This window comes from Talpa europaea (genome assembly GCF_964194135.1).
Source record: "Talpa europaea genome assembly, chromosome: 4".
Classification (NCBI taxonomy): domain Eukaryota; kingdom Metazoa; phylum Chordata; class Mammalia; order Eulipotyphla; family Talpidae; genus Talpa; species Talpa europaea.
Genome location: NC_140070.1, coordinates 21,364,781 through 21,508,959, shown reverse-complemented (window position 1 = coordinate 21,508,959; position 144,179 = coordinate 21,364,781). Strand labels below are relative to the sequence as shown.

Genomic DNA, 144,179 nt, shown 5'->3' with positions numbered 1-144,179 from the left:
AATTTTGCTTAATAGATAATTTCCTAAACTATTAATAAATTGTGCAAGGAGCCCTTTTCTTCCTACATTTAGTATTGATAGTACTAGCAGTTATGGTTCCCTACATCCTGCTTTTCAAAGTGTGTCCTAGACCAGCAACATGAGAATCACCTGAAATTTATTAGAAAACCAAGCTCTTTGACCCAATTCAGAACCAGAATTTGTTTAACAATATCCCCAGGTGATTTATATGACATTATGAGAGCCCTGCTTTGGAAAACAATGGTTAAAGGATAAATTACAACTAACTTTAACATCTTTGAGTAACCCATTATTTTAAAGACATCTATTATTATTGTTCCTTAATGCCTCCTTAACTCATAATCACAGCTAGTTCTCACTGACCATTTACTTTGTGCAAGGCCTTTTTCTAAGTACTTGTGTAATCCTCAATGCAATCCTGGGAGTCGGGGTTTCCCCCCACTATCTGAAATCAGAACATTCCTATGAAACCTTTTTTTAATAAAAGCTGAAATGGCACAAAGCAAAGAAGCAATTGTTTTTTTTTTGTTTTTTTTTTTTTGCGTAGAACTGGGGTATAGGCCAGAGGTGCAGGGGGCTAGAGGATTCACCAGAAACAGAGTGGGGAGCGGGACAGGTGAATTCTACTGAAATCCACTGCTAAGAGGAGCAGCAGGTGACATAGGATAGGTCTGCTGTGCCATATGTGGGTTATCTCCCTGGCTGGGGATTGACTGAACTCAGGCACTAATGGTGATAGCACTGAGCCTTTACTCCTAGGCCACCAGGGAGGCCCCAATTACTATTAATTTTTATGGAAAAATTTTTGAGGATTTCTAGCCCCATAAAACAACATACCAAGTCATAACAAATAACACACAGAACCTAAAATAACACCCACATACAGTAAAAGTGGGGATGAAATGATATATACACAACTGGGAAAAGAGCTCGGCAGGGCCACTACAATGCTCAGGGTGTGAGATGCCTCTAGAACAGCTGCTGTAAAACAGATGCTGAACATTGTCATAAAAGGAAAATCCTCTTCAGAATTCTTTCACCTAGCAAAAACAGGTACCAATGTAGATCTTTCACAAAAGCAAAGTGGTATAACGCAAACTTTTGAAAAGCTGGGATACCTGTATTTTAATCTCCACTTTGCATATGAAATAGCCTAGGCTCAGAGAAGTTAAGCAGCCAGGCAAAGTCACACAGATTTTAAGTAGACCCTCATGCACTGTTGGTGGGTAACTATTGGTTTAAGGATCCAAGGATCACCTAAATCTATACTACCTCTCTGGCCTTTTTTTTAATTATTTTTTTTTTTTACCTCATTGTTCATTTTTAAACAATATTTGGTTCCCCCCACCCTCTCAGGTGTAGTCCCCATAGAGTTTGGTCTTTTTTTTTTTTTCATGCGCTTTCCTGTTCAGTGTACTTTACAGACAGGTTACCCCCTTGCCTGCAGTGATCTCCCCACATACTCCGAGTTAAAAGATTTCAGCTCAGCAGTTGGTTCTTCCAGGAAATTTTTCTGAACCTCCCCAGCAGTTAAGTCAGGTGCCCTGCTATACTCACTAGGCACATGTTTTCCCTTCATGCTCATCAAATTTTAAAATTATTTACATGCTTATAATTTTATGGCTAGTATACATCTTTATTTAAAATAAAAAAACAAACCCGAGCTTTATGTGGGCTTGTGTGGTGTGACACTTAGTTGACACTCAGATATATTTAGAATATCTTGCCTTTACTGAAGTTTTTACTCTCACTTGAGAGGTTCTCTTCCTCCACCCCACCTGTGAGGGCAGGAATGGCCACAGGGCAGGTTTTCTGATCCCATGCAGACCGGGTAAAGGAGGAGTCAGAGCCATCAGTGTTTTTTGCAGGTCTTTTATTGGGATTTACCCGGTACACAGCAGGCAGGGACGCTGGGGGGCCGGGAGGCTGGCAGGCCTCCCAGCCCCCAGCAAGTCTTCACTCTATCTGGGCTCTCTGGCCTTCTTTGCTTCTCTCTCGGCTTCTGCTACTTCTTTCTCAGCTTCTCTTTTGGCTTCTGCTGGCGTCCCCATGACGCCGCCCATAAAAGCCCAGTCTCAGCCCAGGTGAATCCCATCTACCTATGCCCACACCCTACTCCAGGTGCCCGCCATCAGGCATGCATTCAGGACCGCGAGGATCCATCATCTATCCTGATGGCGGGAGGGCAGAAAAGCCTGACATTTTTCCTTACCCAACACCACCTATCCACATTCTATCCAGAAGAAGCTGTAACAGGATAGCAAAATACCTTACTTAGAATCAGAAGACTAGGATTTGAGTCCTTGTTCCCCTACTTACAAGTTCTGTAATTTTGAGCAGTCACAAAGTCTCAGAACCACAAATGCTAAGCTCTGTTAATACTTCACATATTTGGTAAAAGAATTAAGGCTTCTGAAAGAAATGTATAACCCACATCCTGAAAATATGAGAGTGGTTTTTAGTGATTAAGGTCCTGGGTTGTATTTAAGATTTCTGACTCTGTATTCAGAGACCTGAGTTCAAATGCCAATTCATAATACTTTTTGTATATATAATTGATTTGGCAATCTATTATTTGCTGGACTTTTTCAACTGCACTAATATTTAATTTATTGTTCATTTATGCTTGTGTTATCTCCCAAGACATGGTATATCCTATGCTTTTTATTTTCTGTACAACAAAAGCTGTTCTCATTGCTTCTTGCACATAAGTATTCACTAATACTAACAAAATTTACATGTATTTGGTGACTATCACATATTTTCTGTCTTGAAAGTACTTTAAGTAATAAAGGTAAATAAGAATGAAAAGTAGTCCACATAACAATTGTCACCATTATTCATTTATGTATTCAGAATAGTTTGTTTCATATTAATTTAAACCAAGGTGAACTGCATAAATGGAAGCCCAACAGGTACAATTAAACAATATTTGGAATAAAATCATTTGGCCTAATTTTCATAACGACAGATTTCAGAGAATACCACCATCCAAGCCAGGTGTGCCAGACAATGCCATTGTCGGTGGTAGCTTTGTAGGCACCTGTGTAGTATAAACCATTGAGGTTTGCAGAGTGACACCTAGTGGGAGGAAAAATAAACGCAGAACAGTCAGACAAGAAAAACATCCTTCTGAAAACCTATTATTTTGCTAGCAAATGATAAAAAATCAGCCCATGAATTCTGCCATTTTTAGTCAGTGGAATGTTTGTCAACTTCCAAAAACCAAAAGATGGGTTTTTGGTTTTTTTTAAAAGATTTATGTATACAAGAGCTGGGGTACAGGCCAGAGATGCAGGGGGTGAGAGGGTTCACCAGAGACAGGGTGGGGAACACAACAGGCAGACTGACTGAAATACACTGCTGAGGGGAGCAGCAGGAAAGACAGGAGAGGTCTGCTTTGCCATGTGGATTGCTCCCTGGCCGGCAGAGGATTGAACTTGTGCTGCAGAGGCTGCAGATTGCTTCATAGTGCGGTGCTTAACCCCTTGCACCACCAGGGAGGCCCATTAAGATTTATTTATGCATAGAAGAACTGGGGTGTAGGCCAGAGGTGGTAGGAGGATAAGAATTCACCAGAGACAGAGTGGGGAGCAGAATAGGTGGATCTACTGAAATACACTGTAAAGGGGAGCAATAGGCAAGAGGTCTGCTGCACCATATGTGGGTTAGCTCCCTGGCTGGGGATCAAATTAGGCCTTAGAGGTGACAGCACTGAGACTTACCCCCTAGGCCACCGGGAAGAACTGACAGATGGGTTTTTTAATTTGGTGGGGTTTAGTGCCATAACACTTCTCATGATATGACACAGGCCATTTGTAGTATAGTATATGGGAAAAGAAACATTTCCGTTCTGTTAACAAAAAAGAAAAGAAAAATAAGCATACAAAAATATGACCTTGTAACCTTTAGTTTTAGCAAGAGTGGTAAGGGTTAAAAAGCAAGGTGTAGCCTTGTACTTTACTGCCTGTTCCCATGGATAATTTTCACTTCTATTTTCCTCCTTCTGCTGCCAAGATACAGATTTTGCAATTCAAACTCTTCCACCCCCTTTTAAAATGGCAAGCATATCAATTATTTTAACCTCAAGGATAAGGAAACAATACCTAAACTAGTACTTAAAGTTTTCCCAGCCATCAACCAAGAATCATGTGTCTGAGTTAATCTTTTACATAATTACTCCAATCTAGGTAGATTGGTTAGGTTATCATCAACTTTAAAAAATGTCTTCTCTCTTTCTTTGGGATTTGTAAAAATTTGTCCCTGATATGGGTAAACTACGGGCAAGAGTGGGCGAAAATTTTCATTTGTAGTGTGATAAAATTAGTAACTTTACAATTCTTTATTGATATAACCAATGAAGAGATGAAAGAGAGAATTTTCACATAGGATAGTTCCGAAAATCTGAGGAAATTAGATTATCAAATTATCAAAAAAGCATATAATTTACCTACAAATGCTGAGTAAGTAATTAGGTTCACTTATCCGCTTAGTGATTGACTCCCACTAACCATCCTGACAGCCCTACCTTAAGTGGATGTAATAAATCTGCAAATGTAAAGAGCATACTGTGTTTTAAAAACTGTGTAGAAAGTAATGTCAAAAAGAAGGAACTCTAAATTGAGCTTCCAGAATATACATTTTGGCATATCTATCTTTCTGAAGACATCTACTACCTATATTTATTTGTTTCATTGAACACAACATTTATGTTAGTGTTTCCAGTAGAATTCTAACAGAAGATTCTTAAAATGACACAAAAATGGTTTTCCACATACTTTTTCATTTGGTCTGTGATTTGAATCCCAAAAGGAAACTGTCTTTACAGTGAACATAAGAAATCTTAGCTATTGAGGGCGATTTTCCAGTATCCTTTAGTTTCTAAAATAATCTGAACCTGAAACTAGATTGGGGGACAGCTAAGGTGCCCTTGGTGAGGAAGCAGCTGAGAGCACTCACATAATCTAAGTACCAAGAAAGAAGAGAGATTGTGGATTAGTTTGCTAAGATGCAGAGAACATCTTATAGGTGGATATTTATGAAGTGACAACATTCCATGTAAATTAGAAGAACTATGGGAAAGGAAAAAGTAAAGAGGAGGAATAGGATGCTAGAGTTACACTACAGTGGCACCAAGCTTCTGGAACAATTTACTTTTTTTTCTAGCTTTCCCAATTTTCCACCTGCAGAGCTTTATCATCTCCTTTGACACTAAAGTTAATGCAGGCTCTTCGAGTGACTCTAGCTACTGAACTACCTTTTTTTGTCCTCCCTGAATCCCAGTCTTTAAAATCAAGTAAATCATTTACTTGCCCAAGTTAACATGTATGCCAGCTGTCACTCAGGCACAATGCAAGCCAATCAATGCATAAGTATGTGGTTTTGATCTCATGGTAATATGAATCAATGTGATTGTTATTTCTGTATATAGAACTGTTTAAAATCAAACATTGAGGGCTAATGCAATTTTGAGAATGACAATTAAGATTTACATAATGCTCATGATTTTTTCATAGCGCTAACTTGGATGGGGAGAAAAAGGAGGAGGAAGAGAAGGTGATGAAGATGGCTTTAAAACAGCAAGAAAACTACTAGTGAAAGGATTGTGGTCAGCTTTGATTTACCAAGTAGGAAAAATAACTGTTTCTCTGTCCCTTCCCACCATTGTATGTGCTCTAGTTCTTTTATAAATGACTAAAATTAAGTGGACTCAAACAAGATCCAGCGAAAACACTATTCTTCTAACTACTTGGATTCAACATGACACACAATACTAACTACAGCTAGCTGTTTTTCCACAGGATCTACAACCCTAAAATCAGTATAACACAATAACTGATGTTCATAATAAGAACCCTCATGATATTAAGGAAAATTAACCTAGTATATTTCCACTTAATAAGGTAGAAGATTCTATGCTTTAAAAGAATGGACATAACCAAAATGTTAAAATTTAGATTTTGGGATTTAAGTGGATAGTCCTCAACATGGAAAATCCGAAACTCCAGAAATACTTCCTTACTAAAATTCCTATAACGAACAGTTAAATATTCAGATATTTTGAGGTGGCTTCCGCCTTCTAAAGAGAAAACATTCTAAATTCACGCATTGCCAAACGATTGGGACACATCCGTTTTGCAGCACAACAGGCCCACCGGGTTATTTTTAAGAGACGATAAGAAGTTTCTATTTCGGGGGGAGGGGAAGGGGGGGTGAGGGGTGGGCGGGGAGGCTCCCCGGTGGCGCAGCGGTTAAGTGCTGGGTTGCGAAGCTTCCCGCAGCCTCTGCAGCACCGGTTCGATCCCCGGCTGCTCCCGGGCCACAGGAGGAGGGTCCCACATGGCGCGCACACCTCTCCTGCCACCCGCTGCTCCCCTCAGCAGTGTACTTCGGTCCTTCTGCCTGCTCTGCTCCCGGCTCTGGCTCTGGTGAATTCTCTCACCTCCCGCGCTTGTGACTGTACCCAATGCTTGTATAAATAAATAAATCTTTAAAAAAAAAAAAAAAGAAGTTTCTATTTCTCCCCTAAATCTGTGATTACAGGGGAACTGTCTGGAAACCATCTTGGGTGGGAAATAGTTAAAGCAATCAGGAATATCTGGCCTAGAGAAGAGAAAATACTGAGGAACACGGTAAAAATCTTCTCATCTACTTATCGAGTTAAGCTGAACAGGAATTTCAATCCCGTGAGGCATGAGAAGGCAGATTTCAGGTTAATAAAAGGAAAAAAAATTAGTGGAATGAGCTTGCTGATAAAGTAACAATGAAGTAGTAAATCAAAGGGTGAAATTAGGCTTCGGGAATATTGGAGATGAAATTTCTACATTGGAAGGAGCTTGGATTCAATGATCTAGTGAAAGTCGCAGTGATTAAAAAGTAGCATTGCATAGAAAATATTTTTTCTATATAAAAACATTCTCAATTTCTTTGTGTTTATTCATGGTCAAATTTTTTTTAAAGATGTATTTATTTATGCATACAAGAACTGGGGTACAGGCCAGAAGCATGGAGGGGGGTTAGAGGATTTACCAGAGACAGAGTGGGGAACAGAACAGGCAGATCGACTGAAATACACTGCTGAGGGGAACAGTGGGCGAATCAGGAGAGGTCTGCTGTGCCATGTGGGTATCTCCCTGGCTGGGGATTGAACTCATGTTTCAGTGGCTGCAGATAGCTTCATAGGTTGTGTCTTAACCCTTGCACCACCAGGGAGGCCCCGTGGCCAACTATTTTTGATAAATCACCCATAATTCAATTTGTAAACAATCTTCATAAAAGTAGTAATTTGGGGCCTCCCTGGTGGTGCAAGGGGTTAAGTCTCAGCACTGTCAAGCTATCACCAGCCACTGCAGCATGAGTTTGAACTAACCCACATGGCACAGCAGACCTCTCCTGTCTTGCTCTCTGCTCACAGTGTATTTCAGTAGATCCACCTGTGCTGCTCCCCACTCTATTTCTGGTGAATCCTCTCACCCCCCAACCCTTGCACCTCTGTAGGAATTAATAAATAAAAATAAATTTTAAAAGTAGTAATTTGATTTATTTCTATGACATATCTTTCAAGATTTATTAATGTACACAGTGAACAAATCCTTAAATATACTTCATCACTGAAGAATTCTAATAAGGATGATTAGTTAATAATGCCAGAGTTACAAAGAAGACCAACAATGCCTCATACATTATAATTAATGCACACCAGTGAGATATCATCAACACCATTACAACTACGTTCATTAAACATCAAACCTGTTAAACCACCAGCCAGACTGATCTTCTTCTGCACAGTTCCCTTCATAGTTGTCATTATCTCTGTCCCATGTGCTGAATTTCATTCTCTGGTGACTCCCCCACCATTGCACCTCAGGGTTAAAATTCCCGGTAAAGGCATCTCCAGCTGTTCCAGAGTATTCCCCTATATCCAACTCATAGGAATTCTAAAGGAAAAGAGGCAAGTTCAATCAGAAGTCACTGTTTTTAAAAAGTTCATAACATCATAAAATATTAATAAACAAAACAACCCCACATCCTATTGTATATAGTTTTGATTCCGCTGACTTCAGGATTTACATTACATGTTTTATGCATTCTTTCATAGTGTTACATATATGAACTTTTCAGTACCTTTTCATTTCCAACTTTGAAATTTTTGTATTGTGCATAACGACTGTTTTTTTCAAAATCTGAAAGGTCAATTTTTAAAGTGTAGTCACCTGAAAAAAAAAAAAAGAAATTGTAATGTTTTAAATATGTGACATGATATTGACTTATTGAAGATTGAAAACAGTTCATGGCCTTATCTCACTTAGCCTACTTTCTTTTGCCATGAGTCAGCTTTCAAGAATAAACAGGGACTGCACTGTATTTACAACATGAATGTTTTATTGTGTATGTTACTTGAAAAACATTAGGGACATAAATTAGGTAGAAAACTTGTAGATTCATCATAGATAAAAGCTAGTGTAATTTACTTGGCAAAGAACAACAGAAAATAAGTCTTTAGTTAATAGAGAAATCTAACAGTGAAGGAATAAAACTATAAACGTTTTAATAATTTCAGAAGTTTATTCGCTTTTTCTTAATTTTGGAAAGAATGTTGACCTTTAAATAATGACTGAAATAGTTGGCATCTTCAACTGATCATCTTTCTCCCATTGCCTCATCATTGGCAAGTAACAAAGACTATGCCTTTTTCAGAAACAGAAAGATTATCAGGGACATAGAAAGTTATAAATCAAACAGATAACATACGTTCTATTCTCCTACTTTTATAAATGAAATTTCACAATGACCCATAAAACCAGGTCTTAGACTCCTCAGGGTAGCCAGTTAGAACACAGAGGCCCAGGGATAGAAAGTCTGTGGCCCTATCACACCAGCCTGGTCTGAGGTCAGCCTCCTTCTTACTCTTTCCAGGCCCACCTCTATCAGCACAGCAAGGATCTTTTGCTGCACCCCCCCCTGCAGTGACCCTCAGGGCTAATGGCTGTTGCCATGGTCCCTGAGGTCCGGCGTGGGCAAGGAACCATGCGCGCAGGGGGAGAACAGCAAACTCCCTAAGATGCAGAGAAGCCGAATGCCTGCCAATAAATAATGACCACCAGAAGCTGCCACAAAGATGATTAAAAGAAATGCTGACCACCTGGAACCTTATCTCGCTTTCTCAAGGCCCACAAACTTTATTCTGCTACAACTGTCTTTCTAAAATCTTTCCTTTTTCTGGTCATTGATTGCTAATTAAAAAACATACATAATTTAATAATTAGGCTAATGCAAATGAAACATTACTAAACACTGTGTTATAATAGAATTGTTAGTTTAATAATCTTTCTATTATGTGCTTAACTTTAGTACCTTTGATATTAACTGCATTATAAAATAAATTCACCCATGACAATTAATTATGAGTAAAAATGATAGTTAGTGCAACTAGAAAATAATTATATAAAACAGTAGAAAGAATTTGTAGCCTGTCCAATTAGGAATGAGGCTAGGTCCAGATGTAACTTCGGACATAAATCACTGCCCTGTCAATTAAGCTAAGCCTATGAGCAAACTGATCTCTTTGATGTTCACTGTTCCTATGCTTTTAGAAAAACATATATATACTGACCACTAGCTTAATAAAGACGCACTCAGATTTTCACTCTCTTGAAGTGTGTCTGTGTGTCATTTATTCATCGAATCCCTGACCACCCTGCGCAGTCTCTCAACCCTGAGACGGCCTCATCGTCCATCGCTGTGCTGGTCCGCGGCAGGTGGCGCCCAAACGTGGGGCCCGACCTTCATTTCATTGTTTTCACCCAAAGGAGAGGTAAGTAACGAAGAGGTTGCGTTGGGTAAGCTATCTCCTTCTTGTGTGAGTGTGTGAGTGAATTTCTCCTAAAATACCCTTCTTTTTTAGACAGTCAGGGATAGAATCCTCACTGGGGCGTCCGGAGCTCGCTGATAAAGGGTGATCAGTTTGAGACAGTGAGAAGTTTTTCTAAACTTGAAAACATACTCGTGGTGCTGAGTGTGTGTGGGAGTGCATGAATACGGCTCCACGGCCTTAGGGCTACGGAGTCTGAGTGGGCTGCACCCGCGGTTCCCGTGGAGGACGTCATAAGGCATAACGGTCATCTGCTCCTTGGAGCAGCCTGGTCCGGGGTTTATACGGACAGACCTTAGCTAAGACGCCTCCGCAAGTTCCCGCGAGGGACACGGGCCAGACAGCACAGTTGAAATAAAGATCTTGTGTGAGTGAACAAAGCACCACGAGGTCATGGGTCAACAACAGACCAAAAACAGAGATCTTTTCCTTTCTATACTGAAAAATATGATTGAAACACGTGGTGTTAAAGTAAATAAAAAAGCTTTGTTGCAACTTTATGAATTTATAATATGGGTATGCCCATGGTTTCCAGAAGAAGACAGTTTATCACTAGAAACCTGGAAAAAAGTAGGAAAAGAAGTACAAGAATTCTATGCCCTTCATGGCCCATTACTAATTCCTCATCTACTTTAATTGGTTTAGGCATGGCAGACAATGTAGCTCAAAGCTCTCAGCTTTTACATTGGCAAATGAATGAGCATTCTGGTTTCTTTCAGCCATATGTGATTCCTTCCTCGCCCTTTTCGTTATGGGGGCGTGATGTGATGGAATCTATGGGGTTAACTCTCACCGCTCCTGATTTAATTGATGAACAGGCTTTTTCTTAGGGGCCATTGCGGAAAATTTATTTGCTGATAAAATTGCTTGGAAAAACAATGATCCTGTCTGGATACCTCAATGGCCCCTTACATCTGACAAAATCCAGGCTATACATGACATTGTCTCTGACCAATTACAAAAAGGGCATTTAGAGCCCTCTAACAGTCCGTGGAATACTCCTGTCTTTGTAATTAAAAAGAAGTCAGAAAAATGGAGGCTTCTTCAGGACCTCCGCTCAATTAATGACACTATGCATGACATGGGAGCCCTTCAACCAGGCCTCCCCTCCCCTGTAGCTGTTCCAAAACAAAATCATATTGTAATTATTGATCTGCAGGACTGTTTTTTCACTGTTAAACTTCACCCTGATGATTCTCCTCGGTTTGCCTTCAGTGTTCCCTCTGCAAATTTTCACCAATCCTGGCAACGCTTTCAATGGAAAGTCCTGCCTCAAGGCATGAAAAATTCTCCTACCTTATGTCAAAAATTTGTTGATCAGGCTTTACAAGCTACCAGACATAAATTTCCTGATGCATATATCATTCATTACATGGATGACATTCTCCTGAGCCACTCCTCTAAGGAAGGTGTGGAAACGCTTTTACAATGTTTAATTACTGACCTAACCTCCTTTGGTCTTGTCATTGCTCCTGACAAAATTCAGTGTGAGAGACCACTTAACTATCTGGGAAAAACCATTCATGATGATTTCATCATGACTCAAAATCTTCAAATCCGCCTTGATAAACTTTCCACATTAAATGATTTTCAGAAATTGCTTGGAAACATTAATTGGATTCGTCCTTATCTTAAAATTACTACAGGTGATTTACACCCTCTTTTCCAGATTTTACAAGGAGATCCTAACCCTAAATCACCTCGGTCCTTGACGCCCGAGGCCATTTCAAAACTGCATTTGGTTGAACAAAAACTTTCTGAAGCTAGAGTTTCTCAAATTGATTATTCATCACCATGGGAATTACTTATTTGGCACACAATCAAACAAAAATGGTCACATCTTATACATCTATGTGTGCATTTCTCATAATGAAAGGGCTGACATGTTCTAAAGAATTGTTTGCCAGGCTTCCTGCCACTATTACTGTCCCATATACTAAAACACAGTTTGAATTTCTGCTTCAAAATGACGATGACTGGGGCATAGCCTTGCTCAATTTTCCTGGTCAGGTCAAATTCCACCTGCCACAGCACCCTATTTTAAAATTTGCGACGGAAACTGCTTTTACTTTTCCAAGAATTATTTCCTCACAGCCTCTGCATGGAGCTGCCGTTGTTTTTACTGACGGTTCCTCCTCTGGAATTTCGGCAGTATATCATCCTGATCAACCTTCTATACAGCGTTTCTCTAAAGGAATTTCTGCTCTCCCGCCCAGCCACCACTCTTTTCCCAGTCGTTACTAAACCTACAACTGCATCACATAAAAATCTTGTTCATGAAAGTTCCCTTAAATGCTTCCCCCGTGGCACTAGATCAAGGGTCTGAATTAGAGAAAATAAATAAAAAACTCAAAAACTTATGGCTGTCTGTATCCCTAAATAACATCAAAGAGGACTCAGCTGACAGCCCCATATTAATAAAACAATTGCCTGAACAAATAGGTCGTTTTTGCCTGGCTGGAGGCAAAAATGAAACATGCAAAACAAAAGGTAAAAGAAAAAATAGCCTGCAGTATTAGAAAAAGTGATCAGGATTATTGGGATAGTGAAACTGTTTTTCAAAAGCCAAAAGTTAATTCTAGAGCCAATACTGACCTCTTTGCAGAGGCATCGGCTCCCAATTATGAGACCATTCCAAAATCCAGCCCAAATTTCCAGCTCAAACTTGGCTAAAATTGTTGAAATAAAAATAAAAACTCAAAAACAAATAAGAAATAATGTGTCATAATCTTAAATAAAACAAACAAACAAACAAACAAACAAAAAAATGCTCCAATCTTTTCCTGTTAATTATTTGGGGAGGAGGCTAGGTTCCCCCTGGTGGAGTTTTGCCATTTGTTTCTTTAAAAATAAATAAATAGATAAATAAGGCATTTATAAATTCAAAGTTCATTCACAATTGTTAAAGTGATAAAAAATGGTTAAATATGAGTGTATGAGACTATATGACTATAATATGAATAAAAAGTTTTTATTAAAATAGTATAAACCCACTGCAGTGGGCTGGTGGGGGCTGCCCTTGATCTCAACAAGCAGCTGCCTGGACTTTTTCTCCAGTGTTGGGATCACTGACAGGTCTCTACTACCTTCCTGCTGTGGAGGACTGAACTTTTCTATTATCCACCTTAAATAACTATTTTGGTTCATTCTACCAAAAAGTTCCATTTCCCTGTGTTTCTCTGATTTTAAAATCTACATTGTCTTAGGCAAAAACTGCTGAGTTACTTTTGACCTGCTAACAAGCTATACAGAATGCTTATTGGTTGAATAAAAGCTTTTAATTTTACTTATGGGACCTGTAAAACATTAAGTTTCTTGTTAAAACAAACTAACCTGGTAAAACATAAAGTAATAATACAAACATTTTTGAGCTAAATTCTAAACCTCAAATTTTACAGGCAGACTGTAAAAATTTACCTCTTCTGTTATCAAAATTAGTGTTCTTTTATGTTTTAATATATGGCCGTTCCCAGTGACATAATGTGTTAACAACCTAAAGCCAAAAAATCATTTCTTAAAAATGTAAACTCCAAAAATATTTTCTTATCAAAAAAGTTAGTAAAAACTGCCATGACTGCTGTGGTCTCGAGCCCAAGGTCTTTGGTAATAATTAAGATTAGACACTTATTCTGTGTACAGATTTTAGCTGTTAACTCATTAAAAACCTCAGTATCTTCACACATATTGATAAAATAACTATGTTTCAAAATATATGCACATGGCCAAAATTTTAAATGTATATCAAGAGATCTCTGTTTCTGTTTGTCTTTCTTTGTGTTTGTTTTGTTTTTTACCTCCGGAGGACTAATTATAGATGGCGCCTTTATAAATTATCACAAAACAAATCTTGACATCTTGATCAAACAATTTTTTAATAAACAAAAACTAGTTTAAATTTTATAATATAATTCAAAGCATATATGCCTTACAGTTATGTTAAGTATTAATACTTTGTTTAAATGTGTTTATTTCAAAAGAAATTTCTGGTATAAAAGGTACTTTTGTCTTTCCTACTGAGTCACATGTATGTGAAAAATGTACATAGTATCTATATGGTGCTCTGATTTTTTTTGTTTTTATTGATTTGCCTAATTGCTTCTTTATTAGCCAGCCTGTAAAAACCTAGGTATGTGCCATTATGTTATTAACAGCCATGCAAAATGGAATTCCAGTCATAACAGAAACTAAAACTACAACTAAACTTTCAGGTTTACTTTTTGCACCTATTTGTAAAAGCTAAAAATTCTAATGTCATATTACCTTGTGTGTTCACATTTAAGTCATCTAGTTCAAAGAGATGACAGTATTATATTATAATGCCTTACTGCTAATGAAAGATGTGACAATCCTAAATCAATGTAATGTGAAATGTGTGTTTAAAAAAAAAAAAACATGTATTAAAAATAGATATTTTAATGGTCTTAAAAGTAAAGTGATAAGTGTTAAAACAAATATTAAAAGGTCTAAAGGAATTAAAAGTAACAAAGCTAAGTAAAGTGTTGAACATCTGAAAAAGGAATTTTAGGAAAACAAATTTTGTATACTCAAATGATTTATATTATTTTAGTGTTTTGGGAACACATTAGCTGAAATAATTTTTGGTTAATAGTAACTGAGTTATAATCTAATGGGTTGTTTCAAAACATGTACTTATACACTAGCATTGGGTATAATCTTGGCCCTTGTCTAGGTTAATAATGTTGGGTACATAATGTCTTTTAGTGTCTAAAGAACTAAGGTTTTTGAGATGACAATTAAAGGTTATGATTTAATTGTCAATATTATCACTTAGGGCTAGAATTTTTATAGAGATTAAATATGGTTGTTTTTGCTGTTTTCTAGTATTTATGACACAGCTTCCCAAACATTTAATTAAAGTAAAATTTGGTAGCCTGTCATTTAATCAATTAAAGGAAATTTTGTGGAACCTCAGCAAAGCTTTAGAGACACTCCACAAACTTTCTCCCTTTCCTCCTGGGAAGGACATTAGATAAATTTATCCTATCTGGTTTACCTGGTAAAGTTACACTACAAGGAAAGCACTGTCACTTGGGAAAATGGAAAAACTCTAATATGTACAAAAATGTTAACATTGGTTTTCTTAAACAAAATCTTTCAATACCTGATATGTATGTAAATTGTCAATGATTATTGTTGCCTTGCAATATTATATACTTCAATGGTTTAATGTCTGCAGGACTTGTTTCTACACACACACACACACAAAAGGCCTCAATTGATTCAAAATGATAAACTTTTGAGAGTAAAAATCTTTCTACAAAGGACTGTATAGACTGTTGGAAATACACCTGATTTTTACTGTTTTGTTTGGCATAACATTGAAAATGTTTTTTTTACATTTTGCCTTGATTCAACAAAGTTTTCTTGTTTTGACTGACCAGACTCTACAACAATGTTATAGATATATATTTTTTTTTCTTTTTCTAGCAGAGCTAACCTTTTGTGTGGCTTTGAGTACAATTCTTCCAGGAAGTTGACATAGAGCTAAACTAAAATGTGGAGAAACTGCTGCTTTGTTCGTAGGGTTCCAGAAATCTCTGAAAATGATGAGAAAGCTTGCCTCCATTGACAGGACTGAATAACCCGGTTCCCTGAACAGAAAGCTCTGTCATAAAGCCTAAACTTTTTCGTCTTTTCACTGCCATTAATGATGTACACTTCAAACAACCTGGACAGGACACCGATAAGATCCCAGTGCGTGCCTACGTTGGATACCCCTTCATTATACTTCTGGGGAACGCCTCAGCTACACGCATTCAATTGCGTGGGACTTCTTACTCCATTCATTGTTCTGGCTGCATTGTTACTAATTGTATTATCCCCTCTCTTGTTCGTTTGTATCCTGTTGTAGTCTTACTTAAAAGACCCCCCTATTTTATGTTACCTGTTGATTTACATGATATGCCTTGGTATGATAATACTGCCATGCAAGTTTTAGATGAAGTACATGTTCTTCTTCGTCGTAAACGTTTTATTGCCACCCTTATTCTAGGAATTGCTGCTCTAATTTCCCTGGTTACCTCCTTAGCTACTTCCTCTGTTGCTTTAATTCAGGAAGCTAAGACAGCTTCTTTTGTAAATGACCTTACCAAAAATGTGACCATGGCACTCTCTGTGCAGCGGGACATTGACTACAAGTTAGAAAGAAAGATAAATGCCCTGGAAGAAATTGTTATTGCCATTGGAGATGAAGTTCAGCTGCTTAAGCAGCAATTATCCACTCGCTGCCACGTTCAGTTTCGTTTCATTTGTGTTACACATTTGCGTTATAATTCCTCTCTACATTGCAATCTTACTAAACATCACCTATTGGGCATCTGGCATGACAATGACCTCTCTCATGACCTTGCATCTCTTCAGTCTGAAATCTCTGCTGTCAGTAAATCTCACCTAGATACTTCAGTCTCTTCCTTTGCCCATTCTCTGGCTTCCACTCTCCAATCTTTAACTCCTACTCACTGGTATCATCTTGTTCTCTCCTTCCTTGTTCTTTCCCTACTTGTCCTGCTTCTCTGTTTGTTTATTCCCTTCTGTGTCCGTTCACTTCACAGGTCCATCTACCGCATCCAGTGTGACATGTATGCTTACCAACTTCGTTCTAAAAAGAAAGGGGGACCTGCTGCACCCCCCCCTGCAGTGACCCTCAGGGCTAATGGCTGTTGCCATGGTCCCTGAGGTCCGGCGTGGGCAAGGAACCATGCGCGCAGGGGGAGAACAGCAAACTCCCTAAGATGCAGAGAAGCCGAATGCCTGCCAATAAATAATGACCACCAGAAGCTGCCACAAAGATGATTAAAAGAAATGCTGACCACCTGGAACCTTATCTCGCTTTCTCAAGGCCCACAAACTTTATTCTGCTACAACTGTCTTTCTAAAATCTTTCCTTTTTCTGGTCATTGATTGCTAATTAAAAAACATACATAATTTAATAATTAGGCTAATGCAAATGAAACATTACTAAACACTGTGTTATAATAGAATTGTTAGTTTAATAATCTTTCTATTATGTGCTTAACTTTAGTACCTTTGATATTAACTGCATTATAAAATAAATTCACCCATGACAATTAATTATGAGTAAAAATGATAGTTAGTGCAACTAGAAAATAATTATATAAAACAGTAGAAAGAATTTGTAGCCTGTCCAATTAGGAATGAGGCTAGGTCCAGATGTAACTTCGGACATAAATCACTGCCCTGTCAATTAAGCTAAGCCTATGAGCAAACTGATCTCTTTGATGTTCACTGTTCCTATGCTTTTAGAAAAACATATATATACTGACCACTAGCTTAATAAAGACGCACTCAGATTTTCACTCTCTTGAAGTGTGTCTGTGTGTCATTTATTCATCGAATCCCTGACCACCCTGCGCAGTCTCTCAACCCTGAGACGGCCTCATCGTCCATCGCTGTGCTGGTCCGCGGCAATCTTTAAAGACATTAAGGCTGCACATCCAAATTCTGTGATACCCACAACACGAGCTCTTCCTTCGCTTCCCTTCAAACTTAGGGTGCACACGCCAGTAATAAAATCATCCCAAGGGGGACAAAGATGAGAGATGAATGGGGTGTATGAGGAGGTGTTTCTAAGGAAACACGTGCAGTGCTGTTCCAGCAGGGCATGCTTGACTCTCCCTGGAGCAAGTCCAGGAGGGGTTCCTGTGGACACACAGACTCCTCATGCCATAGGGTTCTCTAAATGGAGTCTGAAGGAAGAAGCCCCTCTAACTTGAACTTTACTTGAAAGGACATAAGAGTTTGTGAACTAAGACTGTGAAGTGGATGGGAGCAGCAAGGCAGGCTAAGTTAGCTCTCTTAAGTAGTCTTTGTATTATAAGAGATTAAAAAGCCAGTCTCAATTTCTTAGGCAGTCAGCTAAATATCTGTTTGGTCAATAAGTATATAAAAATGCAATTACAGACTATTTCAAAATTAGTTTTATTGCAAACATTTCTGGTTGAAATTTATAGGATGGGTATAGCCTATTTTCAGAGGCAATTAATTCCCTACCCATAATTAAACAACACAGAGACAAAGCCACTCTTTTTCCTTGGGAAGATGTGAAATATGGTTGTGAAGTCTGGAAATGATAAATATATTTTTGCTGCCATGAAAATAGCCAGTCTTAATACCAACCAAACATGAAGTAGCAGCAAATGTGTTAGCAAAGTGCATCTGGATAAATAGGTTTAATAATAATTTGAAAAACAATACATTTAAATTTTGTATATTTAGAAGAAACCAAGGTTTTCTTCTGGGGGCTTTTTGTTTCAATAAGAAGCCAGATAAAATATTAATGTTTGAATGAAACAAAAACTGGTATAATAAGTGTTTAATATCATTAAACACTAAAATAGGATAATAAGTACACTGACGAAATGGAAATCTTATATAAATTTAGAGAGCACTTATCACAAGAAGGACAAAGAAAGAATCAGGATTCTAGGATTATCTGTCCTGTAGCTATGAATCTGAGGTCTCAAAGATCCCTGTAACTATAATCCTACTCATCATTATGAATACAGAAGCACCAATCACTTAACTTGGATGGAGCAAGTAAACTCTTGCTTTTACATTTAATGCATTGTCAGTGTGATTTACCATGCTTTCTTGAACAAGACAATTGTTTTTCATGAAACATTCAGAATCAGACCTGTATGGGACTAACTATACTCTCAGACTACCACTGAGGTAAGAAAGGCAACAGATTGGAGCAAAAGAATATGGGAAAGAGAAGCTTAGAAATTTATTATCAAACTGTTGATATTTTATACAAATATTGAATTTTAAAGATATCTCAGCAAAAATATATGTGAAGATATAGATTTGTGCAATTTGTATAGATGTATGCAATTTACTTTGAAGTGTGTCAAAATAATAAAATGAATTGATTGATGGATAGATATATGATTAAAAAAACAATAAAATGTCAGTATAAAATTTAGGTAGCAGGCTGAAACTTCCGGCTTTGCTGTAACTCTGAAATTTTTCAAAATAAAAATTGAAGAGAATGGAAATAGCATTTAGTATACTATGGTGTTGGATAGCAAGTCCCTGATTCTTCACCCCTCCTTTTGCAATGCCACTTTGTAACTCTTCCCATTGGGTCTATTCCTTTCCCTTGATAGCTGAGCTGGCCATGCAACTTGCTTTCTCCAGCAGAAGGCAGTGACAGTGACTGTACTAGTTCTGAGTCTAAATCTCTTAAGACTCATGTGCTTACACCCTCTTTCTTGGACCTCTGCCTGTGCTACAAGAACACGGCCAGGCTAGCTCACTGGAGATGAGAGACCACATGGACAAAGGTCAACTTAGAAATGCCAACCTCTAGCTTATCAGGAAGTTGATCATAGAACCATGAACAAGCCCAGCCAAGATCAGCAGGACCCAGCCCTGATCAGCAAAACTGTCCCGCCAACACACAGACTGTGAAAAATAATGAATGGTTGTTGTTCTAAACTACTAAGTTTTGAAGTGACTTGTTGCACAAAATTATCATGACACTATATAACTGATGTGGTATATAACCTTGAAGTACTCAAAGCATTTTTTAAAAGTATGATTAAGATATTACATTTCCTTTACAAAAAAAAAAAGATTACATTTCCTAGTGTTTAGCAGCCACATTCTACAAAAGGGATTTCTGCCTCAAAGGGATCACTGCCACCTGCAAATCGAGTAACTGAAGTATTTTCTTACTATGAGTTAGGAAAATATTTAAGTGTGTTGTTTTATTGTACCTCAAATGAATTTGATATTAGGCAAACCTTACCTTGTGTTGTCAAGAAGTGAAGATTTTTATTACCAAGCCAATATTCACCATTTGGTCGGACAAAATTTCCAAAACCATTTTCATAGTCATTCCAGCCTCTAAAAGTTTTAAAGAGAAAGCAGATTTTAGCAAAATCCAAATGAATCTTTATAGTATCCAAGATGTTTATCATCTACTGCCATCCCCACCTCCAATATTTTCTTGATTAGTCCATGCATTTTTGGATTATTTAGAGAAAGTGAAATTCTTTCTAATTATTTATTTCTTGAGTTATAAAAAAAGGTTTAACATTATAAATCTCACATTCGTTACCTCAAATAGATCCTATATCATTACAGTCAGCATACCTATTAAAGTTTTCACTACCGTCAGATCGTCTCTGAATTACAGTCCATCCTCCTCCTTCAGACATGTCACAATAAACAGAAAATTCTGCTGGGCTCTGGAGAGGCTTGATTTTGTAAAATCCACTGCGCTTATATCCATCATTGAAAATTTCTGAACAATCTGTTTGCAAAATGAGGTAATGTAGCATTTGTTATGTGTCTTTCTTTTTTAAGGGAGTCTCTGAATGAGATTACTCAATAGTAATGGACACAAAAATACATGGTGTAGATAATCAGCCTTTTAAAATTGCATCTTGCACATCTTCCAGTGGATATTAGGAAATTCTTATTTTTTCCCCTAATATTTATCATCTGACTCTACAATGATCATGGAAACAAGAGGAATAAAACAGGAATATGTTGTTGTTGTTGTTTATTTCTGGGTGGTGGGGTTTTTTTGTGGAAAACAATTTTGAAAGCCCCCTGTGACAAAATTTATCAGTCTCCCAATTAAAAATATATGTGTGCGTGTTCAGTTCATTACAGTATATTTAGAGAGAATTTACAGCTTGGTCAGACAAAAAGATTGAAATTTATTTCTCCTATGAGGCTAAAATGAAAGCAGAAATATAGCACCGAACAAATAATTTAATATGGGCTATCCTGACTAAAAGCATTGTAAATCATTCTGAATGATTGTATACAGTGAACTCAAGATAGTATCTTCAGTTTAGATTCATACCAGTATCATCAGAATTTTTCTAACCCAATGAAATTTCTAATAGTTCATGCATTCCTAGATATTTTTGCTAAAAACAAGCAAGTTTCTGTTTTTCTTTTTTGCCTCCATTCCCCTTTGCTAAGGTATTTTTTGGACACAGAAGCAAACACAACTACCAAAACGTCACCCAAAAGTAGTAGCTATTTCTTTTCTTTTTTTTTTAAAGATTTATTTATTTATGCATACAAGAGCTGGGGTACAGTCCAGAAATGTAGGGGGTGAGAGAACCCACCAGAGACAGAGTAGGGAACAGAATAGGCAGATTGACTGAAGTACGCTGCTGAAGGGAGCAGCGGGTGAGTCAAGAGAGGTCTGCTGCACCATGTGGGTTCCTCCCTGGCCGGCCAGGGTTCGAAATAGTGCTGCAGAGGCTGCAGATTGCCTCATAGTGCGGTGCTTAACCCCTTGTGCCACCAGGCAGGCCCCAGTAGCTGTTTCTTGAGCCGCTTGAGGGTAGGGTGAATTCATATCCATGGAATATCATCTACATTATTCTGTGTGGATTTAGAGAATGTGACATTATGGAGTTCACGATTGTTTATATGCCCAGGAAGTTATGTTGTCAGATAGTGGTCACTACTAATGGCCTCAAGACCTTTGAATGAAAATGCTATAGTTTAACATCAACAAAATATAAATTTTGCCTTTTCACTTTGTTAATTTCCTTCCTTTAATTTTTTTCTCTTCCTGAGAAAAATTGGATAAGTTAATTGAAAATTGGATAAATTAATTCTTTTTTTTTTATGTTTATTTATTTATTTATTTGTTTGTTTGTTTGTTCATACATGCCCTGGGTACAGTCAGAAGGCGGGAGGGTGAGAGAATTCCCCAGAGCCAGAGCAGGGAGCAGAGCAGGCAGAAGGACCGAAGTACACTGCTGAGGGGAGCAGCGGGCGGCAGGAGAGGTCTGCGCGCCATGCGGGACCCTCCTCCGGTGGCCGGGGAGCAGCCGGGGATCGAACCGGCGCCGCAGAGGCCGCGGGCAGCTTCGCAACCCAGCGCTCAACCGCTGCGCCACCGGGGAGGCCCGGATAAATTAATTCTTTTGGCTCATATTTTTAAGTTCTTTCTTCATTTTCATTGTTTTGATGCCAACATATCGACAGCTCTGTTTCATTATAATAAAATATACTACACATTAAATAGATTGAATAGGCTATAGGAATCAGAAGATAAAAGAAAAGAAAGAATCTTAGTCACTTTTTATAGCCTTTGTATACACTACTACTTTGGTAAGATACTAATCATTTGTAAAGATTTAAGTTTTATGTGTATATTCATTTTTGAGGTTCAGAAGCCCAAGTATTCTTTATACATACTGGGTTATTGAAAAAGATCCTGTTTTGAAAATTAAACAAGAAGAAAAAACAATGGGAAAATGATTGTCTAAAATTAGGTCAATGTTGTTCAAAAGCTTACAACTTGTGGTCAAGTGTGTTGTACAACATTTTTCATTAAACAGATTTTAACCTTATTAGGAAAGGAGCTCTTTGTTTATATTTAATCTCCTACCAAAGAGCTAAACAGTAAAGTTTCACAAGTGTAGACTCTTCCAGGCATATATGGAAATGATTAGCTAAACATTTGCCTCTGTTAAACTTCATGAATATGGGAGTTTTTAGCCAATATTTTCAATTCATTTTTATCTGTGTCAACAGCAAGTTTGTTGTATTTTAACATTTTTTTCCCCTTTCTCCCAAAGGGAAATGCAAAACACATCTTAAGATCCAGAGGAAAGCTTTCAACTCAACAAATAACTAAGCATCAAAAAAGCATTAGTAGCTCAATTGCTTCTAGTAAACAATTTAAGGAGCCTGCCTTGGGGAAATGTGACTTTCATTGTGATACAGGAAAGTCAGGCAATGTAGTATATAGAATATCAATTTGATATTTAAACTATGATTTTTGAAATGTTTCAACCTACTCAATCCCCAGGAGAAAAGGCAGGCGGGAAGCAGGGTGAAGAAACTGTGTTCAAGGGAGTTAAAAAGAAAAAAGGATTTTTGGATACTTACATAATAGCAGAGTGAAGCCAGGGCTTCCTTCCCTCTCTTTGATAAACATTGTATTAAACTGGGTGAGTACTTTCTGTGAACTTGCAGAAAGCAAGCCATATTGGAAAGCTGAAGTTTAAGCTTCGTAAAATGACATGACAGCCTGCCAAATGGATTTTTTCCATTTATTCCAGAATGGTGGCTGAGACTGAACACTGAGAACAAAAGGGATAGAGTACCCCACATTCTAAACTTAAAGAAAGACCGGAAGAATTCAGCTGCCACTCCATAGGGCATGCTGGGAAATGCCAGAACTGGTCTTGTTATGGCCATCCTCAGCCTCAGGAGACTTAAGAAGAAAAGAGAAGAAAAAAGTCGATTCCATGGAGAGTGCAGTATTCTTGTAGGGTGGGGTGAGTGGGCTCTCTCCTCTGAAAATAGGGCAAAGATTCACAATATAATATTGTCAACAGGTAACTGACAGTATAATACTGAATATATGTAACTGATATTCATTGAGCTAAACGCTTTTTTAATCATGTTACATGTATTCACTCATTTTATCTTTACAACAAAGAATCAGGAATTTTTATCACTTCCACTTTACACATGAGGAATATGAGGTACATAGAAGTTAAGTAACTTGCACAAAGGTCACAGCAAGCAAGAAGGGCAGCTGGACTTTGAAAATAAACTTCAGAGTCTACACTTGAACAACTACCATAATGCCTCAAGACCCACAATTTGATAAAGACTGGGGCTCCTGGAAAAGGGGGCAGGGTTGAACCAGTGGTCTTGTTCGCTGAACAAATACTGCGATGTCACAGGCTCTTGTGATTGTCACCAACAATGTAAACTTAGTACTATAATCTTTTTATTCAGACACATAATTCAACAACACCCAAAATCTTTTTCAAGGATACATTTAATTACATGTTGTACAAAAATCGTGTGATCTGTGCATTGTTTGTACAAATTGCTGGTTTCTATGTAAGTGCATGTTTTCTATGAGATGAATTAGAACTAAGAAAATAATTAATTTAGTAATAACATAGTAACTTGTGAATAAGAACAAAGAAATTTATATTTTTATAGATCATATACATAATTATTATTTCACATTTTAAATTTAAGGACACCAAAAGCATAAACTTTGATGCAAATGGGTTCTTATATATTTTCTATCATATATGCTATATATATTATATTGTCACATATAACATATATGTTATATATTTTATAAGAATTACAAAATAACAATTTATTTATTGAGTGTGCCCTTGGTAGGCTCTCTAGCATTAGTTGCTTATGTGCTGAAAAAATAAAATACACTTGAATTGCACTTATAGTTTATCACTTCTTCTCTTCCTTCATGCTTATACCATATATGAAAAATATTAAACACAGACCTACTGATATCTGGGTTTTTTTTAGCCTCTATATCCAGAAAGAGTTGTCTAGGATGCCTTATCTATCTATCATCACCTATTTAATGTTATAAGACACACATACACGCATGCACGCATGCGCACAAACAAAATAAGAGTTTGTCTGAACACTGTCCATATGACTTTTCTACTTAACTCTTCTTATACAGTCATCCCCACTCTGACCTTGGTACTTGGTAGTAACTGATTTCTTATCTAGTTCCTGGGTGACACTTGTTTCCAAAATCTGCTCCCTAATCCTCTCAATGCAAGATGGGATTTTTAGCTCTTAAACTTCAGTCTGCCATGGTCACACAGTCCCAGTTTCTCTTTGTTCCATGCCCCAAGCCACAGGCCATCCTCACCCTGTATCCATTTCCATTCTCATTTGCCAGTGGCTCTGGATGCCTGATTCTAAAGCGGGGAAAGGGTAGCTGGACTCCAAGGATCAAGGATCAAAGATCAGCTGCTAGACATCAGTCAGAGGCCCACGGCAAAAAGTCTCAACAAAAAAAAAACAGATTATCATGTTGGAAAAGAGAGAAAAAGGGGGCATTTTATTAAAGTCTAAGTTCTAAGATTCTCACAATTCTTATACCCTACACTGGTGAGTATATTTAGAAACTCAAAACAAAGATGTTTTTATTTTCATGAGTTTGGCATCTCTTTGGCTTCTGCATATGTATTTCCAGATTTATATTTGCTAATGTTGATATTCCTGTCTTGATGTACTACTTTGCTTTCATTCATAAATATGAGGCTCTACTCTGTTCCAGGCATTATGATAGGCAACAGGAAGGGAAGAATGCATTAAAGGGGTCTCCCTGGTGGCGCAAAGGATTAATCATCAGCACTATGAAGCGATCCACAACTACTGCAGCACAAGTTCAATCCCTGGCTAGGGAGGTGACCCACATGGCGCAGCAGACCTCTCCAGTCTCACCCGCTGCTCCCCTCAGCAGTGTATTTCAGTGGATCTGTCTGTTCTGTTCCCTACTCTGTCTCTGGTGAATCCTCTCACCGCCCCCCCCCCACCTCTGGCCTGTACCCCAGTTCTTTTATGCACAACTAAATAAATCTTTTTTTAAAAAAGAATGCATGAAACGTTGTCCCAGAACTCACAAATTTCCCAGTTAATTAACCAAGAGAGACTCATAAACAGAGAAATTATAATACAACATGGCAGTAGTTGGAGACCTATGAGCACGGTGCTCTAATTGTGTTTATGTTGTTTCTTACAATTATTGTTTGACCACTTTAAAAGATGCCTGGAGGGAGAGAACAATTTTCTAGAGGGAATAATGGTATATGCATTATGTTGTACGATGTGTGGACAGCTTAAGATCATTGAGTTTTAGGGAGAAACATTGGCCTAATCGAAAGGAAAATTACCAAATCATGAAATGTAGACATGCAAGCATTTTTTTTTATTTTCCTACCTAATTCTGATACCTTTTCCTTTTCTGCTCTCTTATTTCATTAGTGCTTACTACACTGAAGCACATCAGGATTTCAGAAGGGAAAACTATGAATGTGACAAGAAAAGATACACAAAAACAAAGTTCAATTGTAAAAGTGCACAAATTATTTCTCCCATTTGCACATGGATATGCAATAGATAAACTATCTATTGTCTTGTTCTCTTAAAAACCTACAGAAATTCTCAGGCATTTCATATTGCTATTAAATGTCCCCAATAGAGATAAAAGGATAAAATATGGTAGAAGACATGAAAATTGGTACAATGCTTCCCGTTGTATGCTATCCAACCTGAAGTGATGAAACAATTGGCACCATCACTGCACATGTTGTATAATAATATAAAGTATTGAAACACTTAAGAAAAATAGATTCTGACCTGCATATTGTCTCTTGCTTCCAAGGTCAATGACGTTATTTTCCTCTCCTTTATCTAGGAACTGGACTTCCTTCTCATGCAAGAGCTGTGCGATCCTGACCTGTTGCTGTTTGACCCGGGTCTCGAGCATGTGCACCTGGGCTCTGAGCCGCTCCTGCTCTTGAAAACAGTCCTCCAGCGCCTGCAAAGTAACGTTCTCATGGAAAATAAGTGGTCCTAATAAAGTGGATAAAGTAATGAATTGATTGTGCCTCCAAATCCTATTTCACATAGTTCTAACCAGAAAACAGGTTTGAAACTTTTAATGCTATTTTGTTATTTGAAGCATAGGAAATGGTGGTGTATGTTAAAGCTCCTAAAGAAATAGTATAAAATAATCAAATGACTGTGCTACGACCTGTAGAGTGGTGGTCTCATCTGCTTTTCATTATTCCATGAAGTAGGAATAAGCTCAAGCTTGATGAGGAAACTTGGTCAAGAATTCCCATAGGTAAGGGGAGATAGGATTCCATTGAAATACAGTTCAAAGCTCCTGTTCTCAATCTCTACATGAGACTGCCTGCATAATTTCTTAACTGTAAATTCTTTCACAGAAGTTAATCACATCATTAGCGTGTCAATCTGTGAAATAAATAAGCCTCGTGAATTATTTTGGCATCAATATATTTTAAAAATATAATTGAATACTTAAAATCTGACCACCTAGGTTATCTCTATGAGGGATGTTATCTATAAGGAATAATAGTGTAGGCGCTCATATCCCTGATTACCTGTTGCTGGAAATTCTCCTAGAGTCACTTTTAATTTTTTTACTTTTTTTTTTTTGTTTGTTCCTTCAATTACTTCAAAAAGGGATGAAAGGAGTTGGAGTCTTTTAGGTAAGTCTTCACCTTTTCTAACAAGTCAAATAACCCATGCATCTTGCACCTAAAGGAGTTTATTAGATCCTTCCTAAAGAGGTCTTTGAACAGAACTCCCCAAAGGTAAAGTGAATGTGTTGTGTGAACGGGGAAGGAGGGCGTAGGGCTGTGCAGCTCTTGGGAAGAGCTACTGTGGCAAGAAACTGCAATGAGGTTTCTCATGTATTCAGTGTTGGAAGAGTTATGAAAGACAATGGGTGGAAAAGTGACAAAAGACACATTTTGGCCATTTTTCCATTTTTGCCTTCACATGTCTTTGCATGGTCTCCTGTGAAAAATGTAAATTATAAATTTTAATGTGTAATTGCCTTATAGTACCCTTGTGTACCATTATTTCCTACACAGGCTTGAGATAATAGTCAGATCTATTTCCCAACTTACATTTGTATAACTGCCCACTCCTTATGTATTACCTTATGTTCATGTCATAAATATGAGGACCTTCCTTGTTCCAGAAACTCTGCCAGGCAGTCAGAAAGCACAGTTAAATATCTTATTTGAGCAAAATGAAAAAGTACACTGCCTTACTATGAAGGATTGTAATGTAAATACAGAAATTCAGCCTCAAAAATGAAAGGCAAGAGAACTGGGAAGTGATTGTCGAGACACCCTCCCTCCCATGTCCAGATTCAAGCCACTAAATCTCCCAGCATTTTGTCAGGACTGTTCTTTATTTGGTCTTGGTACTCTCTCCTCTTCGCTCTGATTTATTCTCTCTGATAGAGTTATTTGCTTAGCCCCCAGTCTAAATAATGTTCAGGAAGATTATTTTATGGTGTCTGAAATCCTGGGTGCTTTCCAATTGAGGGAATTGGTTGTGATATTGTTAAACATAAATAAAAGTGACTGACGGGATTCCAGCAAAGTATGTTCAATATTTAGGAGACTACATCCATGGTTTTAGTAAACTCTTTCAAACTTAGAAGTTTTCTTTGCCTCAGAACTCTGAGTAAATGAGTTTTTTCTCTTTTTAACCCATGAATGGAGGCACACATTCTTAGTAATAATTTTCAAATTAGTGTCCAACATGGTGTCCAATATTGGAAAACCAAGCTCAATGTTAGTAATGATAGGCAGCTTTTAATTCCTAATATAATGCAGCACCAGGAAATTTTAAAAGATTTTATTTCTTTGTTGTGGATGCTGATTTTGACTTAGAAAAATGTAAAGCACCTGGTAAGTACCTAATGTGGGCTAGGTGCTTCCACAAACCTTTTTCATTACACCTCCCTCCCATTAGTTAAGATTTTTCAGTGACAAATTACTATAGGTTTTCTGCAAAGGAAAAGAAAGTTCCTGACAGAGCAGGCATTATAAATACAATCTAGTTTTTGTAGTATGCTTACCCAGATCTCCCCGCTCATTACCAGAGCAGTGGTGACAAGGATGAAACTGAATATCGACATTTTTCCCACTGAAAGAACTGCAAGAAGAAAAAGAATTTATAATCTACTTTGAATTTTTTGAGACCAGAGTTGAGTTCAGAAGCAAGTTGCTCCAGGAGCTCAGATTCTGTTCCAGCCATCTCTCGTCTAAGTGGCTGAGGAAATTCTCTTGGTGGTTTGGTGGAGGGTGAGTGGTACAATTGCCCATATGGAAGAGCAAAAATGTAACCCCCAAAATTGAGCCAATAAATAATTTTGCATAAAAAATAAAGACTCCCAAGTAATTTCAACGTTTAGCAAAATTTGGGAAGTAATAATTTGGGGACTTAATAGAGAATTTTTGGTCTATGTTACCAAAGTAGGCAGTTCTCAGTCTTGGGGCCAACAAAAACAGTCACAGAATGAAAGAAACATTCGTGAACCAGTGATAAATAGACATAGCCACTTTGGGAAGTATTGTAAAATACAATGCAAATTTTCAGAATATGTAAAAATTGTTCACTATAGAGAGTCATAGAGTCTGGGGAAAATAGGGCCTCCCCTGGTGGTGCAGGTGGTTGTGCCGAGCTGTGAAGCTGTCTGCAGCCTCTGCAGTGCCCGTTGGTTCCTGGCTGCCCGGCAAGGGTCTCACATGGTGCAGCAGACCTCTCCTGTCATGCCCACTGCTCCCCTCAGCAGTGTATTTCGTCAGTCTGCCTGTTCTGTTCCTTACTCTGTCTCTGGTGAATCCTCTCTCCCTCCCACACATCTGGCTTGTACCCTGGTTTTCGTATAAATAAATAAATCTTTAAAAAACAAAACAACAAAAAAAAAAGAGTCTGGGGAAAATAACTACATATTTTACTTCACACATTCTTACATCTGGTTGACTTTTGTGGAAGACCTGGCTACTGAACCGAGGTCCTTCTACTATGAACATCTGTGTTTCTAATCTGTATTCTCCGTGTTCCTTCTCACTACATTCATATATCCCTGCCATACACAAGCAAACAGGTTTTAAGAGGTATGGAGGCCCTCCTGTAATAGCATGGTCCCCAGGAAAGGGGGAGGTTCCAGGTTCCCTGCCCCACCCAAAAGGAGGGTGGAGCTGAGCAGGGAGAGAAGAAGCTGCAGAGGAGACTGAGGAAGGAAGGAAGCAGGATGGAGCGCCAGAAGGAGACCTAGAGGAGGCACATGGAGCCAAGAGATACATGAAACTGCACTTGCCTTTTGGTCATGGACTGGGTGACACAGATGTGGGTGAGAGACCCGTGAGGAGGTGACAATGGCGGTTTTTGTCTTGATTTTGATTTTGCTCTTTTCCTTCCAGGCTTGTCTGGTTGTTTCTGATCCTTTTCTGTGGGTCCCCACTGGAAGATGCTTTAGACTTGTGGCAGGCTTTGGGGCCTTGCTCTGGGCCAATCCTGCTTGGGTGGACTTTTACCCACAAGGGGACGGGTAATTTTGGGTGCCTGATTTAGAAACTAGATTCTTTGCCTTTCCTGTATTGTTTCCTAATTGTATTAAAGTTCCTTCCCATTAAAGTCTCATATGTTTTGTGTTGATGCGGCGGATGGCAGAACCCATTTAGAGTAGGCAGGTTTGTGGGGTCTGGGGTGCCCCTCTCCCTGCCCTGCAACATATTCGGCACCCAAGTCCTGTAACACTCCTACTTGCCTTCTCCAGTGAACATCATTCTTATTCATGAACAGGGCTGTGACTTATTTCTTCCCCACTCATGTTCTTCCCCAAAGAACCCGTAAGTTAACATGGCAGAAGAGGAGACAGTTGCATTATAGCAGAAGCAGTCCCGGAGATGACAGCATTAGCAAGCATCTATAGGTCAGCAGCTATCCACTTAGCACTATGCTGTGGCAGAATAAAACAACTGCCGCCGCAAGACAATGATTTGGGAAAGAAAAGAAAATCTTAAAATAGAAATTAAAAACAATATAAATTCCTTACACATAAAGCCATGTGTAATTAAATATAAAACTATACTTTCCCACACCACCCTTCAAGACAAAATTAATTACTTCCTCCACTGTATCCCACACTATAGTTACAGACAAATGTATCATTTATACACGCAATAAACATTGCTTATGTGCCTGCTATGTTCTAGCACTGAGGTAATGGAATTATCATTTGCTCTGTTTTTTACTGATATTTCTCCAAGTGCTTCCCTTTGTCCCTGCTATTTTGATTAGAATAAAACTTTTGAGGGCCTCCCCAGTGGCACAGTGGTTGAGCCTTAGGTTGCGAAGCTGCCCGCAGCCTCTGCAGGGCCAGTTCAATCCCTGGCCACTGGGCGAGGGTCCCACATGGCACACAGACCTCTCCTGCCGCCCGCTGCTCCCCTCAGCAGTGTACCTCGGTCCTTCTGCCTATTCTGCTCCCCGCTCTGGCTCTGGTGAATTCTCTCACCCTCCCGTGCTTCTGACTATACCCAGTGCTTGTATAAATAAATAAATCTTTAAAAAAATAAATAAATAAAACTTTTGAAGGGAAAGATCATAATTGTTATATCCTCAATATACAAATTATTAAGGTGACCCACATAAAAATTTAGTAGTTGCCACTACAGAAAATATTCCCCAGGGAGATTAAAGGGGAAAAGTGATTTCATTGTCAGAAAACTATAGTCTGCTTGTGGGAACTGATTTCCTCCTTTATGCTTTTCCTTCTCAAGGGGAAAGCAATGGGCTAAGTGTATTTTTGCAAATAAGTATTTTTTAAAAGATTTATTTATTTATGCATACAAGAGCTGGGGTGCAGGCCAGAAGTGTGGAAGGTGAGAGGATTCACCAGAGACAGAGTAGGGAGCAGAACAGGTGGATCCACTGAAATACACTGCTGAGGGGAGGTCTGCTGTGCCATGTGGGTCAGCTATCTGGCTGGGGATCGAACTACTGCTGCAGTGGCTGCTGATAGCCTCATAGTGCTGACACCTAACCCCCTACGCCCCAAGGAGGCCCACAAATAAGTATTAAGAAGGAGTTGGAGTTAAGGAATTTTTGTTGGATGGATTTATTCATGAATTTATTGGCTGTCTCACACACCCCAACTAAAAAAGGAGTCAAGAAAAATATAAAAGCTATGAATTAACAAGGTTGAGAAAAAGGGAGGGGAGAAAACATCTGGCATGAAATGTCAACAAGTTTGTGGATGATAAAAAGCATGCAGGAGAGCTGGCAAACTGCTGAAACTGGATAACAAAATAGGGACAGAGGGAAATTCGACAAGCAGCTGGCTAAGTACAATAAAGTTCTCCTAACAGGTGCAGGATTGGAGGCACCAGCTCCTTGAAAGGCAAGGGTAGAAGTGATGGGCTGACACCAGATCCTCACCTAAACCAGGAGCACCCAGGGAGAGAGTGTTTCTCCCACCCTATCGGAATAGGGAGGATTTACTTTCCGTTCTGGTTAAACCAGGTAGCCTGAATGCAGGGACAATGGAGGGAGGGGAAAGACATTGTTCTGTAAGATTGAGATCCACCCTTCCCTCCTCAACCCTCAAGCCCAAAGTACACACCCCACACCCGCCCTAAATTGCAGCCCCTAGACCTCCTCCCAGGCTACTTGTATGCAACAGCTGGGCAGTCACCCCTATACTCCTCCCACCACTTTCCATGCCAGAGATCATGGGATTTCTCTGGAGTCCCAGGAATAACCGCCCTCACAGAAAAGATCTTCAGGACTGATGTGTCTCCAACAAAGACACTTGTCCTTGTCTGATGACAGTCCAGGGAAGCCCACCTACTGGCCTCACTCATGCACATAGGAAAGGTATAGGCACAATATTTTGCTTATTTTTTTTCCCAAGGAGATTTCTTTGTAAGGGTATAGTTTAAATGGCAATCTCTGTCCATATATTCTTAACATTCTAAAGGGATGCACTCAAAGAATAGTGTTCTATGTAACAAGGGGCAGAAATTCATATAGCAGCTAATTTACTATGAATTTACCTATACGGCTTACCCTTTTATTCATCTGAACAAAATAAGCAACATGTATGGAAAGAAGGGAAATACTGAGTACTTTGCACAGTTAAATGGGGGGAAAATTAGAGAAAACAAGAACACATGCAATTATTCTTTACAGAAAAGTTCTAATAAGCATTTATAGACCCATTTTTTTAAGTAAGTCATCCTCTACTACAGTCATAAAATTCCAGAAAAAAACAAATAACTGAAAGTTAATACTTTATATTTAAAACTTAACAATTTTAAAGGAATAAAGCCATTATCATAGCTAACTCATAATAAATTATTAGTTTGACTCATGTTTTCAGTTAGTAATAAATATATTTCTCTTATGCTGCTGTTTTTGTTTTTTTGTTTTAAATTTTCTTTGTACTCTGTGGTCACTTAGCACTTAATTTTAAATTTATCATAAAGTTCAAGTAGCAAAAATAAATAAATAAAATCCTTTCACATAATGCAGATTTCTTGATATGTAATCAATTTATGTAGTCAAACGTTTAATCATGAAGTTTTTGAATATTATGGAAAACAAGAAAAAAGAATAAATGTCATATATAAGCAAAAGAAAAATAAAGATAAAATATAGGGAAAAAAATTTAAAAACATATAAAGACAATTTTCAGGGGAGGTCTGCTGCACCATGCGGGTCACCTCCCTAGCTGGGGATCAAACTCATGCTGCAGTGGCTGTGGATAGCTTCATAGTGCTGCATCTTAACCCCTTGCGCCTCCAGGGAGGCCCCAAAGACAATTTTCAGAGAAGAATGCACTAGTTCATGAAGACAGAACACAGTCAAATGTAATGAAAGGAAATGAGCACATCCAGTCAAACATGGTCAACACTTGAGGAAACAAGGCTCAGAGTAAAAATTATTTGTCTAAAGAATAAAATCAACTTTCACTAAGTATATTCACATTAATCTGGAAGATCAGCATGAAAATATAATACCATTTAATACCATTTATTTGTAACTCCATTTCAAATTGTTCTGAGAAAAACCAAGATATTTAATGGACTGTTATTTGGGCCTTTTTCTTTTCATTCATGAAAATAACACCTCATCTTTCTCATGTTCTAGCAACCAGATTTTCATTACTTTAATCCACTTCCCACTATTAGTTAAAATATTCAGGAGTTAAGAATTAAGAGTCATGAAATAATTGTGCTTTCCAGACTTTAATGCTATCTTTTGAAATGATATTGTTGTTTATTTCATCAAGTAACCCCTATGAGGTCAAATGCTTTATTTAAAAAAAACAAACGAATAAATTAGCTTAAAAACAAGGAGCTTTAAAAAATTATGCTTTTGGGTCCTCCCTGGTGGCACAGGGGTTAAAGACACAATGCTATCAGGCTATTGCCAACCACTGCAGCACAAGTTGGATCCCCAGTTGGCCAGGTAGCAACCCACGGTGCAGCAGACCTCTCCAGTCTCGCCCGCTGCTCTTCCTCTCTTGCCTACTGCTCCTCTCAGCAGTATGTTTCAGTGGATCTGTCTGTTCTGCTCCCCACTCTCTCTAGTGAATCCTCTCACCCCTGGCACCTCTGGTCTACACCCCAGTTCTTGTATGCATAAATAAATAACTCTTTAAAAAAAATTCTCTTAAATCTAGGTCTGATTCTGGCTACGACATCAGTGAAAGTGTGTTAAAAGTGCCCTGGGAGACTGAGAAGTTACAGAACACATATACATAGCTCTATACATTAGAATTGGCAGAAAATAAAGGAACAATGAAATGCATTGGTGGGTCTCTGTTTCTTGGTGTCCTGAAATTTCCATTTTATTGATATAAAAAGAATCAGTCTGATCTGTCCCAGAGAAAGGAGACAGCACAGTCTGTCAGAATCTTAAACAATAAGGAATTTAAAATGTTATTTTTTGTTTTTTAAAGACCATTATATTAGTTCGATCATATTTAGAATAATTTCTGAAGTATCATTAAGTCCTCCAAATTTCCCACTGCTTTCATTTGTGATTCTAACCATCTTCTACAATGTTGAAAAGTGATAGATTTTAAGAAACTTTGAAAATATGGTCTTCATCATTCATCTTATTAAATCATTATTATTCTGTAAATCTGCTTTATGGAAAAGTTATATCTGATTATTTAGTTCCTCACTACACAATTAGTTATATTTCTTTTATAATTTTTTTTGGTTATAGGCTGTTTCAAACCTTTTAATGTAAAATTAAAATAGTTTATAATTGACTATTCCTTGATGTCATGTCAATTCATTAATATAACTTCTTGTAAGACTATAATGTCCATTTTCCTCCCCATGAAAATTTTTTAGTTAATTATAATAGATCTTATTTAAAGGCAAAAATATTAAGTTTGGAACTGAACAAATCTACAACTGATATATATATAACCTTTAAAACACAATTTCAAAACAAAAGTATACCAGTAGCGTGTTAGATTTTAAAAATGGTATGTTCTAAGTGAATATTATGAAGGACTACAGATAAAAGAGATTTTAAAAAGGAAGTACAAGTAATTGAAAGATGCATGTTTAATAAGTTACCATTCACAAATGGATTCCGTCTTAACATAAGACAGCTAAAAATTTACCAAAAAACACAGACTTAAAGTCTCTTTTAATAGGCTATTTTCTTCTGATTCTTTTCCTGAAAATGGAATATAACAATATCTTTGTTATTTATCTCGAGTGTATACTCAACAACAGACTTAAAAAGTCAAAAGAGTTTGTTTTGACCCCCAATAGAAATAATGGAAAATATTTCTAAAGTTTTCACTTCTGAAGTGGAAATTAGAACATGGTCCATTTTATTATACATTTTGTATACTTATAATTGCAAATTGTATTATTTACATCAGTCTCCCTTCAATTCATTCAAAAACATCCCAGTAATGGAAAGCAGATTTAATTCTAAATCTTTTTTCCAAGTTGCAGAGGTGGGCTTCTCTCTAATAATCAGCCTGATCTCTCTCAATAGCCATTGGTGGCTTCTTGAGTTATGTTTAATAAGACACCTATGAAACAAACTAGCATTTTTACAATTATGTCAAAAGTGCAAAGACATTAAATACCTTGCCTAGAGTCAGAAATGAGTCAGAGACGCAGTTCCGGCTGTGTCCAGCCACTCAGCCTCCCAGGATCCTCTAACTGCATTCAGAAGTTGTAATTGTTTCTCTGTTATTTGGTTTAGAAATGGGGACAATGTTGATTTTGGCTTTAATCCAAAAACAAATGTAAGAGGAAATTGGTTTAAGTGGAAGGAAAAACTAAAAAAGGGATTGAAAACAAATTGCAATCCTCTAATTTTTCCCCTATATGTATGAACTTTTACAAAAGGTCCAATAAAATGTCTATATAAAGAGATATCTCTGCTTTTTTTAACCACTTATTATTGTGCTCATCAGAGAATTTTTGTACTGTGATTAACTTTTATAATGCTCAATTGAAGATTAAGTAAAATCGAAGTTCAATTGAAGCTTTGCTTCATAGTACAAATGATAATAAAATTTACCCATAAAGATAGTAATTAAAATATTTCAATTAAGATAAGAAAAGAAGCCAAGGTTTCCTTAGTTATAAAAAAAAAAAAAAAAAGGTCAGGTTAATAATTCCCAAATGCAATGGTCTGTTTATTTGATGTTTTAAGAAAAGCAAAACTACTCCCTGAGGAGCACAATAGTGAAATTCATCTATAAGCATCAGTTATCTTCTGCACAAGTTGTTCCTTTTGTTTTAAGCCCTAGAAGATGTTCGAATGTGTAATATGTGACTTGTTAACTCCCCTACTTACATTGCATAATAGTTTCAGACTGGAAGTCCAGGTTCATGGCTCCAGTTTCCACTTGATGTAACGCAAGCTGTTGTTTGCAGTTCATTCTGTGATCCCTGTTTATTAACTCAGATTCCAGTAAAACACCAAAACTGGATTTCCCTTTTGTTCTTCAATGTTTTCTGTACTCAAGTATTGCTAGTGTTTGACCTTCCCATTGACCATTTTCCTGTCATTCACTCAGGAAATTTGAAGTTTATTAAATAAAAGGTAATCCTGATGACTTACTGGAAAGAAAAATAGGCAGTTTGGTTGAAGTGATTTATATGTACAGAAGTGGAAATTATACATTCATAATTAAAGAGAACTTAAGTTGCTGACATTTAAAGTTCAAAAGCAAACATTTGCGATTACTTGGCAGACTTGATAATTACCTTTGTGTTAAAATGAAATATTTTGAAATGCAAACCTATTTTTTCCCTCATACATCCCTTTGCCTTTTCCCCCATTTAATAAGTAAATACATTAATTCATTCAACCACAATAGCCCAGTGAGCAGGTATCATTACCATTTTACAATTTAGGACACTGAGGCACTGAAGTTTAACTAACTTGCTCAAGGTCACACACCAAGAGGTGGAAACAGGATTTAAAGACAGACTTAGAAACTATGCTCTTCATCATTAAAAACAGACAATGCTGTTTATCAAGAAATCGGCTGGGTTCACTGTCTCATGAGAATCTGAAAATAAGGACTGTGTCCCAGGTCAATATTTTATGAAGGCATGACAGAAACCGAACTTGTTGGGAACAACGTTATTCCATTAGTCTGTGGCTGCATTGTCAGAACACAGTGGAAGACCTTTTATCAGGAAAGGTCAAATTTGTCACCTGGCTTGACTATAAAATGAGAATGAAACTTGAGATCACTGACTGAAAGAAGTAGGAGGAAAGAAGGAAATACGAGAGGCAACGCTGGTTGGATCCAATGTTTGAGATGAACCAGAAAACAGAGGGTCGAGAAGCATACTTTCTGGCAATGTTTCTTAAAGGTACTTCACTGAACAGCACAGTAAAGTTATTAAAACTTACATCTTAGAATAGCATGTCTAGAAGTTGGGTTTTACTCATTTATCCTAAGAGTGACTAGTTTCTGTAGAACTGACTCATACCTACCAGTTTCTCAGTTAGGAAACCTAGCATTATCTTAGAAAATGACAATTATTCGGTGAGATAACTGCTTAGGTATTTGCACAGATGGTAGGCAATATCACCCCAGAGAAAAGATCAAGCAAAAGGAATTTTGGTGAACAAACACAAATAATGGGCTTTGGATAGTCTTCAAAGCTTATTTTTAATTGAGGTAACATTGCATGTGATTCAAAGGCACAGGATCACACCCCCCTCAGATGCATGTCACTACACCATACTCAATACCAAAGCACCCATAGTCTTCCAACATAGTCCATTGGACCTCCTCCCCACTGTTTCCCCCACTGCCTCTCTTGTAGCCTCAATTCCAGTCACATTTCTAGCATTTTTTTACTGCTTTGGCTTTGTATGACCTTTTGTTTTGTTTCCTTCTATTGCACATATAGATGAAATCTTAGGGTATTTATTTTTCTCCTTATTTGCTTAGCATAATCCCCTCCAGTTCCATCCATGTTGTCATAAATGCCAAGAGTTCATAGCTGAGTAGTATTCCCCTGTGTATAAATAACATATTTTTCTTATCTACTCACCTGCCCTTGGACATTTAGATTGGCTCCATAAATTTTGGCTATTGTAAATAATGCTGCAATGAACACAGGAGTATATATATATATATATATATATATATATATATATATATATATACCTTTGAATTACTGCTTTTACATTCTTCTGGTAGAAACCTAGAAGTGAAATTGCTGGATCATACAGTAAGTCTGTATTTAATATTTTGAGAAACCTCCATACAGTTTTCCATAGGGGCTGGACTAGTCTAGTTTCCCACCAACAGTTTATGAGTGTTCCTTTTTCTCCACATCCTAAGAGGATTTTTATTTATTTATTTTTTTAAATAGAGGCATGTTTTATTTATTTGTTTGTTTGTTTGTTTGTTTGTTTGTTTTGTTTATACATGCACTGGGTACAGTCAGAAGCGCGGGAGGGTGAGAGAATTCACCAGAGCCAGAGCAGGGAGCAGAGCAGGCAGAAGGACCGAAGTGCACTGCTGAGGGGAGCAGCGGGCGGCAGGAAAGGTCTGCGTGCCATGTGAGACCCTCCTCTGGTGGCCGGGGAGCAGCTGGGGATCGAACCAGCACCACAGAGGCCGTGGGCAGCTTCGCAACCCAGCGCTCAACCTCTGCGCCACCGGGGAGGCCCCTAAGAGGATTTTTAAAAAATAATAATTATATCTTTCTTCTCTGGACAAAGAATATTTCCCTTGCACAAGTTCAAGTCATTCTGGATCCTGGACAGGATTAGAATAAGCACTAAAATTTTTTTTTTTCCATTTGGAAGAACTTATTCAGAAAACTCTCTCAATTAATACAGCAGTTGTATCACAGTAATCACCTAACCCCTCTAGACTCTGTGTTGTGCCTGCTAGATTGGACACCTGCCCAATACCTGATACTTGACTAGTCCCAAAGGTAAGGTTTAATTCCAGCTCTTCCCATCTCCAGTCAACACAAGCCTGCAGCAGTGTTTCCAGTCCCATCATGAACTAGACTTAGACAACTGATCTTACATTCTATAGAGTATTCTACCTACATAAATTTCTAATGGTTATATTTTCCTAACTTCCAATTTAGAAGGATGCATTTTTCATGGGATTTATAAAATTCTGTGCTTTGAATATAATGATAACATTTTAAACTTAAAATGTGATTTTGATCAAAATATTTAGAATGAAGTGCATTGTAAACATGGAAAGAGGTCATTAAGAATGGTCTTCATTCCACATAACTAAGAAAGTCTCCTCAAGTGGCAATAATAAAACTTCTTTCTAAAATGTTGGTCGGGATATCACATTGGGCAGATTCCTGAAAGAATGTAAAACTTATTCTCATGTGAAACAGATCTAAGAAATTACTCTAGAAAGTCCTTTTAAAATTAGTAAAATTAAAAGTTTTTTTCTTTTTATAGAGATAACATTAGTTTACAACACCACGTTTTAGCTTAACAGTGTTTCATCTTTCACAACTACATATTTCACTCCACACCCACTAAAAAATATCCAATCACCATCATGTTCCCTTCACTCTTCACCCCTTTGACAACTACTATTTAGTTGTGAGAGTCTGTGTTTTGTTGTGTGATTGATTTTGCTTTTTAAAAATAGATTCAGGCCTCCCCTGGTGGCGCAGAGATTGAGCACTGGTCTGAGAAGCTGCCCTCAGCCTCTGCAGCATCAGTTTGATCCCCAGCCACTGGCGAGGGTCCCACATGGTGCACAGACCTCTCCTGCCGTGCCCACTGCTCCCCTCAGGAGTGTATTTCGTCAGTCTGCCTGTTCTGTTCCCCATTCTGGCTCTGGTGAATTCTCTTACCCTCCCGTGCTTCTGACTGTACCCAGTGCTTATATAAATAAATTAATAAATCTTTAAAAATAAATAAATAAAAATAGATTCAACAGATGAGTGAAATCATACAGCATTTGTCTTTCTCCATTTATTTCATTTAACATAGCCCCCGTTGAGTTTCATCCATATTGAACATCCATGGGTGAACAACCATGTTGAACAGAGGTTTTATGGCTGAGTACTATTCTATTGTGTGTATATATCACAATCCCCTCATTGTTGTCAGGAACTTGGGTTGTTTCCATATTTCAGCTATTGCAAATAGTGCTACAATGCGATAGATGCATCTATCTAATTTCTAATGTTTTTGAGGAAACTCCATACTGCTTTCCAAAGTGGTTGTACCTATTTACATTCCAAAAGTGCACAAGCGCTCCTTTTTCTTCACATCCTCACCGATACTTAATACTTCTTGACTTTTTGATAATAACCATTCTAACCATTATGAAGTAAAATGTCATTGAGATTTTTTATTTGCATTTCCCTAATGATAAGTGATTTAAAACATCTTTCCTTTTGGGTATTGGCATCTGTACATCTTCTTTGGTGAAATGCTTGTTTTGAGCCTCTGCCCATTTTTGAATCTGGTTGTATGCTTTTTGTTCTTGAGTTTTGTTGTTGTAGAGTTATTTTAAAGTTTTATTGTTTTAGAAGAAGTTGTATTTTGGATATTAACCCTTTGTCTGGCATATGGTTGCAAATAACTTCTCCCATTCAGTCATTTGCCCTTTCATTTTAATAGTGGTTTCTTTCTGTGCAGAAACTTTTTAGTTTGCTATAGTCCCATTTATTCATGTTCCCTTTTGTTTCTCTTACTGTTGGAGAAAAAGATAAAGATAAAGGTATCACTAGGGCTGATTCAAAGAGTTTATCATGTTTCTTTCTATGTATTTTATGGTTTCAGATCTTATATTCAAGTCTTTTATCAATTTTGAATTGATTTTAGTATGTGTAAGATAGTGGTCTAGTTTCATTCTTTCTCAAGTGACTGTCCAGCTTTTCCAACACCATTTTTTGAAAAGAATTTCCTTACTCCATTTAAGCTCTTGGCTCCTTTGTAGCAAATTAGTTGTCCATATATGCATGAAAGATAAGCCAATTTTACTACTAAAAGACTAACTACTCCTGTCATCTATGTAACTAGTGAAAACTTAAATGAAAAGATGTTAAACAAGTATTTCCTGAATTAATTAATCTATGTCATGTCAATGTGAATGGTACGGTCAAATAAGTGAAAGCATTTTACTGAAGACTGAGAAAAATGCATCAATTTCCAGACTCTGCCGTGGCTTGGAATATGTCTTTGAGAAAGTCCTTTCACTTTGGTAAACCTCATTTTGAAGTTAGGAAAGTGACTTCTTGATAGATGGAATTTGAGTTGTGAGAGAAAAAGGAGTCAACAATAAATTCAAAGTTTTTGGTCTTTGCAACTAGAAGGATGCATATGCATTCAAACTAAGGTGGGGATTAAAGAAGAAATAAAATTTTAAAGAAGAGAAGAAGGATCAAGAGCTTTATTTTTAAAATGGTAAATTCGAGATGATGCTAAACATGCCAGGAAAAATGTGAAGAAAGTAGTTGGATTAATGAATTTATAATCAATCTTGTAAAGAATTGTATTTAAAGTCATAAGATGAGTTACACCGAGGAAGTGTACAAAAATATACATTCAAAAGGTAAGGGGCACAAAAACTGAGCCCTGGGATAAGAGACCAGATGAGAGCAGAGAGCAAAAGAAAATAGAAAGGAGGGGTCAGTAGGAATGAGGAAAACCAGGAATGAGTGAAGTTCTAGCAAACAGATAAGAAGCTGCAAGAAGGAAGAAATTTTGTGTTTAGTTGTTAAGTAAGGTAATGTGAGGGCTGATAACTGATCCTTGAATTAAGCAACAAGGAGATTACTGGAGGCTGAGAAGGTCTAGTCAGTGGGATGGTGGGGTGAAGCCTGGTCATAGTGAGTTTAAGAGAAAATAGGAGGGAAGATTTGGAGATAACTTAAAAAGGAGGGGAATTGAATAGCAGTACAGTCACTCTAAGGGGCATGGGAAAAAGAATGTGATATGTTTTCAGGATGGGAGATGTTTGCAGAAGAAAACTCCTAAAGTATGTTTATTAAATCATATAAATAAGATTTATATGATATAAATAAGAAATAATCATATTATTAAGAAATAATATAAATATAAATAAGAAATAATATAAATCATATAAATAAGAAATAATCATAGAATGCTGTTATTTAAAAAAAAAGGTACAGCAGAAAGAGCTTATGAAAATTTAAAAATAAATTCCACTGAGGGGTCTCCCTGGTGGCGCAAGGTGTTAAGCACCGCACTATGAAGTAATCCGCAGCCTCTGTAGCATGAGTTCGATCCCCAGCCAGGAAGCTACCCACAGGGTGCAGCAGACCTAACCTGCCTCACCCACTGCTCCCCTCAGTAGTGTATTTCAGTCAGTCTGCCTGTTCTGTTCCCTACTCTGTCTCTGGTGAATCCTCTCACCCCCTGCATCTCTGGCCTGTACCCCAGCTCTTACATGCATAAATAAAGAAATCTTTAAAAAAAAAAATCCACTGAAAGAATTAGTATATTCAAGGAAATATCCCAAAACATAGAATAAAAAGACAAGTATATGGAAAATATCCTTTGGTTTGATTCAGGAATTTAAATATGCCCATACAGAATTTTCACAAAGGACACAGAAATAGTGGAGCTTGAACTATCAAAGAAAAAATAGAACAGTAATTCCCAGAACTAAAGGAGATGAAGTTGAAAGAGCCCATTTAATGCCCAACATAATGAATTACAAAAGCAAGACAAAAAACACCCAGTCCTTGGGCAGAGGGTGATGAAATTTTGAACAACAATAATAGTGAAAAGTTTCAAAAAGCTTTCAGGAGGAGTAAAATCACATCAAAACTACCAATACTCAAAAGGACATGATGTTTATCTTCAGAAAAATAGCCTTAAGAATTCTGAGGGAATTTTTTATGTTTTCCATATAGGGACTCTGAACAACTAAGCTAGCTATCAAGTATGAAGACTGAATAAAAAAATTTCAGACAGGCAAGAACTCAAAAAAAATCCACCTTCACACAGCCTTTCTGAGGGTCTGATTGATAAAGTGGAAGACAAAGAAAATGATCTAAGGAAAAGTAGGGACTTTGTAATGTGGTAACTTGGCTAGACTGACTACATTTCCCAGAATTCCTTTTCCTTTGTTTCCCATTAGGGTCTGCCATAACTGAGATTTTTACAAGAGATTTGGAAGGTAGAAGAGAGGCAGTGATTATCTTTGTAGTTCTCATATCCTGTTGCCTATCTATTGGCTCGCCTTACCGGAACAAGTTAGTCTACAACTGGCCACTGTCCCAGAACATGAAAGAGTTGGCTTCTTAGGACGCCCACACCAAGGTCAGAGGCAAGAAGTAACCCAGATTCAGTTTGTCTTCATGGGCACAAGCTCCTGTTTCCCTTACAAGAAATCTGCCCTTCTCACTTCTGTGCTCTACGTACTTCTACATCCAGCATCAGATTTGTGAAGAAAAGAGTTTTCAGAGGCTGCTTAACCAGCTCTCACAATTGTATAAAGTCATCCCTCATATATCCCACAGACTGATTCTCTGTATTATCTCTGTTACATACAGGAAAACTGAATGCCAGGGAAGGAATTTTCCAAGTATACTGTTGTTTCCTGGAAGTCTTCCTCCCAGCAACCTCTGGGGTTTTTTGTTGTTGTTCAAATCTGGGTTACTTGCCCTCTAGGCCTGCTACATGAAATATGTATAAAGCAATCTTGATAGACATTTGATAGATCCCCAAAAATGTAGTTTTGGGTCCTACAAAGTCTATATTTTCCCTTGCATACCAGTAAAGATAAAATGAAATGCTTGTCCACTACTCTTCTTTTCTGAGGTTTCTCACCTATCTGGAATATTTTTCCCTGAGTTATCTATGAAAGTCTAAATAGTTCCTTAGCAGGGCAAAGGGCAAAAAGTAATTTCTTATTCCATTTTTTCCCTTGCAAGGAATAAAAAGATCTTTGGCCAAGGAATATTTTTCTTTCAATGTGTATACAAGGACTTCAGAACTCCATATATTATATGCTTCTGAACAACAAGGTCTTTCTTATCAAAGAAGAATTTTCCCCTAAGATCACGTCATGAAAAAAAAATTGTAACCATTAAATGTTAAATTCTAAATAGATTTTTTACACTTAACACACACAAAAGAAATTCAGCTATACTGTGTAAATATATCTGGGGGAAAAAAGAAAGCAAGAGCTTGTGTTAAGTAAAACTGTTAGAGAGAAAGGATGTCCTGAGCTAATTCCATGCAGGCTTTGTGGACTCCACCCCCACTCCAGACCAAAGCCATCAAGATATTGGGAAAGACAAATCCCTTCACCACCAAAGGGAAGGTGGCTGGGACCTGAGGGTAGAGTTAAGCGGCCAGGTTTGGTATAAAAACCAAACACGTGGGCCTTGGGGGACTCGCTCTCTTGCTCGCCTCCTGGCTTCATGGCTCCTGGCTTGCAGCCAGCTCTCAGAGTGCATTTGGGATTCCAGATCGGTGGATAGGGTAGGATGCATTTAAAACTTTGTCTCCCACTTTTCTCCCTGAGTTGTACATTTCCTCATTTGCCCTTCCTTACAAATAAACCTTTTATTAACCTTTCATGTGTGCCTGCAGTCGAGTATTGATAAGTCCTTTTACACGTGCGGGTGAGGACCCACAGTCAGGCATCCCATTTTGTATTGGGGCTGCCCTATAACAATATGACTGACATGAGTACACACCAAAATGATTCTCTAAAATGAAAGCGTTTTTCCTGCTTGTCCCTTAGAGAGATTGAGAGGAATGTCTAGAACCTTTAGAATATACATTTTATCCCTACTTCCAGCTATCAAAGATTCTGAAATATTAAGGCAGAATTTTAGAGTAACTCACTTAAATATTTTTTGTTGTTGTGCTTTTATTTGCAAGCTAAAGAAATGAATTTCACCATCTTGCACAAAAAAAAATTGGATGTATTGGAGGGACACTGAGGAAAATAACAAATCATTGACAGATTGGATTATTCTGTAGAGCGCAGTGCTTTAAATGTTTGAGTGAAAATTAGGCCCTTGTGGCTTTCCATACAAATTCCACTTCCATAGGAGAGAAAATACAATTAGCCCAGTCACTTGTATTTCCATAGACAGTTAACCCTGGAACAACATGGGTTTGAACTGTAAGGTCCACTTACACCTGGACTTTTCTTGTAAACAATGTAAACTTAATGATACTTTCAAGTGCAGTGCAGTACTGTAGACGTATTTTGTAAGAATATAGTATTTAATACATATAATAAATGAAATGCGTGTTGGCTGTTTCTGTTATAAATAATGCTTTTGGTCAACAGCAGGCTATTAATCAAGTTTTGGGGGGAGTCAAAAATTATATGTGGAATCTCTACTGTGAGGGAGGTTGGCACCTCTAACTCATGCTTCCTTTGAGGGTCAACTTAAATACACTTTGTGACTTCCCCCTTGCTTTCTTGCCCTCAGATGGTGGACACAGAAGATTCTTGCCAAGCATGACAAGTGGGAAGACTGTTGTGAGCAAGGAAGGTACCCCACTACATATCATTCCCCTACTACCCAATCAGGACATTTAAAGACAAAAGAAAAGCAAATCTATACACTTTAAGAGAAGATTGTCTAGTTCAATATTCTGAGGGCATTTTGCAGCTTTTCACTATCACTGTTGTTCAAAATTCCTTCATTATGTGCCCAAGGGTTGGGTGTTTTCTGTCTTGCTTTTATAATTCATCATGCTGGGCACTAAACAGACTCTTTCAACTTCTCTTCCTTCAGTTCTGGGAATTACTGCTCTATTGTTTCTTTGACAGTTCACTCTCCACCCTTCCCCATTTCCTCTTTGAAAGTTCTGATGGGACATGCTTGACTTCCTGAATTAAACCTTTCGTTTTCTTATCTTTTCTCTCCTATTTTTCATATCCTTGTCTTTTCATTCTAGTTTCTGTAAGGTTTCCTTGAATGTATGTTCTAATCCATTCAGTAAAATTTTTTAATTTCAACTATTTAATTTCATTTCTCTGGATTTGCTCTGCTTTGCTAATTGCTCTTTAAAAAATTGTTATTGTCTCATTTCTCTGATAATATTAAAGATGCTTGGCAATCTGAATATCTCTTCTCCAATGATTATATTCACCAAATCTACCACATTATTTGCACCCTTTTAGTTATTGCTAAGAGCACAGATAGTGCATGTATGCAAGCATGCATGCATGTATAACACAATCATGTTCTTCATTTTCCTTTTCTAACAATACCTTTGTGTCCTTTTGTTGTAGAGCAACCCCGATACAAAACGGGGTGCCTGACTGTGGGTCCTCACCCGCGCGCTTAAAAGGACTTATCAATGCTCTACTGCAGGCACACGTGAAAGGTTAATAAAAGGTTTATTTACAAAGGGAAGGGGAAATGAGGAAATGTACAGCTCTGGGAGAAAAGTGGGAGACAAAGTTTTAAATGAGTCCTACCTGATCCGCCAATTAGGAATCCCAAAATGGCGCTCTCAGAGTTGGCCGCCAGCCAGGAGCGGTGAAGCCAGGAGGCGAGCGATTGCAAGCCAGAGAGCAAGCCCAAGGCCCACGTGTTTGGTTTTTTTATATCCAACCTGGCTGCCCAACTCCACCCTCAGGTCCCAGCCACCCTCCCTTGGTGGTGATGGGATTTGTCTTTCCCAGAGTCTTGATGGCTTTTGTCTGGAGTGGGGGTGGAGTCCAAAAAGCCTGTATAGGATTAACTCAGGACATCACTTCCCCCTAACACTTTCTGAATAAAATCATTCTGACCACCAGCCCTTTCTTAGCCCATCTACTTAGGCTAGATGTTCTTCTATGTATTTACTTCTCTAATATCATAAATCACTATATTGTGTACTGACATTTCTCTTTTCACTAGAGAGATTAGAAACTTATTTTTCTTAATTCTATATCCACAACACCCAGCATACACATGCTATACAACAGAAATCCAGGAATGCTTACTGTCTGTAGAGTAATAAAATTCACTATCTGTAGTAGCAAATAATACAAAGATTAAAAACTTGCTAACTTAACCCAACCTATAACTCAGATAGGGCTTAACATATAGAAGATACATAATTAATTTTAGTTTCCTTCTGCTTTGAAACAAGTCATGACTTTTTAATTTGATCTGCAGAGTGCGATAACAATATATACACACATAATGAACAAATCATTTTATAAAGAAATCTCTAATTAGATAGGGAAGGATGAAAGTAATTTTTAACAATCTAGAATTATTTGTGGGATGGGGAAGTAATGAATATTGGTGCTTCCAAAGTTGTTTTCTAGCAAATTGCCAAACTAACCCACATTTTCAGCAGAACAAGAAATTTACATTTCAAAATAGAAAAGTAACAGAAACTTCTGCTTTATCATTGAAGAGCTTTGATCAGAACAAAATTGCTATCAAGAAAAACTTGAAAAGTTAGATAAAATAATAGAGATCATCTGTATAAAGTTATCAGGCAGTTACTAAGAGAACCAGGGCTCAAGGGGCCTAATTATAAAGAGAAAGCTATCTATTTTCTTAATGGGATAAATGTAAACTACCTTTCCTACCTCTTTTTTGTTTTGTTTTTGGTATTGTTGTAGAGCAACCCCGACAGTATGAACTATTCATTAAAGCAAAAACACACAGAAAAGAATACAAATCATTAACACATAGTTGAATGAATTTTCCCAAACTGTTATTTTCTATAGTGTGGACATGCTAGTGATTGATTTTCTTTTTTTTTTTAGTTTTATACAGCTAAAAATTTTCCCTGTTAGTTTCAAGTATCCTGCTTTGGGTCAAAATAACTGGGTCTTACTCCCAGATTCATCGGTCATTACATGTGATCTGTCCCAGTACTGGGAGACTCCCTGAAGGCAGGGGTTCTCCTAGAGTCGAGGGGATCCCTAGAGAGGCTAATTGCTGATGGATAAGGGTACACCAAGCAATGGGCAACAAATTCTTCCTTGAAGGGGGAATCTGGAGGTGTTGCTCACCATTTCCATTAGGTCTATGGAGACAATCACAGGAATTATTTCCTTAGTGGAGGAGAGCAGATCAGTCACTCAAGAGAGGCTACTGCAGCATCTTTTTGGTGATTCAGTGAGAAAGACTGTTTTTTGTTTTTTGTTTTTGTAATTGTGATTAAACTTACCATTTTAAGTGTACACTTCAGTGGCACTAAGTACATTCACATTGTTGTACAATCATCATCACTATCAGTCTCCAGATTTTTTTTTTTTTTGGTCTTCCCAAGCTGGAACTCTACCCTTGAAACAGTAACTACCATTCTTTCCTCCCAGATACTGGCACAGGAACAGATACTGGAACCCACATTCTACTTTCTGTTCCTATGCATTTGACTACATTAGGAACCTTATGAAAGATGAATCATTATTTGTCCTTTTTCAACTGGCTTATTCTCCTTGGCACAATGTCGTCAAGAATCACCCACATTGCAACATGTGCCTATAGTTCCTTCCTTTTTAAGGCTGAATAATATTCTATTCATATACTACATTTTGGGGGTTTTTATATCTATAGGTGGAAAGTTGTTTGTTTGTTTTTTTGTCTTTTGGCTATTGTGAATAATTTGGCCCTGTGAGTAATTGTGGGTGTTAAAAGCGCCCAAATCAGACCACCCTAATATTCCTAGAACTGATCTCCTTAGGACGCCCAACTCTGGCACACAGAGTATTTTGAGCTAAGAACACTGAAATCCCTTGAGGCTGAGAAGAAGCTTCTGTCCTTGCCTAAATCCCTTGTCCTTCCCTAATCAAAGAAGAGATGACCATATTCTAAACTGCCTTTTTTCCTAATCAGAGAAGCCATCACTGCATCCCCTTTTATGACCTAGAAGAATGTAGTTTAGGGTCTCATCCAGCTGTACGATTATCAGCAAACATATTCTAAGAATCTCATCTTTACTCTTAGATAAGGATGAGATAACCCTTACTTGTAGTCATGTAAAGTCAGGCCCCTCTCCTTCACACCCCAGGTGCTTAAATACAAGACAAATATTCCCAGTCCTTTCCGTTATTTTTTAGAATTTCCAACCATGTAAATTCTCCATACTTATATTATTAAATGTTGGCCCTTTCTCCTCCTGTCTTATGTTAATTTACTCAACTCTCCAACCTTAGAAGAACCCAAATGGGGTGAGGAAATTTCCCTCTACCCCTATGGTGTTTGAATATGTCAGTTGCCTTTGAATTGGGTTTAGTGACTGCTAAAGGATAATAAAGAACAAGAGGCCAAAATAAGAGCTGTGAATTTCCATTGGTGGATTGAGTGTCAAATTTTGAGGAATTGATCACACAAACCAAAGGAGAATTTAAAAAGTTTACAAATCAGGTAAATGTCTTTAAAATAAGTGTTCCACTTTCAAAAGACTAAAAAGCCCCCCCCCAATCCAAACCTTATGCCCCTCCATTCAAGCCAAACTGCATATACACCATTTCCCAAACACAAGTTGTGCTTTCTGCTCCTGTGTCTTTGCCCATGTTGCTTCCAGCCTTTAGAAAGCTTTTCTCAAGGGATCAGTTACAGCCAGTTCTGATCTGTGGGTCAAAACAAAGCAAAATGTCAATAATTACTTGCCCTTAAGGCAATTTCATTTAGCATCTTTTTATTCTATGGCTAAAGCCTTCTAAACACCAAACTCTTCATAAGTCCCATTGCTACAACTCCATTGCCAGTGTCATCTTCATTTATGTTCTTATTACCACCTTAGCATAAACTCTTGGTACTGCCTATTTGATCAATCTACTTAAAGCCATAGTGGCCCAATTGACTGAAGATAGGGTGAATTCTTGGAAATGACTAAGATACAAGTTGAAGAATTTACCCTGAGGCCCATGACAATTCTGACACAGAGCCAGTTTCACATACAAATCATTGAGAGTCAATATGTGTATTCTGCATTAAATTCACCACTGAAAGTCCAAATCTATTCTTCATCATACCACTATCCCTTTCTTGTGATTTAACTACCCTTCTTCCCTTTCTTTCTGGTAACCACTAATTGGTCTCATAGTCCAAAAGTTTATTTTTGTTGTATTTACTCCTTCTGTATTATATCTCTAGACCACACATGAGTGAAATCATATGGTGTTTGTCTTTCTGTCTGCCTTATTTCATTTAGCCAATGGCAAAATTTCATTTTTTATAGCTAAAATGTCATTTTTTATAGCTAAGTAGTATTCCATTGTGTATACAGACCATATCTTTACGTATTCATTAGTCAATGGGCACTTACATTGTTTCCAGTAATTGTTTTTTTTTAATGCTACAATAAACATAGGGGGTGCACAGAGATCTTCAAAGTAGTGGTTTTTAAATTTTTCAGGTAAATACTGAGAAGTAGGATTACTGGATCATATGAATTTTTACTTTTAATTTTTTAAATGATTTCCAAATTGCTTTCCATAGTGGCTGCATTAATTTATATTTATAACAATAGTAAATAGAGTTCCCTTCTCTCTACATCCTCCCTAACATTTGGGTATCTTGAGTAATAACCACTCTTACAGGTGAGAGGTGCTATCTCAATGTAGTTTTGATTTGCTTTTCCCTAGTAATAAGACATGATGAACATCTACTTGTGTACTTATTGGCTATCTGTATGCTCTTCTTGGAGAAACTGAATTTTTTTAATGGAATTTAATGCATTATTTGTATATTTTGGAATTCTTCACAGAGCCTTCTTTGTAAGTTTAATAAATGTAAACATTTATATATCACTTAATTGTGAGTCAGATAATCTCTTAACACTTTCTTTTTACTGATTCATTCAGCTTTATAACATAACCCTTTGACATTATTTTTATCCTCATTTTGCCAGTGAAGACATACAGCAGGCAAGCAACTTGCTCAAGGTTACATGAGTCAGATTTAACTCAGAACAGTCTGGCTCCAGAGCATGCTCTTATCTAGTTGCTATAGTGCTTCCCTACCCTTACATGGAGGCTGTGTGGTTGCCCAACCTCAGAAAAAGATGACAGTCCCTACAGGGACCTACGTCACAGAGAGGCTAAGAGTGAAGTCTGAGTCAAGAGTGGCTGAGCCTAACATTATAGGAGAATCCTTGTTTTCATACCTTCCCAAAGCCCTTAAATCCTCCTCCTAACACACACCCACACCCACCATAAGAAGCTTCTGAGAGACCAAAAGGTCATTGCCACAGGAGATAATGAGGCCACAGACCATGTGAAAATGCTTTCAAAAATAACCAGATGAGGGCAGTGTAACAAAGAATAAAAAATTGGAAACCATCTAGAAAATCAGGCACAGTCTCTGTTTTTCCCTCTCCTTTTGAATTTGAGCTAAAGACTGGCTGCTCAGAGCTGTTAGTTGTCCCTCACTCCATTCTTAGATATCTGGGGAAGAAAGATCAGGGAAATGGCAATTTTCCTTATAATATCTGCTAATCAGGAGTGTTAAGAATCCTTTGCAATTAATTTTAGCTTTTGAAGAATATATGACTTTAAAGAATATAGTAAAGAAATTGGCCATGCTAACTAGTATAGCAGAGGAAAAACACTGGTTATTTATTAGTGGGTCTAGCTGGGAGAGACTAGAAGGAAGATGAGAACAAAATTTTTCAGTTAAGAAAGAATTTGGAGTTTCCATTGGGTAACCCAAAAGACCAGGGTAAAAAGGGAGTGAATGAGATAAGACGGAGAGTAGGACGTGAAGAAAGAATTCATCTAGATGACAGAAAGTTAGGCAATAGGCAAACAGGAAAAAGTTCCAGGCTATGGGAAAAGTCTTTTTAGCACAGGGGTGTTGAACATTAGCTTTAAGACGCTTGCTGCAATGTAAATTCCTCTTCCTTTCCCCTACATTCCACTGTTAACACCAAATCTTCAGTGAAAAGTTAATACATAAAGTGCCTTGTGTGTAATGTATTTTGAGAAAATAAAGGTGTATGAGATTGTGTTCTACCTTGGGAATGAGGTGGGATGGAATAATGTAAGAACAGGCAAGAAGTTAGAGAAATCAAGAACTCCACAAAAGCAGGAAATAATAGGACAACGTTAAGTACCCAAGAATCCCAGAAGACTTTGGCAAGTGAGATTAGGTTTTCTGCTGTATATGTGATGGAGATATGGTCACCTCCACAGCTTTCTTGAGAACATTCATGTAGCTGCCATTTGAACCATATAAGTAAAGTGGTTATGACTCAAACACACGTGAAAGCTAAATGTAGTTGGTTTTCTAAATGGATTTCGAGACAGTGGGCCTGGAGAAACCTGTCTCACTCATTTTAGTCTCATATCAGACAATTTAGAGTCTTCCCTCATCCCAGAATGGTATAAGACTTCAGGGCTCATGGTAAGTAGGGTTTGCATTTCCTCTATAATTATTGCTGCAAGTCACAGAGACCTGTAATTCTTAGTCATCAATCTACACAGATTGTACCTTCCTTCTTTTCTGTTTCAGAGATGTAGGGAAGAGCATCAAATTCTTTTGATTGAGTCCTCCTCTTTCCACCCAGGCAGTACGTAAAGAGCGAGAACCACTCTGGCTGATTTTTTTTTTCTTACGTCTGAAATTTCTATCATTGTTTCTGGTATTACTGGCTGTGACAACTCTTCATGGAGGAATGAGTGCCTGTAGTTATTCTGAATGGGGAAAACAAAATAACAAAATGGTATAAACTAATACCTAGAAATACTGTTCCAGTTACATTGGCTATATATCCTTCCTTTCTTATTAGTTCAAAGTATTCCTCATAAAATAACCATCCTGCAAAGGAATGAAACTTTATCTCCCATTACACATATTCCTCCTTTGAACTATCATTAATTATCTAAGAACTTTAAAATACTCAGTACTCTACATTACTTCTAACCTACCTTAACTGGTTTATTTGAATTCCTATTTTGCCAGTTACCCCTGATATTAGAATTTTTATCTTATAGGAAGAAAAATGAAGTATGAGAAGCCTTTTATGGGAAAAGAGCAAAAAGTAGACTATCTACAGCTGTAACTTCCCTATAGAATGCAGTGAACTTCACATGGACCAATGTAACACCAACCAGTTGGTTATTCCTTTGCTAGCCCATGCTTAATTTAATGCATATTCTGAATCTAGTTGTCACCTGAAGATCTTATTTATGTGAGAAGATACTTTTCTGGCCTAGAATTCATCTTTTATAAAGTCTTTCCAAATTATTCCCATATTACCAAGACAATCATGAATATTTACTTCATATAATTTTATTTTCTGTAACAGGGTTCTAAAAGTAAAAGCTGTGGAATTTCATCACATTAATATTATTCACATGTGTTAGAAAACAAAGCCTGTATCAGTCCATATTTCCATGTTTTGAAACACACCTAAATATCTACTTAATTAACAACCTACATCTAGTTATACTGAATACTTTTCTGCTGCAGGGATGATGGGAAGCCAGGGAAAAGTTATAGATTATTTTTCTTTAGTTCTTATTGTTACATTCCTTTGTTTATATTCAAGCTGATATATGTCCTGGAAAGCAAGCATTCCATACAGACCACTCGATTGTAGTTCCCAGGTTTTCAATGAAGAGAGAAGATGCAATAAAAACATAGACATAAAAGAATATAGCCAGGAAAATATAGGAAGAAGTACATAGTAATTACAACTCTATTGAAGTAAAGCCATGCTGTTAAAACAAAAATATGAAATTCATCAGAATTACAAGGGCTACATTTAAAGAAGGGAAGGACCTAAATTGACAATGAAGGAAAGGGCAGTTCAGACTAGTGTGTGAACATAACTATTGTAGGTTGAGAGCAGCAACCAGGTATTTTGGAATCTATTCATGGTAATAGAAAGTTTGAACTAGGTAGTAATGAGAGACACCACAGAAATTGGATATGGGGGAAAAGAAAAGTAAGAAGAGCCTTGAAACATTACTTATACATGTGGGTTTGATATTATTAGTCCATATAATCACACACACTAATTAGTGGGTTTAATTATCTACAAGTTCAGCTTTTTAAGCAAAAGAGGAATCAGAAAAATTATAATAGGGACTAGATCAGTGTTTATCAATTGGGAATGATTTTGCCCTTGCTTCCCACTCCCCTCTAAGGATATTGAATAATGTCAGGAGACATTTTGGGTTGTCATAACTGGGGAGGCAGGTGCCATAAGAATCTAGTGGGTAAAGCCCAGAGCTGCTGCTAAACATCCTGCAATGTACAGAACAGCTTCACTCAACAAAGACACATACAGCCCCAAACATCAATCATGTGAAGATTTAGAAACTCTGGGCTAGATTAAGGAAGAGAAACAATAGCACTTAAATTTTATCAAGAGAATCAGCAAGAACTAGGTAAGAGATTTCCAACTAGTCTCTTATTTAACACGACTGATCTCTTTCTTCCATCCAGTTATCAGCAAAGTTAACTTGAAGAATAAGCATTAAAATCAGTTATATTCAGTTATAGGAATATGCCCAAATTAATTTTGCATTGTTCTCTCAATAGACTCTTGTTTCCACTCATCAACATAGACAAATCTCAGAAACATAATGTTGAATGAAAAAGTTAGTCAAGCAATAATAATCTAGTATACTATTTTTATAAAGCTTAAAAGCAGACAAAACAAAACTCTATGTTATAGCCATAAAAGGAAAACAAAGTGTAATGATAATACCAAATTGAGGGTAGCATTTGTGTCTGCAAAGAAGGGATTAAATTTGGAAAAAAGTATGGGGGAGGTACCTAAATGTATTGCTTATGTTCCATTTTTTAGGTTAGGTAGTGAGCTCTTAGTATTCATTTTGTTATTTTACTTTATAATTTACATGTATTTCATATATTTTCTTGGATGTATAACAACCACGTAACAAAAACAATCTAAAATTCAGTTGAGTCTGAAGAATTTTTCTTTAGGGTCTATTGCCACCTGCAGGCTAAGACTAGGTATTGCAGAAAACTGCTTTTTTACCACTTAAATGAACTCTGCAAGGCATTCTGGATAAAAAGTATGGAAAGCAGTTTCTCCTTTACTTATACTTATAATCCACTCGTGGAAAAAATAACATACAGACTAAATTAAAGAGATAAACAACATAATGTATACAAAATGTTACACTGTCAGTGCCTCTGTCAGTGATTTAGTGTATCATCATCAAAATTATGCTAAGTGAAATAAATCAGATGAAGACAATGTAATTTCACTCATTTATGGAAGATAAAGAAACAAACTAATTAACAAACAAAATAAAAACAAACTCTTAAATTGTAAGAACAAAATAGTGGTTACCAGAAGTAAAGGGGGTGGTAGTGTGCAAATTGGGTTAATAGTCAGTTGTATAATGAAGGATGCAAACTAGACTTTTGGTGATGAACATAATGTAGCATATATAGATGATGATTTATAACATACACATGAAACCCCTATAATGTTAGAAATCCATGTTACATACATAAAAAATTTCAAATTGAAATCAATTCCGTTGGCCAGATCTTAATTACTTCTTGCCACTTACATCTTCTCCTTTGTCTTGCCCGCCTTTTGCTCTCCCTAGTCTGTGCTAAACATTACCAAAGAATACATTACGAAGAATAAAATATTAAAATAGCTACTTCATTATATCACTGCCTCTTCCAAAACTCCAATTGTTTTCACATATAGAACAGAGGATAAACTCTGGGTTAGCCCCAACCTGTTCATTAATCTTGCTTGCTTCTTCTGTTTTGTCATCCACCTCCCAACCCCTATGACTTGTCTATTTCACCCATTCTGGATTCTGTATTATCCACTGCTTATTCTGCATGTGTTTGAACTGATTTCCTTTTCCTTAAACATCACTCTTCCATTTAGACCTCTCTCTTTCATCACTGATACATTTGTTATATTGTCTTAAACTTGAAAAACTGAGATATAGTTTTGACATGTAATTTGTAGAGGCCACTCTTTTCTGCTCTCCATTTACATTTTTACCATATCTTTGCCCCTAATTTCATCCTACATAGAAATCCATGAGTTATCATTACCTTTGAGGTAATATCACTATTATTTTCTCTGAAAGTATTTACTGTTTATATCACTTATTAGCTAAATTCATACAGTACTGATACAGATTTATTTGCAAAAACTTTGCTTTCTAAATTAGATGTAAAAGCTGGGATAAATTGTAGTTTTTCTCTTTTCCTCCATCCCCTGCTAAGATTGGTAATGCTCATATTGAGTTAAGAACTCCCTTAAAAAAAAAAAAGTTGGGGCCGCCCTCGTGGTGCAAGGGGGTAAGCACCACACTAAGAATCAATCCACAGCCTCTGCAGCACGAGTTCGATCCCCAGCCCGCCAGGGAACAACCCATATGGCACAGCAGACCTTTCCTGTCTCTCCCACTACTCCCCTCAGCAGTGTGTTTCAGTCAGTCTGCCCGTTCTGTTCTCCACTCTGTCTCTGGTGAATCTTCTTACTCCCCCCGCCCCCATCTCTGGTCTATACCCCAGCTCTTGTATGCATAAATAAATAAATCTTTCAAAAAAAATTTGTATCTTTTTTAAATTGTGATAACGTTGGTACGATGCTGTACATGATTTAGTTATAGGTTCACAACGCTTCAGATCAGAGAGGTTATCACAAAGCATACATCACCAAAGCACCAATAATCAATCCTTCACCTCAGTCCATGGGGTTCCCCTAACACTTTTGCTTTCCACTCCCACCCTCACTTTTTGGTAGTCTCAGTTCTATGGTCAGATATCTAGATTTTGTTTTGTTTTAGTTTTATCTACTTCCTTACATTCCACGTGCATTACATAATCCTGTATTTGCTTCTCTCCTTCTGACTTACTTTGCTTACCATAATCCCCTCTAGTTCCAATCATATATTTGCAAATGACAAGAATTCAGCTTTTTTTTTAAGTTGAGGAACATGCCGTTATACATATTTATATCACACTTTTTATTTATTCATCTGTCTTTGGGTACTTAGGTTGTTTCCATAATTTGGCTACTGTAAATAGTGCTGCAATGAATATAAAGTGTATATATACCTTCAAATTAGTGTTTTTGTATTCTTCAGTAGATATGAAGGAATGGAATAGGTGGATTACATGGCAGGTTGATTTTTAATATTTTGAGAAACCTCCATTCTGTTTTCCAAAGGGGGTGAATCAGTCTACATTCCAACCAACAGTGTAAAAGAGTATGTGCCCCCACCCCTTATAATGTACAGCTTTCTCAGCCTATGCCCATCATCAAACATAATAGTATTAATACTTTCTAGGGTCCACGAATTAAAAAAAGCATGACCAGCAGTTACTATGATCTCAGTAACACTTTCGGATTTATTTGAATCTTTCAGTGACAAGTTCCTACCTACTTAAAAATAATAAGTACAAAACAAAAAGGTGACGATGATAGGTAGCAATTTGGGGTTTTACAACCTGTTGATTCACTAACCTTCATAGAGCTGCTCCTGCTGTTGCTGCTGTGAGAAATAAATACGAAGATAATTCAGATTAGTTTCAATACAATATTAAAGTCTGATGAAAATCATCTAACGGGGGTCTTAATAACTTTTACGGTTTTCCCACAGGCTGGCTGTATAACTTTTGCCGAATTAACTCCTCCTGAGGAGTTAGCGCCTCACGTGTAAAATTATGGGGTTGGACTAGATTGTAAAAGTCCTTTAGTTTCCATTCCCCTTGTGACCATTATGTGGGTGGACAGAGCACAAAAAAGAGATCTGGTTTCTGGTCTTTTTCCCCTTTTCTGGCACCCTCTGGAGCAGACACCCCCACGGAAAACCTCATGAAGCCTCACTTCTTTATCCAGCTGCCCAGGAGGGGGAGGGGAAGAAGGGGGAGGGGAAAGGAGGGGAGGGGAGGGAAGGGAAAGGAAGTAGGGAGTGGGCGGTGGCACCACTTCCGTGTAGGCCTTGAGTCCCAAGTTCGACGTTCGCCGGGAAGCGAACAGCATGCTGGGATTTGTAGTTCTTGCCCCGCCCCCAAGGCGAGATCGCGTTTGTCATCCGCGGTCGAGCTGGCATTCTGGGAGTTGTAGTCTCTGTTCGTTCGCGTAGTAGGCGTCTGCCTAAAGAGGCAGAGGTGACACCACAAGCCCCGGCGGGTCACATGACCCCACTAGCGCTCTGATCGCACTGCGGCTCCCGCCCGGGCGACTTCTCGCCCTCGCGCGGTCGTTGCCGAGGAGACGGCGCATGTCTCGCCGCGCGTTGCCCCCTCTGCAGTCCCCCCGCCCCTCCTCTCCCACCACAATGAGATCCTAAGATGGCGGTGGCTGCGGCGGTTGGCGCCGAGTAACTGAGGTAGAAAAGGCGGCCATTGGGCCCAGGCAGCCAGGGAACTTGTGGACTCTCCCTGCTGCGGTCCCCAGGGGAGGCCCGCGCCGGTGGCGGGTCTCGGGGGCTGCGGGCCACACGGCCTGGGCGGGCGCGGCCGCGTCGTTCACAGGTAATACCTGCGCGTCTCCAGCCCTTGGCAACGCGGGCAGCGCGGCGCCGGGGCGGGAGAGCAACGGCCGTGGGACGTTTGAGCCTATGGGCTCCGGTCTCGGGCCCACGCCTCCCTCTGGGCCCCCGGGTCTCCCTGCTGCCTTCTTGGCGGTCTCCAGGCTCGCCGTCCGCCCCTCTCCCGGACGGGACGACTGTCTCCCGGGTGAGCGGCTGGGAACGGGTCTGCAGAAGCCCCTGCTCGCCTCCCCGCCCCTCTCGTTCTGGCCGAGGGAGGAGGCCGTCCTGCTCCGCGAAAGCTCCTTGTCAGTGGGGGGAGCACGCGGGGCCTGTGGTTTGCTTGCCCGAGGTAGGTGGTCAGAGTCTCCCAGCCGGAGGCCTCGGCGGCCGTCGTCTCCACGCCACCCCGGCTTCCAGTTCGCTTTCTCTGCAGCAATCCAGGTCCAGAAATTGGGTGGATGCGACTCAGGTGCGACTGAGGCTATGAGCAGCCTCGGGGTGGGCTGTGAGCCCCGGGGTTTCTGCTGTCTCGAGTATTCTTGGAGCAGAAGGGCTGGGAGGCGTTCCTGACTGTGGCCAATATAAGGGGCTTATACTTGGGAGGGAATGTTGATTTAACAGCTTTTCCTTCCCCCTTGTCAGTGCCCCCCTTCTGTCTCCCTTACTGCAGTTCCAGTTGGAATGAGCATAGGATTGGAGAAAATTAAATATCAAGTGCTATTTGGTATTGTTGTCTGCTTTGGAAAAACTGGGGATTTGGTATGAGGCCCGCCCCGGTCGGGAGACGGTCGTTCAGATTTCATCCCGCTCCCCACTTCTCAGATCTTGTGGTTTTTTATAAAAAGATGTTTTTTTTGACCGGTTTCAGGTGTGCGTCGGGTGCCCTGTGGGTAACGGAGAGTGTTTTGGTAATGCAAGAAGCGGGCTTTCTGGGCGCCCCTACCACCCCCGCCCCATAACTGCCTTCCAGACTCCGCCCTCTGGTATTCTCTGGTTACTGGAGTGGGTGTTGGAGAGCTCCGGGTACACCTGCTCCTTTTCTTTCCTATCACCTACCCTGTGAGGCCACTGGAAATTCATCATACTGACTCTGACTGAGGATAAACCGCGTATTTATGTAATGGCAAGGTTGTTTTATTATGAAGTAGGTAGCTTTCAAATAAACCCCTTTTCATCATAGTTAGACAAAGTTTGTGAATAGTTTGGGTGCCAGGAAGTTAATGACTTGTATCAAATCAATCAGAAGAGTAAACGTTTATTTGGATCTTTAAAAGATAGTTGGGGGTTAACCATTTTCATGATATTCCACAGTAGATTTTAAGGATTTAGTTCATTGTTTGGTGGGCTCTTAAAGATTTGGAGGATATGAACATTTATGTTTATCTCACTGTTTCCCACAAAGATTACAGTAATTTGAATTTCAAAGATTGGTAAACTGGATTTTTTTCTGTTGATTTTCTAAATATAAGGTGGTAAATATAGTATTCTGTATTTAGTAGTGTAAGTAAAAGAACTTACTAAAGTGATCTCTTTTAATTATAAGCAGGCAACAGCTTTGAAGTGTGAAGCAGGAAAGGAGCTGTTTCAGAGCTGCAAAAACTAGTTTCTAAACAGGTAATTAATTTGACATCTTAATATATTGTCCTTTATATTACAGTTGAAGAATACTATGATGGAGATGCTATCAAAATCCCATTTCGTGGTTTAGGGCCTGCTCTATTTAGCAAACACACGGTCTGGATTTGCTGTCCTGTTTGTACTGCTTTTTGGCATGTCACTTTGATCTGCCTTCATAGTTTTGTTAGAAAAGAGTGAAGCCAATTATAATTACATAAATTATTAATTTATGTAATAGTTTTTGAAATGTTTTTGCCTTAACAGAATTTCTTCAGTCCATTTGAGTTTGAATTTGTTCTATAACAACTAGCTAAGATACCCTCTCTTTCTGAATCCATTTACTCTTACTTCATCTTTTACATCTTTGAATTGGCTGTTTTAATTATTTACAGATTCTCCTACTTTTTGAACTTGACTATTTACTGGAATTTTATTTTTGTTTTTTTTTTTCTTTTTAGCTATCTAAAATTACTTTAAAGATTAGTTTCCATGAGCAGTGCATTGTCAAATGCTGATTATATAAAGATATTCTCTGATCAGCTGAAAACAGTCAATGTCAGTTCATTAAGGGAAGTTAAGTAGTTATTTACCAAGGACATTTTAGAACTTAAATGACTGAAGCATAAAAATTAGAAGACTTTTTGTTAAAAGTTTGAGAAATTTTTTTAAAACTTAAGAGTCGGAGTTTAGGGCCTCCCCAGTGGCGCAGCGGTTGAGTGCTGGGTTGCGAAGGTGCCTGCGGCCTCTGTAGCGCCAGTTCGATCCCCGGCTGCTCCCCAGCCACCCACCGGAGGAGGGTCCCACATGGCGCGCAGACCTCTCCTGCGGCCCGCTGCTCCCCTGAGCAGTGTACTTCGGTCCTTCTGCCTGCTCTGCTCCCCGCTCTGGCTCTGGTGAATTCTCTCGCCCTCCAGCGCTTCTGACTGTACCCAGTGCGTGTATAAACAAACAAACAAACAAATAAATAAAACATGCCTCTATTAAAAAAAAAAAAAAGAGTCGGAATTTAATTCTCCTAAATTTAAGGCAGTCCATTTTCAAAATTTATCTTTGCTTTCTAAGAAAGCAGATTTTTAGCCCCCTTATAAAATAAGCTGATTGTCATGAGAAAACACAGATTGACAGTTGACTTATATCATGATTATAAATCTCAGGTTTGGGTTTTGTTTTTTTTTTTTTGGGAAGAATATGACAATAGGATGAGAAACATGGAACTTGGGAAAGGTGAGTGTGTGTGCCAGAGTTCTAACAGAGTGCATAGTAGGTAGGTAGTAAAGTTCGAAGAATATAAAATTAGTCAAATTTTCCTTTTAACACATTAGGTCAGATGGATAAGATGGAATAAAAATAAAGGGCAGTTGAGTTAACTCACATTAGAAGACCTTGGTTTTCTAAATAGAGGATTTGACCATTTGGGAAGGAGGCAAGCATATTTGAGACCTGGGAACAACCTGAAAGGCTTGGCAATAATCACCCTAAGGAATTCAGTGAGAAGCTAGCAAGGGGTACATAGCAGTGCACTCATCTTACATATTTGAGTGACTATAGTGTGCTGCTCAATGACTGCAGAGTCCCGTGTCTATTAATGTTTTGGTCAACAATGGACCACATATCTGATAGTGACCCAATAAGCAATACTGTATAACCCAGGAGTGTAGTATGTGATACTATCTATTGATAGGTTTGTAATTACACTATATGACATTCACACTATCACAAAATTGTTAAACATGCATTTCTCAGTACATGTTCTTGTGCTTAAGTGATGTAGAGGCAAGGCAGTGAGCAAAACATTATTGTACAGTATACCTTTATAGTGGGAACAGTCTGTGCCATTTTATAACTATTTTCCCACTATTTGTCATTTTGAGAATATAAGCAGAGAAAGAAAGTAGTGGGGTTTATCTAGAATTAAGTTGATAGACTAGACAACTGGGTGAGAAAGTCAAGGATGCTGCTTAGGCATTTTGGGAATGGCTTGCTTGATTTTTGTATTTGTGAAGCAAGAGATTAATGAATTCCTGGAAAGAGAAATCATTGCGGTATTGGAAATATTAAAGAGTGGGTTCAGTAGAATGAGAACTTGAGAGGAGAATGCAAAAAGTTATGATCAGAATGACAAGTTTCAGAAATTCAGGATCTTACTAGATGACCAGTTCACCGTAATGAGGTCATTGCAGATACTCAGCTAATGAGAGCAGGGAATGAGGTGCGAAGTACAGTCACCAGCCAGGAAAGCGAGAGACCGTCAGAGGGAGGACATCGGAAATGGTGCCCAAAATAGAGTGATATTTTATATGGTTAATTTGTTAAAAGGAGGAAAGTGAAAACATTAGTCAGATAAGAATAATTTGTAAATGGAATCCCTTCCCCATGACTCTGGGAGACCAGGAAGTATAGCATCCTTTTTTAGAAAGCACTTTTAAGGAAACAATACTTTTAAAAGAATTTGAGATTTAATTGAAGACAGAGAAGAAAGAATATTTGAGAGCAGATGGAGATATGGATATGAATAAGAAGTTTGTTTATTAGGTCCTGTGGATGTTAGGGAGAATTGTCATCAGGGAATATGGAATGGAGTGGCTGTGAAGATTGAGATTTGAGGTAGGTGAGAGTAGCAGGGTTTGATTTGCCTGGGGAGATATATACAATCAATGACAAGGAAGAAATAGATTTTTGATACAAGTTTCAGTGAGGAAGAAGTTTTAGTTGGAAGAATTTTGTGTATGGGAGATTAACTGACCTTTGGGTTCTCAGATGCTTTTGTCAAAAGCCAAGATAAGTTAAATTTTGTTGGTGTGAAAATATTCTGGTAAGATCGTCTTAATGCTGTACTTTGTACTTAGAGAGTCAATTTTTTTATTTAAATTAAGTGATATATTTTCTTCTAATCTATCTTCCTCTACCCAGTATCTTAAGAGGTTTTTTCACTTGAAGGGGGTAATTTTAGAGGTATCTTAAGCTTCAGAAAATTATTGTAATTTTTAGGAAGTTTCAAATTGGATGAATTATGGGAAAGATATTTTTTTACAAGCCCTACCATTCCAATACAGAGAAGAAATTGTGAAATTCCTCAAATGATATAGACTAACACAAAATACGAAATACTCGCTTTCTTTTCCTTGATTTCCATTAAAAATGCCTAGTTATATAAAATACTAGCATTAGTTATTTTGTGACTCTAGTAAATACTTCGGAAAAAATACTTTCTACATTATCTTATTTGGATGAGTATTTCCAATTGATTTACAGCTGTTAGTTGAGAAGGTATGATCTGCAGAACCAGTTATGAGTAATTTAATACCATTTGAGAAATAACTAAATTTTAAATATTTTTGTGAAAATAATCATTTTTCTTTACTTGATTTTTTTCTTCTTTATATTCTTGTTTCATAGGTAATCTTTAGTCCGTCATGGGTGTTTTATTGTAATTATAACTATGATATTCTGCTTAGATATGTATAATTGTTTTCTATACTAAGCATCTGCAACAGATTTTCAAACCAGTGTCAAAAATAGCTAAATTAGACCGTAAGTAATAGTTTCAACTTAATTTGTTAATTGGATAGATAGAAGTACTTGTGTAAAGTAGAATTTTGCTTTTTACCTCCATTCAGCTTTCCATACTGTCATCCATCGCTGTTGCATCAGTTGTTGTCCAATGGTTTTAACTTTTCCACATGATTGTCTTTTTGTTTATCCTGCCTGCCTGGCAAAATTACAGCCTTGCATGGATTCAGCCCAGGTTGATTTCAAGAATGAAGAGCACTTCTGCGAAAAAAAATACATAGTGCAGAACAGTAATATCAGTGAATGGTCTCTGCTCTTACTGAGTCTTTAATGCTGTCCTTAGTCATCTTTGTTTCCTACTCTTCGCAAATCTCTTTGACGCTGCCATCTTCCCCTCTCACATTTAATAAACAGTACTTTTTACTTTTTCTTTTTTTTTTAGATTTATTTATTTTTATTTATACAAGCACTGGATACAGTCAGAAGCGTGGGAGGGTGAGAGAATTCACCAGGGCCAGAGAGGGGAGCAGAGCAGGCAGGACCGAAGTACACTGCTGAGGGGAGCAGCAGGCGGCAGGAGAGGTCTGCGTGCCATGTGGGACCCTCCTCCGGTGGCTGGGGAGGAGCTGGGGATCGAACCGGCACTGCAGAGGCTGCGGGCAGCTTTGCAACCCAGCGCTCAACCGCTGCGCCACTGGGGAGGCCCCCCTTTTTACTTTCTTTAACTTAGTAACTCCTATCACCAGATTGGCTACACAGCCTCCATTAAATTCCATCCTTTCCTCCTCATTCAGTGAAAGAGGTGTTCCTTTACTTTTCTAAAGTTAATCAATTTCTCTCAGGCCCTAGATCCCAATCACTACTATTTCTTTAGAGACCACACAATGTTTGTTTGTCTCCTTACACTTCTCTATCTTCAATATCTTCCTTAACTAGCTCTTTGTCAGCATATTTTAAACATGCTCAGGATACTTCCATCTTAAAGCTTTCTTCAAGACCATCTCCACCTGCTTCACAGTCCGATACCTTGAAGAAATTACTTAATGACTTCTTTTATTTTTCCCCTGCACATTAATAAACACATTCCAATTATGAAATTGACACTACCCTGCTGAAATTGCTCTCCCCAAAGTCATCAATAGCCTCCTTGTTTCCAAGTGGACATTTTTCAGTACCTTACTTATATGACAGCATAACATCTGGCATTCTTATACTGCCCCTTATACACTTTCCCTTTTTTTCTAGCATGTTCTACTCGTTTCCTTCCTGTCTTCCTGTACCTTCTCAGGAAGTTGTCTGTCAAAGTTTATTCTTACTCTTCATCTTCCTCAGCCTTCTATTCTACTTGAAGTACTTTTATGAGTAGATAATTTACAAATCTCTCTTCAGCTTCAATTTCACTTCTGAGAGATGGGTTAGCATTTGTCTATTAGGTAAATTTCATTGAGTATACAAATAAACATTTCAAACCCAACATTTATAAAACTTAGCTAGCCATTATCCCTCAATGACAAAAATCTGTTCCTTTTCCAATCACTTTAAATATATTGTCCTATACCCAGTTGTTCATGCTGGAAAATAAGATTAATTCCTTATTGCCTCATCTCCCACAGCATGTCATATTGATTCTGCCACAGAAATCTTGATTTGACTCTCTTCCTTTTCCTTCTGTTTTAGTGAAAGACGTATCCTTTCATTGTATTTTGATCGTTGGAAGTCTTCATGTAAATAACAGGTTTTAATAATAAAACTATATAACTAATATTTTATATATTCATGTGTCTGCTGAATAAAATTTAGAAGGCAGAGATCCTGTTTGTTTTTTTTTAAAGATTTATTTATTTATGCATACTAGAGCTGGGGTACAGGCCAGAGAGGGGGGTGGGGTGGGGGTGAGAGGATCCACCAGAGAAGAGCGGGGAACAGAACAAGCAGTCTGACCGAAATACACTGCTGAGGGGAGCAGCAGGCGAGACAGGAGAGGTCTGCCTCACCATGTGGGTTTCTCCCCGGCCAGGGATCCGAGCTCGTGCTGCAGAGGCCACGGATTGCTTCACAGTGCGGTGCTTAACCCCATTTGCCACCAGGGAGGCCGAGATCCTGTATTTTTAATGGTGCCTTTGGGATCGTAAAAGAGGTTGACATGGAGAGAGAAATGACTTGCCTTTATTTTCTATTTTTTATATGGGGAGCTATATTGGAGAAATCAGCTGAGTGTTAATATATTGAGAATTGATCATGGCTTTATTTTTCATATTTATTTTATTTTATAATTGTGTGCCCTTTTTAAGTACATTTGCTATCATTAAATTAAGAGATATTCTACCACATTGTATGTTAATCACAATGTAACAGTAGACAGTTTGTTTTACAGATTTAAGTTTACTTAGTAATTGGTCTTTCGAAAGAGACATTTCCCAAACTAATTTTACTGTATAGTTTTAAAATTGTTTAGAAATTTATTTTAGTGATATTTACGGACATTAGCCTTTGACTAGATTCTGAGATGATGCTCTTCATTTTAGGGAGAACTCATAATGTAAAAATAGCTACAACATTAAGATTAGAAAGAGATATAAAACAGCTCTCCAAATATATTCTTAATAAACTTAAAATAAGCTTACTTCACGATTGTTAGAAAGTATAACATATTATAAGGACAAAAAATGATTTGTGAGCATTTTTACTTAACTACCTTAATAGTTTTCCATTTAAATTTTTATCTAAAGACCATTTGCTTTTAGTACTTTTCAATGTAGTATCATTGCTACGATATTAGTATGTTTTAGGTCCTATTTAAAGTTTGTAAATGTATTTCTAGTATAAAGAGACAAAGCATATAAACAAACAAAACAGACAAACTTATGTACAAAGATTGGATCTTATGATGAGGGGAAGTGGTTTGGGGAGTGGGTAAAATGGGTAAAGTGGGGACAACTATGGTGATGGATGGAAACTAGACTTTTGATGGTGATCATTGTGTAGACTATACAGATATTAAATTATAAATTCTATACACTTGAATCATAATGTTATAAACCAACATTCCCTGAAAAATTTATCTAAAAAATAAAGTATTGCTAACAACAAATGTTGGCGAGGGTGTGGAGAAAAAGGAACTCTTCTGCACTGTTGGTGGGAGTGCAAACTGGTCCAACCACTATGGAGAGCTGTGTGGAGATTTCTGGACCTACTAAACATAGAGCTTCCATATGATCCAGCAATTCCACTCCTAGGTATTTACCCAAAGGACACAGAAACATCAATTCCAAACAACACCTGCACCCCTATGTTTATAGCAGCACTGTTTACAATAGCTAAGCTTTGGAAACAACCCAAATGCCCAAAAATAGATGACTGGATCAAGAAGATGTGGTACATATATACCATGGAATATTACTCAGCATTCAAAAAAGATAAACACATGCAATTTGCAGCAACATGGATGGCGCTGGAAGGGATCATGCTCAGCGAAATAAGCCAAAAAGAAAAATACCAGATGGTCTCACTCATAGCAGGAATCTAGAAAACTTAAATAAGGGACCAGGAAAATGAATAACTATAGGAAAGTGAAAATCAAAATCAACAAAAAACTATGAACCAGAGACACTTTTAGGGGGGCGGGGGCGGGAGGGGAGGGATTGGGGTCAGAATGGGGGGGCTGCAATTGTATGGGGAATATAACAATAAAATTTATTAAAAAAAATAAAAAAAAATAAAGTATTGCTAAAAATATATAACACAGAGAAAAGAAAAATAAATATATTCCTGCTTTTAACAAACAGCTGCTTTTATGCAGGCTTTATTGTATATTGTATTTGTTTTTAAAAAACTAGTTTTGCATTTTTTATCCTTTTTTAGAATATGACAATGCTATAAGCATAGGCCATAATGTTCACCCTTTATCAGTTATGTATTTGACTTGATTTTGTTTTCATTTTATCTCAATTACAGCTTCTTTACAGTTTTTTTTTCCCATATGTAAGTTGTTTTCTTAGGTTAGCTATTGAGAGGGAGAGTTGGGTCAAAGCTCAGTTTTAGTTCTTGATACAGTATTGTGAAAATACTTTCCAGAAATGTTTTACTAGTTTTCTTTGTAAATAAGATTTCCAGTTTCCATTGGTATCTTTAGAGTAAGTAATGTGTAATTTATATGCAATTTAACAAATTTAATAGTCCCTTATTTTAATTTGCAGTTGGACTTTATTAATATTTTATGTTTGCTGATTTCTTTGTTAATTGACTATTCACACTTTTCAGGGTTTTTTTTTTTTTGTCTTTACAATTTCTTTATAGTACAGGTGTAAACTGTATTTATCCAATTTGTTGGTTATGTCTGTCTCAGCATACTTAGCATTCACTTTTATGTGAATAAAATTTTAAAGTTCATTCTATTTTCTGGTTTGTCTGTTGTATGATTTTTTAAATCTCATCTATTTTTACTCTTTACTATTTTGATATTGTGGCATGAAACAGTCATTTTTCCCTTCCTCCACCCACTGAAGGTAGGTCCTTCCTAGTCCTCAAAACTGTCCTTCCTTAGTCCCTCCTGAGCTAGGACTGAGGCTCCATGTCCATAGTGACCAGAGAGCGCCAGTTATCTTCATAGTTCCACATGCAGTGTAAACCTAAAGTCCTCCATAAAGATTGTGTAGAAATCTTACCTTTACACAATCATCTCTGCATCTGAACCTTGATATTGCTGCTTCTGTTTCTTATCTCTTTGACCCAAGTGTGAAATTCATTACTCCTTGATTTTTACAAAATCCCTACTTCATTAAGGAGAACTTAAGACTTTGGTAAAGTATAGCAAGATTTAGGGAGAAATAAGAGGTACCAGCAATGTATTTTAAGGTTGCTCAGTAGGCATTACTATTCTTAGTGTTTTTAGCCACTGCATTCTTGAGTCATTGGCCTTCACCCACCTAGTCTTGTTTCTCTCTCCCTGCTTTAGTCTCGTCTTATTTACCATTTCCTCCATTCCTATTAAAACCAAACCTTTTCCCATGTTTATGCAATACAGTTCTCCCTTCTTTGACTCTTTGGCATAAAAGGAATATCCAGGTCTTTGGGGGTATTACTTCCTTTTTTTAAAGAGCAGGTTTAATTTTAGCTATTGATAACTTTTTCCTATCTTAATACCTTTTAGAACAATTGAATGATGTAAATAAAATAACCTTAAAGTTAAGAGGCCAGTACACATAATCATAATATGCATATGGCAGCTTAATCAATTTGTGTATAATATGTGGTTCATATTGCCTCTTTATTTCTTAAAATCCCCTTTTATGAGATTCCTTTACATAGTTAAGCCTCATAGATTGATTTAAAATTAGAACTTACTTTTACAAGTTAAAAAGTTAATTTTCGTTTGTTTTGCAGAAAATTGTTAAAGCCAATATGGCCACAGGAGGAGGTCCTTTTGAAGAAGGTTTGAATGATCAGGATTTACCAAACTGGAGCAATGAGGGTATTGATGACCGACTCAACAATATGGTATGCTACCTGATTATTGATGGTGTGTTGTTAATTACAAATGTTAAAATGCAACTTTCCCCTGACTTAGCCAAATTGAACTTAATGAAAGACTGTAAATAAATTTTCCTTGCTGGCTAAAATATTAAATAACCCTGGACTATTGTTATACTTATTGAGACATTTTTATTTATAGGTAACAAATCAATTTGAATTAGTCTAAAGGTATTTTATGGAAAACAAGTTAAAGGAATATATTTGTAGAAAGAGACTAGACAAAGAACTAGAAAGTTGTTGAGAATTCCCTTCACATTACCCTGACTCTGTTGCCGAGTGCCTCTGATTAACTTTTCATAGACCAGCAATCTCTCTTGGTCCACATGGGGTAGTATAGCCACCCCTTCATTCAAAAGTTTTTCAGTTGTGGCTGCAACAAGTTATGTCTTAGTTCAAATTTGAAATTTTAAATTATGATGGTCCTGATGTGGATTAGATAATCATCTCTTATCCATCATTTCTGGCCAGAAGAGAGCAGAATAAGTAATACAAAAGGTTGACAGAAATACATATGAATTGGGAGCCTCCATGGTGGCACAGGGTTTAAAGACACAGCGCTATCAAGGTATTGCCAGCCACTGCAGCAAGAGTTTGATCCCTGGCCAGAGAGCCTAACCCACATGGCGCAGCAGACCTCTCCTGTCTCACCCATGCTCCTCTCAGCAGTCAGTTTCAAATTTTGATATTTCAGTAGATCCACCTGTTCTGCTCCCCACTCTATTTCTAGTGAGTCCTTTCAACCCACCCCACCTCTGATCTACACCCCAGTTCTTGTATGCATAAATAAATAAATCTTAAAAAAAGAAATGAATTGGAATGGCAGGACAGTTTATTAGAGAAGTGAGTTTTGTTATGAATCAGGAAAATACCCCTAAAGATTTTACTATAGTAAAACTAAAAATTCTTCTAATATGGATAAAGTAGGAATTCAGAAACTTTATTTAATTGAATGAGTTTAGGTTATGTGAATAAAAGTAAATCCAAGTGTTTTCTTGTTAAAATATTAAACATTTTTTACCATTTCATATCAGATCTTATAGTATGTTACCTATAAAAAATAATCTATGTTTATTACTATTACTAGGCACTGTCCTAGATGTCTTCACATACATTATTTTTATTTTTATTTTTTTTTTTTATGGCTTAATCAGTTTTATTTCTTCCTTTCTGAAGCTTATAAGACACAAATATATACCCACCAGAGTTCTAGAAATGAAAGCATCTATTCCCATCCCAGGAGAGACAGAAAGACCTGTTTCCTCTCCCCTGGGTAAAATGGTAGAGCCTTCCTTTATTTGGTTATGACGGCTTTGTTCCTGACACATGTCTATGGAATATTAACCTGAAAGTTTCTCTATATTCTGGAAGATTTTGATGTCACCCTATAAACTAGTCCATAAAACAATTGTTGCCTCAGGAATTCCCTCATGGACCTGATATACACTGACCAAAAATAGTGACTGGGAGAACAGAGGTATTGATGGAGCAAGTTTATATGTACAGAACGCCATCAAGGCCAGTCAAAACACATGAAAACTCTTAGGTCATGTTTTTGTAACAATTATATTCACATAAGTACAGAGACTTGAATGCACAAGGACATTCTTTGAAATTTTTCAGATTCTTGTGCTTGCTTTGCAATCTACATATCTCTTTTCAGACTGAGTTAGTCCTTCACGCTGAACTGGGGGAATCTTCTAGTCCCAAGCCCCCATCCATTTTTCACATTAATTCACTCCAGTTTTAATACATTTCTTAATTATAATTGCAAACGCTGTCATAGAGAAGAAAGCTGTTAAATCCCTTGGCTAATAAAAAAAATAGACTGTAAAATTAAGATTTTATAAAGATAAAGCACATCTAGAGGGTCTAGAGAGGTACTAATTCACAGCACCCTGCCCTAATCAAGTGCTCATGTACCTCACGATGTCACATCTCACAGGCACTTGTCATTTCTAGCAGTATATCAATTTCGGCACCTACTTACTGAAAAGTCAAAGAATGCCAAAATGATTGTATGCTTGGACTGGAACATCCTACATTGTTTTCAAAACCTTAGGGATGCCTGCATGATGCCAAACTTGCATGGGAACATTGAACAATCCATTCACTGTCGGAATATTTCTAGTTAGGCCGATATTATCTGTTTGGTAGACAGAGTCCTTGTCTTTTTTTTTTTTTTTTTTTTTTTTCTTTTTTTTTTTTTTCTTTTTTATAAATTTTATTGTTATATTCCCCATACAATTGCAGCCCCCCATTCTGACCCCAATCCCTCCCCTCCCGCCCCCGCCCCCCTAAAAGTGTCTCTGGTTCATAGTTTTTTGTTGATTTTGATTTTCACTTTCTTATAGTTATTCATTTTCCTGGTCCCTTATTTAAGTTTTCTAGATTCCTGCTATGAGTGAGACCATCCGGTATTTTTCTTTTTCTTTTTGGCTTATTTCGCTGAGCATGATCCCTTCCAGCGCCATCCATGTTGCAGCAAATTGCATGTGTTTATCTTTTTTGAATGCTGAGTAATATTCCATGGTATATATGTACCACATCTTCTTGATCCAGTCATCTATTTTTGGGCATTTGGGTTGTTTCCAAAGCTTAGCTATTGTAAACAGTGCTGCTATAAACATAGGGGTGCAGGTGTTCTTTGGAATTGATGTTTCTGTGTCCTTTGGGTAAATACCTAGGAGTGGGATTGCTGGATCATATGGAAGCTCTATGTTTAGTAGGTCCAGAAATCTCCACACAGCTTTCCACAGTGGTTGGACCAGTTTGCACTCCCACCAACAGTGCAGAAGAGTTCCTTTTTCTCCACACCCTCGCCAACATTTGTTGTTGCTAGTTTTTTTAATATGTGCCATTCTCACTGGTGTAAGATGGTATCTCATGGTAGTTTTGATTTGCATTTCCCTGATGACAAGTGATGTTGAACATTTTTTCATATGCCTGTTGGCCATTTGCATTTCCTCTTCAGAGAAGTTTGTTTTAAGCTCTTCTGCCCATTTTTTGACTGGATTATTTTCTTTGTTGTTGTTGAGTCTCATCAGCTCTTTGCAGATTTTTGTGATCAGTCCTTTATCATTAGTGTTGGGTGCAAAAATGTTCTCCCAGTTGGTGGGGTTTCTCTTTGTTTTTGTTATTGTCTCTTTTGCTGTGCAAAAGCTCTTTAATTTGATGTAGTCCCAGCTGTTTATCTTTGCCTTCACTATCACTGCTTTGGGTCCACATACATTATTTTTAATTGTGTTGTAAAGGTGATAATATTTTTTAGCGATTAGAAAACTATGGGAAGTTAAATTGTTTCTTCAGAAAACAATAATTATTTTAGAACCCAGATAGATTCCTGATCTTTCTTATCACACAATATTGATGTTAAAGTAGGACTTTAAAGGTAACTAAATTCTTTCACTATTCAGTTTACAAATAATAAAGAACCATTTTTTTTTAAATATTTTTCAAAATATTCAGTCTGATTCTAGGGTTGGAGTTTAAGGATTTAAATGTATGTTTTATGCTAGGGAGGTAACCATGGAATTTAGGTTAGATGTAATAGGGACGTTGAGAAATGGGTGAGTAAAAGTAAATAATTGTCCAGTAAGATTATGTGTTTATGTGAAAAACGTTCTGTCATTTTTGGTTTTAAAACTGACCAAATTTTTTTTAAGTATACCAAATTATTTTTCTGGCTTGATAGAGGATATGTTAAACTTTGCCTTTTATTTTTTTAAAGGATTGGGGTGGCCAACAGAAGAAGGCAAATAGATCTTCAGAAAAGAATAAGAAAAAATTTGGTGTAGAAAGTGATAAAAGGGTAACTAATGATATTTCTCCGGAGTCATCACCAGGAGTTGGAAGGCGAAGAACAAAGACTCCACATACATTTCCACATAGTAGATACATGACTCAGATGTCTGTTCCAGAGCAGGCAGAATTAGAGAAACTTAAACAGAGGATAAACTTCAGTGATTTAGATCAGGTTTGTGAATTATTTTTTAAAATCATATTATGACTATGGGAAATATTTGAAATGGATTAAACAATTTAAGAATAAAAGTTGAACTTTTTAATTTTTAATTTTCTTTCTTAGTTTCTGTGCATATGGAAAGATTTTTACTCTGTGGTGATGGTACTATGTTCTTTGGAAGGCAATGAAGTCTTTATTTCTAAACTTGTTTATAAGGGCAAGTCTTTCTGGACTCTTACTCTATTATAGTACTGATTTTAATGATTTCATTATGAAACTAAACTTTGCATCTTAGTAACACTGCAATTGTTATTAAGCAAAATGGAAGATTCAGTTTAGAATACTAATCATTGGGATATACTGGATTATCTCAAATGAGGAATAAAACTAGTTTGTATTTATAATCATTGAAATAAACTTTAGAAATAAAAGTAGACATGATAGTAAATTCAACAGGTATGTTACTGTCACATCTGTACTTCCACAGAGATAAGTAAGGTTTTCAAATATGCATAAATATATATTCAAGTCTGGTATGCTGATGGTGATGACCATATATCATTTTTGTCATCTATTTAGTAATTACTTTATGCTTTATTCTAGGCATTGAGCGGAGTACTTTTTCACACAGTGCTTCACAATATAGACAATTCTTTATTCTGATGTTCATACTAATTAACATTGATTCATTGGATACAAAACCTATACAAAACTCTGAACAAAACTGAATCGGCAGTATGAATTAATAAATTTGGGCCCATTGTCCTATACTTTGTTTCGTCTTACTTACAGTCATTAGGTGAATCTCTTGTCCTTGGTGAAATAAGAAATAGGAAGTACTAATCAAATTTTGATATTTTAGTAAGAATTTTGTAGATGTGATGCTCTTTCAGGTCCTACTATAGAGCTACTTTTGCATAACTCCTGAATCAGTATCTATCAGTGAAACTAAGACTATTGGAATTTAAAAAACACTGTGGATTTGGTTTCTTTTTCGTGTATAGAGAAGCATTGGAAGTGATTCTCAAGGTAGAGCAACAGCTGCTAACAACAAACGTCAGCTTAGTGAAAACCGGAAGCCCTTCAACTTTGTGCCTATGCAGATTAATACTAACAAGAGCAAAGATGCTGCTGTAAGTCCTCAAAAGAGAGAAATGATTGGATCAGCACAATGTAAAGAGTTGTTTGCTTCTGCTTTAAGTAATGACCTTTTGCAAAGCTGTCAAGTCTCTGAAGAAGATGGGAGAGGAGAACCTGCAATGGAGAGCAGCCAGGTGATAAAATCTGTGTCTTTTGTTCTTTGCTTTCATAAACCTCAAAGTAAAAACATTAAGATTTTTTTAAAAGGTATATTGTGTATGTAGAAATTTTAAGTAGAATTACAGTATTTTCTTATCTTCATGAATCTCAGAATTTTTCAAAATAAATCAGGTAATTTCTTTTTACCCAAAATGGTTGTAGAAATGACATATTTAGGTAAATGAAGACTTTTGTTTATCTGCTGAATATTATATTGCCCATTTTTAGTAAAGGGGGGGCTGGAAGAATGTGATTCACTGATTATTGTTAACAATTTTTTTAAATGGTTATCTAATTCTCTTGAAAAATGCTTTCAGATGAAAGTATAAGACTTTTTTGTAAAGAGCTACTATGTAAACATTAGAAAGAAATTTATATAAATAATAGTTTGAAGTGGGGCCTCCCTCGTGGGCCATGGGGTTAAGCACAGCACTGTGACGCTATCCGAAGCCTCTGCAGCTTGTGTTCAATCCCCAGCCGGCCAGGGAGCTACTCACATGGCGCAGCAGACCTCTCCTGTCTTGCCCGCTGCTCCCCTTAGCAGTGTATTTCAGTCAGTCTGCCTGTTCTGTTCCCCACTCTGTCTCTGGTGAATCTTCTCACCCTGACACCTCTGGGTTGTACCCCATTTCTTGTATGCATAAATCTTTCAAAAAAAAATAAGAGTTTGATGTAGTGTTACAAATAAAATTTTTTGGGTCACATAAATTAAAACTAACTTTGGATTTATTAAAATTAACAGTAGTTGGAGTTGTTACTATTGCCAGATATGCCTTGATTGAGTTCTAAATTTGATTCAAATCTTTTGCAAGTGACTATTTATGGAAAAAAACAGAAGTAACATTTGGCAATTTAAAAATCTATGAAATTGTTGCTGCTGCATGAATTGCGCTCAATTTTGTATACTGTTAACTTTCATGCTTTTTAAAAATAATTTCCATTGCAGATTGTAAGCAGGCTTGTTCAGATTCGAGACTATATTACTAAAGCTAGTTCAATGCGGGAAGATCTTGTAGAGAAAAATGAAAGGTCTGCTAACGTTGAGCGCCTTACTCATCTGATAGATCACCTTAAAGAACAAGAAAAGTCATATATGAAATTTCTCCAAAAAATTCTTGTAAGTTTTGAACATTTTAAATACTGTGTTGAGTTATTTTTGCATTAGTGTGCACATACCGATGACATTCTGGTGCCACCCCAGAGGAATTAACATTTTCAAAAAATCGTGCCATCCATTATGACATTTTATTGCCCTTTTTAATAGTTGTATGATTTATACTACTAAAATATTTCAGGCTAGAGAAAATGAGGAGGAGGATGTTCGGACTATAGATTCAGCTGTGGGATCTGGTTCTGTAGCTGAGAGCACATCGCTAAACATAGATGTGCGGTCTGAGGCTTCAGATACCACGGTAAGCGGCTTTTCGGTAATTAAAGTGCTGGAAATGAAGATTTAAACTTTGCCCCCATATTTCATCGTGATATTTTTGTAGGCATTCCTTAATGAAGGTATATTTCAGGGAAGAAACCCTCAAATTGTTAATGCTGTATTAAAACACAGAAGTTTGTAAGTTTTATTTACTAACATTAATAATTTTAATGGTTGATATAATATCTAGTAATATCTTTTCTTCAGCTTGCAGAAACATGGCTTTTCTAGTTTACTTAAGCACAGCTTTATTCATTTGCAGGAGCAATGGGAAAGTTAAAATTCATAACGGGTATAAGGGCTGCAAGTACAGAGTATCATTAGTGATTGCTTATCTTATTGTCTATCGGAAAAGACTTAAACTTCGTTTTCCATGGAGGGCACATTAGCCTATTAGGATTTCTCATTCCTCAGTCTAGAACTGTAGCGAAACAGATGGCCAAAAAATTGAGAAGACTAGAAAATATGACATGTAACATTTACGTTGTTATTTATAGTGAGGAGAAATATAATTTCTACCTGCAAAATGAAATTTATCGAAATACTGTCTCTTGGAAAAATAATAAGAAATTCAGAGAAACCTGAGGGAGATTTATAGTCATCTTAGTTCATGGAAGTCAGTGTGCTTCAAAACTAGTGTGATTTCAAGCATTTTTATTTCAACAGACACTAGCACCTATTACCAGTGGAGCTTTTCTTTGTGAAAGGCTAACAATGTGTGTTTCTGAGATATGTTCCAGAACATCACTCAGCATTAGGAATTTGGGGGTTTGTTTCCATTTAGTACTGATTTGCATAGTTTCTTATCTACCTCTTTTCCCTGCCCTTCCTAATTTGAAGAGGAAATTTCAATTTTTTTTTTTCTACATTATTTTCACCAGGAGATACTCAAAGACTTGATCCAAACATTTGTTGAAGAGTGGATTCTCTGTGGGGAAATAGTTTTTCTATTAACAGTGGTGCTGGGAATGTTTTCTTCCTTGCATTTCATTCCAACAGTAATAAAGGGGTTGGAGCTTGTGGGTAAAGGAATTCTGTTGGGAAAGGGCGGGAAATGCTATAGTTGGTTATTACTGTTTACATTCTAGCATATATAGTGTTCAACGTGAGAATTTATTTCATAACTTAAAATCATGACATTATGAAAGTTTATTAATAACATAGCAAAATAAACGTTAAAATGTGCCTTAGTGGTTTTTGTAGCTTAGAAATTGCCTAGGATATGATACTCATTTAATTACAGTAAACCAACAGTCTAGTGTACAGAAACTTCAAAGTTTAAGTTTACTGCCACTTGGTGGGAGGGTGGATTGATTTTTTTAAAAAGATGGACTGGTAAATTTTTTGTTTTTATTCATAAGACTGGCTTGTATGTCAAACAGGAGTGTGTGTTTTAAAAAATTAATATGCTACACTATTTAATAAAGGAGGCATCTTTTAGTCTGAGAATTCGGCTGTGCATTGAGGACAAACTAGGGAATTCAGCTTCACATGAACAGGTTTCAGACTTTGACGTTACTACAAGTTCCAAAGGGAAAGGTGACAGGCCTCCTCAGAATGACAGGGAACTGAGGCCTAATAGGAAATATAGCCGAAAACGTGGATTTCCCTCAAAGGTATACTTAACGCTGTTAATTTGGGAAGTCTCTAAATGAGCATCTCTTTTGTTCATATTTCCTCTTCCGTACTTGCTTTTTGTTGTTGCTGTTACTCTTAAATATGTAAGTTATTAATGTGGTTAGTTTTTATTAGGCTGTAATTTTCTATTGTAAAATGCTGTCCTTAGTGTTTTTCTTTTTTCTGCTCTCTTGTGCTCCTCTGGCACCTGTATTTAATTTGCATTAATAAAGGATAGGAAATTTTATCCAGTTTTCTTCTTTTGTTATTGAGAGTTCAAAATATAACATTCTTAAACCTTGACATTTTAGTTGCCTTTTGTCTTTGATATTTTTGTTCATGGCTTAAATTACGTTAGTACTTTTCTCATAATCATTCATTAAAGAAAAAAGAAAAGCAAGCGCTTTGCTTTCCTGTCTTCTAAGAATAAAATGTTTTTGTTGTGTTACTTAGTTTGTATTTTTGTTTCTTTTAGAAACCTCCTCCTTTTTTTTTTTTTTTTTTGAAAGTACCCAGTTGACTTACTTGTTAATGTTTGCATTTCCCATTATTTGCATAAAGGCGCTTAGGAAAAAGGCTTAAAAACAATTACTTGTGTAGTCCTTTTAAGTGAATATTTAAGTCGCTTAAACTAGTTTCTTGCATTTATGCCAGTATGATTCTTTTATCATCTCATTCCTTAGTTCTATCAGAACTTTGTTCATAAAATGATTTTAATTTCTTAGAAAAAGCTGTTAATTCCCATCAACTAACTATTCTTTCTCTGCTCTACAGAATCTGTTGTTTTTTCCACCCCACTTTCATCCTTCCTAATATCCTTTCAAAATGTAGTGCTTTTGTTAGGTGAGTAGGAAAAGAAGTTGAGGTCTTAACTGAGATTTACAGTTTAAAGCTGTCTTGTGAGTTGTAGCTTGATATGAAATGATTGATATTCTCAAATTCTGCCTATAGGCACAGAATCCATTTTGTGGAATATTTTATAGTCAGGATGGCATTCTGCATAATTTTTTAAAAGGAACATTCCGCTATTGCTCATGCCTTCATTGTTTTCACATTTCATCCCCCCCCCCAACACACACACTTTATCTTATCTCTTAGAGAAATTTATAAGGGTATAAATTCTGATTTTTTTGGCTTTTTTAAATCATTTCTAGTTATTTCATTTGTGCTAGTTTTCTCTCCCAAACCAGACTATTCTTTAGAGATTGTATCATGGAATTCTTGTTTAGAACTATCTAAACACATAATTTTGGGGTACCATATGGTGTAAAACACACTGAACTAGATTTGATTCCTCCCACTCATGATACTGGATAAATCACAGTTTTAACCTCTTTGGGATTACAGTTCCTCACCTTTCACATGAAAAAATTAGAATACATGTTGTCTGAAGTCCTTTCAGCTGTAATATATTTGGATTCATGAAGAATTACTGGAGGAACTTTAGTTGGTGAGAGGAAAAGAAGACTTAGGGTCTTCTGAAATTGGACTGTTAACTTGTATGCAATTCAGGATCTTATTCTAAAGATAACTATTTTTTTAAATCTATAAGTACTTGTGGAAGGTGACAAAAAAGTGGGCCTCTTTTTTGGTTTTTTGTTGCATGTACTGTCTTCTTGGTACGGTCTTTTTATTTCTGTTTTCTCATCTTCTCTATATTTGATCAGTTTTTGTAGGTATTTGTCCGATGTGTATTTTTATGCATGCGAAATTATTAAGCAGTAATAAATTCCCACTGATTGAGAATTATTAGGAATTCACTTTTGGGTTAGCGAAAAATCGAAGGTAATAGTTTTATAGAACTCCTTACAATTCTGAAGTTTTAGACCGTCAAAGTTTTGCAAATAAATGTAATTAACAAGGATTAACGTTGTTTAGAAAGTTTGCTTTTTAAGAGTCCATAGCGATAAATTGTCTAGTAAACTCTTAGATGGCTTTAGGGATGTCCTGAGGTCTGGACAATTTTTGAGAAATGGGAGGATTGTAAATTAGGTTGGAGATATGCATTCTTGAAGGTATTTTTCCCTGATAACTTTTTACCTTATTTGCATAATGTTTAATTTAATTCCCTTTGATACTTTGCTCTAGTATTTGATTAGTATGAACCTGCAGAAATTTCTGTGTGTCCTTAGGTAGGAATCTGCACCTGTTTGAGCCTGGTTTTAAATTTCACCAGTGACTTTTTTTGGAATTATTTTAGATTAATCTGAGAGGGCCAGCTTTTGATAGTTATTCCTCCCCCCTCAAATTGTTTTTTCAAGATGTCAGCAGTTTTGAAGTAAGCCAGAACTATGAAGAGATGAATTTTGACAGGAATAAATGTAAATGTTAACAAGGTAATTCCACTTACATGGGAAGAACAGAGTAAATAGTAGTGAATTAGAAAAGGTTTTAATTTATTGGAAATGTAGGACAACAGAAAATCTCCAATGAGTAGTGACTTAACCAATATAGATTATTTCATGAAATCTAGTCAGTCAGTACAGGATATAGCACTGACTGGAAGTCTCTGATATGTACATCAAATATCCTAATCATAGTATATCACTAACTCTTTGATCTTCCTGCAGTTGCTTAATTTTGAGCCGTGTACTTAAATTTGCCCACTTAGTAATTTTATTAATTGCAAACTTACAGTGTAAAATATTTCCAGCAGTTACTCATTTTTTCCTTATTCACACAACTGATGAGTTCTGCTTGGAGAAGTAAAATGGAGTTTTTGCATAGTATTAGTCAAGATTATTACCCAGGAAAGAATTCCTCTGTGTTCACCATTATTTCTGTGGAATTAAATGTATATAGGGAAAGTATTTCACTGAATTTTTAATTTGAAATCATTTATCTTCTTTATATCCCTTAGTAACTTTCATTACTAAGGAAACCTAGTAACTACTTAACTCCAGTAAAAATTTGATAACAATGCAAATTTAAAATTGACCAAATAGTCCTAGATTAATAGAAATATTTAACATAAATATTAAGTAAAAGCATAAACTATTAGTTTTTTTTCCTGAGGCAAATCAGTGATGAAAAGTGCTATTATGGTATAAATTTCATGCTAATTTTCTTATAATTACTGTTTCTGCATTGTATTTAAATCTTGTTGCTTCAATTGACTTTTTTCTTTTGGGGTGACATTTAAATAGATTAATTATTAATACTTAAAATTTCATAATTTTTTTACAAGTGCCACCTATTTAATCTGTTCTCTATTAAGGTAAAATGATAATCTAGCTTTTGAGGTAGTATTTTAAGGTATTCTATTTTGTGTTCTCAGACTTAGCTAAGCAAGCATTTTTTTTAATGACTATTATTAATGAAGTGCCATTGTTTTACATTTTTGTAATTTTTTGACAATACAGGATTTCTTTCCTCAGATGTGGTCACCATAGCTCTCCCACCACCAGAGCACCCGTAGTCTTCCTCCATAGTTTTTTGTGCTGCCCCTGCCCCCAGTGAGCATATTTTAAAGTAATGGCATTTTTAATACAAAATGTAAAATTTTCTGCGTTTTTGTACGCTTATGTAATGTGATACAGTTACAGTAAAGCCTTTCACGTTAGCTTTATCAGATAGAAAATGTATTTTAAAAATTTCTGTCCTTGGCCTTTTTTTTGTCTTTTTGTTTGTATGCTGTTTTTCTTAATTTCCTTTGGGAATTTCTCCTCATGATCAGCCATGAAAGCCTATGCTTTTTACCATTAAATTACCTAACTCTTAATGTCAGAGGCTGTGTCTGTATTTTTACTTCTTTTCCTTCAAGTCTACTAAAAGTGTATGTAGGATTATAGATTTAATACTGAATCTGTGTATGTATTTTGCCATTGGTAATTGAACTATGAATATTAATAGTCAGATGTAAGTATTGTTGGTCTTATTTTCCAGGCCAGAGACCCTCAACAGGAACCTCTAGAAGAGATAGAAAATTTGAAGAAACAGCATGATTTACTAAAAAGGATGTTACAACAGCAGGAACAATTGAGAGCTCTGCAGGGACGACAAGCTGCCCTTCTTGCTCTGCAACATAAAGCAGAGCAAGCTATTGCTGTGATGGATGATTCTGGTATGCTACGGACTTAAAATATTTTTATAAGCAAGATTCAATAAGGTGGATGCTGGTTATCATATAATCAGATCTTGATTGTTAACTAGTTTAGAAACCTACATGTGAGGCTTATCCTGTCCTTGCTTTTTTCTGGTTATGCAGAAAAGGTTGCAGGGACAGCTTCTGGCCATCATATTGTAATGTGCAGACAGCCATCTTGCTCTCCTTTTCGTCAGAAAGTACCCTTAAGAGGTAAAAGGGTCAGATTGTAGTTTTGTGTTTTTATCTCAGATTGAAAAGCCTCTTGATGGTTTTATTTCCTCTTTTATATATATATTTTTTAAAGATTTTTTTTTTTTTATGCACACAAGAACCAGGGTATAGGCCAGATGCGCGGGAGGGTGAGAGGATTCACCAGAGACAGAGCAGGGAACAGAATAGGCAGACTGACAAAATACACTGCTGAGGGGAGCAGCAGGTGTGACAGGAGAGGTCTGTGGCGCCTTGTGGGACCCTCGCAGGCCAGCCGGGATCGAACTGGCGCTGCAGAGGCTATGGACAGCTTTACAGCGCTGCGCTCAACCGCCTGTGCCACCAGGGGATGCCCTCCCCTTTTATATTTTATTCAATTGAGATCTTGTACTTTTCTTCCCTAGCAAAGAAAGGTTAAAACTTTGAGTAGTAAATAAATTTATAGAGCATCTTTAACTTCTGAAGTTAGTAGTAGTTATTTCAGTTTGGTATTCTATTATACATGCTAGTTTCTTTGAATGTATATTCTATATAGTCTTACTGAGACTCAGAAATGTTCTATCTTCTTCTTCCCCTGATAGTTGTATATCATTTTGGTGGTAATTATATTGAATTTTTTAGTCTTAATATTGTAGTTTTTCTTATCACTTCCAGGTGTTTATCATTAAGCTGAAAACAAATTGTTACTTACTAAAATGCAATAAAAGTAAGGTTTATTCTCATAATCTATATCCACCATCCCAGTCTAATAATTTATTTCCTGGAGGTGTCTTCCTCACTGAGATTACCCTGTCATTATTCAACCCATCTTCCTATCCACCTAGTCCACTGACTCCATCCTCTGTTACACATAATTTAATTTTGCATTTTTATAAGGAACTTTATAAATTGCAAGTAACTTATTTTTAATATATAGTTACATATGATATATGTAGTACATAGTAATAATTTTACAGATTTTCATTCTCATTTTTCCTTTACAAAATACAAAGCATATTTAGCTTCTACATTTATATTTAGGAAATAGGTGATTGAGGGGGAAAAAAAATTCTACTGTAATGACCAAGACTAGTTAATAACTAACTTTTTAAATACTTTAAAAAATATGTATATTGCAAGTTTGGAATACCAGATTTAAAAGACTGGCTTATGTTATTTCAAATAGTTATATTTACATCCTGTCCTTTGATCATCACAAAATTATGGGTTAGCTGTTAGAGCTGTTGTCCATATTCCCCATTTTATAGGGAAGGAACTCTTAACACAGTTTGCAAGTTATCTAGGCTTATATGGGATTTTAGTAGAGTCAGATCTATTGAATTCTAGGTCTGGCTCTAGTTCTGAATATGAACTTTCATTTTAAATTAGCAGATAATTTCTTTTTTCAAAAGTAGTATTATGAGACAGAGACAAGGAATAGGATTAACAGGAATTTATATACTATATCAAAAGAACTTTTGGTTAGTAATTTTGAAGGCGATTTCCTTTTATATTTATGATACTTTGCAAGGGAAAACTGATGAAAACCCAAATTTATAGTATTTAATAGTCTATATAAAAGAGGTAATATAATTGTAATGTGCTAACTATCAAATTGTGTTAGTTATCTAGACTTCAGCTTTTTTCTTTTCAAAATGGAATTTGGACTAGATATATAGGATTCCATCCAGCCCTGAAATTCTGATTTCTCAGTGAAAAAAAAAAAAAAGCTAGTATTTTCCTTAGAAAAAGAAGCAATTTACAGTATTTCTCTTAAAGTTGAAGAGAATAAGCAGGGAGCTGTTGGGTAGTAGAACAGTAACTGTTCTCAGAATTGTCACTACAATACGTAGCCTTAGGAAGATACAAACTGTAGTCTTTTAATGTGGCTTGTATTACAGATAGTTCTTCAATAAATATCTGTTCAACTCTGTCAGCTATGGCTGGCTGTGTTTGACCCACTGCATAAAATAAAGTTTTATGGGACACAACCATACACCCTTTTGTTTATGTATTACCTGTGGTTGTTTTGTCTTACAATGGCAGGTTTGAGTCATTAAGACAGAAACTGTTCTCACAAAGTCTAACATATTCGCTATTTGAGTGTTTAAGAAAAGTTTGCCAGTTCCTGTTCTAGGGCATTGATACTCTGGTAGGTATTAAGACATGTCAGTATCAGCTGTGTTGAAAGACTACCATTTTCCCTGTCAGCCTCCCAACCCAACCTACCTGTATCTACCCCCACTACATGGACTCACTATTTTTGATTGGGACACAACAGTACCCTTCATTTTATGTTGGGATAGAAAGATGAACAACTAAACTAGTTTTGTTAGTGTTCCTTTATTTTCAATCAAATGGAAACTCCAGAAAATGATGTTAGCAGATAAATCCGAGGGTTAACTAGTTTTAAATTATGTTAGGAGAGATTATTTTTCATTTTGTTTTTGCTCCCAAATTTATTTTTGGCTTCTCAGAAATTGAAAAGGGAGTGTATTTGTTTTAGTGAATAATTGTTAATTTTCTTTGCAGTTGTAACAGAAAATACAGGCAGTTTATCTGGAGTCAGTATCACATCTGAACTTAATGAAGAATTGAATGATTTAATACAGCGATTTCATAATCAGCTTCGTGACTCTCAGGTACTTAAAATTTTTACATAATTTGAGTTTATAATTACATTAATTGAAATAGTGTTTCTTTTTTTTTTTTTTAATAGAGGCATGTTTTATTTATTTATTTATTTGTTTGTTTTGTTTATACATGCACTGGGTATAGTCAGAAGTGCGGGAGGGTGAGAGAATTCACCAGAGCCAGAGTGGGAAGCAGAGCAGGCAGAAGGACCGAAGCACACTGCTGAGGGGAGCAGCGGGCGGCAGGAGAGGTCTGTGCGCCATGTGGGACCCTCCTCCAGTGGCCGAGGAACAGCCGGGGATTGAACCGGCGCTGCAGAGTCTGCGGGCAGCTTCGCAACCCAGCGCTCAACCACTGCGCCACCAGGGAGGCCCAGAAATAGTGTTTCTTAAACTTCATTGAACATAAACATACCTGCCCAATGCTTTAAAAAATGAAGATTCCTTGTCAGGGGCTTCCCTGTACATAATTCCAGCGTTAGTAATTTGGGGACTAGACTTTGAGAAACACAAAATTAGAAGCAAATCTGCATTGAATGAAGTAATAAGTGGAATCTTCCCTTTATATCCTACTAGGTGACACTTTTTTTTCCTTTTAAAGATTGGTAATGGTTACAGCTTTTAAAATTAAGTTGTGTTGGAATCTATGTTCTTGCAATATTTTACTAACAATTATAAGAATGTTCTGAAGCTTAATTTCAGAGTTAATAAGTGTTATAATTTGATGATGACCTTTGTAAATTATGAAAATGCAAAATTTCAACATATTAAATATTAATTTTTTAAAAAAAGATTTATTTATTTATGCATACAAGAACTGGGGTGTAAGCCAGAGGTGGGACTGTGAGAGGATTCACCAGAGAGAGTGGGGAGTGGAACAGGCAGATCTACTAAAATACACTGCTGAGGGGAGCAGTGGGCGAGACAGGAGAGGTCTGCTGCACCATGTGGGTCAGCTCTCTGGCTTGGGATCGAACTTGTGCTGCAGTGGCTGGTGATAACTTGATAGTGCTGTCTTCAATCCCTGCACCATTAGGGAGGCCCAAGGTCAAATTAAATTAAATTAAATTAAATTAAATTAAAGATACATTGTCTCCGGTCTGCTCACCAAGTAAAAGTAAAAGACTATACGGTCTAACCATTTTGGAGAGTCATTTAGTAATTTATGATAAATTTTTTCCAGTGACCTACCTCAGAGAAACTCTTACATGTTGACAAGGAGATAAAACATTTATAAGAATGGTAGATACTTATTTGTGTATGTTGGTTATCTCTGGAGAGAGTAATGGAATTGGGGATTGGTACTTGTAAATCTTTAGCTATCTGTAACTTGTTATTTCTCCTAAAAAATCAGTGGAACTGATGGGGCCACCCTCGTGGCCTGTGTGTTAAATCTCAGCACTATCTTTGCTTCGGGTTGAGTTCGATCCCTGGCCAGGGAGCTAACCCACATAGGGCACAGCAGACCTCTCCTGTCTCACCTGCTGCTCCCCTTAGTAGTGTATTTTAGTAAATCCACCTGTTCTGCTCCCCTCTCTGTCTCTGGTGAGTCCTCTCACCCCACACACCTCTGGCCCTATATCCCAGTTCTTCTGTGCAAAAATAAATAAATAAATGGAACTGATGCAGATGTAACAAAATATTTAAGGTTTGACTAAGCCCGATGGTGATTATTCATTATATGATTAGTGATAAAGCCTTGGTGGACTTTGAAATGTTTCATAATTTTTTTTAGCTACAGGGACACAGAAAGAAGTAGGAAAACTGATAGAAGAAGTAGTTAAATTTTATGATGGATAGTAGTTCTAAAAAGATGGCAAAAGAAGAATTTAGGTCCAGGTAGTAATAATATCCAGTGTATCCAAAACCAGTGTGAGATTAAATGTGTCTAAAATAACATACACACATATACATATAGATAACACTTAATAGAGTGGCATATCAGAAAACAGTATCTAATTGGAGATAAGAAATAGAAAAGACATATTCTTAACCACTAGCACAACCTTGGCAAATATTTATTTCTTTTTATAAGAATATTCATGCATTTTATAAATGAAGATGCAACCTTTAATTGCACTAGTTTTATTTTTTCCTTTTTTTTTTAATATATATAAGCCTCCAGCTGTTCCAGACAATAGAAGACAGGCAGAAAGTCTTTCATTAACTAGGGAGGCTTCCCAGAGCAGGAATCCATCTGTTTCGGATCATTTACCTGATGAGAAAGTTCAACTTTTTAGCAAAATGAGAGTGTTACAGGAAAAGAAACAAAAAATGGACAAATTGCTTGGAGAACTTCATACACTTCGAGATCAGCATCTGAACAATTCATCATGTAAGTAAATCTGGCTTAGCAATATTAGCATACACATTAGTATATATGCTGGCACATGATAGTAAAATATTTGGTGAATTAAATGATCACATATTCCTTAAGAAATATAAAATTTTTCTGAAAAAATAGTACTTACAGGTGAAGACTTTTTAAGTAGCAAGGCATTATATGATAAAAGCCCAATAAATGGTAGAGCTATAATTCAGACAAGGGAAAGGAGAAAGTTGAACCTTGAAAGATAGGTCAGATTTTAATATGCATAGGATTTTAATAAGGGAAAGGTAGAAAAGAAAGAATTATGAGCTACTTGGATATAATAATGTAGTTTTTAGAATATTCAAAATTTTCTTTTAAAAACAAATCCAAATTAGTACTTTGATTTAAAACCTATGAACCTGATTTATAAAGTATTTATATGAAAAAGAGATAAAAACTACATAGTACATATGGTTTAATGGAGAAAGTCCATAACTTAAATTGTCTTAAAAATACATAGTCATCTCAGAAGGGGCTAGAAAAGGCATAGTCATTCTAGTTAAACTAGTTATGTTAGTTACATAGGAAAGGCAGTAGTCATCTTCCTAACTAAACTATGGCACCTATTTTTTTCTGCCTTATAGAAGTTGTCTAATTCGCGTCTGGTTGCTAGTTCTCACTTGCTTTCCTTGTATTGTCTTCTCGAGCCTGGCTCCTGCCTATTACCCAGTTAGTGATAGGTGCTTTTACATTGGAAATGAGACTCAGTAGGGGCAGCCTCAACTGGTCAGTATTCTGCAACATCCCAGCTGCTGTCTTAGTAAAGAAAAGGCCAGCAACATCTTGGAGTCCCTGTTCCTTATTTTTGCCTATCACCTGTTTCTCTGCCACCCCCAAAAGAATCTTACTTTTTTTTTGCCTTGAACATGTTCCTTTATTTTCCCTGAACATACTCCTTGATTTTCCCTCTGCTGGTCTCTTTTTGATTATAATCTGATCACAGTGTTCCGCTTCCTAAACAAAAGAAACACTTAAAATTCTAATGTTGTACTCAAGACCTTATGGTCATTTTATACACATAAAGAAAGCAGCACACTGCCCACCAATGACTTTTAAAAAAATCATCCCCACCATCCTGCACTGGGAAACTGAGGGCACAGCAAAAGGTATAGCAGTCAAGGAATAGAGTGAAGAGGTTTTATGGGAAGCAGCTATAGCAGCTGTGAGAAAGAGGTAAGTGACAATAGTTTTTGGTTGTTTTTTTGTTGTTGTTGTTGTTTTTGAAGTAACAACATTGCATTATAGTATTATATATTGTTGCAGTTGTGCATCATTGGAAATCAGTGTTTGTATGTACTATATTGAGTTCACTGCTAAAAATTCAATTTTGTCCCTTATACCATTATCCCACTTCTGATGTAACACTCCTCCTCCCTTTGATAACCACTAATTGATTTTAATTAAAGTTTTTTTTATTTAGCTCATCTGTTTGTTTTCTCTATACCACATATGAGTAAAATTATATGATGTGTCTTATTTTACTAAGCATAATACCATCTCTGTGCTCTTGTAATGGTGGGATACCATTTTTTTCCCCATGACTGAATATTCTGTTGTATATAGATAGCACATTTTTCTCCATTGTCAGTTGATAGACTCTTAGGTTATTATCAGTTCTTGTTTGTTGTAAGTAATGCTCCTGTAAACATGGGGACATGTATCACCACAATACTTTGTTGTTTTTTAAATCAGGTAAATACTCAAATAGGATAACTGGACCATATGGAATACGTTTTTCATTTTTTGAGGAATCTCTATACTGCTTTCCATGATGGCTTTTCAATTTATATTTCCACCAATAGTGTATAAGGTTTCCCTTCTCTCCAGTCTCTAATTTGTTTCCTTTTTTTTTTTTTTTTAAGATTTATTTAATTTCTTTTTTTTATACAAGAGCTGAGGTACAGGCCAGAGGCATGGGAGGGTGAGTGGATTCACCAGAGACAGAGTGGGGAACAGAACAGGCAGACTGACGAAATACACTACTGAGGGGAGCAGTGGGTGAGACAGGAGAGGTCTTCTGCGCCATGTGGGAATCTCCCTGGCCAGCCAGGAATCAAACTGGTGCTGCAGAGACTACAGACAGCTTCACAGCACTGCGCTCAACCCGCTGTACCACCAGGGAAACCCCTAAATTTGGTTCCTTTTAAATAATTCTCACAAGTATGAGGTGATATCTCACTGTTTTTATTTGCCTTGATTAGGAAAGTATTAGGACAGTGGTCTAGTTTTGTTCTTTTGCATATGACTCTCCATTTTTCCCAACACTATTTATTGGAGAGACTTTCCTTATTCCATTGTAAGTTCTTGGCTTCTTGTAAATTAGTTGTGTGGGGGGGGGCGGTATTATTTTTGGTTCCTCAATTCTCTTCCATTGTTCTTTGTGTCTCTTTATTCCAATGCCAAACTGTTTTAATTATTATCACTTGTGGTAGAATTTAAATTTGGGAGCATGATACCTCCATTTTTTCTTTTGCCTCAGAAGTGTTTCTGCTATTAAGGGTCTTATTTGTAGTTCCAAATAAATTTCATAATTTTTTGTTCTATTTCTATTAAGAATGTCACTGAGATTGTGACAGATTGCATTGAAATTTGTATTTTGCTTTAGATGATACAGCTATTTTAATGATATTAATTCTTCCAACCTAAAAGTATGGAATACCTTTGCATCTCTTTGTGTCTTCTATGTCCTTCAGCAATGCCTGATAGTTTTAGGTATATGATTTATTTCTTTGGTTAAATGTATTCCAAGGTATTTAATTCCTTTTGTGGCCATAATAAATAGAACCCTGGTTTGCACTGGCAGCCTAGCTGTGTTTCCCCAATCCAGACTACAGCCTCCAGGTATTTCTCTCCATCCAGTGAAATGTGAATCTTCTCACTGTCCTCTCTAGTGCAGTCTATGTTGGCCTCTGAGGTACTAATAGTATTTAAATCTCACCCCAAGCCGTGGGACTCTCTTAGTATTATATTTCTCTAGTTAATTCTTAGTTGTTCTTCTTGGGTGCAAAATAAGGAACTTTTCCTATTAACATTGTGGTGTGGTCCTTGAGAAGTTTTAAAGTAGTAGTAGAATTGCTGAAACTCTTAATCTTACTTATTACCTTTGAAGGCATAAAATATCTTTGTCCACTCTATATGGACAGAAAAGTAATATGTATTTCAAAGACTAGAGGATTAACCATCATCTAATTAGAAAAGTTTATTGCTGAATATATTTCATAGTATTTTGTACCACAGACACTTGATCAATTTTGCATTATATTTTGAAACATGAATAGTTTTCTTCTGAAGGTGAGCTATGATTCCTCTGAATTATAGATTTGGAGCACCCTTAAGGACCTAATCTGTTAGGACTGTCCTATCAAGATGTGTAGATGGTATACTGCACATCATTATACAGCAACCCTTTTTAACTTACCAGAGAACCAACAATAACATATGACTACTCTAAATACTTTCCCAAGGTAGAGTATCATATTTGTTGTTACTATTTATTTCTTCTTGTTCTTTCCCTTCTGTTTTTAACTCTGATTGAGGGATATATTGTATCCCTAAATTTCTAAAATTTAAAGCTGCAGAGTTTAAGATGGTAATAATTTTGACTTTTAATTTTTCTGTATCCAGTCAAATTGTGCAAGTTAGTAACTGGTCTTTTTACTTTTTTTTTTTTTTTTTTTTGGTAGTTGTGCCTTCTTCAGCCTCTCCACAAAGGAGTGCAGATCAAAGAACTACAGCCTCAGCTCCCTCTGCTCCTGTGGGCTTAGCACCAATTGTCAACGGAGAATCCAATAGCCTCACGTCACCCGTTTCTTATCCTGCTGCTTCTCTAATTTCTCAGAATGAGAGTGAAAATGAAGGCCATCTAAATCCAACTGAAAAACTCCAGTAAAACATTTTTTACAAACATTATTTACATAGATTAGAATTAAATAATGGGAGTAAATTCTGAGGCTTTTTTCCTTTATGTTGAAAGTTTTGGAAAAACTAATTTAATATGATAAGCAGCTTTAAGTGATATGGTGGGGGAAGCGTACAGTATGTTATATGTACATCTTAGAGTTGTCCGAGAGAAATGGGATATGGTAATAACAGGTAATTTCTTTGCGCTAATGTTATTCCCATTTTCCACTAATGGTTTAGCAATAGCTGTTATTACAGATAAGAATCCTCTGTTCAAAAGATCTAGACCCCAGGCTCTAGATTCTTCACATGAAAAATAGGGATGATAATATACCTGCTTATAAAAGTGTTTTAAGGATTCCTCCCCCCAAAATTGGCACTTAGAAAAACTCAACAAACTTAATTGTTATTTTTGGTAAACATAATTTGTAGATCTCTACATATTGCATTCAATGCCTGCACCTACCATTTTGCCTGAGAGGTAATATTTACATTGAATATCCAGTACTTCACATTTTTAATACTTATTCAGAAACCTGGGAGTATTTTTGACATTGAGTTTTATGCTGTTAACATTTGTGATTGATTACTTAAAAGGACACTTCAAAATGCTTTTGACCCTGATGCAGTGTAAGAAAATACAATGATGGAATTTTGAGTGAGGTATTCTTAAAATTCATTACTTTACAGTTACACCCCCTGGATGTTTGACTAGGTCTAAATTTTGTGCTGGCTGCTATTATTTGAAAATAATGTAGGGTTTTAGCTTTCAAAAAAGGGCTATTAATATATTTTGTTTATCAGGAAGTTAAATGAAGTTCGAAAGAGATTGAATGAGCTAAGAGAATTAGTTCATTATTATGAGCAAACATCAGATATGATGACAGATGCTGTAAATGAAAACACAAAAGATGAAGAAACTGAGGAGTCAGAATATGATTCCGAGAATGAAAACTCTGAACCAGTTACTAACATTCGGTAATTTTTTTAAAGTTTGATTTTCTAACTTACTTATCCTAATTTAGTGCTTTTAGTACAGAACAAAGCCACTCAGTTCAGTGTTATTTGTCTTTCACTAAACTTCTTACAAAACTGCTATTTTTGTCAGTGTGATCATACTTGCCCTGTAAAGAAAACAAGGAAGTGTTGATTTGGTGGTTTAGTCAATTTGCTGTTTGTAAGATCAAATGCAAGTAAATCATGAAGTATTTAACTTAACCTTCACCTACTTCTTTATTTTTAGGTGTAATTAATTTTTTAGATATTTTCTTCTTAAATTTCCAAATAGCAGACAGTTAATAAAAAGAAAGTGCCAGTTATTCACAGTTTGAATTTAAATGGAAAATAGTCAGTGATGTTCATAAGTTTTGGGATTGTTGTAGTTCTGAAACTTTTTATTCACCTTAAATAACATCAGGCTCTTTTCTTTCAGAAATCCACCCGTAGCTACAACCTGGAATGAAGTAAATAGTAATTCTAATGCACAGTGTGTTTCTAATAACAGAGATGGGAGATCAGTTAATTCTAATTGTGAAATTAATAATAGATCTGCCAACATACGGGCTCTAAACATGCCTTCTTTAGGTATGATTGATATATTCACAGTTTTGCTGTATTCTTGGGAAGTGGATTATCTTTTCATTAGTATTCTTGTAAGTTTATTAAAAAAATTATTTCAATGATACATGTTTTCAGCAGATTGTCGATATAATAGAGAAGGAGAACAGGGGATTCATGTTGTACAGGATGAAGATGATGAGGAAGAAGAGGAAGCAGAAGAGGAAAGGGTCAGTGGTGCTTCCTTATCTAGTCCTAGGAGCAGTCTGGTTGATGAGGCTCCAGAAGATGCTGAATTTGAACAGAAGATCAGCAGACTTATGGCTGCAAAACAGAAGCTTAGACAGCTACAAGATCTTGTTGCTATGGTACAGGTAAATACTTTTTTTGTTTTGTTTTGTTTTGTTTTTTTAGTTTTATCAAAACTAATAGTGCATTAAGGTAAATCTATGTGTTTGATAATGATTATACTAGTACACTTTTATTATTGAGTTTACTATATTCCAGGTTAAGGATCTATTAGCACAATATATTCCATATATTAGAAAAGCAAACCTTTTCCATTAGAATGGGTTAATGGATATTTTAGGCTTTGTGGGGCATACTCTCTTTGTCAAAACTATTCAGTATAGAAGATGCCATAAGCAATACATAAACAAATGACATCACTGTGATCCAGTATAACTATTACAAAAATTAGTGTGTTTGTTTATTTTACTCAAGACTACAGTCTTGTATCATGTGGAACTGGTAACATCTCAATAAAATAAGTATTAAATAGATTAAAGAGGTGTTAATTTCCCAAGGTATCAGATCAGAATTTGTATTTTTTTAAGAGTAGATAAAAAGAAATAGAAATGTTAGAGTTTATACACATTTTAATGTTAAGGGACACTTCTTAATTGCTCTCCCAAATGACTAAGCAGTGGTGTATGAGTCCATTTCCCTAAACCCTTGTTTACAATTTATTGACATATAGCTTGTTTATTCATTACTGAGATTGTCTTTTGACTTCTTCCAAATTTTCACTTTCATAAATAGGGCTATTAAGAGAAAGAAGGATTATAAATACATTTGTACAAACATAACAACATGTATAAAACACATGGTTTTATATACATAGATGTAAGTTTTTGCTCATATATTCAAAGTAAATTTGTAGAAGGATATGTAACTGGTAACATTGGTTTCCAATAGAGAATGAAATTGATTGGGAGACAGGTTTGGAAAAGAAACTTTTCTAAATGTCTTTTTTATTTTTTGAACTTCGATCTTACAATTGCATTATCATTTCAGAAAATTAAAATGTTATCTAAAGCAAATAACATCTTGTATGCCATTGTACTTAGTACTTGCCCATTTTTTTCTTTTAAGATTCCTTTTCTCATATTAGCCAAGGTAGGAGAAATAAATCAGAAATGATGAGTTACTTGGTGGCTTATTGATTAATCAGGCTTAATTTTAGGCTTATGTTGAGTAGCGCACTTTTGCTTTAGGTGTGTGCTAAGATGTGAAATACATGAGGAAACTGCAATCCCGAGAGATTAATGGCCTCCCCCAAAAGAGAGCTAGTAAAAAATATGAACCCAAACTCCCAAGTTTTTATGTTAGTTTAAAGCATGTTTTACTTACTAAGGGTAGTCTTTCTCTACATCCTGTTTCCCAGGAGACCCAGGAAAAGGTCTAAATTTTCATATAGTTACGTGATTATATAAAGTTATTGATTAGATTAGCCTGCAAAACCTGTGACCCTTAATGAAGCTATGTCTTTTATGAGTCTCCAGATGATCGTCTCTTTCAGTTCCTTAATCTGTAATGCAATGTATATTAAAACAATAATTCTTAAGTTAATTGTTTTTAGTATTGGAATAACAGCATTTCAGTTGATCAGGCTGCCTTATACTACCATCTGAAACTTGAGGCAGTTTTGTTATGTATTTTTTGTTGTACTTTATTTTTTCACTTTTTGTTCAATAGCCTCATGGGCCAGTTTTTGTTCTTGAATCTCAACTCCGTCTCTTTCTAATCTTCTGATACATACTAGCAATAAATTTCTTTAGAGTTTAGACTGATGTGAAGACCAGAATAATACCTGTCTACAAACTTAAAATTGATTGGTTTTTTTTTAATAATTCAATGAGATTAACTCTTGAATGTTTTATTAGAATGTTCCTAAAGATTGAATTTTCACATTACATCCTCAGAGAAAGCATGGACAACATGAGTAAATATAAAATACATAGTTAAATATTTTTAAGAAAATGCAGTTGTTTACCTTCTTAACCCTTTTAATAAGTACATTGATTTCAACAGGAGATATGGCTCTCCTATTGATAGAAACTTCGTTCATTTTTTCCCCTAGTTAAGACAGATTTGAGATGCTATATTCTTCATTATTTTGTATTGATATCCATTGGCACTTGTTTGGCAAATAAAAGACCAAAGTGAGAAAATGGAAAATTTTAAACACAGCAAGTGATAATGGACATTGGTTATTTGAAGTTGTTAACATAAAAGAAAAACTAATATGAGAGTTCTCAGTGTCAGTGGTGTATTTTTTATCTTCACATTCTTTTGAAATCTCTTAATTGATAGCTCAGTATATGGTGTAGGTAAGAAAAAAACAACTTAGTATTTGTCATTATTGGGTAATTGGCAGCTCAGAATTTAAATATGCTATTTTTGCCATTGGTAGAAGGCGAACTTCATTGTTTTCTAAAATTCGTGTAGTTTTTTTACTGCTTTAATTTTTATGTATGTTTTACAAATGGGTAATATTAAGATATGAATTAAGTAACATCAAGATTTTAATATAATGGTGCTGTTTTAGGATGATGATGCAGCAGATCAAGGAGTTATTTCTGCCAATACTTCAAATTTGGATGATTTCTACCCAGCAGAAGATGGCACCAAACAAAATACAAATAACACCAGAGGAAATGCCAGTAAAACACAGAAAGATGTTGGGGTAAATGAAAAGGCAAGGTGTGTGTTAAGCTTAGAACTTTTATTTACTTAAAATGTAGTGGTTTTTGTATTCAACCTAGATGCTGTATTATATCGTGCTTAATGTTATCAGTTATATTGAAGTCCACAAATAATGTCAATTTATTTGTAGAGAGAAATTTTATGAGGCGAAACTGCAACAGCAACAGAGAGAGCTCAAACAGTTGCAGGAAGAAAGAAAGAAATTGATTGAGATTCAAGGGAAAATTCAAGCATTACAAAAAGCATGTCCTGACCTACAGGTAATTAGGAAATGTGTTTCTTTCCATTTGGCTGGGAAAAGATGTTTAAAATCTAATGTCAGTTGAGGGTCTCTCTGGTAACGCAAGGGGTTAGGACCGCAACCTATGAAGCATCCGCAGCCACTGCAGCCAGGGAGCAACCCACATGGCACAGCAGACCTCTCCTGACTCGCCGGCTGCTCCCCTCAGCAGTGTATTTCAGTCAAACTGCCTTATTCTGTCTCTGGTGGATCCTCCCACCCTCTTCGCCTCTGGCTTGTATCCCAGTTCTTGTATGCATAGATAGATGGTTCTTTAAAAAAAATAAATAATGTCAGTTGAAAGTACTTTGTCTTTCTAGAGCTTTTATAGCACTTTTATGACTAATAAATAGAACAACAGGTAAAATGGTGAGGGCTATACATTTACACTGTGGAAAAGGTAGCACATAGGACTGGACTTTGAGTATATCATTTCTTTCACTCATTAGACTAGCTACGGATTTAGAACATTTGTAACTTAAAATATTCTGATTTGCGCTTTGTAGTTATGGACTAGTATTTCCATATTTTACTGATTTAAAGTAGACTTAAAGCCCTTAAGCCACCATGAGTTATCTAAGGAAATGAATTAAAACATTTGAAGTTAAATATGTGTACTTTGGCTTATTACATAGTACTTTATGCATGGGCCTTTGATGTTAAACAGAATGAACAATCTAACCACATTAAGTAATCAGGAGTAGGGGTCAATATGAGAAGGGACTACAATTTCTTCTTGAGATTTTTTCCTACAATTGATGGTTAATTTCATTCTTCAGTCAGGTTTTATTTTTCAAAGAAAGGGAAACACATCAAATGTTTATAAATATAACTTTCATTTTCTAGGCTCCTAACCTTTTCTACTTAATCTAATCCTTTTCCCTGATTGGAATGATGTCCAGAGGACCATAGGCTGGTGTTGGGTTGAATGTATGAAATTTATTCCTCTTGTTTCTTGTTCTTAAGGGTTATTGCTAATCAACTTTAGGCTGTGTATTCATCTTTGTTTTCTTATTACAGTTTTTCTTTGGATCATGATGGCAATTCAGGTCTGATAATAAAGTAAATAGGGTATTAGAATGCTATAGTAGTAAAAATAACTGCTTTTATGAAATTAACATAACTACTTTAATTTCTCCTAATAGTTTTTACTAATTCATTTTTAGCTTTCAGCCACTGGTACCAGTAATTGCCCCACAAAAAAATATATGCCAGCTGTTACCTCAACCCCAGCTGTTAATGAAAATGAAACTAGTACAAGCAAATCTGTTTTTGAGCCTGAAGACTCTTCAGTAGTGGATAATGAGGTATTATATATTGTATCCTATTGTTCTTGAGCTTTAAGTCACATCTGAAGTATACTTTAGAATATTTGTGAGACTGATTTTTAAATGTTGTCTGTTTAGTATCTTTTAACTGGGGAAAGAAATAATGCTTCCAAAAGTAATTAAGTTGGGATCTTTTTAAAATAGTCTTGCTCTTTATTAGCTTATATTTGGCAGAATTATATAGTGGATAGTTATAGCAAATGGTAACCACTCAGAAAGACCTATCCTTTGGCATTTATTCATATGTGATTTGTAGAATACATCATAACTCTCTAAATGTCATTGAAGTATATTTGGGTGCTGCTTATTTTCATTAAAATGGCACTTAGTATACAAAGATATTGCAGTGTAAAAAGGATAGAGTGAGAATAGAAAGTTTTGTTGGTACTAATTATATTAGCCTATTATTTTCTAAGACTAAATTCAAATCCAAATATTAACACTAGATTCTAACTTTTGGAATAATAGCTGTGGTCAGAAATGCGAAGACATGAGATGTTAAAGGAAGAGCTGCGACAAAGAAGAAAGCAGCTTGAAGCTTTGATGGCTGAACATCAGAGGAGGCAAGGTCTGGCTGAAACAACATCTCCAGTGACTGTTTCATTGAGAAGTGATGGATCTGAAAACTTATATACTCCTCAACAAAGTAGAACAGAAAAGTAAGAGTTGATTAAATCATTTTCTTAAAATCACCTTCCTAAGGCCTTCCTAAGTCAGGCAGCCTTATCACTCAAGGAAAGCTGAAAGTTGTAGAAAGGGGGTACTTAGTTGGATAAACTTTCCAGAGGGTATGATTACTATTGTAGTTTATTTGAAACATTATTTTGTGGAAGCAGAATAAATATATTCTATGTAACAGCAGTGGGGAGAGTATCACCTATCCTGTAGTCACTGTGCTTAAACAAACTTTTATATATACACAAATGCGTGTATATATATAATTTGGAACAATGTCTAATACATAGTAATTGATAAAGTATTTAGCTTATCTCCAGAATGATCATGTTTTATATTTCTTAATTGCTAGAACAATGGCAACTTGGGGAGGTTCTACCCAGTGTGCACTAGATGAAGAAGGAGAGGAGGATGGTTACCTCTCTGAAGGAGTTGTTCGGACAGATGAAGAGGAAGAGGAAGAAGAGCAAGATGCCAGTTCCAATGATAACTTTTCTATCTATCCTCCTAACAGTGTGAATCATAACTCCCATGGTGTAAAGGAAACTAAAAATAGGTTAGTTTCACAATTTTAATTTTTTGCCTCATTTGAGGAGTCTTAGCTCTGATACCAAGCAACTCCCCAGCTCTCTGAACCAAGTGGATATCCTACAATTCAATTTAATTTTGACACTAACTTGGAATTAGGGTAGACCACAAGTTAAAGGGTTCAGTTCCACAAGACTGCCCTTACTTCAAATGCCAGTCATAAATTCCAAGCCCTTGGGCATTCACACACTTCTCTCTGACTTAGCTGTGAATTTGGAAGTTCCCACAATCCCTTTTCAGGTTCTATAATTTGCTGAAACAACTCATGGACTCAGGAAAACACTTAGGTTTACTGAGTTACTATAAAAGCTACAACTTGGGAACAGCCAAATGAAAGAGAAGCATTTGGGGAAGGAGTTATGGGGCTTCTCTCTCAGCACTTCAGTGTATCCACCAACCCAGAATTCTGTTTTAGAGAGGCATCACTACATACGTATAATTGATTAAATCATTGACATTGGTGATTAAGCTCAAAATCTCTAGCTCGCTCTTCCCTGAAGGTTGGAGAATAGGTTGAAAATCCCAATCCCCTAATTACCTAGTTGGTTTTTCTAGTGACCCTCCCTATCATGAAGCTATCTAGGGCCTACCAAGAGCCGAGCAAACTTGAATTTGGTTGAAAGGGGCTCATTCTGAATAACAGAAGACACCTATCATCCCAGAGGTGTTAAGATTTTTAGGAGATCTCTTCTGGGGACCTGTGACAATGACCCAATATGTTTTATTATACTAGAAGAGTGTCTGGGGACCTGTGACAATGACCCAATATGTTTTATTATACTAGAAGAGTGTCATCAAGACAGATCCCAACTAGAATGGACCAAGATTCATAAGCTTTGATCTTTGCTCCTCTTTTGAGGAATTAAAAAGTTTTAAATCATTAATAGTGAGAAGGTCTGTCAACAGAGTCATTACCTTTTTTTATAATTGTAAACGTCGTTTCGTGTGTCAAGATAGCTAAGTACTTCCACTTGATGATGGACTGTTGTATGACTAAGCTTAAAGCATGAAGGTTGGGGAAATGTTTGTAAATTTATTTTTCTTTCTGGTTTTGTAGAATACAGAATTAAATGGATACTTATGTGTAAAACAGATGGAAAAAAAATTGGGGGAGAGTTTTTTAGATTTTTTTTTTTTTTTTTGGAAAAGTTTTTTTTTTTTAAACTGTCCAAGGCTAGAAATACAGAATCTTCCCCTACCTCTTCTCCATACCTTTTAATTCTTTTGAATATAAAAAGAAACTGACTTATGGATCGGATTTATTGACAGATTTTAAAAATCAAGTAATTACATAAGAATGATCACCCAATGCTGTAAATTTTGTTAGGTGGAAGAACAAACGTCCTTTTTCAGCGGATGGAAATTATCGTCCTTTAGCCAAGACAAGACAACAGAATATCAGCATGCAACGTCAGGAAAACCTTCGTTGGGTATCAGAACTCTCTTATGTAGAAGAGAAAGAACAATGGCAAGAACAAATCAATCAGTTAAAGAAACAGCTTGATTTCAGTGTCAGTATTTGTCAGACTTTGATGCAAGACCAGCAGGTAGAGTTTACTATGAAAGTAAAAAATATTTTAATATTGTTTTTGAAGCAGTATAAATTTTTTCCAAATCATCAGTGACTCTATGAAAATTTTCCTTCCCATAGACTCTGTCTTGTCTGCTCCAAACTCTCCTCACCGGTCCTTATAGTGTTATGCCCAGCAATGTTGCATCTCCTCAAGTACATCTTATAATGCACCAGCTGAACCAGTGCTATACTCAGCTCACCTGGCAACAGAATAATGTGCAAAGGTAATTGTTTCTTTGAAGTAGTGAGACTGTATAAAGTACTAAAAATGAGCAAGGGTGTTTCTGGGAGAAAAGGACATCAGCCAAATTGTATATCTGAACATTCTGTCACCTGAGAAATTTATAAGTAGTCATTTGCCCAGTCTTCCCTTTTAGTATGGTGGACTTGAATTTTGTTTTAAAAATGTATATGTCAACTTTAGATTTATAGATTTATATTAGAATTACATGGTGTGTCAGGCCTCCCTGGTGGCACAGTGGGTTGAGCGCAGCACTGTGAGGCTGTTCGCAGCCTCCACGTCGCCAGTTCGATTCCCGGCCGGCCAGGGAGATTCCCTCATGGTGCGGCAGACCTCTCCTGTCTCACCCACTGCTCCCCTCAATAGTGCATTTTGGTCCTCCTGCCTGTTCTGCTCCCTGCTCTGTCTCTGGTGGATTCTCTCACCCTCCCGTGACTCTGGCCTGAACCCCAGTAGTTGTATAAATAAATAAATCTTTAAAAAAAAAAAGCAGTTTTTAAAAAAAAGAGGAATTACATGGTGTGTAAATTATCTCAGTAAAGCTTTAAACAACAATAAGATCATTTCTTAGAATTAAGCCTACTCTCATAAAAGTGCTAATAAGTTCAGTTCTTGTTCTAAAACTTAACTGAAATAAGGACAAGCACATATTCGTTGGAGTAAATATCAGAGCATTAGACTATTCTGCATGCTTACATAAGTCATTCTTATGTATATTTTTTCTGAATATAAATAGATGGTGATATAACGGATTTTTATATTACTGACTTCTTAAATTCTTATAGGTTGAAACAAATGCTAAGTGAACTTATGCGACAACAAAATCAGCATACTGACAAACCTGGAAGCAAGGAAAGAGGCAGCAGTACATCACACCCTCCTTCTCCCAGCTTATTTTGTCCTTTCAGCTTTCCAACACAGCCTGTAAATTTGTTTAACCTACCTGGGTTTACTAATTTTTCATCGTTTGCACCAGGTAAGTGACTGAAAGAGGGAAAATAAATAAAGTACTGGAGAATACAGTTTGTGTATTATGTGGATTTTTATTCTCTTGGAATGGTAGAAAATGTTTCCAAAGGAGGTTACACACTATTGATTCTTCATAGTGAACACTTAATCTTAATATGGTTGCTAATTAAATCACTTTATGAATGATTGCTTATTAAAGAATTACCCTGTCCAGAGACTGCTGTACACCAGGCACTGTGTATAATAGGTGAATAAAAAATTAATAAAGACAGTGAGGAGCTTCTTGTCTTGCTAGACTGAAGGTGAATACTTAAGTTAGGCTTATATTTAAAGTTAGGCTTTTATTCAGACATTTTTTTGTGCTCATTATGCCAGACACTGTATAAATGATAGGGACTCAAAGATACCATTTACGTTTTAAGAACTTTAGAGTCTACTGATGAAGCTAAAAATGCTTAATATAGTGCCCCAAGTTCTATAGTAGTGGTACAAATGAGGTGAATAGCCTAGTCTGCCTTCTAGCAAGTGATTGTCAACAAATCTGTTTATTCCAGAAAAGGTGACTTTAATGAAAGAAAAAGAATTATAAAAAAATAGAATTTATTTTCGGAGATTAGGAGAGGAAGAGCTTTCTCATCAATGGAACCACTTAGAGTAACAGAGCAATCAAACAGATCACTTAGGGCATTTAGAGGTCATTAAGTTTGGCAGAGGAAGAATAATTGATGTACCTGACAAGCAGCCTAAGCTATTTGTGCTGTGCAAGACAGCTTAGACCTTCTGTTACAGACTAGGGACATCACTGAAAGATTCTGATCAGTCAACAGCATGAGATTTATAGTTCAGAAATATTACACTGGTAAGTGTTAAGTAGAGGTGGAAAGGAAAGGACTAAATATAGATGATGACTATTAGGCTGCTGCAGTAACATCAGGGAAAGAATGATAGCTTGATAGGGCTTCCCTCCTTGCTCAGGGGATTAAGTCTCAGCACTATGAAGCTATTGCCAGCCACTGCAGTATAAGTTCCATCCCTGGCCAGGGAGCTAACACACATGGCACAGCAGACCTCTTCTTTCTCGCCCCTGCTCCCCTCAGCAGTGTATCTCAGTAGATCTGCCTATTCTGCTCCCTACTCTGTCTCTAGTGAATCCTCTCCCCTGCCCCCCACACTCTGGCCTACACCCCAGCTCTTGTATTCATAAATAAATCTTTTTTTTTTTTTAAAAAGCGATAGCTTGACAAAGGCAGTGGCAGGAAGCATAAAGAAAAAGGAGTAGGGCCTCCCCTAGTAGCGCAGTGGTTGAGCGCTGGGCTGCGAAGCTGCCTGTGGCCTCTGCAGCGCCGGTTCGATCCCCGGCTGCTCCCCGGCCACCAGAGGAGGGTCCCACATGGCGCATAGACCTCTCCTGCTCCCCTGAGCAGTGTACTTCGGTCCTTCTGCCTGTTCTGTTCCCCGCTCTGGCTCTGGTGAATCCTCTCACCCTCCTGTGCTTCTGACTGTACCCAGTGCTTGTATAAATAAATAAATAAATCTTTTAAAAAAAGAAAAAGGAGTAATTGAAAAGATATTTTGAAGTTGAATGACCCATGAGATGAGATGAGTCATGGTAGAGTTGTTAAAGGCATTTGTCAGGAAATATAGGAGAAAAGGGTTGGTGGGGAAGGGGACATTGTAAATATTAATAAGAGACCACCATCTATTTTTTTAACAGGATTATAAAAACAGTGGCATTATAAAACATAACAGTCTTTTAGTTCCTGAGTGTTAGTTAATATTGGCAGCAAACTTCTTGAGTAGGTTTTATGTGACATAATAAAAAATATTGCAGTGTAGTTCCTTTTCACTGTAACATACTCATGCTAATTCTGTTCAAAGGCTAGTTATTCTTTCACATATTAGTTCAATTTTATGAAACCTTCCTGATGCCTCCTTTTCTCCCCCAAGTTGTTAGTCACTTGCAGATTCCTCTGATATGCACTGTATTAAATATTGATATTTAATTATATTTTATTTTCCCAATTAGAGTGGGAAGAACATAAACTTTGGAGTCATGCAGACCCAGGATCTAATCTGCTTTCCATTTACTAGGTTTTGATCTCTAAGTCTGTTTTCCCATTGGTAGATGTAAAATGGTAAAAACTATTTTCATAGTGTTGCTTTTGGATCATTGAACAAAATAACGTTAAGTGCCTTCAGTTGAGTGTGGCACCCGGTTATAATTTGCTAAATGTCAGGTACTATTATTTCTAGCTTTTAGCCCTTAAAGATCATTATTTATCTTTGTGTCACCAGTGCTTAAAATGTAGACTGAGCTGTAAAGAGGTGATTGAATAAATGTTAGTTTAATTAACAATTTTTTATTTTGTTGGATTTTAACAGAACATCTAATTAAAACTGTCTTAGTTTCATATAAAGGCTAACAGTGCTTCTTTACTTTCATGTATTAGGTGTGAACATCAGCCCTTTATTTCCTTCTAATTTTGGAGATTTTCCTCAGAATATTTCTACACCTAATGAACATCAGCAGCCATTAGCCCAGAATCCTTCAGGGAAAACAGAATATATGGCTTTTCCGAAACCATTTGAAAGCAGTTCTTCTATTGGAGCAGAAAAACAAAGGTATTTGACTAAAACATAATCCATTGTTTGCTTAAACACCACTTTTGTGACTATATCTGATTTTATGTACTTTGAAGACATAGGAAGTTTGGTTTGATAGTGTTGAGAATGTGAAACTTTGACATCTTATCAGATGTCTCTCAGGTATATACCTGTTGTGAGCCCTGATTTGTTAGCAGGGTGTCCTCTAAAATCCATTCTGAAAGAATATGACCTGATGTATAGAGTATTTTATGACCTTGATTTGATATCTGTCTTTCAGATTATGCCAATTCATTGATTTAGGATTAGAAATTAAAATTATTAGAGGAGAGTTGTTGTAAAGTGATGACTTCTATAGTTGATTCATTGCCCCTGTATAGAATTGGTTCCTAGCCCTATCCAAATGTAAAGTTGAGTAGTTAGATTATAAAAATTTTAGGCAAGGAAATGTTAGCGATTCATGATCTCAAGTGATAGTCAGGATTTCTTTCTGTTTCTCACATTTGTTATTTTTAATATACTTTTCCCAAATATAATTTTTGACTCAAATAGCTTGAAAGACTTGTTGGATTGGCTCTAAGCATTTTTATAGATAGTGTTTTAAATGACTGTTAAACCAGAAAATGACTGCTAGTCAGCTGGCTGGAAAAAATTATATTCGAGAATATATATATGTGTGTATATTTCAGTGTGTGTGTGTGTAGTCTTATTGTTACCACTATTTACTTAAAAAAAAATTTGATGGATAAAAACTGAAGGTCAGAAGTATATGGTTTTTCTCTCCTAACCCTTTACAGATGTATAATTCACATCTTTTTAGTTATGTGATTGGGCATGTCTCAGGCTCTTGAACTAGCATCAAAACACATAATAATTTAAGTCATGGATCTTTGTTTTGCTTTTTCACTTAACCAAAACATTGTAGAATTCAACTTTGTAGTCACCTCTAGGAATCCAGTGATTAACCTGCCTGACCTTATTTTAAATCTCTATTAAAGTATCCTGACATCGGGCCTCCCCGGTGGCGCAGCGGTTGAGCGCTGGGTTGCGAAGCTGCCCGCAGCCTCTGTGGCGCCGGTTCGATCCCCGGCTGCTCCCCGGCCACTGGAGGAGGGTCCCACGTGGCGCGCAGACCTCTCCTGCCGCCCACTGCTCCCCTCAGCAGTGTACTTCGGTCCTTCTGCCTGCTCTGCTTCCCGCTCTGGCTCTGGTGAATTCTCTCACCCTCCCACGCTTCTGACTGTACCCAGTGCATGTATAAACAAACAAACAAACAAGCAAACAAATAAATAAATAAACATGCCTCTATTAAAAAAAAAAATTAAAAAAAAAATAAATAAATAAAGTATCCTGACATCAATGCTTAGTGTACAGTTTCCATTCAGAAATGATTGTTCCATGAATCTCTATCATAAGCAATAAGCATTTATCAAAGTATAATGTAGGCTTTCCTACTGGAATAGCCCCTGCTTCATTATTACATATTTTGTGTATAATTGATAGTAAAAAAGGATGGATGTATATCTAATATTATTTTAGATGATTTGATCTGCTTCAGATCGGACCTTATCTCCTCCCCAAATCTCAGCTACTAGGAGTTTCCTGAATTAAATGACTAGAGATAATAAGAGGTCAGATGAATTGTTTTGGTCATGAGCCAGGGTTAGAAAACTTTCGCTGTAAATAGCTAGATAGTAAATAATGCAGGTTACACAGTGTCATAACCATTAACCTTTGCCATTCACTTCTTTTTTCCACCATCCACCTTTGCCATTCATTTTTGCACAAGAGCAGACATAATATTTCAACAAATATGAATGGCATTGTTCCAATAAAGCTGAATAAGCACTGAAACTTGAATTTCTTACAATTTTCATGTGTTACAAACTTAATTGTTTTTCAGCTATTTAAGAATAAAAAAATCATTCTTAGCTCTCACGCCATATGAAAATAAGTAGCAGGCTGAAATTGGCCTGTGAATTGTAGATTTGTTAACCCGTGTCATGAGTTAAATCCTGAAGGTCAGTACATCCTAAATTATATTTTTAGGAATACTGCTGTCCTTGTCATTCTTGCTCACTTTGTTCCTATGGTATATTAAAAGTTCTGAGAAATCCTGTCAACCTGTTTAACTTTGTTTTGCCTATTTTTCCCCAAACTTTGATGACCAGTGAATAGCATATTAATGTATTAAGCAATGCCAATGTTCAGCAGATAAAATTTGAAAACTGGAACTAGACCAACAGAATGAATTTAGATAATATGAGGAGAAATTATTAGATGCATGGCCATTTGTGTTTATTAAATTCTGGTTCTGTTGGAACTTCTTTAGGTAACACAGATCTGTATATGTTCTCAAATCCTCTACTATAGCTCTTTCTCAGCTATTCCTTCAAGTCTTTTGTTTCTTCCTTTTATGTCCTATTTTCCTTAATTTTTCTTTCCTATGCTTTCTCTCATGAATGCTAAATCTTTGGTTTGGAACTTTGCCAGTAAAAATGATCTAGTAAGAAAGCTCCAAAACAAAATTTTAAAGTAATTTAATGCACTAGTCTATATAATATTTACAGATCTAATGGATTTTTTTTTTTTTTGGAAAATATACCCTGTTGATTTTATTTACCTAAATCTAGAAACTATAAATTAATTAGATCTGGAGTTTTCAGTAAATACAGAAATTTCTCACTGTAATTTGTAAAACTAATTTTCATTGGTAAGGAATCAAAAACAGCCTGAAGAGGAGATGGAAAACAGTAGGACACCATGGTTATATGACCAAGAAGGTGAAGTAGAAAAGCCATTTATCAAGCCTGGATTTGCCGTGTCTGTAGAGAAACCTACTAATAGTAGTCGCAAAAATCAACTAGACACCAGTAGAAGAAGACGCCAGTTTGATGAAGAGTCATTAGAAAGCTTTAGCAGTATGCCTGATCCAGTAGATCCAACAACAGTAACTAAAACATTCAAGACAAGGAAAGCATCTGCACAGGCAAGTGTGGCATCTAAAGATAAAACTCCCAAGTCAAAGAGTAAGAAGAGACATTCTACTCAATTGAAAAGCAGAATTAAAAATATTGGTAAGTATAGAAATTTGTTGACTATTGAGCCATGTAAATGTTGGTAACCTTAGACCAGCATATTGACGTAGTAAATATTTTTGTGACTAGATGGGTAGGTACTATTCTTCACCTACTTTAATAGTCATTTTTAGTTTTTACAAAATTTATCAAATACAATTATTTTAAAATACAGCATTTCTTTTTTCCCTGCTTACTAAATTTCTTATATTTCCTATATACATGACAACTGCTATTTGGAAAACTCAGATATTTTCCAAATCGTGTACATTACTTTAAAACAATATGCCCGAGTTTTACTATTCCCTTTAATTTTTACATCTATCACTTTTGTCATCTAGAATTTAATTAGATCCTTGATTGATTCATTTAAAGAAATGTGGACCTTTAATAACCACTTTGCAGTGTTTGAATATAATATAAAGCCACTTTTAGCCCTTTGGAAACAGAATCCTAAAAAGGTTAAAAATACATATATACATTTTATTGAATCTTGCCATTAAGTATCATTATAACAAAGTTCTCATTTTAGTGTTACCTACATGCCACTTAAAAAAAAATTTTTCTTTGATTTTTTGAAGGATTTACTGAAATCTAGCAGTTAGTTAAAAATACTATACCAATTGCAGTCTCTAATATTAATATTACTAAAGGTTGTTCCTTCAAATTTGCAAGAAATACTTTTTGGCTGTGGCTTTAAGAGTTATTCTGTGTTCAATGAGAATATTTGGTGCTTAAGAATGAACTTTTAGACCTATATTAAGAAAAGTTTGAAAAATCAGTGATCATTACTATTTCTTAGAATTTAACAATACGTTAAAGTATATTAAAGGTCCTGGGAAATCCTGTAGTAAAAAATCTACCTGTAAACTTTGGCGGCATTTTGGGGTAATGAAACCCTTGAAAAATCTGATGAAAAGCAGGCTATAAAAAAAATAAATATACTTCCTTTTTCATTTTAGTACTTCATGTTATCCTTGGCTCCTGCCTCTACCCCTTTGTGTAGAATCTGATTTGATGGCTAAGTAAGCAAATTTCAAGAGGGGTTACATTTTTCTCATCATACACATAATCTTCCTTGAGATCATTTTCCAGTGTGGAAGGAGCATGAAAGTACAGCTACTGCTTTCTCCAATAAAAATAATCTCTGGTGGCACTAAGAGAAGTGACTTAAGTAGATAATAATTGTTATTTTTAAGAGAGCCTTTGGATCACTTACTGTACATTTAATTCCATGATACTTTGTATTCCACAAAAGACATTTTTGTCATATGAATATGTGAAGAAAAACTTATCACAATATTCTCTCATTTAGCTGATTTGAGTGGGCAATACTTAAACATTTTTTGTACAAAGAATCTTGGGAACTTGCTTAAGGGCAAACTGATTCATTCTATGGAGGGCATACACACAAAACAAAAAGACTTGATAGCCAAATCAAGTTAATGAATAGAGTGTAACGTACTAACATGGCAAAATCAAACAAGTCATCTAAATCCTTGCTATCCAAATGTGAACCTATGGACAAACAGAATCAGCATCTTCTGGGAACTTGCTAGAAATGCAAACTACCTTATGCCAGCTGCATAGAGTATGCACTGTTTTTCAGTGTGTATTTTAGCGAGATTCCAGTTGTTTTAATATGAATGTTAGGCACACTAAAGTCTGAGAAGCTCTGAGCTAGAGCTTCTCTAGCTTCTCTAGCTGTCAATTTCTCTAGCCACAATTTCTTCGGGAAAAGAATGTCTTAAAGGAAGTGGTAATGGAAGTGGAGGAAGATAAGATTGGAAAGCCTTCCAAATTTTCAATAAGAAAAGTATAGAGTCAGGACAAAAATAAAAAGATGAGAGGAAATGGGGAGGAAAGGTTATGGCAAATAGACCAGCATAGTTTTAGTTAAGGTGCTGTCCTGAGAGAGAAAGTATAGGCAGTTACACTGTCCCAGATTTAACTAGAGTTATCTCTTCACATGTTTTTTGCATATGTAGACAGTCTTTTAGAAATAACATGGAAAATCTTCATTTAACTTAAGTTCACATGATGGTAATATATTTTAATCTTTAGGTCTTTATATATAAAAGTACATATTTTTGTGAAGTAAAATTTTACAAAGTACATGATAATCATCTTTTAAATTTTCAATATTAGATCTTACTAGTTGAGCATGATTGCTTATCTTCTTGGGTTTTTCAATTATCAGATGTATGATTTGGTTATCATAACCAAATAATTTGGCTCTACTCTACCAGACTCATTTTCTATTTTGAATTAGGGTCATGTAGTTTAGATTTCATTACTCTTTTCTTGGAAAATGGTATAAAACTATCAGTGTACTGGGTTCTAATTGTCCCTGCCTGAATCTTTTCATATTTTCCCTCCTGCCCTTCCTGTTGCTCACTAATGAAAATTGAGATGAAATGGGTATCAAGCATTGGGTCAAGCAAGGCCTAAGAGATGTGGCCAGTAAAGGAATATCCTTTTTAGATGCAGAGTGCTTATTACTTAAATAGGCAAAGAAAAGAAGAATAGCCAAATGTGCCCGCTTTCTTTGTTCCCATATGCCACTAGAGTAACGCTAAAAGGGGCCAGATGACAATTGGAAGAGTGCTGCTGAGGGGTCAGTGCTGTACTGCAGCTAAGCCACTTTACAATATGGCGATGTGTCCTCAGTAGGTGAGACAGAAAGGTCTCCTGTTTAGTCAGAACCTGGGAGGAGATGTGAAACTCTCATATGCAAAAGGGAGTTAAGTGAGAAATGGCCACATAGCAGCTCCTCACTAGCCTCCTGTGTTTCAATGCCCTGTGTCCCAGGAGAACCATACAGCCTTCTGCCATGACTTAGATTGACAATGCAGTTTAGTCTTTACCTAGCTGGCCTATATGGATATGTGCAATGTCTCCAGGATGCCATGACTGAACTGTTTCCCTACAATACATACAACAACTGGATGTACTGACAAAGCCGAAAGTGCTAGTTCTTCTAGCTGTACCTCATACTAAGAAAACAGAATGGGAGTGAGGGGATAATAATAATGAAATGATATTGTTGCTATTGTTATTCTAGCTGGCCTACCCAGTGTTAAAGTATTAACTATCATTGATTCTTCTACTCTCCCTTGGGTTTTAATATTAGTGTCCAAGATTAAACACACACACACACACACACACACATTCTTTGACTATGGAAATCTTGCCCTTAATGTTTCTGATTTGAAACTTATTAAAACCAGGTTTTTAAAAATTAATTATAGCATGCTTCTCTGCATAGTTTCAGCTGTTTTGGAAAGTGATTTCTTTTGAATATGGGACTTTTTAAAAGAGAATTGGGGTTTCTCAGAGAAAATTTTGTGTATGCTAATATATTTTAATTTTGAAAAGAATATATTCACATTTCACATGATTCAGTAATAGTTAGAAGCTTAATAGTCAGAAGCTTATATAAATGTTCTTGTTAGAATAATATGCTGTAAGTTTTCGGTTCTACCATTCTTTTTACATATTACATCATATCCTTTATTGCTGGGCCTGTTTTGTATTAATGTCAAAAATAACCACAAGGACTCTTTCTCCAGTAAGTTTTATGCAGAATGGATGAGAGTGACTAGACTTTAGTTTTAGAGACTGTGAAGTAACATAAAAATAAGATAACGAAGTCCTTAATAATGGCCTTAAATAAAGAGAAGGTTGAATCCAGGTAAGATATCAAGTAGAAGTTGACAGTATATAATGGCACCTTACTTGTTACTAACAGAGCAACTATTGTAATCTGAAGGGTGTCGAGCTGAAAAGCATTAGGTTCTGCTGGCCCTTTTCAGATTGTCTAGACAAAGATCAGAAATCTACAGTTCCTGGGGAAATTTTGATTGGAGGAGATCCATGTTGTCTCTCGTGTTCTTGGCACCTTCCTCCTTGAGAGTCGGGTGTCAGTCTTTTTGCCATTTCAGGGTATTAATGGGCAGGAGTATCACTGAGAAGGTAGGTGGTATCCTCTGTACTCTGAACCTGAGAGAGCGTTTCTTTATAGCTGAGGAGACTAAGTAGAGCAGCTCTTCTTTTTGTATCTATGAGGGGAGACTGGCAACTTGCTGTCCAGAACATTGCTTGACCTTAGAAGCAAGGCTGCCAAGCAGCAGGCCACCATGAAATACACCCAGCTGTTAGGTCCAGCCATAAGGGTGTAAGTTGTGACTAGGCCAGTGAATGTAGCATGTATATAAAAGGGCCCCTGCAGCAAGAGAGAAGACATAAAAGACTACTAGAAAAGGTGAAATCCAGTAAAAACAGGATTACTGAAAGAAATATACACATGAATAAAATGACAGGAGCCACCTGAGCAGATTAAATAACAAATTCTCTAGAACTAGGAAAGATTAATTTCACATTTAATGTTTAGATCATTTGAAAAAAAGATGAATGCTATAAAGTCTTAACCTATAATCTAGAAAATCAAGGGGAATAATTATGACACAGAGCAAAAGGTAATAACATATATAATCATAAAATCAGAGGCTTAAGGAAAAACTTTGGATCTGATACTTAAAGGAGAAAAAAACCAGGTGGAGGTGCAATAGTTAATTAAAAAAGAAGAATCTTGAATAAAGAAATTCTGAAGACCGCAGATTAAAACAGCTGACTGTTGTCCAGCCAGGAGGCAAGGGGAAGCACATACATACCTTAGTGTGTATACTGATAAAATTCCTGAATTCCAAGGGAGAAGTAAAAATCTATAAATTTCCAGACTGAAAGAACAAGATACACACAATGAAAAATAACCATACTGACTTCTGAGAATCTCACAACACAGAAGTAGAAGTAAAATAATCCATATCTGGACAAAAAAGGACTGCAACTCTAGAGTACTATACTCAGATGAGACCTGCACTCGTCAAGATTAAAAGAAGATACTGGTTTATCTAATTTGAGGGAACTACAGGAACACATATCAAGTGTTCATATGAGAGGTTCAGTAAAGAAAACAGCTCAATCTCAGTTATTAATATAAATTCAAAGTCAAATGGTTAATTTTATCTGCAAATATATCTGAAGATTATTTTGTTGTCAATAGGGTTTATTATAGAAATTCATCATTGTAAGGCACTCTTGTTAACATAATTTATTATATCAACAAATTGAAGGATAAAAGTCATGATAGCAGTGTATCAGATAAAATCTAAAGTAATTCCTAATGAAAATTCTAAAATTCACACAAAGCAGTTATATAAATACACAAGGTATTATGTAATGCCAATCATAAATACCATTGTAAATGAAAATACTCCAAAAATATTTCTGTTGAAATTAAGAATTAAACAGGGATTTCTTTTCCACCGTCTTTATTTAGTATTGTTTGGAAAGCATTGTGAAGAGAAATTAAGTAATTGGAATAAAACTGGAAAAAGAGGGAAACAAATTTTGTACATTTTTTTCTGTAAAAGAGCCCAAGAAATTAAATATTAAAACTATCAAAAATAAAGTTATCTGTTTATGACATAAGTGTGCAGATATTTCTCTAGTATAGTAATATCTAGAAGAAATGGGAGTGGGAAGAAATTCAAAGCTATTGGAGTGGGGGGAGCTTTAGAAATAAATTCTAACAAAGTATATCTATAAAAATCTATAGTGTATTCTTAAAAACATGAAAGAAGATGGAACAAGTATAAAAACAACCATGGTCTGGGCCTCCCCTGGTGGCGCAGCGGTTGAGCACTGCAGTGGCTGCGAGGCTGCCCGCAGCCTCTGCAGCTCCAGTTCGTTCCCTGGCCGCCGGCGAGGGTCCCACAAAAAAAAAAAAAAAAAATGTTCTCAGATTAGGATCTATAAATCAGATACTCTCAAATATTTTTAACATAATTTCATTTTGAATACCCAGAACTATTTCTGTAACTGATAGGGCTGGCTGGGAGGGGCCAATAAGAATTCCAAGGCTTATGTAGAATGACAAATGTTCGAGAAAAGCCAAGAAAAGTGAAGCTAGGCGGGACTTGCCTTATCAGATTTTTAAACATACTGTAAAACTTCTGTGCCTAATAGAATGAAAGAGGCATTGGACATTATAGTAGATCAGTTAAACAATGCCCAGAAATAAAACTCGATAAGGTGGTTTAATGTAAGGTTGCATTTTTAACTCAGTGGGAAAATGGTAGGTTTAACTAATTCATATGGAATAAAGTTTAATTACTACCCTTCCATATACCAAAATAAATATTAAAAAAAGAACATTTAGTAGATTATATGTATACCTATGGGTGGTATTTTTAAACCAATTCATATTACACAAAAGCTACAATAAAAAGGCAGACATTTGACTAATGTCCATACTATTATCTCTGTAATGGATATTTTATATAGATTGGAAAATTCTTCCTTGTATTTCCAATACTGAAAAATTACTACCTTGCAGTCTAGTGCAGAATTTAAGTCAATAATAGTTTGAGTTGGGATGATATCATTAAGATGGCTACCAAAGGAAAATGAAGTGTATTAGGCTTTATTACTGTTTCACCCCATGCTTTCCAAACATATGTCCAAGACATATTAAACTGTTTTATATTCTATTTATATTAGGCCTTCACAGCATTCTAAATCGAGTTATCTGAACTTTTTCACTGTGGAAATCAATTTCCCTTTCAATTTAAATTAGTCGCAACTGATAACAGTTGTTACTTTTTTCACTCAAGGGTATGAAAGTGCCAGTATGTCTAGCACATGTGAACCTTGCAAAAATAGGAACAGACATTCAGCCCAGACTGAAGAGCCTGTTCAAGCAAAAGTATTCAGCAGAAAGAATCATGAGCAGCTGGAAAAAATAATAAAATATAATAGGTCTACAGAAATATCTTCAGGTATGTTCTTTTTTTGGTTTGCTTTAAAGACTTCGCCTTAGGTTTTGAAAAGCTCCACATTAAAGCAAATTTTAAAATTGGTCTTTCTTTCATCTTCTGTCATGTGCAAGATTTTATAGTAGCTATACAGTACACATTCCTTATTTCAGAAAATGTAAACTGAAAATATTTTGTGTTAGTATGATACTAGCTTTTGACACATTTTGATAAAATTCTAAACAAAAAAGTATAGTTGAGGGGTCTCCCTGATGGCACAGGGATTAAAGTCTCAGCACTATCAAGCTACTGCTGGCCACTGTGACAAGAGTTCGATCCCCGGCCAGGGAGCTGACCCATATGGCACAGCAGACCTCCTGTCTCGCCCGCCGCCCCTCAGCATTGTATTTCCGTAGATCTGCCCGTTCTGTTCCCTACTCTGTCTCTGGTGAATCCTCTCACCCCCTGTACCTCTGGCCTATACCCCAGTTCTTATATGCATAAATAAAATAAATCTTAAAATATATATATATTTATTTATAGTTGACAGTTTGGAATTCCTAGTTTGAAAATCTTACTGGATAAGAATTAGGTATAAAATTATAATACCCTGCTGTAAACCTTGGCTTCACTGTGCCTTTAAGTTTAAATGTGATAATGTAACACATATGGCCAGCAGATACTTGGTTTTCTCTTGCCTCTCCAGACTCATTTCTCACCACCCTCTAACTTGAACCATGGTGCTGACATTTCCCCATAGCTATTATGCTATTTCTCATCTCAGCGGTTATCTTTTCTGCTTCATGCTTTTTGCTCTTAGTTGCCCTTTCTCTGCTGGACTCCTATCTTTATTCAGCACTCTAAAATTGCATCCAAATCCAAGCCAGGCCATGTTTAACTTTTTTCCTTTTTGTTTCTATTGTAGCCTGTGTAAACCACTTTGTTGGCTGTATCACATTAGTGTTTGCCTGTTTAACTATATGTCATCCTTTTAGTCCCTTGGCAGCAGCTAATACCTTTCATATTTGATCTTAAATATTAGCACAATACCCTGACATATGGCAGACACTTAGTGTTTATTGAATGGAGTCATATTTATTTGCTACAATTTTCGTTTAAATAAGTACTAGTACTTTACTGATTTATAAAGAATAAGTATATCTCAAACAAATACAAGAGACAGTAAATAGAGACTCAATTCTCAGTTACCAGTAAGCTATCAATGAACGTAGTGCACCCACCATTTGTATCATGTTCTATATGTTTACAAATAACACCTTATTCGAGCCTCATAATTCTCTGAAGTGGTTTTATTTCCATTTTGCAGATGAAGAAACATCAGAGGAGGTACCTATTTTTTTTTTCCCAACACTCAAATAGCTAGAATACAAAATGGCACAATTTTCCTTAATTTTTCAAAAATTGAGCCCTCAACCCAGTAATTTACATTTGTAGACATTTAAATTTTGGAAACACAAAGGAGGGAATCAGAATTTAGTGTTACCTGAACGGTATAACTCCAACTATGTTTAAATAAAAAACAATGAAAACTGGAAGAAAATGCATCATATACCTTTAAACACTTTATAATGAGTACTGATTATAACAAAAGCATGTATTTTGAAATAACTTCCTCAAGGTTTTATTGCTAGGAAATGGGAGATCTGAAGATTTAATCCTGGTCTTATATTACATTTAGGATCTTTTTGGCAAAAATAATTACTGTCTTGATTCTGACATTTTCCCCAAGTTTATAATATTAATCTCTTTCCACTATCTTTAACGAATAGTGCTATCTTTAATGAGTAAAAAAATGAGGGCGAGAACGAAATTGAAAAACTTAGTAAATTTGGATCAGTTACCTAAATAATAGCAAGTTGGACATATTAGACCTTAATGTCACTTAAAAAAATATAATCATATTGATTTTGTTTGGTAAATTAAAAAATGTTTGAACAGTGTAAGTATACATTTGTGTGTATATAATTATCACTTTCAAAAAAGGGCTTAGTTTTAGCTATTACCCTAAAATTCATTATAGCATGTAAGTTTCATTATGTTATTGAAGCATAACATATGTGACTACTAGTTTTGAGTTCTACAGTCCTCTTCTCCCTTGGGAGCTGTGGGAGGTTCACCTACTTGTGTAAGCTTTTAAGAGTGAGCAGTTAAGTAGTTTATTATGATAGTCATCATCAGTCACATTAATGTAAATTTATAGCAAATCTTTCAAGATTTTCCCTGATGAGATTATTTTTTAATAGAGCATAAGCCATACATTGTGATGTAATTTTTAGTTCAGGCAAGCAATTTTAAAGAAATTTGTTTATTTCTTAATATTCATTCACTTATTCACATTTTAGACCCTGTCTTTACTATTCATCTACATTTTATGTTCATCCTTATGTCTGCCCTTTCCTACAGCACATGCTAGGAGAATACTACAGCAATCTAACAGAAATGCATGCAATGAAGCGCCAGGTAACAATCTGCTTAGTTTTGGTGCCATTTTTATATTAGAATTTTTCCATTAGTCCTAAAAATCCTTAGATTTACTTTGCTCTGATTATTTTTTTTAGCTTAGTGTACAGATCATATATATGCTGTTTGATTACTATAAAAGGTGAAGAGTTCATAATCAAATTTCTGGACCCTTTCATTTGTAATTTTTGGTTGATAAAATTGGCTGGTTTGGGGGGTTTAATTTCCTGTTAGTGCAAGTAATCAACACATGCAAATGGGTAAGAGAAAACCTTTTTATTATTTAGTTTTTTATTGATTGATTTTATGTTTCTTAAATGCTTAAAAACATTAATTTTTTTTTTGGAAACAGTTATTTTTAGTCCTAGCTCTGATTTACAGTATTAAGTATTACGTGACTTGTGTTATATTGCTCATTTTTTGTTACCAGTCAACATCTATAAGAAAAAGCATGTAAAGATCATTATAAAGAAAGGTCACGGAAAACTACAATTTGTTAGAGAATTCAAAATTATTTTTTTACACTATGTATTTTCATTAAATATGATTCTGTGTGATTTAGAATTATAAATGTTCTTTAATGCCTCCTGCAGCTGTACATGAGTGAACAATAAAAACCTGTGTGAACATTTAGGAGACCTAAGGGGAAAGAAAACAAGGAACTAGCATTGACAAAACTCAATAATCAGTGGCCCTTCTAAAGAAAGACCTCTGAAAATTAAAAACAGGATAGAATAAAGAAAGCGTGACTAAGACCAAGGATTTTTCTAGCCTAAGCTAGGATCAAGAGGCAAAAATTTCTGCTACTTTTTTTTGCAGGAAGGTGGACTGAAGCATGTGTTTGGTGTAATTCATAATTTGGGAATAATTAATGATATATAATTTAGAGTGATAATTTTATCACATGTAGAAGTATTAACAGTGTTAATAAATATATTTTTAATCTTTGAAATAAACATTTTCTAAATCAAATAATTATGCGCAAACTACAATATTGTATATAAATTGAAAGTTTACGTATCAAATAATTTCTGGAGTTTTCCTGTAAGTAGAGATGTGGTTCCTGCTTATAATATTAGTTATGTAGTAATATATTGCATTTGAACAATTTAAAACTACTAACAGAACTTTAACATAGCATTTCATTTTATGCACAGATGTCTGAGGCAAGACAGGGAGGTTGTATATTCATTGTCTTTATTATGAAAATTGAGACCAAGAGATGTTAACTATATAGTTTAGCATATTACTGGAAAGTTTTCTCATTAGACTACATTTGCTTTGCATTTTCTTATGCCTCTTTTGCAAATAGTGAATTAAATTTTTGTTTTTGCATCTTTATTTGAAAATGCAATATATTAAAATATTCAACAGTTTACCTTCCCTTTCTTAGAAACTTATCACTTATTTTTGTGGAATGTGAATATTTAGCTACATGTGGTTCTGTTACTCTAGAAAGTTTAACAGAATTTGATGGCTAGGTGAGCCACCTTTTAAAAGAGAAGAAAAAGAGGTTTTTTCCATTAAACAAATCAGTATGGGAATAGTTTCTAACTTTTAGAAATAAAGGTATGACTCTCTGCCTTTAAGGGTGATGCTAGTATATTATCAACAAATGCATATAGCAGAACTATTACTAAATTATAAAGTGCTGCCTAGATTCTGTGCAACTGGAAATTTCTGTTGGGTCACTGCCTGCTCCAATGTATACTATGTCAATAAGACAACAGTAAAATTGACTTACAGTATTATAGTTACATACTCAGTTTTTCATCAAAGCATGAGACCTGAGAAAATTAGTAGACCTGACTTGATAGGCCTTAAAATATTAGTCTCACTGACAGCATTGAGTTTGTTCTCACCATTAACATATTTCCTTTTCTGCAATGAAGTTCATATTACCAAAAAAAGAAAAATATATACATTTAGCTTATTTCATTCAACTGCTAAGAAATTCTACTGATTATATCTATGAAATGTGTAAAATTTTCTACAAATTTTTCATTGTGAAATAAGTGTTGTCTAAATAATGCTAAATAATGTTATTTGTACACACAGATATTTCTCCAGTATACAATATATCTTGATATTTGTAAGATTTTCTTTTTATAATGATAATCTTAAGATTCTTTGTATTTTAAAAGTCCTGAAATTAAGTATGTTCTGATTTCTAAGTAATTTAAAGCTAAGAGTAATGATACAAGGCAATAGAAATTATCAAGAAGGTATTTCACTAATATTAACTTCCTGCTCTTTTGTATCTTCCAGAAACTGGGAGTGATTTTTCCATGTTTGAAGCTTTGCGGGATACTATTTATTCTGAAGTCGCTACGCTAATTTCTCAAAATGAATCTCGTCCACATTTTCTTATTGAACTCTTCCACGAGCTTCAGCTACTTAATACAGACTACTTAAGACAGAGGGCTTTATATGCATTGCAGGTATCTGGTACCTTAACATTTTTTCCTAATCTATCTGGTATCTCCTTTCTTCACGATTTTATCTAGTTCTTTCTTAGACTGAAGTATGTCCTGATTCCATATGTATTTTGATTTGTTTTCTGTGTACTTTCTTGCCATTTTATTTAAAACTTTTCAGAAGTTAAGTAGCTTCTAGATGAAGTCTTTCTGAGCAATTTTTTTAGTTTTATCTTTGATGTTATTTCTTCCTCACAGTTAAGCTGTTTCTGCTTTTAAATTTGCAACTAAACATACATGTTTTATGTCAATAAATCTTTTACTTCCTTATTTAGGACATCGTATCCAGACATATTTCTGAGAACCATGAAAAAGAAGGGGATAATGTAAAGTCGGTGAATTCTGGTACATGGATAGCATCAAACTCAGAACTTACTCCCAGTGAAAGCCTTGCTACTACTGATGATGTAAGCTAATAATGATTAGTGAGATGTAGATATAATTTCAAAATGCAGTAAATGAAAGTTAGAGGTTATTGTTAGTTGCTGCAAGTATGTCAGATGTATTTGGGTTTTAGCTTTTTTAAAAACTGGAGATTGTTAAATTAGTTTGAGATGAGTTATAAAAATCAATAAAAATATGGCAGCAAACATCAAAAATTATGTATAAATGAAGGATTATAAGGTCTAAAATAACCATATTTATATCTCCACTGACAACATAGAAACTGACTTACAGCAGACATTTAAGTAAAATTTGTTACGTTTTTTAAAGACATTTAGTATACCAGACAGCAGTCACATCATAATAAGAAACCTTAAATAAGTAAAGGCGAAATAAATCAAGTTTTTGGGTTAAAAAGGAATCCTATAAAGAAAAAGTATGTATATATTCAAATTGATAAAGAAAATTTTAAATAGAGTAAAAATGTCCTGGAAATGGGAAAGGTGATTTGCCAGGGATTTGAAAATCACAAGTTTAAAGGTTAAGACACCTGATTCTATTGTAAAAGATTCTGTGTGGTCCTGGGATATCAAATACATTATTTTTTATGCTAACTCTAGCACCTGGCTGTCCATTGAGAAAAGTTCCATAATTGATTAGCAAATATCTGCTATAGGTAGTGAATTGGGAGTCTTACACTGTTTCTACTCGTTAATGATAAATGTTAACTTTATAAGTTTCTTCCTGAAATGATAGTATTGATAGTATTTTCTCAAAAAAATTGTCTCTTCTGATAACTGTTGAACACTTTTTCTGAAGTTTTTTTTCCAACTTATATTCATGTTTAAAATAATTCCCAAGTCATCTTTTTTGTTTAAAATCTTTCTTTATCAGACTCCAATACCTATAGTATCATGAGCATAAAAACAACGTGGTTTAATTGACTTTACAATATCAAACATAGATTAAGTAATCAGTACTTGGAATTAGTTATTATAACTAATTGAAAAATATGTATTCCTTTTTATGGGAAATGTAATGTGGTCCAACTGTATACATAAAAAAATAGAAGATTAGGCTACATGAAAGTTTATTAGGCATTGAAATAATGAGAATGATAAGTATCTGTTCTTTAACCCCTACAAACCAGGGACACCTCTTTTTTTAGTGATTTTTTTATCCTTAACTCTAGTACCTTCCTTTTTCTCTGAGTTACATAGAGGTTGCACTACTTAATTATGTTAAAAGGTTTTTTATTGATTTATATCATCAATATAGAAAATTTTGCTACAATTTAGGATTATGTTAATCCTACAGTGTTTTAGAGTTAATAAAATTCTGTACCGCTTAATGAGTAGGTTTCTTAACTCAAACTGATTCAACAAAATACTGTAGAGTAAGTGGCTTAAACAACATTTATTTCTCACAGTTCTGAATACTCAAAAGTCTAGTACATGGTGCTAACAGGTTCAGTTTTTTGTGAGGGACCTCTCCATGACCCACAGATGTCCACCCTTTCCCATATCTTCACATGGCAATAGAAAGCTGCTTTGATGTCTTTTCCTCTTATAAGGGCAGTAATGTCATCAGAGAGGCTCTACCGCATGACTTCATCTAAACCTGATTACCTCCCAAAGGCTCCACCTCCTAATATCACATCGGGGTTAACATATGACTTTTAGGGCCTCCCTTGGTGGCGCAGTGGTTGAGCGCTGGGCTGTGAGGCTGCCTACAGCCTCTGCAATGCCAGTTCGTTTCCCGGCCGCCAGCAAGGGTCCCACAAAAAAAAAAAAAAACAAAAAAAAAAAAACCAAAAAAAAAATATGAATTTTAGGGAAACACAAATATTCAATCCATAATGGTAGGGACTTGACATAATTCTTTTTAGTATTGCTATTCAATATTGAAATCAGTTCTTTAATAATTCATCTAAAATTTAAATTCAGCATTAATGTCAACATCTTCCCTTTAAATGCCATTTAATCATCAGCTGCAGCAGTTCAACATCCATTGTTCCTACCTATGGATCTAGAGCAGTGCTATCCAGTAGGACTTTTTACAGTGATGGAAGTGTATCTGCACTGTGTAATAGAGTTGTCATTAGTTACTTGAAATGTGACTAGTGTGATTGAAGAACTAAATTTTGAATTTTATTTAAGTAGCCACATAGGTACTGTATTTGGCAGGTAAAGAGTTTCATTCTCCATGTTTCTGTGCTGAAGTCCTTTGAGCTCCATTTATGGAGCTTTTACATACTTGTTTCAGTGTGTGAAAAAGAGTTAAGGAAGTTAAGGGAGATGAGAAATTCAAATTTAAGATGAAGAAAAAACACTACCTTATCTTCTCTGGGTGCTATTAAATTGCAAATACACATGTAATTTTAAGTCTTGAAAGAGCAACAAAATAGTTCCTTTCCCTACAATGCATTCCCTACTGCCTAAATTTCCCATTTATCATGATTTAAGCCAAAAATTTTTAAAAGTCAGTAGCCAAGGAGAAAGAACATAATTGTGGAGTAGCAATCAGAATATGAGACTTTCACAAATCATGCTATGTATAACAATTAACTGGAAAATAGTCTTGAAATGCTGAAACTATAAAATTTCTAAATACAGAAAAAATTCTTCATGACTTTAATGTAGACAAAGATTTCTTAGGACATAGAAAGCACTAACTATAAACTTTGCAAATGATTAGTTGATTGGAAATAAAGTCCTGCTTTTCAGAAGATACTATTAGAAAAAATAATCACAGTACATAAACCTAACAAGTGACTATATGTAACTGACAGATCCAGACTACATACAGAACTTTTACAACTCAATTTTAAGACAAGCAAAAAAATGAGCAAGAGATTTGAATAGGGGCTTCGCCCATAAAAGATACATGAATGGCCAATGTGCAAATCAAACCATACAGTACCACCTCACACCAACTAGAATAGCTAAAATTAAGAAGACTGACCATAAGGAATGTTGGTGTAAAATGGAGCAAATGAAACTCTCAACTGTGTATAAAATTGTACAGGCATTGTACAATTGTAAACCATTTTGTAAAATTTTGGAAAGCAGTTTGCTAGTTTCTTAAAAGTCAAACAAAAACTTTGCAGGTTACCCAGAAATTTCTCTCTTCTAGGTATTCATCCAGAGGGAATGAAAACATGTCCACCAAAATACTTGTATACTAAATAGTCATAGTGTCTTTAGTCATGATAACCTTAAATGCAAACAACAATAGATAGATAAATGTGGTTCATCTATACAGTGGATTGCTGTTCAGTCACTAAAAAATAGTGAATGTCTGAAACACAAAATGGATTAGTTTCAGAAATACACTGAACAAAAATCAGATGCTGGTTACATTTACATGAAGTTCTAGAATTAGAAAAACTATAATCTGCTGATAGAAGTTATGCAAGCAAGGTGTAGTAAAGAGTGACTGCAGAGGTTTGTATAAGAACTTTTTGGGCTCATGGATATGGTCTTTAGGGAAGGCAGTTAACATGGATGTATATATTTTTCAAAACACATCAAATTGTATACTTAATGGGTGCATTTTGTGTAAATTGTATTTCAATAAAGTTGATTTTCTTTTTAAGTATGAATGATGCTGTCATGTTTTTCTTCTGTATATCAAGTACTAGTTTTGTTAGGATTTGGAAATAGAATTTCCCAGAAGTTATAGAAATAACTAAAAATATTAACTTTTCACAGATTTAATCAGCTGGTTGTTTATCTACATAATAACAGGTTACTTAGTATTTAAATGTTCTTTGTGATTCTGGTTAGTAATTGGTTATTATCACAGTCCTGTTGGAGTAGAATACTCATATAACTTACAAGTATTACATCTTCATGTATAGTTATATGGAAAAACTTAGTTTTTTTGTTAAATTTTTAATATTAATCACAGTTTTAAAAGATAGTGATTTTTGTTTGTTTTTAAACTATAACTTAGGAAACTTTTGAGAAGAACTTTGAAAGAGAAACACATAAAATAAGTGATCAAAATGATGCTGATAATGCTAGTGTCATGTCTGTGTCTTCAAATTTTGAGCCTTTTGCAACAGATGATCTAGGTAAGAGGAATTTTTAATAATTTTAGAACACAACTTACCTAACGTCTTTGAATTGCAATGATAAGGAAATAAAACTGGAAAGGCAAGATGTTAATGGGTCTTACCCATCAATATAAATTAAATAATCTCTTTTCTAACTTTTAGTTAAAACTCTTTGATACTGGGGAAATCATCTATCCTTCCTGACTGCATATTCTAAGGACATGAGGGATCTTATCCACCTTGCTGTGTTCTTGTGAAAAATATATAGAACTTTGTAGCACAGGAGTTCAAAAAAATGTTAATTTCCTTTCCCTTAAATGAAAGTCATCTTTTAAGATCTTCCAGTTAATGAGAAACATTGAGGTATCAATGCCTCCCGTGACATTTTCATTGACAATATTAATTTCATAATTTGAGGTAAAACTGAAAATTAGCATAAATAATCTTTAGTTGTTAACCCAGGTAAGTGTATAGCCTGGCACATTGGAGTTTTTTTCATTGGTTTAAAACCTATAATTTGCATATATCCAAGGGAGAAAAACAACTAACCTGAGCTCTTTCTAGGGGAAAGAAAAATCAGGTACCTGATTCATTCTCCAAACTAGTCAACCAAAAGATACTCAAGTATTTTAATCATTCAGGTCTTTAGGGCACTTGGTTGATATAATAATCTAAAGCCTAATTGTTCTAATGTTTGTTCAAATGATAAGAGCAAAATTTAGATAACTTCAAAAGCATTTTACACTACAAAGGGCCAAGCCTCATCCTGTCACTGTACCAAAGCAGTAAGTCTCCCATTTTCCTATTCTGATCAACAAGGGCTCTAGCTCCCTTTGAGTGAATATCAAGTCTATACTGAACCTGTCCCATTACAGAAAAATCTAGACCTTGCCCATCCTTTCCCTTAGATTGTCCCCACTTTGTGATTTGCCAAATGACTTAGTCCCACCTGTTTTGTTTCATTTATTGTTTTTTTCTCAGAATCCTTTATGATTTGCTTTTTCTGAGATGGACACAGGAGAATTGGGATATCTTATCCTTTGACCTTTTCCTGGACTTGCTTGTGTTAGGTTGAATTATTTCATCAGCGTTTACTGTTTAAATGATGTGACATGATGTAGTGAAATAAATAGGAACTTCAGAGTCTATAACAGATCTGAGTTCAGATCCCTGCTCCTACATTTAACTGGCTGTGAAACTGTGGGCAAGTTACTTTAAATTCTCTGAAAATGAGGGTAATATCCACTTTATAGGGTTATTTTAAGGATTAAATAAATGCAATAATACATGTCCAGTACCGAACTAATACGGTATCTAGAACTTGTTAAAGCTAGTTTCCTCTCCCCATGATTAGACTTTTAATACAGTTTGAAGACAACATGAAAAACTGTGATTTTAGAACTGGATATGTATTTTGTCCATATGCAGGTAACACTGTGATTCACCTAGATCAGGCATTAGCAAGAATGAGAGAATACGAGCGTATGAAGACTGAAGCTGAAAACACAAATATAAGATGCACCTGCAGGATTATTGAGGATGAAGATGGTGCTGTTGCCACAACTACAATTAATAACTTAGAAGGTGTGGTTTTTGAATTGATTAAAAGTAAAAATCATAGTTCCTTAAAATTAAAAATCCCATCTGATTTACAATGTTTTTTTTCCTGCCACTTGAATTATTAGGGGTGCTAAAACTACATAAGTCTTCCTTTGTTTTAGTATAAAATCATTAGAATTTTGTATAGATGCATATATGTTATTGACTTAATTTTCTAATAGATTGTTTTCTTTTACGAGTAGAAACTCCTGTTGAAAATCACAGCTCACAGCAACCTGTAAATGAAGTTTCTACTGTGCCATGTCCTAGAATTGATACTCAGCAGCTAGATCGACAAATTAAAGCAATAATGAAAGAAGTCATTCCTTTTTTGAAGGTAAGCATTGATTTTTTTTAAAATAATCTCTGTGTTTTGTTTTTCAGTGTATACAAAAGACAATCTTGTCATTAATTCAAAAAAGTCGGGTAAACAAAGAAAAAAAACTAAAAATCACCCATAATTTTGCCACTCAGAATAGCAATATGACATTTTATAAATCTGTGATACTGAAATATAGCACAGCATGCTGTTTTTAATATACTATAAACATCTTCCTAGGTCAGTGTTTTTCTATTGTATATTTTTTAATGGTTGTACCTCACTCATTGTTCATTTAAGTTATAGAATGTCTGCTTTATGCTGTTTTGTATACATAGCATTCTAGCATGAGAATACAAGTTTTCTTTAAAGTAAATATTAAATATAGAAGCAAATGGTAGGTGCCATGTAGACAATTAAAATATGTGATGGTGTCTGTTTTAGGCTAGATAGTCAGAGAAGACTTCTGAAGTGGGAACATTTTAGCAGAGATATAAAGAGCCAACTAAAACCAAGATCATTTCAAAAAATGAGAAGGCCTTAAAGTTGCCTTTAAAGGCCCATGTGGTTGTAGAAATTTTCTGTGAGATGAAGTTGGAAAGAAAGATGGGCTATTTCTATGGACTATTAACAGGCCATGCTTAGAAATTTGGGCTTTGTTTGAATTTTAGAGGGAAACTCCTAAAGGTTTTAATTGAGAGAAACAAAGTCTAGTTTGTTTGGAGAATGGATAACGGGGGTCAGGAGTTTAATGAAATCAGGTAAGAAATGGTAGTGGCTTTGACAAGGGTGATAGTAATAGAGATGGGGAAAGGTAGACAACCGCAATACGTCTTGGAAGTCAGCATGCTATAGATGTTATCTAAAGCCACAGTACTAGTTAAGAGAGGGGCCAAGACTAGGTGATCCATCTTTAGATGTTTTGCAGAAGAGGAGCCAGAGTACTGTCATTAGGTGACTATATCAATTACTGTTGTAAGTGTTTAATATTCATAGACTAGTCTATTAATTATTACCCCAGTCCCTATTATTAAACATTGTTTATTTTGGTTTCCTTTTCACTATTTTAAGAGTAACTGACTTAGTAAATTTAAGTTTTATGTTTTTATTTCCATAGAAGTAATTCCTAGACTTCTAGCTCAAAAGGTATGAGATTTTAAGGCTTATGATATTTTAAGATTTTATTATATTTTAAGATAATATATTAAATTGTCACTCAAAGGATAGCAATTTATAGCCCAACAGGACTATGAGGAGAGTACAAGACTGGTAAGTGGTACTATTTTTTGTTTAATAACAATAAACATGCAGAGAAGGAAGTGTGCAAGAAGTAAAACATGAGGGCCTCCCCAGTGGCACAGCGGTTGAGCGCTGGGTTGCAAAGCTGCCCGAAGCCCCTGTGGCGCCAGTTCCATCTCCGGCTTCTCCCCAGCCACCAGAGTAGGGTCCCACTTGGTGCGCAGACCTCTCCTGCCACCCACTGCTCCTCTCAGCAGTGTACCTCAGTCCTTCTGCCTGCTCTGCTCCCCGCTCTGGCTCTGGTGAATTCTCTCACCCTCCCGCACTTCTGACTGTACCCAGTGCTTGTATAAATAAATAAATCTTAAAAAAAAAAAAAAAAGTAAAACATGAGGCTAGAGCCTTTTCTGGGAGGACAGTTTTTTTTTTTTAAAGATTTATTTATTGATTTATGCATACAAGAACTGGGGTAAAGTTCAAGGGTGGGGGGGGCAGTGAGAGGATTCACCAGAGATAGAGTGGGGAACAGAACAGGCAGACTGACTGAAATACACTGCTGAGGGGAGCAGCGGGTGAGACAGGAGAGGTCTGCTGCGCCATGTGGGTAGCTCCCTGGCTGGGGATCGAACTAATGCTGTGGCTGCTAATAGCTTCATAGACTGAATCTTAATCCCTTGCACCACCAGGGAGGCCTGGGATGACACGCTTACATTTTAATATAAAATGGAAATTTTAAAAATTAGAAATGAGAAATTATTATGAAAATCCAGATTAAAAAACTACATGTTTTCATTGGGTTCATTTCTTACAACCTGCTTGTACTTTTAATTTCTCTGTTGAAGCAACTGCTTTGTTTGGAATATTTTGAGAAAAGACAGAGCTTTAAGAAGTAATTTAGAAATTTTTTTTCTTTCAAGACTGCAGGGTATCTGATTATTTCCAAAAAAAGATTCCCTTTAGCCATGACCAAATTATTCCATGCAAAAACTGAGAAGCTTAGGTTTTTCCTTTGCCGCTCCAGTAACTGCTTAAATGGTCTTACTGTTTGCTTCCTCTTCTAATCTTTGAACTTCCCTGCTAGAGTTACTAGTGCTTTTAAGGCCTTGACGCTTTGCTGCTATTTCTGCCTAGAATGCTTTTCCCTCAAATATCTGCATGACTTTTACCCTTGAATCCAAGTCTCTGGTCAAATGTTACCCTTTTAGGTAAGCAGATCTCTCCCTCCTCCTTCCTTGTTATTCTTTATTTTATAGTGTTTTTCACTTTCAAATCCATTTAGTATTTGTTATTTTGTCTTTCTCCTCCTGCTTAAATGTAAACTCCGTGAAGTAAGAGATATTACTCTGTTTCGCTGTCTTAGAAGCAGTGCCAAGAATAGCACCTTCATATAGTAGACAGTGAATAAATAACTACATCGATGGATCATGCATACATCAGTGTATGCATTGCTTAAAAGTATGTTGGATGATTTTTCAATAAATTCATTTCTATAAATTTCACTCAGGTTAAGAAATCTGAAGGATAATAGAGGATATTGGGTAAAGGTGAGTATGGTTTTAGGAGTTAATGAAATTACCGGAACTGCAAATAGGAAGACATAATTATGGTCTGACTAGGTACAGGAAAGAAGTGATGAAAAGTATTGAATCAGCCAGTTTCTTTTACTGGCCATTATCTTCTGTGATGGGTGAGAATTTGAAAACCCGTTAGCATGTGTAGAATGGGAATTGTATATCCTTCGTAAAACAGATATTTTCAAACATATATCTTAAAAGTTGAGAAGCATCTGTGCAAGAAAAATAAGATCTCATGTACATGTGGATCAATAATTTTAAACAATTGGTTAAGTTTATATACTAATGAATTAGGATTTTTCTTTTTCTCAGGAGCACATGGATGAAGTATGCTCTTCTCAACTTCTAACTTCAGTAAGACGGATGGTTTTGACCCTTACTCAACAAAATGATGAGAGCAAAGAGTTTGTAAAGTTCTTTCATAAACAACTTGGGAGTATATTACAGGTATGAGTTTGTATTGGTAGGATTTACCACTATGTGCCATCTGGTTAGGACTTCAGGACTACTGAATATCATAGTAGTTTGCTTATTTTCTAAATATATAGTCCATATTTTTAGAAAGAAGAAATCAGTTTAAAAATTAATAAAATAGGGGCCTCCCTGGTGACGCAGATGGTTGAGACCAGCGCTGTGGAGCTGTCCGCAGCCTCTGCAGTGCCAGTTCGATCCCTGCCCACCACAGAGCAGCCCATATGGCAGGGCAGACCTCTCCTGTTTTGCCCACTGCTCCCCTCAACAGTGCCTGTTCTGTTCCCCGCTCTTTCTCTGGTGAATCCTCTCACCCTCCCACACATCTGGCCAGTACCCCAATTCTTATATAAATAAATCTTTTTAAAAAATTAATAAAATATAGCAGACTTTTTCATTTAATGATGCTACATTTCATCTTGATTACAACTAAACTTTTAAACTGATTCTGAAGAAAAAGTTTACATTAGAATAACTTACAGGCTTATATAAAGGGGAAAACTTGAAAAGTACTCTAATGGTATCATTAGACTTTCTCTTTTTAGATGACTTTCATTTTTCACTTAATTTACCCTGTAGTATTTATGTATCCCCTGCATAGTGTTGAAACTCTTTTGCAATTAGGAATCCTGTCTTAGTATGCACAACAGTTATATTAGGTAACTGAATTTATAGATAACACTATATTTTTTCTTCTCCTTTTGTGTATTTTTTAAGCATGATTAGCAAAATTCCTACTAAGTAGTATTCTTTAGTAATATTAGACTTTCTTTTGTAATATTAGCCTATCTTTTCTTAATAATCTAAGTATTATAATTTAAACATTGAAGTTTAAATTATAACGAAGTTATAATTTGTTATAACTTTGGAGTTTATTATAACAAAGTTATTTGGTTGTCTTTGAATAGGATTCACTGGGAAAATTTGCTGGTAGAAAACTGAAAGACTGTGGAGAAGATCTTCTAGTAGAGATATCTGAAGTGTTATTTAATGAACTGGCTTTCTTTAAACTCATGCAAGATTTGGATAATAATAGTATAACTGTTAAACAAAGATGCAAAAGGAAAATAGAAGCAGCTGGAGTAATACAATCTTATGCCAAAGAGGTAAATGGCATTCATTTCAATTTTAGGAGTAGTTATAATTAACATATAAATGCAGTTCTTGATCATTATTAATAATTAACTCATACTTGACCTCAGCAAAAGTAGGTTTGGTGGGTTTTTTTTTGTTTTTGTTTTAGTAATACTGGTCAGATTATAAATCAGTGCATATGCTAACCACATACTGGATCTCAGGAATAACATACTACAGATCAAAAATGCAGACAGTAACTGATGCTAAATGTACACATCAGATATCCAGTTTATATTACAGTCACTCGGGTCTGCAGAGAAGACTGGATAGTTAGAATCTAGTCCTCAACCAACTACCTGGCATGGCTGTTGCCAATCTCGGCAGTTTCCCCAGAATATTTATCACCCCAGCTATGAGACTCTTTGAGGAAGGGAAATAGAGTTAAAGCAGCAAAACAAGTTGTTAATGAAAAGTAAGAGCATTCCAGGCAGAGTGAACTATAAGGTAGGTTTGAGCAGTTTGGAAAACAAAGAGAAGCCAGGGAATGTAGAAACATTGAGTCAGTAAGAGTATAGGGGTCGTAGTTACTAAAATAAGGCCAAATTATGGGACCTTAGACACCATAAGAACCTTATATTTTATCCTATGATTGATAGAAAGCCTTGGGGAAATTTGAAGTAGAATGACATAATCTCATGTACAATTTAAAAGATTTGTATGGATACCCTATTAAAACAGGAATTGAGGAAAGTAGAGATAGAAATAGTTGTAAGGTAATAGTCTAGGTAAGAAATGAGTCAGTGAGGCATTTTTATTGTAAATATGAATAATAAAAACAAGATGGCTTCTGATGTTCTGACATGCATTTGAGTAAGTGAAGGACCATTTACTAAGTTTGGGAAAACTGAAGAAGGATGGGGTTTTAGAAAGAAGGGAATAAAAATTTTTGGTTTGGAGTTAGTAAATTTGAGATGCCTCATATACCTAAGGAGTTGTCAGGTAGTGTTGCTTTTTGTTTTGTTTATTTAAAATATTGATAGTTAGGGCCTCCCCTGGTGGCGCAGCAGTTGAGCGCTGGGCCTTGAAGCTGCCCGCAGCCTCTACAGCGCTGGTTCCATCCCCGGCCACCGGCGAGGGTCCCACATGGCACAACAGACCTCTCCTGTCTCGCCCGCTGCTCCCCTCAGCAGTATATTTTGTCATTCTGCCTGTTATGTTCTCCGCTCTGGTGAATTCTCTCACCCTCCTGCGCTTCTGACTGTACCCAGTGCTTGTGTAAATAAATAAATAAATCTTTAAAATAAATAAATAAAATATTGATAGTTAAATGAAAGAGTTGAATTCAGCTCTTTGAATCATGGTCAAAAAAGTGCATTTGTTAAAGTTTAATTGCCTTAGTGCTAAAAGTATACCCCTAAATTCTGCTTAATTGATTTGTTTATAGGCCAAAAGGATTCTTGAAGGAGATCATGGCCCACCTGTTGGAGAAATTGATGATGAAGACAAAGTATGTGTTAAGTAACTTTTGATTGAAATGATTTTGAAACAAATAACGTCAGTAGCTTTTACCTTAATTTTTAAGAGCAAAGTATATCATTATCAAATGTCCTTTCTTCTGACAAACCTTGACCTCTGTCAGAATGTTTCTTTGTATTTATTAGGTAGTGACTTACTAATTTTTATAATAGACTTATTGTATATCTTTTAAAATGTACATTCAGGAATTAATTTACTCAAATTTATTTGTGGCTAGGACAAGGATGAGACTGAAACAGTTAAACAGATTCAAACATCAGAGGTGTATGATGGTAATGGCGCCAAAAATGTGCCATCTGATGTTTCTGATCAAGAGGAAGATGAAGAAAGTGAAGAGTGTCCAGTGTCTATTAGTAAGTTTAAAGGCTTTGTATTAGAATTATACATTATTTCTTCACAGGTGGCATAATTGAAACAGTATGGTAGAGTGTAATGAATGTAGAATTAGGTATCAATTCTGAATTTGAATTCCAGTGTGACCCAAAATTATCCATCTTTACTGCACCAGTATTCTGGTAATTACTGTTCTGAAGATTTCAGATATAAATGATACTATATATTTGCACATGCAGGTACATAAATAAATTGATAAACTATTAAGATTATATGCTGAGGGCCTCCCCCGGTGGCGCAGCGGTTGAGCGCTGGGTTGCGAAGCTGCCCACAGCCTCTGCAGTGCCAGTTCGATCCCCAGCCACCGGGCGAGGATCCCACATGGTGCGCAGACCTCTCCTGCCGCCCGCTGCTCCCTTCAGCAGTGTACTTCGTCAGTCTGCCTGCTCTGCTTCCCGCTCTGGCTCTGGTGAATCCTCTCACCCTCCCGCACTTCTGACTGTAGCCAGTGCTTGTATAAATAAATAAATAAATCTTTTTCAAAAAAAAAAAAAAAAATTATATGCTGAAAACTTACTAAAACTTGTGTATTAGATTTGTCCAAAGCTGAAACTCAAGCTTTGACCAATTATGGAAGTGGAGAAGATGAGAATGAAGATGAAGAAATAGAGGAATTTGAAGAGGGACCTGTTGATGTCCAGACTTCGCTTCAGGCTAACACTGAAACTACAGAAGAAAATGAACACGATGAGCAGGTATTCCTGGGTAGACAGACACATCTTCCTCCAGCCTTATTTTACTACTAAAAACAGATGGCAAAATTTACAGCTTTACAGATAGCAAAATTTACAGCTTCTCCATTCTCTTTTCATGGAAACCTCTTAAATGCTCTTATTGAAATCCGAAACACTAGTTATCTTTATATTTAGCAGTATTTACATCTAATAGGCTATTTTTAAATAACTGTGAGGTTACTTTAAAAGATCTGGGTTTTTAATTTATTTCATATTTTTCCTGATCATACATGGAAAAAGTATGTAACAACAACAAAAAAATCATTCCCTTTCTAACATCCACCACCCTGCTACAGAGGCCATTTTGAGTCCTGCTTTTTATACTCCTTCATAGGCTGAAGTCCGTGTGTGTGTGTGTGTGTGTATGTGTGTGTATTCATTTATATTACTAGATATCATCTGTTGACTTCCTATTAGAGTAGCTAAAGATTTTTAGGTGACTTAAACTTCTGTTCCCTGTATCCTGTATTCAGTTCTGACTTAATGATTAAGTTTAGATTTAATCAAGTTACATAACTATTACTGCTGAACTAAGCAAACAGTTTAGTCTTGTACATTTTTTCACTTGAATAATTCTCAGTTTTTATTAACTTATATTCTATGAACAATACTGAAGTCTGCCCTCATATCAACCGCTCAGAATCTTCTACATGAACCAGTTTGTTGTTTTTGTCCGAGCACAACCCCTTCCTGCTCAATTCAAGATTTGGCTCTTTTTTAAACCTGCTGAAATGTTGGGAATCCCCTTTGTCATTCTTCTTCATTATATCTGTTTCTGGAATCCAAGCTTTGTCTTTCCTTTCTTAGAATATCAACTTACTTGAAGGAGCTTATTCTACAGTAACTAAGAAAGAATATTTAAGATATTCTAAGGCTATCTTGGTTTGTTCCTTGTTGAAAAGCATTTTCCCTCCAGTCTTTGAAGTCACTGTTTGTCTTCTGATTTCCAGTGCTGTTGTTGAGAAGTCCAATGCCTTTCATAGTTCTTACCTTTTGTGTATACATTTTTTACTTTCTAAATCTACCTTTTCTGCAAGACCCTCCACCCCCTGAAATTTTATAAGAGTACACATTGTTCTTTCATTCATTATGCTGGGTACTCAGTAAGCCTTTTTCATCTAAATTATATCCTTCAGTTTGGTAAATTCCATTTTGTTTATTCTCCATCATTTTCTCTTTTCTTTCCTACTGAAATTACTATCAGATATTATTAGCCCTCACAGACTGAACTTTTAATTTTCCCCTCTCATCCTTTATCCTTCTGTTTTACTTTCTGGGAGATTTCCTTGATCCTAACATTCACATGAAATTTTATCTCAGATGTCATATTTTTAACTTCTAAATACTTTTTTTTCCCTTGATTGTTACTTTCTTATATTACCTTTCCTTCATAGAAGCCATTTTTCTTCTCTTACCTTCTCTTGGGTTTACATTAAAGAATGATAAAACCAATGGTTGAGGTTCTTTCAGGCTTCACTCTAGGGCAGTTGAGTAGACAGCTAGCTTTTTGAAAGATACAGTCAGTGTTATTATATTTATTAGTCTTTTTTCTGCAGTGGTTTCGTTTCTCCAGTCTCCTGGCTGGGACTGTTGGTATTTTGGAACGAGATATGTGGATGTTGAGGGTCCCATCATTATATAGACTAAATCCTTCTGTTTTCATTATAATACCCTGTCCTTAGTCAGACTTTGTGCACCCTACCCCCTAGCCCTGATGGTCCCCAGATTTGAGTTTCATTAGTTTAATTTCTTCAAATTACAACCTCCCATTTTCTGTTGCAGTTGGAGGAGAGAACCTAATTGTTCCTATTGTCCTTAAACAGCTTCAGCCTGCCACCACTGCCCCTTTTCATTTCCAACTTCCTCTCTAACACTGTAATCCTTCCTTCTTAGTATCTGCTACTTCCAGCTTTGAGGTGAATCTCAACTTTCATTCTCTCCTCCTGATGAAGTTACTTAGCTTTGTTCATCTTTCTCCCCTCTTGATCAGTTCCATTTCCATTTAATTAATAGCTACATATATATACAGGTATCTTTTAATTTCATTGAAGTGGAGTCTGGTCTTCGGGGAAATTATTGTGGAGGCCATTGCATTCTAGCTCTGTATTATTTTGAGGCTATTTAAGAATGAAACCTTTATATTGACGATCTTGAAATTGTACCCACAATCTCCTCCTTAAAACACTTTTAGATTGTAAAATCCCTTGATTTCATGAAAATCTCAGGTTGGACAAAAACTACACACTGCTAACTATCTCCTGTATGGCGATCCATGTATTTTCTATTATGACATGCCTTTTTCCTTCTAGGTTCTACAGCATGACTTTGGAAAATCGGCAGAAAGCAAACGTGTCCCATCGGAACAAGAACCTGTTACTCGTAAAGGTAAGAAATCTAAATAGTCAATTGTAAGATACTCTAAAAGTGCCTTTCTGTGCTTAAATACTAAAATTTAAATTCTTAGCTAATATAATTTTTTTTTAATTTTTTTTTTTTAGCTAATATAATTTTGAAGGTAATGTGTCTTTTTTCTACCCAAATCTTTTTAGAAAACATAATGGCTTTGTTTCTCCAAATTGCTTTCAAAGATAGGCTGACGTGTATTTTAAAAACACTGAAAAATTCTGTAAAGACATTGTTAGATACAAATGTGGAGGAATTTTTAAAATACCCATTGAAGTCTACATCATTACAAATTGAATGGATTCTAGGACTATGATTTTTAAAACATTCTCAAGATGATTAATTTGGCAGCCATTGATAAGGAAAATTTGTAGTTGCCTTTTCTTTTAGGTCTTAAGTAAATTATATTCATATACATTGTCTTATTTGGAGCAATAGAAAAATTTAACAACTGTTGTGTTACACTAATGTTAATATTTTCTTTTGATGACAGATAACCAAGATAGTGTTCCTGTAAAACCCTGTTACCTCAATATCTTGGAAAATGAGCAATCTCTAAATGGCACTGTTCAAAAGGATTTGCTTACTACCATTGAGTCACCTAAACAGCCTAACCCTTTGCCATTACCTTTAACTGAAACTGAAACCGTAGTGCCTAAAGTCAAAGAAGTTAAATCTGCTCAGGAAACTCCTGAAAGCTCTCTGGCTGGAAGTCCTGATACTGAATCTCCAGTGTTAGTGAATGACTATGTATGTATCCTTGACATTTGTCAATATTTTTGCATCTCATTTTGTGCATATGTCTTCATTTGCATGTTAACATTTTCAGCATTTAAACATTATCCATTTTGTGTTCAGGTTTAGAAATTTTCACGTTCTTATTTCTTACGCAAACTTACTTTAAACTTGAACAGAAGCGTGATAGTGAATTAAAATAATCCCCTCAAACCCTAAAAGGTTATACTTTTTGTGATTTTTGAGAACCAAAGAGAGATGAGTTTTTAGATGGCAACCTTGAATTCACTTCTGGTTCCTCTCTGATGAAAGGGTGATGATACATGAGTCAAAATTTAATCTCTTAACTCTTACCCACACATGACTTCTCAAGTACTTAAAACATTTCATAAATCTTTATTTCATAAATCTTTGGTAAATCAAAAGTTTATACTTGGGATGGGAAATAAAATATGACAGGAGTCCTTTTCTCTATATAGTGAATGACAAATATGTTAGCATGTGTGCACTTAGTATATCAGTAGATAAGTTTAGTTTTACTCTGAATCTGTTTCAATTTAACTTTATAGCAAGTAGGTTTTTTTTAATCTTTGAAGGTTGTATATGTTTTATTTACTTGTCAGCAAAAATGAAGGGCTTTATGACAATGCACTTTTAGGTCTAAGAAATATGTTCATATATTCTTTTATTTAACATCAATTTTTCCCTAATACGTATTTACAATTACAACTTTGTAATTTCTCAGAATGGGAATTTCCTTCAAAAACATAAGTAAAAAGATGGACCTCCCTTGGTGGCACAAGGGGTTCAATCTCAGCACTATGAAGCTGTTTCCAACTACTGCAGCACGAGGTCAATCCCCTGCCAGGGAGCTACCTACATGGTGCAGCAGAACTCTCCTGTCTTGCCCGCTGCACCCCTTAGCAGTGGATTTCAGTAGATCTGCCTGTTCTGCTCCCCACTTTGTCTCTGGTGAATCCTCTCACCTCTTGCACCTGTGGCCTGCACCTCAGCTCTTGTATGCATAAATAAGTCTTTTAAAAAAAAATAAGTAAAAAGAATATCTCATTTAACTGTTTTATTTGTTTGCTTCACTACCAGTGAGACTATACATCTAAAATTAAAAGTTACCTGTTAGATTTATTCTTATTATCATCTGATGAGTGGTAGAGTTCCTATAGGAACGCATTCAATTGAAATGAGGTCAAAGTTAGATTAGAAAGATCTAGAATTTGAATCTTAGGTTTTAATACAAGGAAATAAGATGGTCGAAGTCACGGGATGTAAAGATGAATCTGATTATATTGATACATTGTCAGGGAAATCATGTTAGGCTCCATTATCATAAATACAAAATAGGATCTGAGTGAGAGAGAAATGGGTGAGAGATGTTGCAAGAAAAAGAAAAACTACTAGGTTTCCACCTTGGTAACTGGTAGAATGATGATACTTTGAAAACCAAGAAGGAGAACTAAAAGGATAATTAAAAATTCAGGTTTCAGAAAAATGAGGTGATCAGAAAGAATTACTAAATTCGTACCTCTTCTTTATTTCAGCCTTCACAGTATTTGATAATTAAATGTCTGTAAATGTTTCCTTATATTCTGCTAGTACAGCTCTGATGCATTCTGCAAACAAGTGAATTGTTCTTGTAAAGTATTTAAGCCTTCAGTATTAACTACTTACTTTTCAATATTTCCTTCAGTATTAACTACTTCCTTTCAACTAACCTTTTGATTTTTGAAATGGGCACAGGAAAAAACAACCATATGCTCACAGCTGCAAGTGTGTAGCTCTGTCTTGAACTCTAGGTTTCTGTTTTATTCATAGAGCTGAAGGAAACCAAATATAGTTACTGATAGATACTTAGTAAAGAATCCCTTTCTTGGCATGGATAACTGGTTTAGATCCAGAGATAGAGCAGATAGCTTTCATTAAATACGTGTATATAATTTATCTTCCAGGAAGCTGAGTCTGGTAATATAAGTCAAAAATCTGATGAAGAAGACTTTGTAAAAGTTGAAGATTTACCACTTAAACTGACAATATATTCAGAGGTATTTGATTCTCTTTAATTAAACTTGTCTTTATATAACAGTTATTGTTGGGCCTTCTGGGTGACACAGGGGTTAAAGACTCAGCACTATCAAGCTGTCACCAGCCACTGCAGCCTGAGTTCGATCCCCAGCCAGGGAGCTGACCCACATGGCACAGCAGACCTCTCCTGTCTTGCCCTCTGCTCCCCTCAGCAGTGTATTTCAGTCCATCTGCCTGTTCTGTTCCCCACTCTGTCTGGTGAATCCTCTTACCTACCCCCCCCCACCACCTCTGGCTACACCCAGTTCTTGTATGCAAAGATAAGTTAAGTTTTTTTAAAAAAGACAAACAAATATTGTTAAGATGAAACATGATTGTGAATTTTTCTTCATACCAAAGGCAGATTTAAGGAAGAAAATGGTAGAAGAGGAACAGAAAAACCATTTATCTGGTGAAATATGTGAAATGCAGACTGAAGAACTAGCTGGGAATTCTCAGACACTAAAAGAACCTGGTAAGAGTTATCAGTGTTAGCCATATTATACTGGAAGTTTACTGAATCTTGATACCATCATTTTATTTACTTTTTTAAATGTGCTGTTTGTATCAGGGAGGTTTGAGTCCAAACATTAGAAAGGAAGATTATTGAGAACTTTTAGTTCAGCTGCCTAATGTAATATAAAATTATATTAGATTTTTAAATCTTCCATTTTAGCAAAATAATATACCTGCATTGTTTAAGAAAAAGATACAAAAGAGTTAATGATAATTACCAAGGGCCTATTACTTTTAATTACTATTTTTTAGTGCTGTAAGGGAGACCTTCTGTATCTGTAAATATTTTTATAATTTTTCTTAATGAAAAAAATTGGGGAGCCTGCCTGGTGGTGCCGTGGTTGAGCGCTGGGTTGCGAAGCTGCCAGCAGCTTCTGCAGTGCCGGGTTCGATCCCCGGCTGCTCCCCGGCCACCGGAGGAGGGTCCCACATGGCACGCAGACCTCTCCTGCCGCCCGCTGCTCCCCTCAGCAGTGTACTTCGGTCCTTCTGCCTGCTCTGCTCCCCACTGTGGCTCTGGTGAATTCTCTCACCCTCCCACGCTTCTGACTGTACCCAGTGCTTGTATAAATAAATAAACTTAAAAAAAAAATTGGGGTATCTTGTCTCCCTTCTGAAAAGTGACTTAAATTTAGACCTACCTCTCCCTCTTACAGGGCTCATATATTTTGCTCCCTTTGTTATTTTAAGTAGAACATTTCCTAGTTCTGTCTGTCACCTTTGGTCATTATCCAACTATTCCTTCTGCTTCCTTCCACCTTTCTCTGTTCTGTTTTACTCATATTCTTACATTAAGGTTATTAAAGTGAACAAAATTATTTTTTGTTTTGTAACTGTGATAATTAAATCTTCCATAATCTTTTGAGGATGAGTCTACATAAATATTCATTGCAGAGCCAAGCGATCTCCACAGATTTCCTTTATGGATCTGCGAGCACAACCATTGGCCAACTCAAAGGAGAATAATTCTTGCATCATACTCAAGGGATTTTTTCTGTTATTCTCTATCAATTTATCCATTAGTTAAAATCATATATAATACCATGTTTATTTTTGTTTGTCCTAGAAATGGGGAGAAGAGAAGGGCAGATCATTCAGGTATCAAACATTTCATTTCCCAGTCTTTGGCCGGTTTTGTCTACATCTCAACTGCTCCGTTCGCAGTGTCTGGGCTGCAGTGTCCGGGCTTCAGTGTCCTCCACTCTCTCTGCTCCCACCTGTTTTGAAGAGCCTGAAATTTGTTGATAACTCATGTTGTTCTCTGACAGCCACTCTTTATTGATCTGCATTTATTCGTTTTTATAATTTTTTCCCTTTTTTTTCTACTGGGTTTCTTGAGAGACAAATAGTATATTTTCAGCCTGCCATTTTAAAACAGAAGTTCTCTCCTACCCTTTAACTCGTAAATTACTGTTTCCTTTGTAATTAAAAATGAAAGTTCTTAATGGAAGATAACATTAAATTCTGATGTAATGCCTCAATTTAGTGAATGATTTATAAGACTGGTTTTCTGTTTTTTTCAGAAACTGTTGGAGCCCAAAGTATATGAGATGTCTTCAGAGACTCATCTAACTCTACAAAAGTCGAAACATACATGAAAATGGCACTAAATAAACATGTTTTGATCTGTGTAAAAATGTAAATTAGTTTGACACTGCATTTTTGATAGGTGTGCTAATTTCTGCCCATGGCAGTTTAAAACATCAGATACTGAGTTTTCAACAGATTCAAGCCTTGATACACTGTGGGGTTTCTTTTTTTTTTTTTTTTTTTTTTTCAGTCTTGATTTTTATTTCCCATTGTGATGTTTAGTAATGTTAAATTTAAAAAGTAGTTTTAAATAAAGGTTGAACTTATCTGTAAAGTATCATTTTTGGAAATTATGTTGAATCCTATACAGCAAGTTACTGCTCTGTGTAAGTAGGCTATTTAGAAGAGAGCAATGGTTGGATTAGAGAAAAGTACTATTTATTATATAGCCTAGCCATTAGGCCAGGCTTCCAAATAATGCCAGTGTTGCTGCTATTGGGTCTAATGTTCTTTTAGATACCTGCATGTCTTATTCCTGTGTAAGAATAGGGCAGGTTATCTGTGAAGTTATTGTAGAATATATATTAATATTCTATTCAAATTGGATAATACCTTAACTTTAGAACACATATCCTTAGTACCTACAACTTAATTATCTATTAGACAAATTCTTGGAGAATTTCAACTCCTATCTGTTACCACAGTCTTAAAAAGAAAGTTTTATATAATTAGGGAGTATTTCTGCACTGAAAAGTAACATTATGATTAATTTTAAATGAAACCAAACTCTTACAAGAAGGGATTAATAAAACTAAATTTATGTACCAGTGCATTATAGTTCTGTATGCTTTCAACAAATTTTCCTTTGGGATGATAGTTCAAGACTACAGAATAGCAATTGCTTCTGTGTGTAGTGAGAGAGAAGCAGGTTCACAAAGGAAGTATTGAGTATTGAAAATCTGTATGACTTCATCATTAAGTAAATCAGCTTTCAAAAGGTAGTTTACTTTTAGATCCCAAACTTTCCTTATACCAGTGAGGCTTCACAGAGCCAGTTAACAATTAGGTCAACTTTACAGATTCTTCCTTGAATAATATAGGAAGAATTAGTTCCAAGTGGTCTTCTAAATTTGCTAACAAATGATTGAAATACCCCATTAGAATTTGGTTTGGTATTCCTTTAAAATTTCTGACTTCCCTGATACCTGTGTAGATTGACAATGTCCAGTCAGGGAGTATTAAGTGAGGATTTCCCTGTGAGAATATTTTCTGTGTTGCTATTTAAATTATGTAAGCTATATCTCCGGCTTTTAATGTCAGTAAAACCTATTCCAGATAACTGTCATTCCAGAATCAGGAATTCATATGCAGTTTGCCTGCCTTCAGGAAAATTGAAAAATAAGATATATGTATACTCAAATTTGTTTTCTAGACTCTAAGCAGGAAGAGAGGAAAACTTCCTTTTGGCACTCAAGCCAAGCCTTACATATTACAGCTGTGTCTCTCTCTCTCTGCATGCATATTAAAGATTGATAGAGTGAAAGAATTGTACTTACATCTTAGTTATTACTGAAGTACCTATGAACCTTATCAATTTTGTTTATTTGACTTGTGTTATAGCTGCTGTAATCTAGTCTGTTTTCTGTTTTAGTAGATAATTTTAAAATACGGCTTATGAGCAGGTAACTTGTTCAATGTTTTCTCTGGTAACTACTATTAGAGTTACCCATTAAATATTCCAGTTTAATTTTAAGTTTAAAAATTTGGATAGATATAAAAGAGAGAAATGGTTAAAACAAGTAAGAGAGAACCTTATGTAGGTTAAGATAATACCTAAAATAGTGAGATAGCCAGACTTTGTATTTTGTAACATTCACTTTGGGTAAATGGTTTTTCACTGTTAATAAATGTATATCCTACATATAATTCTGAATCGCTTTTTTATTTAAATTGACACCATGACTTGGAACTAATTCCATAATTATTACATATTTGATGATCTTTAGTAAAATCAAGGTCTGGAAAATTATGACATTGACTAGTCAGAGAAAAGATTAAACTTGAGATCATTTTTCTGGCAGTGTAGCTATGCTCTACTTCTATTGTACATGTTGTGTAGACAACATTCTCATATTTACTCAAAGAGGCTGCCATTTTTCTTGCCAAAGAAATAGTTATTGGGTTTCACTGTAAAAATCTCAGTCCCCTGAGCTTGCCTGGAAGAGCCAGCATATCCTGCACAACTCCTTATACTTTGCTGTCTTGCATCTCGTTTCTGCCTCAGATTCACTGATGTCCCTGACTCATTTTCCATTAAGGAACAGAGTCCTTTGCCTACAGATGACTTTGGTTCATATATAAAATGTTTTAATTATCTCATCAGTTCTTTACATCTGCTCAGACTGAGAAATGTATCCACTACAGAAGGACTGGCTGATTTATTTTAAAAACTATTCACAGCATAGTTTGAGTACAATACTTCTCAAATACTCTTTCCTGCCTTCAGACATTTCCTGACTGTACTTGTTATTTCCAATATGTAGGACTAGCAAACTACATATGATTAATTTAAATAATGTAGTTGTAAAAACTAAGTTATTTTTGCTAGAAATCTTCCCCTTTAATGACTTGTAGAATGCAGCTGTCTGCTTGAGGTCATTCTGTTGATGAAATGACATGAAAGGGCTTTGAAAAACACAAAGTGCTATACCAATTCACTGTAGTAGTCAACATTTGTGCTAAATCACTTTTATTGGGCCCGTGGACACTTGATTTAGGGCTACCCCATCTGTCACCCCTTCACCTGTTACCTCACTATAATTAGTCTTCTTAGAAGTAGAATAAGCACTTCATTCTATCAGTGAAGTAGTGCTCATGGACATGCTTTGATGACAAGTGCTGTTCAAATGTAAGATGTCTGTCTACATTGGAGAAAGGCACAGGGAAAAAAGGAGGTAAGATAGTCCTCAAACTGCAACTCAGTGGTGAGGTTTTTGCTTAGTATTTATCAAATGTAATTATTTACGTCTTTCAAAAGAATTAAAATTGGAAATTAAAAAACATGTATAGTTTATTAAAATGATAGTGAACAGATTGTTGAGAAACTTCTTTCTCAACAAAATTGTGATTTTAAAAATTGGGATTAAAGCTCCATGTGACCTCAACTTTTGTCAATCATTTCATGATTTAGGGAGCCACTGGCAAAGTGGAAAAGATGCATCTACCCCTCTCTAGTCTACCTTCTTCCAAGTTTGCTGGCACCCTGAGCTTCCCAAAGCCTGAAGCTAAGTGTCAACTCTAAGGTGTTTTGGGGCTAGCTGCTTACTATTGAAATTGGATCCTAGGTTTCTCCTTTGACTGGGCAGAGAATGAGGGGTAGCCCAGGAACCCCCACCTACTCTCAATAGTATCTGCCATCCACTGCATCAAGACAAAACAGACTAGTGCATTAGACCTTCAATAGAAAGGAACTTTAATGTAATTAGTGTGCAATAGAAGGAAAGAACAGATAAAATAGTTTCCACATGAAACACAAAGTTGACCATCCCCTCACGGGTAAATGCACAGCCAAACGGGGTTGGCCCAAAGCAGGGCCACTGAGGCCTGAAAGTTTGCCACAAGTCTAAGGAACTTTCTGGTGGGAACCATAGGAAAGGGGCAGAAGGAGCCAGTCAAGTCTGAGAGGAAAAGAACCAAATCCAAGTCAAAATAAAGGTTGCCATTGTCCGCCTCCCCACAGGTCTCGCCCATGTCTCTTTCAAGTGTTTCCTTTCATGTCCCCCAAGTCCCTGGTACAAGTCCAAGGCCAAGAAGCAAGCACAGCTTCTTCACATGTCTCTCTGCTTCCGGTGTCTCTCCCAGGTCCCCTTCTTGATCTCCTTCCTATTCCCAGTTCTCTCTTCCCTGCCCAGCTTCACCCTTCCTTGGGGTGGCACAGGGAACCTGGGGCCTCCTCTTTCCCTGGGGATTGCCCTGTTACACTCTCTTAAATCCAAATCTGTAAGTTTTTCCTAAAAAACACCAACTCTATCTGGGGCAAAGATCTGGATGACAAAGCTTTTAATGCCTTAAAGGAGAGCCCAATGAATCGCCTGCCCTTGGAATTCCCAATTATCAGCTTCCCTTTTCTTATTGCATATGGAAAGGAACCGAATGCCTTTGGGTTACTCACCACAAAACCACGGTATGCTAGCCAGCTGCCGGACCCTGCAGCCCAGGGACATCCCCCTGGCCTTTGAGCCATCCCTTATTAGCCTTTTGAATAAGGTCACTGAGGAAACAGTTGTAGGATGATCTTAATCCATTTTTGGATGTGAAGCCCTTCTTTATTTTAACCACGCCCAACCCTTTCAACTTGCCATTCTTCAAAGTCTTAAATTTGCTTCTTTTCCTTCATTACCAACAAAATCCCTCAACACTATTGAACACGAAGAGGTCACTTCCTAACCCTTCTGATGGTTTACAGGAACATCTGACTAATGCTGACTTTCTCAGAATAGACTGATGGTTCATTTAGAAGGTGTTGACAAATATTGTGTTGGATATGCAACATCAACACCTTTGATGTAACTGAGGCAGAACCCTCGCCTTTGGCTACTACAAACTTAATTACATACATTTCCTCAGGCCTGACCCTGCCAAAGGCAACATAGTCAACATTTATGCTGACTAGACAGGCCTTGGGAACAGCTCATGATTTTGGAGTGGGAAGCAACATGGTTTTCTTATTTCCAGCAGAGAAGAAAATGAATTACCCTAACATTCAGGAATTATTAGATGCCATTCTTTTACCCGCTCCTTTAGCTATTACTAAGCTCCTGGAGCATTCTAGACTTTACTCTCTAGAAGCTAAGAGCAGTTCCCTTACTGACCTTTCTGCAAGGAAGCTGCACTTAGAGGGACCAAGAACAGTCCAATCTGCCATGGTCCAAATGAGGTAGAACAGGAACTTAGCACAAAGGCTGCAATCTGCTTTCACTGCCCTTATCTAGCATTTCTGAAAAGCAGCTACACACACTCCAGAACCAAGCCAACCCAAATACTCGTGTCCTTTTAGTTATCTTATACCTGGTGCCACTAGTTGTAGAAACTTCTATCTTATCTAATGAACAGGAAGGGTCTGTGGTTCTTGTTAAACCAACTGGTCAACTCTTATTACCCTTAGCTGTAAATTCCTGCTTCTTTTGTTAAAGGAAACTGGCCAAATCTCATTATTCCATCTATAAGTCCCCTGCCCCCTCAAAAAAGCATATATCAACATCCTCAAGACTCAGGAGCAGGGCCTCCCTGGTGGCCAAGGGGTTAAGATGCAACCTATGCAGCGTAAGTTCGATACCCCTGCCAGGGAGCTACACACATGGCACAGCAGACCTCTCCTGTCTTGCCTGCTGCTCCCCTCAGCAACGTATTTCAGTCTGCCTGTTGTTCATCAGTCTGGTGAATCCTCTCACCCCCCACACCTCTGGCCTGTACCACAGCTCTTGTATGCATAAATAAATAAATCTTTACAAACAAACTCAAGGAGCAAATTTCTCCCTTGAAGTTCACCTGCACTGTC

At 36.2% G+C, this 144,179-nt stretch overlaps 2 protein-coding genes across 16 annotated transcripts; one reads left to right on the top strand and one right to left on the bottom strand.

Annotated features, from left to right (window-relative positions):
* Positions 1-2,942: 2,942 nt before the first annotated feature.
* FGL1 (fibrinogen like 1) lies at positions 2,943-36,197 on the bottom strand (the record flags this gene model as incomplete). The annotated part of the gene is made up of 8 exons (XM_084232572.1): positions 2,943-3,102; positions 7,771-7,958; positions 8,146-8,234; positions 19,686-19,783; positions 20,033-20,192; positions 26,072-26,252; positions 28,338-28,414; positions 36,113-36,197. 8 exons carry the CDS (start codon positions 36,195-36,197, stop codon positions 2,943-2,945), a joined length of 1,038 nt encoding a protein of 345 aa, XP_084088698.1.
* Positions 36,198-68,702: 32,505 nt separating this feature from the next.
* Positions 68,703-138,641, top strand: PCM1 (pericentriolar material 1; the record flags this gene model as incomplete). 15 transcript variants are annotated; one of them, XM_084232165.1, is made up of 38 exons in its annotated part: positions 68,703-68,798; positions 72,562-72,807; positions 73,899-74,069; positions 75,041-75,211; positions 75,390-75,506; positions 81,026-81,203; positions 83,949-84,058; positions 86,168-86,384; positions 90,104-90,305; positions 91,125-91,298; positions 91,753-91,904; positions 92,019-92,251; positions 94,708-94,862; positions 94,996-95,125; positions 96,312-96,452; positions 96,942-97,132; positions 97,501-97,704; positions 99,064-99,283; positions 99,388-99,533; positions 100,336-100,526; positions 102,970-103,141; positions 105,842-106,200; positions 112,878-113,042; positions 117,768-117,940; positions 118,252-118,383; positions 122,318-122,438; positions 123,849-124,004; positions 124,223-124,356; positions 127,464-127,598; positions 128,531-128,728; positions 130,144-130,206; positions 130,453-130,588; positions 131,163-131,323; positions 133,672-133,747; positions 134,259-134,515; positions 136,465-136,557; positions 136,937-137,051; positions 138,616-138,641. In XM_084232165.1, 38 exons carry the CDS (start codon positions 68,703-68,705, stop codon positions 138,639-138,641), a joined length of 6,117 nt encoding a protein of 2,038 aa, XP_084088291.1. The 15 variants fall into 15 exon arrangements, with proteins under 15 accessions (XP_084088291.1, XP_084088290.1, XP_084088288.1 ...); XM_084232164.1 differs by having other exon boundaries at positions 73,800-74,069; positions 90,119-90,305; positions 92,016-92,251; XM_084232162.1 differs by having other exon boundaries at positions 73,800-74,069; positions 90,119-90,305; positions 92,016-92,251; positions 127,446-127,598.
* Between the last annotated feature and the right edge of the window lie 5,538 nt (positions 138,642-144,179).